The sequence below is a fragment of the Chiloscyllium punctatum genome, chromosome 7 (genome assembly GCF_047496795.1).
Source record: "Chiloscyllium punctatum isolate Juve2018m chromosome 7, sChiPun1.3, whole genome shotgun sequence".
Taxonomy (NCBI): domain Eukaryota; kingdom Metazoa; phylum Chordata; class Chondrichthyes; order Orectolobiformes; family Hemiscylliidae; genus Chiloscyllium; species Chiloscyllium punctatum.
Window position 1 is genome coordinate 51,410,145 of NC_092745.1, and position 121,896 is coordinate 51,532,040.

Consider the following 121,896-nt stretch of genomic DNA (forward strand, 5'->3'; position numbering starts at 1 on the left):
TTCTAGTTTGTCCAGAGCTGGGAGACTGATTAGCAAGGTTAGATCTCATGGAAGCTGAAAATGTGCTGCTGGAAAAGCGTAGCAGGTCAGGCAGCATCCAAGGAACAGGAGAATCGACGTTTCAGGCATAAGCCCTTCAGATCTCATGGAATACAGGGAGAACTAGCTATTTGGATACAGAACTGGCTCAAAGGTAGAAGACAGAGGGTGGTGGTGGAGGGTTGTTTTTCAGACTGGAGGCCTGTGACCAGTGGAGTGCCACAAGGATCGGTGCTGGGCCCTCTACTTTTTGTCATTTACATAAATGATTTGGATGCGAGCATAAGAGGTACAGCTAGTAAGTTTGCAGATGATACCAAAATTGGAGGTGTAGTGGACAGCGAAAGAAGGTTACCTCAGATTACAACAGGATCTGAACCAGATGGGCCAATGGGCTGAGAAGTGACAGATGGAGTTTAATTCAGATAAATGCGAGGTGCTGCATTTTGGGAAAGCAAATCTTAGCAGGACTTATACACTTAATGGTAAGGTCCTAGGGAGTGTTGCTGAACAAAGAGACCGTAGAGTGCAGGTTCATAGCTCCTTGAAAGTGGAGTCGCAGGTAGATAGGATAGTGAAGAAGGCGTTTGGTATGCTTTCCTTTATTGGTCAGAATATTGAGTACAGGAGTTGGGAGGTCATGTTGCAGCTGTACAGGACATTGGTTCGGCCACTGTTGGAATATTGCATGCAATTCTGGTCTCTTTCCTATCAGAAAGATGTCGTGAAACTTGAAAGTGTTCAGAAAAGATTTACAACGATGTTGCCAGGGTTGGAGGATCTGAGCTACAGGGAGAGGCTGAACAGGCGGGGACTGTTATTCCTAGAGCGTTGGAGGCTGAGGGGTGACCTTTTAGAGGTTTACAAAATTATGAGGGGCATGGATAGGATAAATAGACTCCCTGGGGTTGGGGAGTCCAGAACTAGACAGCATAGGTTTAGGGTGAGAGGGGAAAGATATAAAAGAGACCTAAGGGACAAATTTTTCACGCAGAGGGTGGTACGTATATGGAATGAGCTGCCAGAGGATGTGGTAGAGGCTGGTACAATTGCAACATTTAAGAGGCATTTGGATGTGTATATGAATAGGAAGGGTTTGGGGGGATATGGGCCGGGTGCTGGCAGGTGGGACTAGATTGGGTTAGGATATCTGGTCGGCATGGACGGGTTGGACCGAAGGGTCTGTTTCCATGCTGTACATCTCTGTGACTCTGTGCCAGGGCAATGGATCCCCTTGATTTCATGCAGTTTGGCACCTTTAATTGTACAATGAGATTTATTTAAAGTTGCAAGCCTTCAGAGCACTGTGTGACCTGACGAAGCAGCAGAACTCTGAGAGCTTGTGATTTTAAATAACTCTGTTTAACTATAACTTGGTGTCATGTGATTTGTAACTTTGTCCACCCCAGTGCATCACCACCACCTCCACATGATGAGCACTAAGTTCTAGCTATCTCATTCATATGTCATACATTAGGTTTATGAATGACAATAGTCTAAACCTGGGTCCAGGCTTTCCTGGTGAGTTTAGGAAAACATAGCCTGTCCACTTTATCACTTTATAAAATATGCATCTGCCCATGTGTGACTTTGCCAGGGAATGTTCTCTGTTCACACAGGAGTTAAAGTTCACTGTGCACTTTGAAGGCTGCAGTTACACAGGCAATCACTTTGGAACGTCGATGTCAGACATTGTAGCCCAGCTCACAATATCAGGTAAATGTCTCCAAATCTCACCGCTCAAATCCCTCAGCCCTAACACACTGTCTAACTTATGAATGCTCCCCTGATCCTCATGCCACACCATGTAAATTCAAATGTGCCATTTCACATGCACACCTCCCCTGGATCCTCACTCACCTGGTATCCAATATGCACATCCTGATGAGCCATGCAAACCATAGGGAATGCATTTAAATGCATTTGAAAAGAATTAAACCTCTGGCCATCTCTTACGATACTTATTTCAATATCCTGCCACTGATATTGCAAATCCCTGTCGACTGTAGTTAATCATTTAAATGACCATCAATTTGGGAGTGGCAAATTGAGTTTAATTTAGGGAAATGTGAGATGCTGCATTTTGGAAAAGCAAATCAGGGCAGGGCTTATACACGTAATGGTTAGGTCCTGGGTGTGTTGCTGAACAAAGAGACCTTGGAGTGCAGGTTCATAATTCCTTGAAAGTGGAGTCGCAGGTAGATAGGATAGTGAAAAAGGTGTTTGGTATGCTTTCCTTTATTGGTCAGAGCATTGAGTACAGGAGTTCGGAGATCATGTTGTGGCTGTACAGGACATTGATTAGGCCACTGTTGGAATATTGTGTGCAATTCTGGTCTCCTTCCCATCGGAAGGATGCTGTGAAACTTGAAAGGATTCAGAAAAGATTTGCAAGGATGTTGCCAGGGTTGGAGGGTTTGAGCTGTAGGGAGAGGTTGAATAGGCTGAGGCTGTTTTCCCTGGAGCGTAGGAGGCTGAGGGGTGACCTTATAGAGGTTTATAAAATCATGAGAGGCACGGATCGGGTAAATTGACAAAGTCTTTCCCTGGGGTGGGGACTCTAAAACTAGAGGGCATAGGTTTAGGGTGCAGGGGAAAAGATTTAAAAGGGACCTAAGGGGCAACTTTTTTGCACCAAGTATGGCACATGTCTGGAATGAGCTGCCAAAGGAAGTGGTGTAGTCTAGTACAATTACAACATTTAAAAGGCATCTGGATGAGTAAAAAATGAATAGGACAGGTTTAGAGGGGTATGGACTGGGTGCTGGTGAATGTGACTAGATTTATTAAGGATACCTCATCATCATGGATGAGTTGGACAGAAGGGTCTGTTTCCATGCTATATCTCCCTATGACTCTATGACACTAATTTGCCCAAATATATAGCCAAATATTTTAGAACCATATCAATGTCTGAGTATGTAATATGATATTTTAAGACCTGTCAGTCACATTCCTCAACAGTCATGTTAACAGACAACCTGGGTTTGGAACACAGCCAAGCATTTATGATCAGCCCAGCAGTCAAAACATTAGCTTCCCAACTCCAAAGGCTCAAACTGAAAGAATCAGTGGTGTCTTCTGCATTGCAAAGCAGATTTCCTGAATCAACTTTGATGATGCTGCTCCTTTAACAAGGTTATGTTGTCCTTGGCTGTTTTTTCAGAGAGGTCGTAAAAGCAGCAATTCTGAAATGGCTGGCTTGGAAGGGTTTCAGGGTCAATTTGATTACAGCTAACAGATACTGCCTCAGACAAAAGGCTGTCAAGATTTTAAAAGAAACTCTTGTACAATAAAAGGGGAGTGGCTAGTTCTCCCCGCTTGGCTTTAGTTTGGTTTGGTTTGGTTTTTTATTTAGCAGTTACACTGCTCACCGAAAGCAGTCAGTCAGTTTGAGGCTGCTGATCTAAAGAAAATGAAGGCGTTCTGTGCTGCTATCACTCTCTCTCGCTCTCTCTCTCTCTCTCTCTCTCCTGTAAGACCCTCTCTCTCTTTCTTTCTCCTGTAAGACCCTGTGTTTGATTTTACCTTTTGTGCCAAGTGGAAATTGTTTCTGGAAATTGTTGCAGGTATTTGGAACACCATCATTACGAAGAGGGTTTTCAAAGCAGTTAAGTTATTTGATATTCAGTTCTCATTTGTTTATGTTTCTTTCGGTAATCTGGTAAATAAATTCTGTTTTGCTTAAAATTAAGTGGTTGACCAGCTGCATTCTCCTGGAATATTCACTTTATACCTGCTTAAAACAACTAGCAAAGTTAGGGTCCGGTCTCCTTTCTTGCAATGTTTCGATGGGGTCTGAAAATGTGTTGCTGGAAAAGCACAGCAGGTCAGGCAGCATCCAAGGAACAGGAGAATCGACGTTTCGGGCATAAGCCCTTCTTCAGGAATGGCCCGAAACATCGATTCTCCTGTTCCTTGGATGCTGCCTGACCTGCTGTGCTTTTCCAGCAACACATTTTCAGCTCTGATCTCCAGCATCTGCAGTCCTCACTTTCTCTTCGATGGGGTTTGGCCTGGTCCATAACACAATGAAGAAGAACCAGTGATTCTTTTTACCTTTCAGCTGTATTTTTACATCCCAATGCCAAACACAACAATTGGGGTTTTCCAGCTCATCCTTCCATGCTTTTTAATGCAATGTGGCATGTCCTCCAATGGAAAGCTACTCTAAACCATGTTCACACTTGCATAATTGTGATCCACACATAGACCAAACCACCCTTCCAGGGCAGAGCCCTATGATGAATCATTGGTTTTAAAAAACACAATACTGCATCAATTTGCATGATTTGCATATTTGAAAGCATGTTATACTTAACTTTCAGAATGTTGTCAATTATTCAACAGGATTTCCACAGTGAACTCTTCTTCAACAAGCTGTTTTGTTAGGGTTTCCAAAACCTTATCTGAAAATAGTGTGTGGGAGGACATATAATTTTCCTGTGGTCATCACATTGGGGCCCCACCTTAGAAGAGGTAGTGCGCATTTTGTACCTTGAAAAGCATGTGAAAAGGCTTCATTAAATATGAGATGGGTCAGGAAGCCAAAGCAAAAAAAGATTGATTTCTGCTGAATAAATAATATTTAGCAATCTCACACCTTTGAAAACCCTACCTTTGAACTTTGACTGAGGGACTTTAGCAAAGAGATTTTCCTCACTTGAGGTTGAGCTGCCTCCCTGTCTAACATAGCAATAAGCTAATGTTGACTGGGCCTCCTGTCCATAAAGATCCACCTTCTCTTCCATAAGCCTGTGATAGTATAAACTTCACAATTTTAGTAACTGTTCATGGATGGAAAATATCAGAAATAATGTTTTTCTGGAATAAACTGTTTCTTGAGATGAAAGCGGCAAAGGGGAACTATTATAAAGGAATATGTGAATTAACTATCCCCAGGAAGAAGCAACATAAACAATCTGTTTCCTGGGAGAGAGAGAATATCACAACTGCATGATAAGTTGTTGCCTCATGACAATGGGAACTTAGCTCTGTGTGCAGAAGTAATGTTCTGAAGTAAAGGCGTCAATTGCAGGAAAGGCTGTGTTTTAAACTGATAGGCTAACCCCGAATGTAACAAGGAACAGAGAAGCTCCTTCTGATAAGAAGGCAAGTTACAGATTTGAGGACTCCAGGAAGGTAATCAAAGTTGGAGATGAAAGACTCAATTAAATCATCAATAAGGTCAAACTGGAAAGAGAAAATTGTCTAAGAATCCAATACCAGAACAAGTCAGTAGCAGAAATTGAAACCCAACACTACATAAGGATTGAACCCTGGACACCTTTAGAGATAATTTTGGTTGGAATCCTGGCCTGGTTCCATCATTAATCGGGTAATAGCCAAGTTAAGTTTTGAGGCTAAACTTGCTTACTTGAGGGGTCTTATTTTGGTTGCTAAATGCGATCAGTTTTAAATCCATGTTTCAGTGCATGATTGTCTGTGAGATTTCTTCTTAAGGAACTGAATTAAAGGTAATTTGTGGTGACTTACCCACAACAGATCCATCTGATCATTTGATCTCAAAGATCACAAAAATCCCTTTGAATATTTTGAAAGCTGAATAACTGTTTGGCCATATATCTTGGCTGATGCAAACATCACAGAAATATATCAAAACTATCTTTGACTAATACTGGTGCCTAGTAGGTATGCTTTGCCACCACTCACAAATAATTCCACAAGACTAAATTAGTGCCATCGTACTTCAATCTGCATTAGTGCCAAACATTAGATTGCATCTTTGGCTGAAGAATGTAAACAAATGTTCTTAAATAAATATTTCCCAAGCATTCTTTTGTTCCTGAAAAACATATTACATAGGAAATAAAGTAAACAAACCAATGCCTTTCTCAAAATAGTTGGCAAGATAGTGTCACAAGCAACACATCTCAACACACAGAGAGCCATTTCAAGCTGAACCGATTTGACAAATTCATGGAACATTTTAAAGTTTCTGAAGGTTGGTCACTGAAGGTTACTACTGCTGCAGTTTACTGAATGACTATCAATATAACTGGAGGTATCTGGTTCATCATGAAGATTAGAAACCAAACACTCACCCTTGAGCATATAAAGTCTTTGAAAATGCTAAGTAAAAACATAGTCAATAAATGGACCGTCAACGTTATTGATTGTTCTGATATAACACAACAGCTGTGCTCCCCTACAATCTCACGCTATGGAAAACCGCTATAGAAATTCACACTGTAGAAGATTACTAATAGAAAATTGCTATATTCGTTCACTAGAAAGTTCGCATTATTCAAACAACGTCCACAAATTGTCAATCGTTTTATAGCCAATTTGTGCTGACGAAATGCATCTTACAGCAGAATGACCTGGATGTTTTTCTTTCACAATTTTTATCCTCCAACATAAAAAATTGATCAATGTGTAGTTTTTGTTGCATGTAGCTATGTAATAAAAATCATTCACAATTTTAATATGTTCTTTGTCATGTTGTACCTGTGGGGACAATGTTTTATAATCACACTTAACATTATTGCCAAAATCAACAGAGAGGAATTTCACCTCTAGTCTTCAGCAAGAAAACATCTCCTATTACTGAAGTTGTTGGTAATAATAACACGGTACTGTTGATAGTTCCTCTGTCTGTTGCCTGATGTACATAGACTCCAGTTGGTTTCTGCGCCGTGACCATGTTAGAAATCCATCTCTAATCTGACATACTTAAGAGGGATCATCAATGGAGGGTGAGAAAAAAGAAAACTGTACACTAAAGTAGTATTGATCTTATGATATTGGAAATGAGCAAATGAAGCAGCAGCCTATATCTAACACTGTGAAGCTGACCTACATAAGAGGAACATAACATAATATAACGTACAAAATAGCATGGGCCTGAAATTCCTGATGGCCCAAGCAACCAGTGAAAGAGTATTGAAGCCAATTCCTGTCCCCAGATTGTAGACCCCTGTCCCGACTCTCAGAGGGGTGGTCATTCAAATGGCCGATGAATATCACAAGGATACCCATGCATGCTCCAAAAGGAACCATTCACCGTTAGGATCGAGAACCTTAAAATTTGTAGTGTTTGCGGCTTCAGAGATGGCATCAAAAGGAAGTTTTAATAATAAGTCTTAATAAACTTTGACTCCAGGTTTTAGATGGCATGAGTTGCACTAAGGCAATTTGTAGGCTTTAATCCCCACATTTCCTGGTCTAACAGGTTTACTCTGAACATCAATAGCCCAAGACAATTCTAACAACAGGACATACTCAATGATCTTCATTAAAGCAAAGTACATTACAAAAAAAAACACAGCAACCCTACCCATACAATGCTTACAATCATGTGATCCCATTTCTGTGAGGATCAGACCAAAACAGGTGATCAGCATGCTCCATCTCAACCTCCAGTTGCTGATCACATTAATTACCACTTTGAGCCAATATCCTTGTATCCATCTTCTACACAGTCAGGTGATGTCTTCAAACTTTGACACTGTCCAATCTCCAGTAAGTGATCAGTTTACCCACTGGCAAACACCACAAACATGGCACGTCTTCCACGTTCAGTTTGACCAGTTGCCCATTAAGACTTACTTGTTTCTCTTTGAAAAAGACTTAATTCTCACCTTTAATAAACTTTGACCTCAGCCTTAGCTTGCTCAGCTCTTGCCTCCATCATCTAATCACAATATCTGTTTCAAAACAAAGCTCCAACCTTTCAGAGTTACTGTCACAGTTCAGTCCATTACTGCTGAGTTACAGCACTTAATTAAGCACATGCACAATGCCAGCAGACTCAGAAAGCTTAAGATTGGTGACCATTTAATCACTGGGTCACCATCTAACCATTAAATTGGGCTAACCCAGTAAATTTTAGGTCAAAATCAGAATACGCTGGAAATGTGAAACAATCATAAAGAATGCTATCAGAGAATTCTTCAGTGTCATTCCACACTTGAAACATTAACTCTATTTCTCTCTCCACAGGTGCTGCCAGACCCGCTAGGTGTCTCCCACATTCTCTTTTGTTCACATTTTAGGTTATTATCTGAACTGAATTGAAGTGAATTGAATTGAATTTATTGTCACGTGTACCAAGGCACAGTGAAAAGCTTTGTCTTGCGAGCAATACAGGCAGATCACAGAGTTAAGTAGCGTAGATAAGTAAATAATAGGTAAACAGTGGCAAAAACAAAAACACAGGTACAGGTGAATGTTAAGAGTTTGTGAGTCCATTCAGTATTCTAACAACAGTAGGGCACTCTACACTTTTAAGAGCAGGAGGGACAGAGTGTACATTATAACTGAACAGTTGATAGAAGATCCACCAAAATCCCCAAGTGGGACAAGTAGACAACCCTTTATCCGAAATCCCGAACTCCAAAAAGCTCCAAATTACAAAGGTTTTCTCATGCAGTATTTTCTCATTAACAAGGCTCTTTGGCATGTAAATAGTTAACCTAGCTCCACACCCACTCGATGCATGTCACTCAGATGCAAAGTGGGGGTGGGTGGCATGACCTAGCACTGGCAGGCCTCAGTTCTGTCTCAGGGCCCGTAGTAGTCACAGTGTGTTTGCTGTTTGGTAAGACTTTTTAAAATTTCTCCGTCAAACTGTCTCTTATTCCGAAATTTGAAAAATTCCAAATTCTGAAAACCAGCTGGTCCCAAGCGTTTCGGATAAAGGATTGTGCTCCTGTACTTGGCTCTGAAATCTTTTTCACAATGCATTGAAAAACTACAATCCCTTAGAAGTAGTTCCTTCTGAAGTCCCAGTTTCTATCCCTTTTCAATTTATAGGAGCATAACCTTAAGATTAGAGTTGGGCTATTCTGTGGTGACATCAAGAGGCACTTATTCACACAGGTTCAAGAACAGCTACTTCCCCACTGTTATCAGACTTTTAAACAGGCCATTCATATATTAAAGTTGATCTTTTTCTGCACCTTCTCTGTTGCTGTAACACTATTTTCTGGATTCTGTTCTATCACCTTGATGTACTTATGTAAGGTATGATTTGCCTGGATAGTACGCAAAACAATACTTTTCACTGTATCTCGGTATATGTGACAATAGTAATTCAAATCAAATCAAATCAAATCAATTCAAATCAAATCAAAGAGTCGGTGAAATCTTGAATTCTCTGCCCTAAAATACTGACGAGGCTGAGTCAATTGGAAATACTAAAACTGACCTCGACATACTTTGTTTGGCAATAGTATTGAAGGGTATGGAAGAAGGTGAGTAAATGGAATGGAGATTAGGAGTGATGGTGGTATTGTGGAAACATCAATAGGTTAGTAATCCAAACGACCAGGTTAATACTGGTGCAATTGAAGCTAAACTTGCAAAGTCTGGAATTTGTCTTGTTTTAGTAAAAGTGACCTTGAAACTATTGCCTAGTGGCGTAAAAACCTTTTGGTTTGCTAATGCCCTTAAGGAAGAAAATCTGTCATCTTTTCCTGGTCTGACCTACCTGTTCCTCCAGATCTACAGCATGTGATTCATAAATTGTCTAATTAGACACTCAGTTCAAGGATGATTAGCAGATTGGCAAAAGATCCTGCCATTCTAGTGAGACCTCATCTAATGAAAGTATAAGTTGAAATAGATGCATATTAACAATGATCCAATTGAATAATGAATTAGACTTGAGGGACTGAGTGGCCTGCAACTGTTTGTTCCACTCTTTGGTTTCACTCTCTTCCATTGGTCTTCAAGTACTTCAGAGTATCTTGAGGCCATGAAACGCATGATATAAATACAAGTCTGGATGGATGCAAATCAGTTGAGAAAAGGCTCTAAACCATAAAGTAAAGGAAATACGTGACACAGAAATAAAAGCAAGATTATTGCTAATGGAAGTCAACATAAATAACAAAACATTCCTAATGCTATACATTTCCAAATAAAAGATACAAATATGGGGTGAAATTAAATGATTTCAGAGTCACCTACATGAGATAAAAATGAACATTTAATACAAAATCACTAATCACTTTTCTGCAAATAATCCTTTCTGATGATGAACAAACTAAGCTAAAACTGATTAGTGATAATATTGATGAAGAGAAATAACTACGCAGAGAATTTTTTGGAGGAATGACTGCGCAATGATGCTCTCAGGCAAATAAAGGGTGGAATGACAGGAATGAAGGATGATAAAGACAACAACTCTTCATTGTGGCGATGTCTGTCTGACGAAAAGGTGAAGCATGCAGTGAAGCAAATGATTTTCGATAACCATCATCAGATATCCATGTGATCACAATGGTACTGAAAGACATTTGGCATGAAGTGACTGGGTAGGTTTCCAGGGTTGATGGCAGAATGGTTGACAGAATTGGATGCAGGCTATAATTATCACATCCATGCGTAAAGGAGAGAGAAAAGAATGCAAGACTTCCTAAAGGATCAAAATCAATTCGATTTCATACAACTAAATGCTGTCCTTTTTATTATTTTGTAGGACTCGCTTGATGTGTTTTCATCATAACATATCACGTATCTTACTCACTATCTATGTGTAAACACAAATCTCTGGGTTTTCTCCACTCCCCAGATAAATCCTCTGCTAAAGGATGACATCTGATGCTTTCTCTCTAGCCTTGGAGAATGTGACAATCAGCAGCGAGCAGTTGTAATTCGTTGTGTGGGGAAACTTTCCCAATTTCAAGGGGCGAGGGGAAAGGTAGACAGGCAAAATGTATGCTTTATTAAGATCAATACTTAAAAATAATACTTTGTCAGCTTCGTAAAAAAACTGATACTTCAAAAAGTACATTTCGAGAGAAAGTATTAACCAGTATTAAAGAGTTGGGAAGTGTGTAACAGCGAATGCATATACTCAGACTCCTTGTCATCTAATGGATCTAAATGTAATTGTTAAAGTTATGCAACATGCATTTTGTGACATGCTTTACTTAAAATCATGCAAGAAGGTGAATCACATTGGACTTGAAACATTGACTGTTTCTCTTTCCATGGACACTGCCGGACCTGCTGGATTTCTCCAGCACTTTCTGTTTTAATTTCAGATCCCCAGCATCTGCAGTACTTGGCTTTCATTTTGTTAAACTGTGTCAAATTGTATCCTAATAACAATAACAATTTCCAATATCTTGTAACCTTTTAATTAAAGTAAACTCTAAATTGCTTAGACTTGTCTACCACCAGCAAAATGAATTTTATTCATTCATTTGTGGAATGTGGGCGTTGCTGGCTGGGCCAGCATTTATTGCCCATCCCTAGTGGCCCTTGAGAAGGTGGGGGTGAGCTGCCTTCTTGAATTGCTGCAGCCCACCTGCTGTGGGTTGATGCACAATGTCATTAGGGAGGGAATTCGAGGATTTTGACCCAGTGACAGTGAAAGAACAGTGTTATCTTTCCAAATCAAGATGGTGAGTGGCTTGGAAGGGAACTTGAAGGTGGTGGTGTTCCCATATATCTGCTTTCCTTGTTCTTCTAGATGAAAGTGGTCATGGGTTTGTGAGGTACTGTCAAATGATCTTTGGTGAATCTCTGTAGTGCACCTTGTAGATAGTACACACTGCTGCTAATGAGCATCGGTGGTGGAGGGAGTGGATGCTTGTGGATGTGATGCCAATCAAATGGGCTACTTTGTCTTGGATGGTGTCAAGCTTCTTGGGTGTTGTTGGAGCTGCCCCATCCAGGGCAAGTGGGAAGTATTCCATCACACTCCTGACTTGTGTCTTGTAGATGGTGGACAGGCTTTGAGGAGTCAGGAGGTGAATTATTCATCACAGTATTCCTAGCTTCTGACCAGTTCTTGTAGCTACTGTATTTATGTGGTGAGTCCAATTGAATTTCTGGTCCATGATAACCCCCAAGGATGTTGATAGTGGAAGATTCAGTGATGGTAACAGCATTGAGTACCAAGTGATGGTGGTTAGGTTGTCTATTATTCATGATGGGCATAGCCTGGCATTTATGTAGCACAAATGTTACTGTCACATGTCAGCCTGAGCCTGGATATTGTCCAGATCTTGTTTCATTTAAACATGGACTCCTTTAGTATCTGAGGAGTTGCGAATGGTGCTGAACATTGTGTAATCATTGGCAAACATCCCCACCTCTGACCTTATATTGGAGGGAAGAACATTGATGAAGCAGCTGCAAATGGTTGGGCCTAGGACGCTGACCCCCAAAACCACGACCATCTTCCTATGTGTCAGGTATGACTCTAACCACCGCAGAGTTTGCCTCTGATACCCATTGATTCCAGTTTTGCTCGGGTTCCTTAATGCCACACTCGGTCGAATGCAGCCTTGATGACAAGGTTGTCAGTTTCACCTCACCTCTGGAATTCAGCTCTTTTGTCTATGTTTGGACCAAAGCTGTATTGAGGTCAGGAGTTGTTAGACAGCCCTTACTTTTCTAATTGAGGTCAACTTGGAAGGCTTAAACCAGTTACCAACAGGCCTGAACCGCACTAATCAGTTTTAAGCTGATGGTAATTGAACTCACAACACTTCACAAAGGGAACCAAGTAATCTTCACTTTACCAGCCTAAATAAGAATAGAACTGGATATTAAGTGCAGTGAGTGTGGACATCTGAGATCACCAACTTTGTGTCCCTATTTGTGACAACTTTCACCGCCTCCCACCCCCTCTCTTTTTTGGTGGTGGTGGGGTATGCAGATTTGAAGATTTCAATTCCAACCATCAATATGAAATGGTCAACAACAAATCCAACAGAGAATCCGGGAGAAACTTTTACATCCAATCAGCATTGGGAATGACAGACTTGCTGCCGCAGGGAGAGGTTGAGGTGAATTTTATTGATGCATTGAGGTGAAAATGTGACAAACTTGAGGGAAAGGGGAATAAATGGTTATGAAGTAGATCTGGGTGATAACAGTGAGGAGGACCCTCAGGTGGAGCTTAAGTACTGGCATGGACTGGTAATATAGATGGCCTGTTTCCGTGCTGTTTATTCAATGTAATCCTATGTAAGCAGTCATGTCATTTAGAAGACAATGCTGAAGATTTAGCATGACTCCCAACATTATTGTATCTATCATTAATCAGCTTGGAAGGCAATCTGAGCAAACCATTTAAAATTCCATTTTCTCTCTGGCCCTAATGCATAAACCTGACTAAAACTTAAATAAAATGAGTGGCTAATTTCTAGTTATAATTTCATTTAATCGGTGTCTGCCTGTACACATTCACATGAGCACAATCTAACAGAATTAAACAACAATCCATTTGAAGTGTTGGAAAGACAAGTGATCAAAATTCAAGTAGGTTGGCTGTTTGAAAGAAATGTTCAACAGCAGTTAAATAGAGCTCTTACATTCTTTAAATAGGAGAGGCCCCAGAAGATTGCTCATCATATGGACTAATATCCTTTTGCTAAATGTAGATTTTAAAATCCTTTCTAAAATGTTAGCATTAAGATTGGAGAGGTCCCTACCATATATCATAAAAGAGGACCAGACAGCATTCATCAAGGGCTGTAGATCGTCAAACAACATTAGAAGGGTCTTACATATGATGCAAGCCTGTCAACAGGAAAGAATATTGGGGATACTTGTCTCCTTGGATGCAGAGAAGGCTTCTGACCGGGTTGAATGGTCATATCTTTTTTACACACTGGAAAGGTTTGGTGTTGGAGAGGTATTTTTTAAATGGGTCTCAATATTATACATTGACTCCCAACACAGCAGTGATTCCCAATGGTTTAGATTCGGATAGCTTCAGTGTCGGTAGGGGCTGTCGTCAGGGATGTCCTCTCCCAGCATTATTATTCACGCTAATAATTGAACCTCTAGTGGAAGCTGTACAAACTGACTCTAACATAGTGGCTCCGAGGGTTAGTTCGGGTAAACATAAAATCACTCTCTACGCAGCTGATGTCCTCCTGTTCTTAAGTAATCCTTTGATATCTGTGCCCTGCTTAATTCAAGTGATTAATCTATTCAGCATGTTTTCAGGCTATAAAATCAATTTTATGAAATCAGAGGCCATGCTGTTGGATGATCTCGCGAGTATATCAAATTTATCGGACGGATCTTGTTTTCCCTTTCAGTGGTCGCTGGAGGGTTTTCTATACTTAGGCATTTTTATCACCTCAGTATTTGGTCAGCTGTATAAAGCCAATTTTGTGCGCCTACTAGAGAAAATGAGGCAGGACCTTCAACGCTGGGGAGATCGCCCAATATCCTGGTTAGGCAGAGTAGCTATAGTTAAAATGAATATTCTGCCTCATCTCTTATACCCTGTGAGAATGCTCCCTTTGATGTTGCTGAGACTAGCATTATGTAAACTATACAGCTGGCTTGGTTCTTTTATTTGGAATCATTGTCAAATGATTATCAAATTAGAAAAGCTGCAGCTTCCACAAGCAAGGGGAGGACTGGATTTTCCAGACTTCAGGAGGTATCAGTTGAGCTCTCTATTAGGCTATGTAGCTAATTGGGTCTCTTGTGACCCACAATCAATTTGGTTAGACATCGAGACCTCTCAAGCAAAGTGTCCCCTCATCAATCTTTTATTTTTGGATAAGATGAGAGCTATTATGGACTATTGTAAAAACCCAATTGTATTAAATACTATTAAAGCCTGGAGGATAATGTGGCAAGATGAGGGTAACTTACAAAAAAACCTCTCCTTATACTCCTATAGTGGGAGCATCAGGTTTTCAGCCAGGGCAGACAGATGCTACATTTAAAACTTGGAGGTCTAGTGGTATCTCTTGCTTAGGAGACCTGTTCGATGGGGAGGCTATGATGTCATTTGAACAGCTGCACCAGAAGTTTGGACTGCCTAATGGAGACCTTTGTCGGTATTTCCAAATATTATATACAGAAGAAGACCACATTATCAGACAGTCCTTACAAATCAGATAGAGAGAGAAGAGTACTATGGCCAATGGGTCCACCTTCGGTCAGTACTCTTTATCACTCATTATGTAACGAGGTATCGAAAGACATGGAACGACTGTTTAAAACATGGAACCAGGAATTGGGGTTAAAAATCCCATCAGAAATGTGGGAGGATATCTGAGAAAATGCCAGAAAGACCTCAATTTGTAATAGAACTCAAGTTATTCAGTTAAAGATACTCCAAAGAGCTCATATAGCACCGGAACGACTGGCAAAATTTAGGGTAGGAACATCCCCAATGTGTCCTAAATGTAAAATAGAAGTGGCCATTCTCACACACTGTTTACGGACATGTCACAAGATCCACAAATACTGGGACAGAGTAGCGAATGCTCTGGCAGAAATCTTGGAAACGGAGATTGGTTTGGATCCAGTGTCTCTTCTCCTAGGCTTTTCACATCTGCCCTCCCTGGATGTGCACGGGAGGAAACTATTCTCCATTCTCTCTTTCTGTGCAAGGAAAACTATCTGTGCCAGGACACTCCAGGACTTTCGAACCAGTCAGGTTAATCATGGAATATATCCCCCTTGACTTCCTCATAAACATGGTGCACCAAAAAACTGAATTATTCTATAAAATATGGCAGCCCTTTCTGAACTATATAGACACAGATATTTCGACCATATTGTCAAGGGCTTTTGTCTGGCTGTGGTAGTGGTTCTGGCTGGCCGGGGGCCCCTGGGGGGAGGAATCCCGTATAAATACGGGTTTTATTATGACTTGATGTAAATCCATTTTGAGTATATACTTAATTATTTCATTATTATATTATTTCTTACCGGTAATGTAAGATATTTTATGCTTTGGTTGTTTGTAGGATAGATTAGTAGTTAGCTGAGTTTTTTTTCTCTCTCTTTTTATTCTTTTGTTGTGTTTCGGTTATTATTTCTTTCTTTCATATATATATTTAATTGTATATTAGTGTTTATACTTGCTTGTATTACTTTGTAATTTTGTAAAAAATGTTAAAATATTTCTTTTTTTCTTTCAATAAAAAAATCTATTAAAAAAAGAGCTCTTACAGTTTAATTTATCTCGCAAGTCCATGCCCATTTTTCATTGAACGTTTATATGTTTCAAGATTGATTGCAAAAACTTTCTTTGAATTAAATGCGGCACTTCTGAATAATTGCATTAATTTGATGTGCTTTAACTTTCTTCAGGCTACACTGCTGGGCAGTCCAAACAGCTGGAAATAAAATAGAAAGCAAGGTTGGGTATGAAGAGGAGATTTTAGAAATATTTCCAGTACACACACCAATGTACACACACCAAGAAATCAAGAGTGTGGTGCTGGAAAAGCACAGCAGGTCAGGCAGCATCCGGGGAGCAGGAGAATTGACATTTCGGGCATAAGCCTGTCATCATTCAGGAAGGAGATGTAGCTGTGGTAGTGAGTCTGCTTCAGGACATGGCTGAAGAGTTTCAGAGTGGTGGAGATGACCTGAGGGGGTTCAGTGAGAGAGAAACTCACTGAGATCTTTGTAGAGAGAGGAAGACAACTTCTTCAAGGTAGGCATCCTTGGAAGAGGCTTCATGGTAGGGTTGAAATCAACTAGGAGAAAGTGAGGACTGCAAATGCTGGAGATCAGAGTCAAGAGTGTGGTGCTGGAAAAGCACAACAGGTCAAGCACCTAGGAAGGAAATGTGGCTGTGGCACTGAGTCTGTGAGGAAGGAGATGTGGCTGTGGTAGTGAGTCTCTGAGGAGGGAGATGTTGCTGTGGTAGTGAGTCTCTGAGGAAGGAGATGTGGCTGTGGTAGTGAGTCTCTGAGGAAGGAGATGTGGCTGTGGTAGTGAGTCTTTTGAGGAAGGAGATGTGGCTGTAGTAGGAGCCTCTGAGGCAGGAGATGTGGCTGTGGTAGTGAGTCTTTTGAGGAAGGATATGTGGCTGTAGTAGTGAGTCTCTGAGGAAGGAGATGTGGCTGTGGTAGTGAGTCTCTGAGGAAGGAGATGTGGCTGTGGCAGTGAGTGTCTGAGGAAGGACATGTGGCTGTGGTACCTGTGGGTTCCTGATGGACAATTTATGCCCAAAACGTTGATTCTCCTCCTGATGAAGGGCATTTGCCCAAAATGTCTGTTGTCCTACTGATGAAGGGCTTATGCCTGTAATGTTGATTCTTCTGCTTCTTGGATGCTGCCTGACCTGCTGTGCTTTTCCAGCACCACACTCTTGACTCTGATCTCCAGCATCTCACTTTCTCCTACACACCAAGAAATGCAACAAATCCAGCATATAAGCAGCCTAGGTATTGGCACTGCTGTTGCAACCAAGGAGTTGGATACAGCTGCAAGATTATCTCCTCAGAAATTCCATCCCTACAGTATAAATATGATGCCTTCAGCATGCATACTCTTTTGCAGTCATTTCTAAATCTACCACTCTTGCAAATTCTGTGTGTATTATTCTTTTAATTGAATATAAAGGCTGCTGTTTTCAATATCTCCAGGGCTGGGCCAGCACCTTTGAAGTTGTGGATCTGTCTTTGTTATTCAGGTTGCTGTGTGTGAATAATTCATATTCAAAAACAAATCCATAGAATATGATGTGAACTGACCCAAGTGAACAATCTCACTGAGAGAGATCACAAAGATTGAGAAATTGAAATTTTGCAAAGGTACAATAGGCAAGCCTAGATTTCTCTCTGCAGCAATGTGCCTCAGAAAACGAATTAAGAATGAGCTCCTGTCAACTCACGATTGCATCCAGGCTCAACGATATTTTCGTTCATTGGATTAATCAGCCTGTACAAGGCAGGCTCCCCAGACTCACTGCTGCGAGGAGGGAGATTGATGTAATATTACTGTTTTTAATGCAATATGGTGCTGTCAGAGCAGCAACGTTCAAACATTTGGAAAAATGAGTCCTCAGGTTCTATCACTCCTTAAGACCATAAAGAGGAAGAACAAAGTTGGCCACTCGGCCCAGTGGGTCCACTCTGCTATTTGATGAGATGGTTGATCTGTTAATCCTCAACTTCCAGCATTATCCCCATTACACTTGTTTCCCTTACTGAGTAGAAATCTGTTTACCTCAGCTTTGAATATACTTAATTAACCAACTTCTAAAGCACTCTGTGGTAAAGACTTCCGCAGAATCACTACCCTCTGAGAGAAAAAGGTTCTCCTCATCTCTATCTTAAATGTGAGATTAGATTCCTTACAGTGTGCAAACAGGCCCTTCCGCCCAACAAGACCACACCGACCCGCCGAAGAGTAACCCACCCAGACTCATTCCCCTACATTTACCCCTGACTAATTCACCTAAACTATGAGCAATTCAGCATGGCTAATTCACTTGGCCTGCATATCTTTGGAATGTGGGAGGAAACCAGAGCACTCGGAGGAAACCCACGCAGACACGGGGAGAAGGTACAAACTCCACACAGACAGTCACCTGAGGCCAAAATGGAACCTGGGTCCCTGGTGCTGTGAGGCAGCAGTGCTAACCACTGAGGCACCGTGCAGCTCTGTGCATTCTCTTAGTCTGAGATTTTGTCCTCTGGTCCTCCCACAAGGGGAAACAACCTCTCTGCATCAACCTTGTCAAGCCTCCTACGAGCCTTATGTGTTCCAATAAGGTATCCCTTCATTCTCCGAAATTCCAATGAGTACAGGCCTAAGCAACTCAACCATTCCTCAAAATGCCTCCATATAATATGGATCAACCTATCGGACCATTGCTGGACTATAGGCAGTACATCTTTCCTAAGATAGATGTAGCAAAACTGTTCACAGTGTTCCAGCTGTGGTGACCAGAGCCTTGTATAGTTTCAGCAAGATCTTCCTATTTTTATCTGCCATTCTCTTTGAAATAATGGCCAATATTCCATTTGCCTTCCCTATTTCCAGTTGAACCCATTCATCCATGGGAGATGTTCATGGACATCAAATCTGGAAGAAAGGCCTGTCCAAAGCAAAGCAGCAAAAGCAATTCTGCACATTCTCCAAAAGAAATTTGCATTCAATACTACATCATCAAGCATCCTATATGGCAATGCAGTATGGGAAAAGGTTCAATAGCCTTATCAGACAAAAGAAGGCAATATGCCAGTGTGCTAATAAGAATGATTTATACTTCCACACATTTCACTCTCTCTGTTTTGAATATCATCTGCTATTTACTATTGTGATTTTGACTTCACTTCCACAATCATCACATTCACCAATGTCACACTAAAACTATTGCGTTGACTTAGGTTCTTTTTATTTGAAAATCTGCTACAGGATTGCTCAGATTTGTTACAGAAGTTCAGCAAATGCCGTTACAGCAAATCCTTTCACACCACATGCTGCAAGTTAGACTGACAATGGCCTTTAATCACAAGCTGTGCACCCTGGTTAGCTGGTTATTAATATGTCCCCATAAAGTGATATCACAACATCCCCTTTTATTCCAGAATAAAACCACATTAATTAAGAAGGAAAATACATGTACATTAAGGTAGTTGGAAAACTACTTACACAGAAATGAAACTTGAAGAATTGAAGATATGGGAAGTTTAACAACCCTCCGGAACATTATAACAGTATAATCTTGCTGAAGTCTAGACTTGGGTATTCTAGACTTGTTAGTATCTTGCAGATTGTTAAAGGGATGATTGTTTTTAATGGTGGTCTCACACATTTTCACTCCAGGTTTACCTGGTTTGGAGTGTTGAGTGTTAGACCACTCAGTTCAATTCTCTGTTAGCTTTTGCTTCTGCTTAGTGCCACCTCATAGGATCTAGTCACACTGCACACTCCAGATGCTCTGTGAGCGTCTAGGATCATTAGATAGATGCGTAAATCCAACATTTAGTTCCAAGCATCAATTAAGCAATTCTGCACTGCATGTTGGTCATGTACCACTTTTTGACCTCCTTTATTGATTGAGGAGTCAGTCATACATTTCTGAGAACTCGAACAGCTAAGTAGGTTACCCTAATCTGTCTTCCGAATATGATTTCCACTGGTGACAGTAAGCACAACACAGCATCCATGGAGATCCTGTTTTATTGCCCTGCACTTCATGATCAATGTCTAAACAGTGCAAACCATTCCTGATGAAGGGCTCCTGCCTGAAATGTCAATTTTCCTGCTCCTCAGATGCTGCCTGACCTGCTTTGCTTTTCCAGCACCACTCTAACCTTGACTCTAATCTCCAGCATCTGCAGTCCTCACTTTCGCTCTATAAACTATTTACTGAGTGAAACTGTTGGATCTACAATGGTGTGGGGAGGCTGTGACATTGGTTTATGCTTCATTTGGTAGATGTTTCCCTTAAAGGTCTGCCAATGTATTGTGAGTCCTTACTGTGAGCATCCGTTCAAGTGTACACAACAGGCTGAATATAACACTCCTTGTGTCTGCCATGGATGGGCCTCGATGACTTTCAATTGTTTAATCATTGGAAAATTGTAAAACTAGTCAATGACTAGGCTATTTGTTTCTTGGGATGCTGGTAATGCTGATTAGGTCAGCATTTATTGCCCAGAACTAACGATCCTTGTGAAGGTAGTGGTGAGATGCCTTCTTGAACGTTGTGATGCTGTTAGAATGCCTGCATCTCCAACAACAAAGCTTAAACATCCTTCAAAACAAAGTTTCCACTTCATTAGGACCATATCCAACAGCTTTGAACTTTACCACCTGAGTGGCAGTAGTATGCATCACATACAAAATGTACTGGAGTCACTTACCAAGCTTCCTTCAATGGACTTTCCAAACCTGTTACCTCTCCAACCTTGAAAGACAATGACAGCAGATGAATGAGAGCACCATCACCCGCAAATTCCCCTCCAACCCATACCTTCCTGACTTGGAACTACATCTCTGTCATGACTTCACTGTCACTGGATGCTTACAATTGCTAGACTAAGGGTAGTAGTATTTGTTGCCAATTATGAGCTGACTCTCAAAACTAAACCTTCTTTCCAACATCTTCATGAATTCAAGAAGGGTAGAAGTTGGAAGGGTGGCAGAAGGTAAATAGTTAGAGTACACAAAGGACTGTTAAACCACAGCAATTCTGGTCTCCTTCCTATCGGAAAGATGTTGTGAAACTTGAAAGAGTTCAGAAAAGATTTACAAGGATGTTGCCAGGGTTGGAGGATCTAAGCTACAGGGAGAGGTTGAACAGGCTGGGGCTGTTTTCCCTGGAGCGTCGGCAGCTGAGGGGTGACCTTATAGAGGTTTACAAAATTATGAGGGGTATGGATAGGATAAATAACAAAGTCTTTTCCCGGGGGTCGGGGAGTCCAGAACTAGAGGGCATAGGTTTAGGGTGAGAGGGGAAAGATATAAAAGAGACCTAAGGGGCAACTTTTTCACACAGAGGGTGGTACATGTATGGGATGAACAGCCAGAGGATGTGGTGGAGGCTGGTACAATTGCAACATTTAAGAGACATTTGGATGTGTATATGAATAGGAAGGGTTTGGAGGGATATGGGCCGGGTGCTGGCAGGTGGGACTAGATTGGGTTGGGATATCTGGTCGCCATGGATGGGTTGGACCGAAGGGTCTGTTTCCATGCTGTACATCTCTATGACTCTATGACTCTAAGATACAGGAACACAATTAGGCCGTTAGGCCCATTAAGTCTTCTCCGCCATCTGATCACGGTGATGTGTTTCTCAACTCCATTCTTCTGCTTTCTCTCCAGATCATTTGATCCCCTTACTAATCAGGAATCTGTGTATCTCTGTGTTAAATACACTCAATGACTTGGCCTCCACAGCCTTTTGTGGCAAGAAATTCCTCCTCATCTTAGTTCTAAAGGGTCATCCCTTCACTCTGAGGCTGTGCTCCTGCATCCTAGACTCCCCTACTAGTGGAAACATCTCCATGTGCACTCTATCCAGGCCCATTCAACAGTCTATAAGTTTCAATCAGATACCTCCCTCCCACCTCCACCATCTTTCTAAACTCCATCAAGTACAGACAAAGAGTCCTCAATTGCTCCTTATATGACAAGCCCTACATTTCTGGGATCATTCTTGTAAACCTCCTCAGGACTCCCAGTGAGTTCAGCCATTTCTTCCTTCGAAACAGGGCTGAAAACGGCTTACAATACTCCATGTATGGTCTGACCAGAGGCTTATATAGGCTCAGCAGTTCATCCCTGCTCTTGTATTCTACCTTCTCAAATTGAATCCTAACACTGAATTTGCCTTCCTATATGCCAACTGAACTTGCATGTTAACCTTAAGAGAACCCTAACCTAGGACTCCCAAGTCCCTTTGCGCTTCAGATTTCCAAAGTTGTTACTTCTTTGACAATTCTCCTGGCCTGTCTAAGTTATTCTGCAGCCTCCCTGCTTCCTTAACATTACCTACCCCTCCTGCCACCTTTATGTCATCTGCAAATTTATGAACAATGCCCTTAGTTCCTTCATCAGATCATTAATAAACAAAGAGAATAGTTGCGGTCCTACCACTGACTCCTGCAAGACTCCACACGTCACTAGCTGCCATCCTGCAAAAGACCCCTTTATCACTACTCTCTGCCTTCTGCCAGTCAGCCAATCCTCTACCTGTGCCAATACCTGCCCCTAACACCATGGGATCCTTTTAGGACAGCTGGCAATGCCCCAAAATCTCTTCATCTAATCAGAATGGAAGGTGTCAAGGAGGGAAGTAACATAGAAATCCTGACTGCACCCTTTGTAATAAAGTGGGACACCTTCATTCAGAATATTGGAAGTTGTGTGGGAAGTTATTGGGATTCGTAAGACTGAATCCAAAGAAGGAACATACAAGGAAAATACCACGGATCAAGTTGTAGTGTTAACCAGGACACTGGAGGGAAGCGCTGCTGAGAGTTTGGGAGAGATGAAAAGGTAGATGAAATGTATAGAAGATTTTTGTCAAAAGGAAAGATAATCCATTTTTCTTCAAAGGATGCCACTAAACCTATAACTTTTTTGAATGAAGTAGGAGCTATGTAATGTCCTTTGCTGGAGAAGGGCTTTTCCTCCAGAAAGTTTATTGAAAACTAAAGTGTTAATAAAACAGGATAAATGCAAAACATCCTGGTTCCATTGTCCAAAGAAGAGTGTGATATGTTGTCCAGAACAAGGATAGTTGTTAGGAAATAACCCATGGACAGAATTTATTTACTGCTTAGTAATGATTTGACTGGAAGGACAGTTATTGGTTCACATACAATCACAAAAAGTCCAAGTGAGGTTAAAGAGATGAAACAGTTACAGGATCAAGTTCCCTGTAGTTTTCCATCAGTGTTCCACCAGAACAATGGCTAAAAAAAGTCAGTTATTAGAATTCTGTTACCATCACAATCCATTGTTGGAAGAACTGAAACTCTCCTTAAGAAGAGTGATATTTAAAAAAAAAATTGTTTTAGACAACTTCCTTCATACATTTAACTGGCTGAGTGATACCTAGGTACCTTTGTATCTGAGATGGTGCAGTGAGTGACGACATTGTATACCTTCCACTGTATTCCTACATCCCTGTACTTGATACGCGTGACAATAAGACTTAATTCTAAGTCTAACAAATCTTGTTAAAAGAGAATTCACAAAGGTGAGGATAACTTTCATAGGACACATCGAAGGACAATGCAAGCATGGCAAAGATCAATGAAAGTGAAGGCTCTGACTGAATTACCCTTTCCGAAAACTAAACAGGAAACCATGGGAATGCTGGGGATGTGCTTCTATATGGGAAATTGGTGCCAACTTCAGTACCGTGGCTGCATCTTGAACAGATGCAAAAACAGCCAAAAATAGTGTGGTCAGCAGACTGCCAAGTAGTTTTTGAGAAGTTAATGGCAATCCTAATGAATGGTCTAGTGTTGGCTGCCCAACTTTACTAACCCTTTTAAAATGCTAAATGCAACTTGAAGGCCATGTGGGATTATGAGCTATGCAAGATAATGTTACTTGTTAGAGCAGGAAGATTGATACTTCTCAAAGCAGACTGGTGTCAGAGGTCTGAATGACAGAAAACCTACTTAGCAACAGTCTTTGGATTTGCTTTTAAGTTGCAGTTTTCACAAGAATTAGTGACTTGGAGCAGTCTTATGGCAAGGTTATGAATGAAAACTCCCAAAGCCTGTGGGAGGGACCTCTCAATGAATTTAAACCAGTATCAGAGGAAACTTTGTACAGCAAAAAGGAGACTTTTGGTTTCTTACTGATTCTTCAATATTTTAATGTCTACATCAGGCGTGACTGCAAAGAAACATTCACATTGGCAGAAAATAATTCCTTAGATTTTTTTTTGAGAAATCTAAAACTCACAATGGGAGATTATTTTTATGGAGTTTATTAACTCAACTTTCCAAAAGGAGGAAGTTTACATTGATGGAAGAGATAATGAAATATCGGACTCATTATCAACAATATAATTATGCTTGAACTTTAAGAATTTGGGAGGATCAATTGTTTAAATCTTGCATAAAGTATCAGTGAAGGTGAATGAATGCAATTTTCTTGTGTTTTATTACATATACAGTATGCCATTTTGACCTTGTGATGAAATACATTTCATAGAGTCCCTACAGTGTGGATTCCTACAATGGTCATTTGGTCTATCGAATCCACTCTGAACCCTCTGAAAAGCATCCTGCCTATATCCACACCCCCATCCCATTCTTCCCCCATCCCTTCCCTGTAACCCTACATTTCCCATGGATCATCCACTTAGCCTGCACACCTCTGGACACTGTGGGCAGTTTAGCATGGCCAATCCACCTAACCTACACATCTTTGGACTTTGAAGGAAACCAAAGGATCAAGAGGAAACCATGCAGACACATGGAGAGCGTGCAAACTCCACAAAGACAGTCGCTCGAGGCTAGAATTGAACCCGGGTCCCTAGCACTGAAGCTGCAGTGCGTATCACTGAGTCACCTTGCTGCCCTAATTTAAGAAAATGCATTTAAGCTTCTTAAGTGTAGAGACAAGTAAGGTTACATTTCTTTCCTTTTGCATTTTATGCTAGAAAATGGAAGTTTGACATGATTATGTAGCTAAAAAATATTCCAGGAGAGGGGTTTATTTGCGCAACTTGAAGGCCATATGGGATTATGTGGTGTACACATGGTCGACACAAGATAATGTTACTTGTTAGAGCAATAAGATTGATACTACTCAAAGCAGGCTGGTGTCAGGAGTCCAAATGACAAAAAACCTAGCACTAGTCTTTGGATTTGATTTTAAGTTGCAGTTTTTACAAACCTGTAAGACAGTACACCCAGACATTCAGAAGCCAGTGAACAAGAAATATGTCTCACTGGCTCTCTGTGAGTGACAGAAAAATAATACTCAAAATGTCTGAAAGGAACAAACCTAAGATAGACCTAAGAAAAGACTTAGGTCTATCAATCAATCACCATCACTTTTAAAAATGCAAAAGAATTAGGAGCAACAACTCCTTTTTGCAGTCTGGAGTTTGATCGACAGAATTTGCTTTTTTCTTCACGATGTATTTTCACCCATAATGTCTGTGTCAAACTATTTTTAATCTGTCTTATTTGTGAATAATTGTGTCGACAGTTTTTAATGGAGTAAAGCTTAAATTGCATGTTAATCAATCAACAATCTTTTTTTGCCATTTGTTACAGAACAAGTTTGTTTACAATAAATAGAGTTAATTTCCTGTTAATGACAAAACCTGATGTGTATTATTTTTGTTTTAAATAGCAGTCAGTCAGCCAAACCGATTATCTTGCCGGTTTAATTGGACAATTACATACTTGCAATGGCTTCTGGAATATGATTTGGAGATGCCGGTGTTGGACTGGGGTGTGCAAAGTTAAAAATCACACAACACCAGCTTATAGTCCAACAGGTTTATTTGGAAGCACGAGCTTTCAGAGCGCTGCTCCTTCATCAGGTGGTTGTCACATCAACACATCAAGTGATTGTGCTGATCACCTGATGAAGGAGAAGCACTCCGAAAGCTAGTGCTTCCAATTAAACCTGTTGGACTATAACCTGGTGTTGTGTGGCTTTTAAGCTTGTGGAATAGTGAGACTTGATTATCTGTGCACCATCCCCAACTGAACTGTGACATCATGAATAAATTTTTAAATAAATGGCTATGTGCTAGCCAGTCCTAACGATGCTGTCACGTACAAACTCAGCTTTAACAAGTACTTTGGTAAAGACAAGCTTAAGTAACTTCTATCCACTTGTTGGACCCAATCTAGTAGCGATCTCATTTAGGATTGTCCCAGCCCAATCTATAGCAGCCGAGCCATTCTTGGTGAAGGTGATTGAAGTACCCCAGCCAAGAACTTCCTACACAGTTGCTATTCTCTGTGCTTCCTCCAAGTGGTGTTCCAGACGGAGAGTACTGATTCATCAGCCAAGGTGGTGAGAAGACGGTAACCAACTGGAAGTTTTCTTTCCAATGGTTAACTGATACCATGAGACCTCATGGAGCTTGGATTTAATGTTGAGGACGCACAGGGCAACTCTTTCCTGACTGTATACCACAGTGTCACCTCCTCTGGCTAGTCTGTCCTGCCAGTGGGACAGGAAATACCCAGGAATGAAGATTGTGGTTCCTGGGATATTGTCTGCAGGGTATGATTGCATGAGTATGACCATATCAGGCTATGGTTTGACTCGTCTGTGGGACAACTCTCCTAATTCTGGCATAAGCCTCAAGATGCTCGTAAGGAGAATGCTGCGGGATGAACAGGACTGTGTTTTCCATTGTTGTTTATACTGCTTAGCTCAATGCCGGGTGGTCTGACTGGCTTCATAGTGGTTTTGATAAAACAGAATATCTTGCTGGACCAGTACAGAGGGTAGATAAAGCTAGCCACATTGCTGTGGTTCTGAAGTCACTTGTAGGCCAGAGCAGATAAGGACTGCAGATTTCCTTCCCAAAAGGACATAAGTGAACCACATTGTGTTTTTTATGACAATTGACAATGGTCACACGATTGCCAGCAAACTTGAATTCAATTCTAAGATTTTATGGAATTCAAATTTCACCATGAATAGTATTTGAACCTATGACCCCTAGGGTCTGGATTGCTAGCCCAGAGACGTTATCACTGCATTTTGCATTTAATTGCACACGCTTACCAACTCACTGCTAAATGGATGAAGGATCTATTTATCTGAAGACCTATAGCAGGACTGCTCATCAGGCATTCTATGATAGAAAAGTTCAGCAACTGCTGTTACAGGAAAACGCTCCTTCACATTACATGCGGCAAATGGAACTCTAAGTGGCTGCTAGTCTCATCCACTATACCACTGGTTACATTACAGCATAATGTGGCATCACAGCACTCAGTAGAAAAATATCAGTGGGTATCATCTTATATGTGGGCTACAGCAGGAATTCTCACTAGGCAGCATTAAGCTGACAATTTGGGCGATTGTAATTTGTTAAAAACTTCATTAACACTGCAACTCACCTCTTTAATATTCAGATTCATACCTTATTAAACGTGTTCAACAAATTAGATACTTAGAATTTTTGGTGTGGAAGTCAGAGCAGGTAATGGTGATTTCAGCTCAATGCTGGCTGTGAGGATCCTCTGTGTTGATTAGGATCAACCTGTCAGGTCATGCAAATAACTCCAGGAATGCTGGCATCCCGTTACCAAGGCACCTTTTATTTACACCTGCATGACACTAACCCAACTAGGTCAGAGACGACTCTAAGAATGAACAGTACTCCCTTGGATACCAGCCTATGAATTCTCTTCCTCAATTCAGGCCTAGTGGGATTCTTTTGCAACCTTGAATCCGCTTACCAGCAGCAACTACAATGGTTTGCCAGCCCTGATCCTTGAGAAAACGTTAACCATTTGGCTAGGCTTCGGCTTTCTTTGGGAGTTTTGTTGTGGACGGACCCAGAGTCCCTCTGTTCAAGATATGTCCTGAGTGAGGCAATGCAATTGCCCTTCACTCAAGTGGTATTCCCCAAGCTCAGTCAGAGGGGCAAGGGTGTCTACTTCTATCAAAATACCCTGCAACCCTGGCAGTGCCTGTTCCAAGTTCAGTTGGGCTTCAGCTGATAGGCACTTCTGCCTGACTACATCATTAATCCCACATACTAAACAGTCATTTAGGGTTAAACCAAAGTCACATACCTCTGCCAGTCATCTTAATCTCATCAAAAATCCCAATGGGGATTCCCCTGGTTCGCAAACTGTTGACTAAAACTGACAGGAGCTCAGAATTAGCTGAGGCCTGGAGAGGTAACCTTCCATAGCTAAATTCATCAACGCTTGAAAGGTTTTAGTATCTGGTGCCTCAGGAAAAGTCAGGCTCCTAATAACCGAAAGAGCTGTGGGTCCACAAGCTGTCAGGAGAATTACTCGTTGTGTTTTGTCTGTTGGAATGTAATTTGCTTGGAAAAATAACACATTCTTCTCAGCTACTGGGCTCAGTCTTCATCGGCAGGATCGAATGAGTCAAACTTCCCAAATTGCGGCATGATGTCAGTAATGCTTACCCCAACTCAAAGACGACTGCTGCGAGCGAATCTCTCCAGGGGTGTGTTTATTTCTCACTGCCACTGAAATAACTCTACAAAGGCACCAAACCACCCTTTATTTACATGCACATAGCACGTGACACTGACCTGCTAGCTCAGAGCCGACTCTGTTGAGCAGAACCCCTGACACTCCTATTTATATCTGTCAGCCAGGGCTCCCTGATTGGGGCGGTTCATCTGGTCCAATCAAAGAACTCATATTCCAGGAGATCCACCTGGCTGACCTCATCCCAATCACTACAGGCATGAACCAGGCGGCATCCACCTGGACCCATAACTCATGGACATTGGCATCCGACACCTGCCTACTCTTCATTACTATTATGACACCTCTCTGAACCCCTTACAGGGGATCATGAAGCACAGACCTGCATTATTGGATACGCTGGCAACTAGGACTGAAATGCTGCTGCAGGGAAACTTGGTTCACAGAGATAGGTATCCAGTCCTTAGGTTAGACAAGGCTGCAACTCCAGGCTGTTTACTTACTCAATCAGCGCTCAGTCCCTTACCATCTACCTGCCTGCTCCCAGCCTCCATGCCTTGTCATGCCATGCCATACCATGCTGTGCCAGTTAGCGTGTTGGTGTTTCAGCCTGAGCTAAAACCTATCAGTACTGCCACGTTGATGTGCTCTTCACTACAGACGCACAGTCAGGCAGTTGCCATTAGGGATACATCTAGGGATGGGGGCAACTTACAGTGATGTGCCAGCTGCCTGCTTTGGGAGGGCACTTGGTAACCAGGTAGTGCTCAGTGTCAATGGTTTCCACCATAAGCTGTGCTCTCTGCCACCACTTGCTGTTGCAATGCAACTGGGAAGTGGCTGGGTGAACACCCAGGGTGGGCGCAGTCAGTTAGGTGGATGAAATCACAGGATCCACATCTGTTGGATTCTGAGACATTGAAAGGGCAGATACATGAAATAGCCATTTGCCAAACTCCCAGCTACGGTTCATTTGCAATCACTCCATTGTCCATTTACAATGCAAGAGGTAAAAACAATGACTGCAGATGCTGGAAAGCAAATACTGGATTAGTGGTGCTGGAAGAGCACAGCAGTTCAGGCAGCATCCAACGAGCAGCGAAATTGACGTTTCGGGCAAAAGCCCTTCATCAGGAAACAGAGTCCAGGTGCTTCAGGGTCAGATGCTGGTCAAAGATAAATTGTACCAGGTCATTGGTGCTTACAAATTGAACATTGAACAAAAATTGCTGGAGAAATTCAGCCAGTTTGCAAGCATTTGTGGAGAGAAAATCAGAGTCTCGGGCCACTGTCTGTGTGGAGTTTGCACATTCTCCCTGTGTCTGCATGGGTGTCCTCCGGGTGCTCCGGTTTCCTCCCACAATCCAAAGTTGTGCAGATCAGGTGAATTGGCCATGCTAAATTGCCTCATAGTGTTAGGTGCATTAGTCAGGGGTAAATGTAGGGTAGGGCAAATGGATCTGGGTGGGTTACTCTTCAGAGGGTTGGTGTAGACTTGTTGGGCCGAAGGGCCTGATTCCATACTGTAGGGAATCTAATCGAATCTAATCGAACTGCAGTGACCCATCTGCATAAGAGAACCTATTGGTATCTCAACGATATGGAAGTTAGCAGCAATGACTTTAAAAGGTGAATGATTAGTCGAGCAATTTCCAAGGTTCCTATGGGAGACACACACTATTGCCTCAACATCTAATGTATAAGTTTAATGATGGTCTATACTGAATACCGTAAAAAGTTGAAGGATTGATGTGTGTCTGGAATGGGAAGGTTATCAAAGTGCAGCAGACATTCTGATATAATATGTTGGTCACATGGCCAATGCAACACCTTCACCAAGTAGGTGCACAAGCTGACTGAATGATGGAGACATGGTGCTGCCTCACTCACTGTGTGGAGGAGTGGATTACAGCCGCATTTACCACCGATAACTCTTCTCATACACTCCTTCTGTTCCTAACACTGGTCATCTCTGCCAAGTGTCCTGCACTGTGTTACTGGTGGGATATCGCTCACTGATGCTGCCTTCGGAAAAGGTGCATGCAGGAGGACCACGGCCAATGGCAAGCCCAAGAGCTGCAGTAAGGCATGATGGGGGATAACAGGCACAGGGAGAGGCCAGAGTGACGGGAGGCCTCAGAATGCAGGAGGTTTTCACCTCTGACTCACTTTCTTGGGGTGTGAGTGAGGCGCAGCATGGACACCGGGTCCATATATCCTGTTAGAACTGCGCTGGGTGCAGGAGCAGGATGTAAGGGCTGGAGGAATGAGGGGCCCAGCAGCTGTGCTGATCACCACAGCATTCAACTTCCATCCCACCGCCTCTGCCTGGGGAGCGACGACTGAGCTGTGCAGGATCCCACAGTCGTGCTCTCCCACAGGGATCAGTGTCAGCTGTGCAAGATCACACTGGCTCGTTTTGTTTCCCAATGGCGAGGTCAGCAATGCAGCCTGGGCAGTAGGAATCGGGAAGCCAGGGTGCCACTGAGTGCCCACACATAGCACTGAGAGGGCTGTATCACAACACTGGAGGAATTCAGCATCAGGGAGACCTTCCACTCCAGCAATGTCCACGTGATCTGTGGCTTTCTGTGTGGCCACTACCCTGGTGACGATCAGAACTTTGATCCTGGAGCACTCCCTCATACCTAGTCTGATTGAGGATCCAGGTGCCTTACAAGGCTGGTTACTAGGGGACAAAGAACTACCCACTGCAACTGCAGGTGACGTACCTTTCCTCCACTGGTTGCAATGACCAGAAAACCAAGTTTCCGTAATTGTGAACATTTACTAACATTCTTAATAGGTTCTGCTGCCAATTCCTGATCAACACACATGAGGAAGGTTTGTGTGTGTCTGAGAGGAAATACACATTCTATCTTTACAGGGATATATACCAATTATGCAAGATGATGGAACTGAATTGTTGGTTTGCAAAGGTTACCAAGAGTGCACAATGTTTGGAGTTGATCAAATTAAACCAACATGGGCATTGCTTGTCCAGTTAAATTCAGCTGGAGGGTTAGCTGCACTTGAATAAGAACCTCAATAACATATTCACCTCTCCAAGTTGCATCAGACTCACCCATCAATCGTCAACACCAGCTCTCAGAACATAATGGATTCAAAAGAGGACTCACTTTCCTTCCACCTCAAGGTAAAAGCTGTAATGTCAGGGTAAACAGCTTGGGATAGGGTCAAAACAGATTGTTCTGAGCTATAGGGGTTGATTCAATCGTTGCTGTGTACTGTGAGCTAATATTAGCTGAAATGGAGCTATGGTGATACAATGAGCTTCACTGTCCTTAGGTTCTGATGAAGTAAATCGTGCAGCATTTCCCCTTCTGTTGCTGTCCAGTGACTTCCTAATAGGTAGTATACAAATGTAGACTTTGGGCAGTGGCTCTCTAGAGTCGACTGCCATGTCAGCGCACTCTGACAAGACTCACTCATGAAGATTATATGATTTGTTCAGGTCATGATTCATGTGACACAGTTCCCATTGAGGAGGTCAACTTTTCCAGATGAAGAAAGGGAAGGAAATTAGCAGAGAAAATAACAGCTCCGTACAGTTTGCTGATGGGCAAATTTTACAAATTATACCCGCTTCTCGCCACAAGCAGTTTAAGGCTGAATTGAACCTTTCTGTCGCATGCAATATTTTTGACTGGGGAAATGTGAACAAAGTAGATCAATGACAGTATCAGTAAGATGCATAGGCACCAACTACACTTCTGTGCCCATGTGCCTGCAATTTGCCAACCAGGAAAGCAGCAGCCTGACGCGTGCAGGAACAGCAAATCTCAACTTTCACCTGTTGATCCTGCTTTCACTGTGATTGTCTCTTTCTTCCTGTGTCCCCAGTTGTCTGCACTAGTTGCTTTCCTGACAATCAACTTGGACAATGCATCTCCCTTCGTCCCAGATTTGAATATTTCAGAAACTAACTGTCCATCTTACAAATCACAGTGGCTCAGTGGTTAGCACTGCTACCTCACAGCGCCAGGGAAGGGGTTTAATTCCACCCTCGGGCAACTGTCTGTATGGGTTTCCTCCAGATGATCCAGTCTCCTCCCACTGTCCGAAGATGTGCAGGTTCGGTGGATTGGCCATGAGAAATGCAGGGTTACAGGATGGGGGAAGAGTTGGGTTGGATTGGGGCTGGATGAGATGCTCCTCAGAGGGTCAGTGTGGACTCGATGGGCTGGTGTGGCCTCAATGGGCTGAAAGGCCTGCTTCCACACTGTAGGGACTCTATTCTATGAAAGCTGGGTATCAGAAGGTTCTCTTTTAACTCACTTCTTGTCTCAGTTATGCCAGTTTCTGTAGCTGCCAGCATAAGTACAGGACAATTCTACACTGCATTGCAATTTTGTTCCATGAATTGACTTGACTCAAGGTGCTAGGTCCTGCTGGGACATGTTTCTACAGAGCATTGTCCTCCCAAAGCAATGGTTGTTGATTCCAATTCTAATTGTGCCAATTAATGGAATGCAGACTAGGAACTGGATTCAGAATTCTCTGGTCTGAAGAGCTTCATGCAAAACCACCAAGTTTGGTTACTGACAAGGGGTGTTCCAGATTTATTGCAGCGTTATGATAATTTGCAAGCTCAGTGGTTAGCACTGCTGCCTCACAGTACCAGGTTCGATTCCAGCCTCGGGCGACTGTCTGTGTGGAGTTTGCACATTCTCCCTGTGTCTGCGTGAGTTTCCTCCCACAGTCCAAAGATGTGCAGGTCAGGTGAATTGGCCATGCTAAATTGCCCCATAATGTTAGGTCAATTAGTCAGAGGGAAATGGGTCTGGGTGGGTTAATCTTCAGAGGCTTGGTGTGGACTTGTTGGGTTGAAGGGCCTGTTTCCACACTGTAGGTAATCTAATCTAATCTAATCTAAAAGAACCATGAGGAACACAAGGAGAATTTTTTTTTAATGTAGCAATTTGTTGCCGTCTAGATTGCATTTCCAAAAGGCTGGGGGGAGCAGGCTCAATAGTGACTTTAAAAAGGGAACGGTTGAAGAGAGAAAATATTTGCAGGGCTTTGGGTAAAGAACAGGGGGAGTGGAATTAATTAATAAGATAATGTTCGAGGAGCTAGCACTAGCCCGATGGGCCAAACGTTGCTGCAAGATTCTATCATTCTTTTTGTTGGAAATGACTGATAATTCCCAAAGTGAAAAGAAAGACTTTAATTTTCCACCATTAGGTTCGAGGTAAGTATCCAAACCAATGAGCGTGTAAATTATTCAATGCAATTTCACAGTGATTCATTAAAGAGCAGATGTTCCAGCTAGCTTTGAAATTATTGCAGAGCTCATTCAGAGCAGGAGAAGCATCTCTTGCGATACTGTGGCATAATGACGTAAAAAGCTAAGTGCAAGCTTTTTATGGTATATTCGGTGATTTGCATTTGTATGGTAAGTTTAACCAGGCAAATTGTCCCAAAGTGCTTTTCAGGAATATTGTCTGACAAAATGCGACACACAACAATGAAATAGTCCTTAAAACAGGAAAGAGAGGGAAGTGGAGGGGCAGAGAGATTTAGAGAGGGAGTGGCAGAGGCTATGGCATCAGTCAACATCCAGCAGTACTTGTCCTGAGGGAAGAGAGGCAGAGGGAAGTTAATCACTATTATTGGCATCCTTCCCATATTGTTGAATTTAGTCCTTGCCCCTAACTAGGAGAAAGTGAGCACTGCAGATGCTGGAGATCAGGGTTGAAGAGTGTGGTGCTGGAAAAGCACAGCAGGTCAGGCAGCATCCGAGGAGCGGGAAAATCGACGTTTTGGGCATAAGCTCTTCATCAGGAATGCTACCCCTGACTTTTTGTGGTCAGTACAAAATCATTGCATAGCTAGTTGGTAGTGCTGTATAAATCATCACGTGTAGATAATTGTGCATTTAGAACAACAACACCTCGTGCCCTTAAAATGAGATATTAGCACGAGAGTGCTATCACATGTTGAATGACAATTCTTTGTCAACTATTTGAATAAACTTGTTTTTAAAAAATGGCTAAAGCATCTTATGCAACAGCCATCAAAAGAGAAAATATCTGTGTGTTAATAATGCACTTTGCAAGTTCAAAGCTTCTTCAAGTTTTTATTGGATCTCTAACACTGACTTTTTCTCAGTCAAACACAACCTAGGTTGGTAGATCCAGTGCACTGAATTTAAAACTGGATAGGGGTTACTACTGCATAAATAGACTTTGATGGCTGCTTAATTGATGATAAAAATTCATAGAAGGCTTGAATAATGGAATTCTCCACATCTCAAAGCACTGAAGCAGAATAGATGCCTTATGTTTAAATACAAAAAAAAAGGTTTTGACGCCTGTCTCACACTTCAAAATTTTCCAGACAACATATTCCAAAACCCAGACTGTCCAGCCCACGACTGGACAGATTGCAGTCCAGTGTTAAGTGTGTTTGGTTACAGGGTTTGTTCTGTACCCTCGTCAATACCCACTCATTAGCAGCAGTGTGCATAGGGAATGCTGCCATCAATATTTCCTCGGAGAAAATGAGGACTGCAGATGCTGGAGGTCAGAGCTGAAAATATGTTGCTGGAAAAGCGCAGCAGGTCAGGCAGCATCCAAGGAGCAGGAGAATCGACGTTTCGGGCATGAGCCCTTCTTCAGGAAGAAGGGCTCATGCCCGAAACGTCGATTCTCCTGCTCCTTGGATGCTGCCTGACCTGCTGCGCTTTTCCAGCAACACATTTTCAGTATCAATATTTCCTTCCCCATCCCCCATCTCCCCACACAATACAGTGCTTTGTTGCAGTAAATTGTTCCACCTAGATGCCAAACAGAGAAATCATAATGCTCACCTTGTCAAAAGAATAGCATCAGACGACTATTAAAAGCTGAATTTGTGCCAGACTCCAATCCTTAGGAGAATGTTCACACAACATAACGGATGACATTTTAAGAGAAGATGACACACATAAGTAAAGCAAAACTATTTATGGTTTTATGCATTGCAAATATAAAAGCTCACATTTATATAACCACTTCAGCAATTAAAAGAATGATATCCACAGGGCCAACCAGATTATTTCAGGTAAAGGCTTTGAGATTTATAGCCATAGTCTTAGAAATGTACGGCATGGAAATAGACCCTTCAGTCCAATGTGTCCATGTCGAGCAGATATCCTAACCTAATCTAGTCCCATTTGCCAGCACTTGGTCCATGTCCCTTTAAACCTTTTTTTATTCTTATACCCATCCAGATGCCTTTTTAATGCTGCGATTGGAGTGAATTCCTCAGTGTCAGGGCTCCCATCAGACATTAGGCAGAGCAGGACTGTTCCGTCCCTGCTAATTCAGACTCTGGACAGGTTGCTAGCTATGTTCCTTTCCTTTTCTTCACCGTGAATGGGGAAATCCTCTGCAGCTGCAGCATTTCAATCACTGCAGCGGATTACGTTTGGAAGGCACAGCAGGAAGACAGCATGGCTGAAGCAACATTAGCACGGCAGGAAAAACACTGCCCATGGCCCCACCCCCAACCCCCCCAATCACCCTTGCAACACTAGGCCCCACCCCTCCCCATTGCTGATTCACAGCTATGACCAGGGATGGCCTAATTGTTGAGATAGAGATAAGGAGCCACCAGTTTCTTGGAAGCAAACAAAGGAGGCCCGATAAAATTCCAATGTGCGCATCGCGTGAAGCAGTTGCCATAGCAGTCTGTACTATGTTGACCACCAGCCTCATGATGAACCCACGCAGGATGAGGTTCAATGGTCTCGCTACCAGAACATCTGACGATAGGTCATCAGGCAGAAATGTTTACTGTGCTGTGTGTTTCTCTCACACACTGCCAGACTTCCCAGTGTTTTCTGTTTCTTTTTTCAATGAGCAAGGGTGTGGACTTGTGTACGTGAGCAGACGTGGAATTACCTGAGCATCTTAACAGCCTCCAGGATAATGAACATGAAACTTGAATGCAGTTGCCTTACAGCCCAGCTGCTATGGAGGGAAATAGTTCCTGAGGGGTCCATGGAATGAAATCTGTCTTGCCGAGCTACCCTGAACCTGTTGGAATGCAGTGAGACTTGACATAAACTCTCAATCCTTTAGAAAGTAGAATTACTAGACAAGAATGATCAGCTAATTTGGCTCACCTCATGTTAACCAGTCTTGAATGATCGAGTGACCTGGAGGCATAAAGTCTTTGTGACTGCCTGCATTGATGATAGAGATGGGTTAAAGGTCACACAGCAGCAGCTGACATACCACAAGAGATTTGTTCTAGGGGAAAGTATAGTCAACTTCCTAATGTCAACTTGGCAGAGTCAAACTCAGCGACTGGGATCTCGGCAACAACGTTGAATCAGACTGGCCACAATCAACCTTTTTATTGTTATTGTCATCCTGCTTGTACAGGAACATGAGGGGAAACTTCACTCAGTAATGAATCCCACAACAGAACTAATCGCCATAATTTCACTTGAATTCACAATTTTCAGCGATGAACAGACAGGATCTCTGCTGTGCGTCTTCAAAAAATGAAGCAAATACTTTCAGGGCAGCAAATCAGGCTTCTGACCTTTGCCCATTGTACTATAGGTCACCTCGACATTATTTATTCGTGACGTTAGGGGGCACAAAGGAAGGGATATTGCAGCACCTCCACTGTAAAGGCTCAGTGGTAGCACTTTCCCTCACAGGTTATAGGGAAGATACCACAGTAACAAGCCTTTCTTCTGCTTAACACCGTTTCTGCAGAAACGCGCAAAGTCCCGAGCACACTACCGAGGCTGGCACTCCCAGTTCAGTACTGAGGGGATGCTGAGCTGTCAGAGGTGCCAGCTTCCAGATGAGGTGTGAAACCAATGCCACGATGGTTCACGGAAAGGGATTTAAAAGATTCTACAGCATTACTTGGAGAAGATCAAGTGATTTCTCCTCCCAGTATCTGACCCAATATTTGTCCTTCAACTGACAACAGTAAAACAGATTGTTCAAATCTCATTCATTTTGGTGGGATCTTAGTCTTTACAAAGGGACTGCTGTTGAAGAGTGTGGTGCTGGAAAATTACAGCTGGTCAGGCTGCATCTGGAGAGCAGGAAAGTTGATGTTTCAGGCATAAGTCCTTCATCAGGAATTCTTGATTCCTCTTCCTGATGAAGGGCTTATGCCTGAAACATCAACTCTCTGCTCCTCGATGCTGCCTGACCAGCTGCGCTTTTCCAATACAACATTCTTTGACTTTGATCTCCAACCTCTGCAGTCCTCGCTTTCTCCACAAAGGGACTGCTGCTACCTTACTGCAAAGACAATTTTTCATTGAGTGGAAAGTGCTTTGGGCATCTTGAAGGGTGTCACATCAATGCAAGTCAGTTTGGACAACAGGAAAACTGAGTGATATGTTGTCCATGTCCAGGATGATGCTGGAATAAAGGGTGATTTACCTTAGTATTTACACATGAATGCTTTGGTAGCACCTAATGTGGTCCAACCAGAGAATTATATTGCATGGCTAGACTAATGGAGTCCCCAGTACAGCAGACATGAAGAATTGGAAGTGGAGGGTGTACCAAGGAAAGAGTCAAGGTGGGATAAAAACAGAGAGTGCTGGAGAAAGTCAGCAGGCATGGCAGTATCCGTGGAGAGAGAAACAGACTAACATTTCAATTCAGATAAAACTCTTCTTCAGAACACATTGAATTCAAAACATTAACTGTTTCTCTCTCCACAGATGATACCAGTCCTGCTGAGTTTCTCTAGCATTCTGTTTACAGCATCTGCCGTATTTTGCTTTTATAAGAGCCAAGGTGGGAAATGCTAATTGTTTTACAAGGAAAAGAGATATCAATATGGACTCCACGTCAATGCACATTTATTCCCTTAATTCTGGTTTTATAGAGTTGAGCTTATATCCCTGTGATCTTAGGTTACAACATGCATGAACAACAGCATACTCTGCCAATGGTATGTCCTATATTTAAAACTGTTACTTATGGTTGTACACAAGAATGGTAGGATGTGTGTTCATGTCATTTTCCCATATTGTGAACTTCCAATCTCTACTGAGGAAAGAGTCATCATAAAGAGCAGATGCTTCCTTACAGGGGGAAGGGTCAGTGCTGAATGAGTCACCCAGCTAATCTTTCCAAGAGGCTAGAGAGTGTCACATCCAGCTGTTCCACTTTGCCAACGAGGAGAGGAAAAAATACATTTGAACACATCTATTTTAGGAGATATTATTTCCAAAGAATTTATTTTTCTTATTTCATACAATGTAGGGTTGAGGATCGAATTTATTCTATCGAGATTTTTGATTTAAAGCAAAATGCTTACGCTGTTATTATGACTGTGACATGCTACAGTTTTATCTAGGAAGTATCCTGACCTTCCAGTAAGGGGATTTCCAAACTCAGACAGCAAACTTTGGAAAAGTTGGAAAATTGAAAAAAACGACATTTGCAATGAATCATTCTGAATGATTTGACAACAATTGTACGACATTTCTCACTGAATAGAATTGACTTAAACAGGTAGCAGCAGAGAGTAAAGGGACGGTCTCTCAAGCACAATCTAATGGGTAGGTTTGAATTGGAGAAGCTAGTTGAGGCAAAGAGATGGAAGGATACAATACTGGAAGGTAGGCAAGTGGCTGAAAGCTTTGTGACTGATGGAGGGGAGGGTACAGACACTTGCATAGGACCAGACTAAATTGATTTGATGTTGACTTTTCTAACATTCATAATTTGTCCCACCCCCTTATCAACACCCCTCCCAATTAAACCAGTCTGGATTCAGGCCTCCACCATTTTGTGATCAAATCAGCTCTGGAGAGAGTCAGGGAAATGGAGAAACAAGCCAGATTGAGCCTCCTAACAGGTATCTCTTCACCTGTTCACCCTCTTATTAAGTACCCCTCTTTAGTTGGATCGAATGACCGTCAAGCCAGATTGCCTATGGTCCACATTTCATTTATTATGTCCCACATTACACTGCAGTACCATCACTTTCAGATATTACCATGTTACGTTCAGAATGATTCAAAGCTATCAAGGTCCAAACCATGTAGAACAAATATGTTAACCTTAAGTTAACTTCAGAGCAAGTACTGTATAAATTTTACTCATTCCAAATTTAAAGGCACCATTAATGGGTGTCACACCTGGTTTCTCTCACTTCATCACTTAGATCGTGTTTTTTTGTGATCTCAATTTTGAATCGAAACTAGAGCCATATGCTATAAGGCCAAACAAAGTTTCTCCTGTTGTTAAACATCGAACTCCAGGAACATCATGTTAAATCCTAAATTGTGCAGCAATAGCTCCCTCTGCAGTCCAAAGTGAATGCAGCAGATTAAAAGAAATGTTATGTGCATTGCATTTTCCCTCATTTTCCCCACGTTGATTCATCACCTTGACACCTTCTTTATAGTTGGAGGCAACCACAATTACATTTGATTTATAAAAGTTTCTTACATGTTGTGAAGAGGGTTTTACCTTTTGCTGAGACAGTGCAGCCAATGACACTGAGACAGTTGCTCCAGGTTGGGGTGAATTAAGAGTTGGGAGCCAAATAGATTGGTTGTTTTTTTTTTACCTTGCTCAACACAACCAGGTTAGAAAGAGTTCCGGGGTCCTGTCCATGCAGAGCTGCACCATTGGTCCTCAATGAAAGTCAGTGGCCCAATTGAATATTGGAGAATCTTTAGTAAGTTGTAGCCTCATTCAGAGTTAACCCATGCTTAGCATCATTACAGATGAATCATTTTTTGTTAGGTAAAGCTTGTGCTCCAAAGGCAGATAAAATGTAGATAATGCTGTAAACTGCCTTGAATGATAGAATAGTTTTGAGAGGCTGAATGGCCTAATCTAGTTGTCAGTTCCTTTGAGATTTATAGCTGTACAGATCGGAATGTCTGGCCTGAGTAGAGATTTCCAACAAAGGACTCCAGGAATAAGTACATAACCCAAATACTACAAGTATGCTATCTGTTTGTGTTACGGGAAGGGATGCAATTCACCGCTAGTGACCAGGCAAGGAGGGAAGGAAGATGGCACCTAGCAGTGACACTAAAGAGGTTTATGAAGGCTTTTCTCATCATTGGGCAGGTCGGTAAAGCCCAGGCCTGGGCTGCATGAACTGAAATCAGTCAAACTCTCTGTGATTTCCTCTGCTGTAGGGTTGACCAGAATATATCTATATACAGATGTGTGCTTTTCTGACAACAGCCTGTCCTTCAATCACTCCAACAGTAAGTGGCGCCAGTGTGGGGCATAGTATATCCAGGGTGTTATCTCAGTCACACTCTGCTGCCTCCTGCTGCAGGCTTGCCTGCATTATTGTCTCAACCCCCCCCCCCCCCCCCTACAATTCATCACCTCCCGAAACTGTCAGGCCGATGACTTGTCCCATTGTCTTTCCTGAGGTTTATTGTGTTGCTTTAAGATGGGTGAGAAGGGAAAGATATAAAAGAGACCTAGGGGCCTCCCACTCTGCCGAGGACATGGAGGTCGTCGGCCTCCTTCACCGTCGCTCGCTCACCACCAGACGCCTGGAGAAAGAACGCCTCATCTTCCGCCTCGGAACACTTCAACCCCAGGGCATCAATGTGGACTTCAACAGTTTCCTCATTTCCCCTTCCCCCACCTCACCCTAGTTCTAAACTTCCAGCTCAGTAACTGTCCCCATGACTTGTCTGGACTTATCCTACCTGCCTATCTTCTTTTCCATCTATCCACTCCACCCTCTCCTCCCTGACCTATCACCTTCATCCCCTCCCCACTCACCCATTGTACTCTATGCTACTTTCTCCCCACCCCCACCCTCCTCTAGCTTATCTCTCCACGCTTCAGGCTCACTGCCTTTATTCCTGATAAAGGGCTTTTGCCCGAAACGTCGATTTCAAAGCTACTTGGATGCTGCCTGAACTGCTGTGCTCTTCTAGCACCACTAATCCAGAATCTGGTTTCCAGCTTTTGCAGTCATTGTTTTTACCTCAACACCTTTTCCTGCAGAGTATGGTACGTGTATGGAATGAGCTGCCAGAGGATGTGGTGGAGGCTGGTACAATTGCAACGTTTAAAAGGCATCTGGACGGGTATGTGAATAGGAAGGGTTTGGAGGGATATGGTGGGTGGGACTAGATTGGGTTGGATATCTGGTTGGCATGGACGGGTTGGATCAAAGGGTCTGTTTCCGTGCTCTACCTCTCTATAACTCCATGATTCTGTGAAGTGTGGAGTGATTCATTTCAGTAGGAATGACAAGAAAAAAAGGCATTTAATATAAAGGACACAATTCTAAAGGAGTTCTGGGAACAGATGGACCATGTGTGTATCTGAATGTACTGTTAAAGATGGCAGGACAGGTTGACAACATGGTTAATAAGTCACAGAGGACACTGAACTTTATTATTGATGGCATGAAGCAAGTGAAACTTTATAAAGCACTAGTTCTGCCACAACTGGAATATTCCATTTAATTCTGGGCACCATACTAAAGCAAGGATATAAAGACATTTGGAGCAAATGCAGGAAAGATTACAAGATGAGCTTCAAGGATGAGAGACTTGAAGTTAACGGATTGATTGGTGACACTGGAGTTGTTCTTTGGGAAATTTGAGAAGATGGCAGCATGGTGGCTAGCAATGTTGCCTCACGGATCAGGGACCTGCCTTCAATTTCAGTCTCAGGTGACTGTCTATGTGGAGTTTGCACATTCTCCCCGTGTCTGTGTGGGTTTCCACTATGTGCTCTGGTTTCGTCCCACAGTCCAAAGATGTGCATGTTCAGTGGATTGGCTGTGCTAAATTGCCCATAATGTCCAGGCTAGCCAGATTAGCCATGGAAATGTTGGGTTACAGGGATAGGGCAGAGGGGTGGAATGCCCTTCAGTGGGTTGGTTAGCACTTGATGGGCCAAATGGCCTGCTTCCACACTGTAGGGATTTTGAGATACGGTATGGTAAAGGTTTTCAATATCATGAGGGCTGGTATAAAGAGAAAGAATTTTGGGGACTGGCAAAATGGTGCCACAAGAGAAGTTTTTTCATACAGCAAGTGGTTAGGATTTGGAATGCAATGTCTGAGAGTATGAGGAAGACTGATTCAATCTTGGCATTCAAAGATAATCAGATTATTAACTGAAGAGATGAAGTTTGCAGATAGATAGAGGTGCAGGGAAATCAAAGAGATGTGCAAACTAATGGGACGTTAAATCCCCAAATATCGTTTGGAATGATATTAGGGAAAAGGGTTAGAGGAGAGAGAAATTTCTAAAATGTAACTCTTGGATTAGTTTATTTCTAAACGAACTGGAAAGGAGGCATTGCTGGATCTATGCTATGGCGCTCCAACTCATGATAACGGTAAATTATAGAGGATAAATTTTTAACTACTTGAGGGTTAAAATGGTTTCGAAGAAAAATTAACATTGATTCAAAATAGCCAATGACACCGACCACACTTTTGCTCAGCTTCCCCAAACTGATACGGAATAAACAAAGATAGTCTGAGACTTGCTGAATTAGTTGCACAGGAAAACAATCATTATCTTCTTTAAGACTAAAGCTTTGCTGCATATTATATTTTCATTGGTACACTCAAGAACGAAAATATGACAAAGAAGCTGTACACATTTTCAGCTTACACACTCTGCACACAAGACTAAAGTGCTCATGACAGGATCTAAAGCATTGCTCCCCAAGGACTCAAAAGCTGCATCATAATTCACAACATTTGAAACAGCAAAGCCAGGAAGGGCACTGTTTTCATGTCTAATCTCCCCAACTTCCCCAGAAGACTGGAGAATGAACAGTATCTCTGTACAAAGAAAAGGGAGAACCCTGGTAACTATAAACTGATAGGCCTATGATTGTGGTGGACAATCCTCCAGGGGGCACACAGGGATAAAGAAAATGAATAGTGACTTGGAAAACATGGGGTAATTACAGACACACTTATACAACTTTGGAAAAATCAGTCTACATCCATAGAATTTAACTGAACTTGGGAAATAATACATCTGCAGTTGATGTTGTGTCTATCAATTTTCAAGATATTGATGCGTTACTTACATGATGTTATAAGGAATTTGACCAAGCAGAGATAGGAAACTGACTGACTAGAGCACAGAAAAGATTTAGGGTAGAGGTAAAAGGGTGTTTTCCAGCCTGGAGGGATATAATGCTCTCCACTATATGATCTAGACATGAAAATGATTAAATTTAATACTAAAATCTGCAGGTGAGATAAAATTGAAGAAGGGGATTAATAGAAAAGGGTAAACTATTTCAAGACCCAATGGTTGGTAAATGGAAATTAAATTTGGTGTGAGGTGATTAATTTTGGTAGAAAGAATGAAAGTTCAGACTTGAAAAGGATTTAGCAAGCAGGTAAATGTGAGTTTTCACAGAAATAAATCTTTAGAAGTGTGAGGACAACTAGACTGATTTTGTACCTAACATTTCATCGGCTATTAAAGAACAACAGCAGGGTAATGATACTGGTTTTTAGTTCCCAGGCTGAAGTTACACGTGTCATTATTTAGGTCACCCTGTATCTTTATGTTTCATTCTAGTCAGGCTACTATAATAAAGCTGAAATGCAATTTAGCTATTACAGAAAAGATTCATTACGATGATACTGAGTGTGAGAGGCTTATTGTTGAGGACAGGCAAGAAAAACTGCAGTTCCTTTCACTGCAACCACGAAAGTTGGGATGTGCAAATTATGATGGCTAAAATAAAGAGAAAACATTTCACCAAAGAACATGGAGATTTAGGAGTTTATACTTTGTGAGAAGAGAATTTTTGAATATCTAGCTCAGTGTACTAATGAAGGAGCAGTGCACCTAAAGCTAGTACTTCCAAATAAACCTGTTGGACTATAACCTGGTGTCGTGTGATTTTAACATTGTCCACTCTAGTCCAATACTGGCACCTCCAAGTCATAGTTCAGGGTCCATTTATGTTAGTGCATTTTCTTTTAATTTTAGGAATTAATGTTTAACCCGACGAAATGGGATGAATGCATGAATGCAAGGCTATTACATTTAAAAAGGTTGGGCATGGTGTTTTAAGATATTAACTGCTAAAAAGGTTGGATATGAACAAAAGGTTAACTTGCTGAACTGCACATATGGCATCTGCACTACTTGTGATAGTGACAGTCACAGACTGGAGAGATTGTTTGGAGAGTTAAAACTAAATTATTTAAAAGCAAACGTGACCTCTGAAAGGCCATAAAATACATTTACTTCATTAGATCAGAACCTAAGAAAGTTCCCTTGTTTCAACTTACTTTGGTTTGTATTTGCTGAGAGAGTGCATAACCAGAAGTGACTCCAGCTATTAGTGCAAATCTTAAGGAGACCCAAGCAGACGGCTCCAAAACTGGCTGAGTGATAGAGGAGAGAGCGTGTGGTAGAAAGATGTTTGTGTGTGACTGGCCCCCTGGTGTGCAGTGGCGTAACTCAGGGATCAGTGCTGGGTCCTTTTATTGTTGGAGATATTTATGAATGATTTAGAGTCATAGAGTCATACAGATGTACAGCATGGAAACAGACCCTTCAGTCCAACCCGTCCATGCCGACCAGATATCCCAACCCAATCTAGTCCCACCTGCCAGCACCCGGCCCATATCCCTCCAAACCCTTCCTATTCATATACCTATCCAAATGCCTCTTAAATGTTGCAATTGTACCAGCCTCCACCACTTCCTCTGGCAGCTCATTCCATACACATATCATCCTCTGTGTGAAAAAGTTGCCCCTCAGGTCTCTTTTATATCTTTCTCCTCTCACCCTAAACCAATGCCGTCTAGTTCTGGACTCCCCGACCCCAGGGAAAAGACTTTGCCTATTTATCCTATCCATGCCCCTCATAATTTTGTAAACCTCTATAAGGTCACCCCTCAGCCTCCGACACTCTAGGGAAAACAGCTCCAGCCTGTTCAGCCTCTCCCTGTAGCTCAGCTCTTCCAATCCTGGCAACATCCTTGTAAATCTTTTCTGAACACTTTCAAGTTTCATAACATCTTTCTGATAAGGAGATCGGAATTGCATGCAATATTCCAACAGTGGCCTAACCAATGTCCTGTACAGTCGCAACATGACCTCCAACTCCTGTACTCAATACTCTGACCAATAAAGGAAAGCATACCAAATGCTTCTTCACTATCCTATCTACCTGCGACTCTACTTTCAAGGAGCTATGAACCTGTACCCCAAGCTGTCTTTGTTCAACAACACTCACTTGGACCTTACCATTAAGTGTATAAGTCCTGCTAAGATTTGCTTTCCCAAAATGCAGCACCTCACATTTGTCTGAATTAAATTTCATCTGCCACTTCTCAGCCCATTGGCCCCTCTGGTCAAGATCCTGTTGTAATCTGAGGTATCCCTGTTCGCTGTCCACTACACCTCCAATTGTGCTGTCATCTGCAGGTTAAAGAGGTACTAACTGTACCTCTTATGCTCGCATCCAAATCATTTATATAAATGACAGGACAATGTCGGAGGAATAGTAAATTTGGGGGTGACACAAAGTTGGCCAGGTGGTTGACAATGAGAAGGAAGGCATCAGGTTACGGGAAGACATATGTGGATTGGTCAGATGGACTTTAACCCTGACAAACGTGATGTGGTGCACTTTGGAAGAGCAAACAAGACAAGGGAGTACTCAATGAATGGCAGGACACTAGGAGACTCAGGAACAGAGGTATCTTGGATTGATTGTCGACAGATCCCTGAAAGCTGCAGAAAAGGATAATAGGGTGGTCAAGAAGGCATACAGATCGCTTGCCTTTATTAGTGCCGGAATAGATTATAAGAGCAGGGAGGTTACGTTGGAGCTGTACAGAACTTTAGTTCAGTCACACTTGGAGGGCTGTGTGCAGTTCTGGACAACACATTATAGTAAGGCTGTGGTAAACTGGAGGGGGTGCCAAAGAGAATCACCACAATGTTACCTGGGATGGAGCATTTCAACGAAGGAAGACGACTGTATAAGCTTGGTTGGTTATTTTTGGAACAGAGAAACTGAGAATGGGCCTGATGCAGATGTATGAGATTATGAGGAAATGGACAGGGTGGATGGACAGTAGCTGCCCCCTCCCCCCATAGTTGGAGGATCAATAACAAGGGGGCATAACATTAGGGTGAAAGGCAAGACATCTAGAGGATCTTTGAGAAAGAAAATCTTTATTACCTAGAAGGTGATATGAGTTTAGAGTGCTCTACCTAGGGTGGGTAATTGAGGCAGGAAACCTCACAACCTTTAAAAGGTAGTTGGATGAGCACTTGAAATGTCATAACATTCCAAGCTACGGGGCTAGTGTGGGAAAATGGCACTAGTGTAAGTAATAGTGTGTTTTTGGTGGTAGTGACGTGATGATTTCACTACTCTTATAATCTATGCCATGACTGATAAAGGCAAGCATCCTGTACACCTTCTTAAGAAGGATCCCTTCTATACTATATGATTCATCAATATTTGCTGAATCTGTGCTTTGTTTACTCTCACGGTCACCTCTTGCTCTCGAGACTGATTATTACTTGTAATAAATCTTAAAGTGCCTCTTTCCCCCTCTGCACCAAACTCACAGTTACTTACTCTGTTTCAGTCACACTGTGGTGAAGTCTTCCTCACTCAGTGATCAGCGGATTTATTTATTGCAATAATGGCCTCCTGTACTTAACATAGTTCACTGGTATGACAACAAAGATAATTAGTTCAGATGAAATAAAGTGACAAGTTTGTTGTCTATTTGCACACAGAAGTTAAAATAAAAGTTGGTAAGCTCCCTCTGTATTCGTATGCAAATTTTCGATATTCAGACAATAATTCCAGCAGTGTTTGTTTGTGTTTTGTGGTGTTATTGACTAATAGAAAAACATAATTTCCACTACTAATTTTGTTTCATCTTAACATTACTGTTTGTAGCGATTTGATCATCACTGCTGCAAACAGGATATAAGTTAGCAAGAAGCACTACACTGCAAAACTCTTCTTCAATGAAAAAAAAAGCTGAAAATCCCAATTTAAATCTTTGTCCCTTTGGACTGAATCTTCCACGCTGGGTTGAAAATCCTATTTCTGATACAGATCAAACAAAGTCGCCCATTTACCTTTACAGGTGCTTTCTGGCCATACTTCCAAAGCCCTTCATAACCAAAAGCAGTCCAGCAAACCATGTAGATTGCATGGTGCTGAAACTACGTCGCCTTTTGGTGGCCTTAGCTGCCATATTCCACCATTTAAGGATCCCAGATCCACTTTGGCAGCTACCAAGTGCGTAATGTAAGCAAAGAGGACAGGGCAGCTGGTGCATGAGTTGTTAGATAGGTGGGGTGGCAGGGAGGTAAAATGGGTGGCTGAGTAGGGTACTGGAGAGGTGTAGTGGGGCTCAGATGGCAGGTGAGAAGATGGGCTAGGGTGTCTGTTGTGGAGTTTGTCACATTTCTGTTTTTGAGGAGGGTATTGGGTGTCTGTGGGGAAGAGATGTTGTCAGCAGTGCACAGTGGAGTCAGTGTGAGGTATTGGGGATAGGGTTCCAACTTCAATACCTGGCCTTTCTGCTCTAATATTTTCTGGCTAACCATTCACGTACGTGATCCCTCCATGTTCTCCAACTCTTTGTCTCAACCTCTGAACAATTACCAGTCATTGTTCTGTTGGAACAAGCAAATAATCTGGTCTTCAACTATTCGGAAGGTGTGGGTCTTAAAATCTAGATTCACAGCAGGTCAACATTGTTGGGTGATGTTTACATGCTTCCACTAACGTTAGATTCTGTATTAAAACTGTAAGTTTGTAAAGTCTGTGGAATATGGCAATCTCCTGACAGCAACATTGAAACCCTTGCTGAACTAATGTGAGAAATATGATCAAATTGTTATAACGTCTCATGGAAAAGAAATAGTTTCGAATTAAAGGCCACAAAATCAATGTTGTCCTCCTGTTAAAAAAAAATCACACCTGTTCCATTTAAGAGAAGCACATCCAAGCCCGGTCTTTTAGAAGGCATTACACATAATCCAAGTCCTTATAGTCTTTGTGTATTTTATTTCCTCTCCTTTATTCTCCTGTTTCACAATCCATTTATCCTAAACAAGAATGACTAGGAGGAGGATAGCTTCTTTTGACATCATTTAACCCAATCACAAACAAAAGCAATCCTGTTTTTCTTTTGAATGGCATAGCAGCTTGTCTTAGTGCTCAAAATCCGAGCTAGTTTTAATGGAGGTCAAAAATCACACAACATCAGGTTATAGTCCAACAGATTTAATTTGGAAGCACTAGCTTTCGGAGCACTTGTTCTTAACTCAATCTGTTTAAGATTGTGATAGATTAAGGCAATACAGATTGAAATTACATCCACACTGATTTATCATCCCTAATCAGATGGTTTAGTGAACGTGATGAAGCACAAATCCATGCACAGGACGTTACATCAGAAAGGAAAACTCAACTTTACCAGAACTGCATTTATGTCCTTTCAGCAGCTTTATTTTTTTCAGATGCTGCAGATTTATGATATAACATCTAGCCTCTTTGAAAGTCAGCCTGAGGTCATCAGCGGGAGCAAAAGCAGAAAGTTCTTCCAACATGGCTCAAGGAGGCATGCATGGAATTTCTCTAGGCAGAGAAAAGGCAACACATAAGCATAGCAATAAAAAAGGAAAAATCTAAAAATTGCATTTATTTCAAGTTTAATTCAAACATATTTTAAATATATATGTCAACACTACTATAGTATGTCAGACCTGTCATTCTCTTGCAACTTATATATAGAACTAAACTTAAGACTGTAATGGCCATTACAGAATTCTATCATCATAGTGAAAGCAACAAGCAAGACATGAGACACATGTAAATACAAAACATAAATACAGTCAACTGATACAATATAGTTGAGTTTTTGGTTTGCAGATATTTAACTCATTATTCTCCACAGGGGAAAAAAAAATCCACAACAGTTTTAGCATTGACGATGAACGGTAGTCATCTCCGAAACTTCTTCTGTCTCTTTCTGCTCTGTCTGCTGTCCACCTCTTCAACACTGTCCGGAGGGTCTGGTATAACAAAGCCATTTGTAAATTGATAATACACTACTGTAGAATCTGAGTCAACAATGGCCAGCGTGAATTCCTTTTTACTTTGGTCACAGACACACTCCATAATTTGTCGAATCCTACAAACAAAAATTAATAATCGTCAATGGTTACGGTTTTTATGATTGCACGGAATTACCTAAGCTTAGATTTTTAAAGGAATTGTGTTTGACCCTCAAAGGTACGACTGTCTAGATGCATATATTTTTCATAAACTAAAATTAAATAAACATGAATTGATTATTCAGTTTAAAATGAATAAAATACATTTCAGCCTAGGTTGAAGAAACGTTCAGTGGTTTCAAAGAAGGAAAACCAACTTACATTTCTTGCTAAGGCCTGATTGTGCAGCACTATGTAAGAGTCCATGGACATGACATTGGAAAGGCATTTGTGACAAATAACTTATAAAATGGTAGATATGCAAAACTGAAAATCTATCATTAAATATATGGCCTCTAGACTTTCTGATCTTGCTTGTCAAGTGACTTTGTCTATTGTTCAGAGATGGTGCCAGCTGTAAAGTAAAACCATTTTTTGGCTCTCTTTATGTGAACAGAATACAGCTTTTGTCCTGAGATTCAAACTTTGCTCGTTAATCTGCATCTAACTCATTTCATAAGTCAATAATATAAACTGGTGAGCCCTAACTTTGGAGCATAAGATACCCATTTCTCATTCCGTTCATGAGAGAGAAAAAGAGGAAGTGAGAATGAAAGAGTCAAAGTACATATTTAAGACAGAAAGCAATATGATTAATCAACTCTCCCCAGCTCTCTGTATTGTGAATGGCTTGCCAAGCTGTCAGTCAAATTCTGAACTTTGAATGTAAATCGGTATTCTGGGTACAGAGCTATGGTAGCCACTATTTAGCTAGGATCCTATGAATTAAAAGTTCAGACAGTAAAGGCTGAAATACTGTGCTGGACAACACCCACCGATTCAGTGCGGGAATGCACAGTTAAGGGAATTGATTCTTTACCAATATTTCCGATGCATTGCTCTGATCTGTGCTTTTCAGATTTAATCCTTTTGTATACTGAAGTTATCTTCAATAACAACTTAACATTAATCAAAATCTCTTCCAGGTCACATGGGTAACTCCTTCTTGCAAATCCTTCAATTCCATCTACAAGACTGTCCTCAAAATCTATCTCCTCTTGACCACGTTTTAATTTTGATAGAATGTTTGGTTTCTTTTTGCCCTGACTCCCAAAAGAAGGGACAAGCTTTTTTTAGAAACATACAAAGATTTATTTTCTTGGAGCACTCAACAGACTCACTGTCGTCACGTTTTGTGTTTAAAAAGACCTTACAGTTACAGTAATCGGTACTGAACTGCATGAATGATTAGCCCAGAATGCCTGCCATTAAAATACGATGCACAGGAACCAGATGGCTGCTCAGTTATGAAATGTATCATCCAATTTGATATCAAATATTAGCATCTTTTGACATGTAAATGTCCATCTGCTGCAATTGGTATTGGCCCAAAATTAGGTGAGCACAAGCTTTGAAGTGGTAGAGAAATTACAGCACAAAAATAGACCATTCAGTCTAACTGGACCATGGTAGTTTTTATGCTCCACATAAACCTCCTTCTACCCATATTCACCTCAATTTATTAGCATATTAATGCAACACTTTGCTACCTCAAGTTCTTGTATAACCTGTAACTGAAAGCATAAATTATAGTAACCTCAACTACACCTTACTGTAGCAAGTTCAGTATCTCACCATTGCCTGAGTGAGCACATTACTCCAGAGTAGCATTCCTGCTGAGTTGAGTTTCCTTCTGAACAGACCTCTGGAGGTGTGTAGTGGTGCTCACAGCAGAACCGGAAGCCAATGCTGCAAACACCATCAGCATGCTGATCACCATCGGGACGGCCCAGCGGTTAGCACTGCTGCCTCACAGCGCTTGGTTCAGTTCCAGCCTCTGGCCACTGTCCGTGTGGAGTTTGCACATTCTCCCTGTGTCTGCGTGGGTTTCCTGCGGGTGCTCCAGTTTCCTCCCAAAGTCCAGACATGTGCAGGTTAGGTTGATTGAGCAGGCTAAACTGCCCATAATGTAAAGGCTAGGTGGATTAGCTATCAGAAATGCACAGTTAGAGGGATAGGATGCTCTTTGGAAAAGTGTTGTGGACTCAATAGGCCTAATGGCCTGCTCTCACACTGTAGGGATCCTATCATGCACAGACCTTCAGGGAACAGTGCCCCTGAGTTACTTATTGGTTTATATTTGCTGGTCCCAGTTTAGTTCTCCCACACATGGAAAAGCTTTCTGTTGTATCAAACTCTCTCGGTAATATTGGATAGGTCACCCCATATCACTCTGAGCTTACTTAACAGGTCATTACATAATACCTGATCGAAAGCCATTTGAAAATCTAATTATAATCCAGGTGATGAAAGAGACACATCGAAATAATGATGTGGCATTGTACTATACAAAGAAGTGGCCTTTGATCATCACAAAGTGAGGGTTCAATAATGGATGATGCAATAAGAGTCTGGTCAAGTACACCTTTTCAGGTAGAATATAGGTTTAAATGGAAAGAATTCTCTCAATCTCGTTAGCAGTCTGTTTTGCTAACTTCAGGTCAGCAACTACTGCTGCCATGGTATGACCATTCCCATGGCCTAATTTCTAGTTCATTACCGACATATTGCTTCGTATTTCATTCCCATCTTCAACCTTACCGGTCTTCTTTCCCTGGTAGCTGCTTATCTCTTGATCTTCCAGCAACAACGGAAGGGAAGATCACAGGCCTGAAGTGTTGACCCTCTGTTTCGAGTATTTAGCTTTTCTATTAGGTTTCCAGTATTTTGCTTTGGTGCAACATTTTAAGTGACTTTAAGCTATCAAACTGCAGCCACTGCAAAATGAAAGCCATCTTTCTAAGCCTTATAGGAAGAGGAGACTTTCTCTTGCCTGAGTGTGATTGGCACCCAGAACTCAGGGTAAATTAACAAACTGCCAATTGAAGTTTGAGGTAACATGGTCATAATGGCAACAGGATTTTGAAAGGAAATATTTGAACTCCTTCATTACTTTCCATGCAAACTAGAGCAAAAATAAACACTTCCGAGTTTCAGGATGAGCTGAAATCATGGGAGTTTTAACAATCAAAATTGCTCCTAATTTCAAACCCATGACATCACTCTCTAATTTACAAAATTAGAGTCAGTGAAAGGTCAACTGGACCAGTCTGTGATTTGGTGACTGCAGCATCATGACTTCAGCTTTAACCTCACACTCTCTTCCTCGCTCCCACGACCATCACCTCTACTCCCACGACCATCACCCCTACTCCCACCACAAAAACTGGATATTTCCTCTCCAACTCCCTTTAAAACCAATCCGGGATATCACACAGAGTGTTATCTCTCCAAATCACTCCCCACCCCATCCTAACCAGCTTCCAGCCCCCCAACCCATCTCAGAACATGGCCAAAGAAAAACTGAATGTTTTGTAACAATCTGTGCAAGCAGACAATCAACATGCAAGAGTGAGTCGTCAAACAGCATCGGCAGTCTCTCCCATTCCCTAGCCACTGGCTCCATCACTCACCCTGATACTGTATGAAGCTGAACCAGTCCATTTGCAACTGCGTAATCGTATTTAACCAAGAGATAACCTTTGCGCCGCATAACAACCTGCTTCCACTTCCTCTATTCTGTCTCAATGTACCTATTGATGAATTCCTCAATCATTCTTTCACTACATCTATACTTGAGTATTTCCAGGCTGCTATCCACTCTTCCTTCCTCTACAAACTTGAATTCAGCCAAAATGTTGCTACATATATCCTAACATATACCAGATCAAATTCACCCATTAGAGTGGGGCTCTACAACTGATATGGGTTCCCTGCTCCGCAGAACCTCACCTTTACATGTCTAACTCAAGCTTTTAAAATATTGCAAGGCCTCAATGTTCCCAATCCTAGCACCATTCCCAGTTATACAACTGCCTAGGACATACATACTGTTCCAATTCTGGCTACTTTAAATATTCCCAATTTTCAAGTGTTTCACCATCACCATGTTTTCAATTGTCCACGTTCAAAGGTCTGAGATTCTCTCCTGTTCTCCCTCCTCATTTAAGGTGCTACTCAAAGCGTTCAGCTTTATTTCACTTTATATCCCTGTACACTTTCAACTTTTATTAAATAACATTCCTTTCAACCACATGTGGGACATTCATTCCATACAATCCTCCATGTTGAACACAATTTGTGTCAAATGTCTAGAATGTACTCTGAGTAGGGAACTTCAATGCTCATTACCTACAGCAGTGCAGTAGCACCATTGCTGAGCGAAATGGCCAAGTCCTGCAGGATGTATTTGCTAGACTGCATTTACACCCGATGGTAAAGGGAATGACTGAAACCTCATCAATCTTCTTGTCATAGTTACAACTCTTCATGACAGTATGTCAGAGTGGCCATAACATAATACTTTATGAGGACAAAGACCTTTCTTCATACTGAGAATGTCCTCTATTATTTTGTGACATTATCACCATAGTAAGTGGGCTAAATTCAGAACATACCTAGCAACTCACAACTAGGCATCCCTGAGACACTGTGACCCAGCAGCAGCAAAAATGCTTTGAACCACAATTTGGAATCTCATGACCTGGCATATCACTCCCTCTGCCATTACTACCAAGCCACTGGATTGACGCTAATTCAGAGAGAAGTGCAGAAAAGCATGGCATGAACATCATCAGGTAAAGATAAAATGAGATGCCAACCTAATGAAGCTACAACACAGGATTAGATGCATGGCGAACAGTGTAATCAGTACGCAGTGGACAGAGCTATGCAATCCCACAACCAATCAAGCGCCGCAGTTCGATAGTATACACCCAGTGGTGAATGGGGATAGATAATTAAACAGCCAACTGGAGTCAGAAATGTCCACGAACATCTCCATTCTCAATGATACAGGAGCCCAGCATATCAATAAAACAGACAAGGCTGAGGTATTCGCAGCCAGGAGTACTGAGTGGATGACCCATTCTGGGGAGCTCAGGTGGAGGCCATAATGTCACAATTATTGAAAAGTTGCCTTAATATCACATCTAGTATGAAACATTCATTGGGAATTTCTCTGTTGACAATGGCTGCAAATAGGAGAAAGTGGGTTGCACCATCATTGAGTAACATCCTGTTGTTTAATTGTCAACCACCATATATTACAGAGTATTACATAGATATCTATGTGTTCAGGCTATGAAACTTTGATAGAAGCTCTGTTGGATCACCAACAGTAGTTTCACCATCTGTTTCATGTATGCCTAGTACTGCTCCTAACATGCTCTTTTACATTCCCCAGTAAAACAGGGCCAGTTTCCTGTTTGATGGTAATGTTAGAGTGAAAGATATGCTGCTGAGCCACAAGATTACAAATGGAGGTGGAATGTAATTCCGCTACTACAGTAAACTTTGCTTTAACCGACACCTTATGAACCGGCACTCTCAATAAACCGACAAAGGTTAAACAGATCAAATACCACAAAGTTTACTTAATGATTCTGTCCAATTATTATAGTATTTTATTTACCTCAATGTAAATATACTTGTTCAATCGAATGGCCACATGAAATAGCAACAGTTGTTCAATTTCAAGTCAATTTCTCCTCAATCTACACAATGTCCAAATAGACAGTTGAGGGTGCAAATGAGATTGCTCTCTGTCAATAGTTTTATTTAAGACAAAGTTGCATCATTATCTGTTGTATAACAGTGATGTACATATCTCTGCATTAAGTTTCCATGACTTGTGTATGTTTTTACATTATGTGGACCTGTTGATTATCCAAAATATTTGATCAATTGGCACATTTCTGGTCCTGAAGATAATCAGTTAATAAAAAGTTTGCTGTATTTTAATAGCATAGTTTCCTCTTGTATAGCTACGGCTTAGATATGAACATTGGCACAGAGTGAGAGGAGGACAGCCAACTGGTCCAAGCTAAAGTAAACTATTTCTTTCCTTTGAAAATTGTTAACAAAGGACAGTACTGTAATGATTTTAATACCAGTGAAAGCAGTGCTTTTCCTTCCAAATTCAAGCTGCTTGGCACAGAGTATTACATATATTTGTATAAAATGATAGTAAAAACTGACAGTTAAATCACAAAGATTCACAAAGTTTTGACACTTTTCCTTAGCCAATTTAATGTCTTTCTCAGGGTCCCATGTGAGAAATATTGCCCCAGATGTTACTATCAAAGTAATATAGTGGCTGATATAGTGGCACTCACAGGCTGAGGTAAGGGAGCAGATGGAAGGTTAAATATCCAATAGATGCTGTTTAATATTTGTCACTCTGCCATTAACTTAATAAAACCGCATCGCACTGTCTGGCTCATCATGGCTGTGCACTGGCAAAACGTTGCTACAGCATTGTAATAAATATGAAACTTGGCTGATCTAATCCAACCTTTTTAACAATGCGGTAAGTGTTTAATACTGGCAAACTCTGCCACAGAAGATTAATTATTACAAATATGGAGTTTCATTTCTTCAGGAATTAATTATTATTGGGCTTTTAAAAAAGTGTTAAACATGATTTTATTTCTCCGTGGTACTCTGGTGGTGGCATGGCATGGGCTTGTGTAGAGTAGAACTATAGCAGCGGACTGGAACTCTCTTTAACTTATCTTTCTTTACATTTTTTATTTTATTTTAAGTCAATGTGAATGGCACTGATGCATGGTGACAGTGCACACTTCTCACTATTTTATATTGAATACACATGACAATAAATGATTCTATCAATCCAACTTGATCCTTTCTCCAATATTTTCCTTTTCCCCTGTCTTTTCTGTACCTAATTCGATATTGGATTTCCCCACTCTAATTTACATATCCCTTTCATTTCATGATCAGATGAAGGAGATTCAGTTGCTTTCCCTATCCATCAGTGCAGATACCCTTGCTTCCACTTCCAGCAGCTTGCCTTGCTAAAAAAAAATTTAAGACTTCGCCATACAAGACCAAGTCTAACTAATGGCAGACACCCTTGGATGTCCTTCCACCATAAGCTCAGTCTCATTGTTACAGCCTCAGATTTTACTTGAAGAGAAAACTGAGAGGGGTTTAAAAGCATGATTGATTTCAACTCAACCCTGTTAAATAAACAAAACCTGGACTTGTAAAATGACTTTGAAGGACTAGATGTCAACAGAGGGTCCTGTGAATGCAGTGGTCCCAACCTCTGAACCAGGAGAACTGAGTTCAAGTCCCAGAAGGTGTATAGTAATATCCACAAACAGGTTAGTGAGAAAATATCAGTCTCAGTATAGTCACAATGCTCTAAGAATTCTAAACAGTGTTATACAGAGAACCTCAGAGAGTTGGGCAAAATAAAGATCGCAATCAAAGAGGGTGAAAAAAAAAACAGTGCAACATTAAAAAAACTCATACAATGTAGTGATTCACAGAATGGTTTTGCAGAAGTTAAAAGAATGAATAGCTTTCAACTGCTTTCCTGAAAACGATCTGATCCAGTATCACAAATCAGATTTAAATATCAATTAAGAATGCAGGATGCAGTGCCTCCAACTGGAAACAGGACACTGAAAGGAACACAAACCCTCACTGTATTCTGCACAGCACAACTTCCAATTGTGAATCTGTTTTGTGAGGGAGTTACCTTCTGAAGTCAAAACCAAAACCTTGGAAGTGGATTGCTCATTGTGCAACCAAACAGGCAAACTGGCTGATCATAAATCTTCCCCTGTTTACATCCTATCTTTATGCTGTCAGCTGCAAATATCTGACAAAGGCAATTGCTTTTAAATTTACTGCAGATTTGAAATCTGTGGAAATAAATCATATTTAGACAGATGTTAGTGGAAAACACTTTAGAATTAAAGCATAGTGCAAACAAATTTAGATGGAAAAGCGGTGTTTCACTTAAGAATGCAACACCAGTATGATGCATTAAATGAGATAGGCATAAGTAAAACTTGGTTTGGTATGTTAATGTTAGAATCATGTCTAGTCATAGGCTTCTAGCAGATATAGATGGTGGGACCATGTAGGAGAAAGTGAGGACTGCAGATGCTGGGAATCAGAGCTTAAAAATGTGATGCTAGAAAAGCGCAGCAGGTCAGGCAGCATCAAAGGAGAAGGAGAATCGACGTTTCGGGTATAAGCCCTTCTTCAGGACCATGTGCACCTATAATGTTGGACAAGCATAAAGGGAAATGGCCACAGGGACAGAGAGAGCAGTGGAAGTCTTCTGTAATATCATAAGAAACGCTATGCAAGTCAATTTCTTGCCACATTAGTAACACACATTACTTATTTTAGCAATTATGTTGATATATTCACTTCCACATTTCTGGACGTATCACCACGTATGGACCAATGTCTGGACTCCGTTTAAGACCACATTGTAGGCTACAATGCACCCTTTCTTATATCACTTGCTTCCAAAGTTCAGGAACTACAGACCCCAAAGGTAATTTCACAATAACTGAGAAAAGGTAAGTGTATGAGATAAGTAAGCAGTAAGGGGGCATTGTGTCAGGATAATGAAGAACAATGGCGCAAGGTGGATAAGATTAGATAGATTGTCAGATAAATGCTTGAGAGCTTAGACAGTTTGAAGGGGTCAGTTGGCTGTTCAGTCAGTTTTGAGGGTATAGTTTGGAAACCACTGGTGAATCATTGGGATGGAGGCATTTTAATAGTTGGAGTAGATTTTTAATCTTGTAACTTTTCCTCAGTAACCATTCAGCTCAAGTCAGTCAGAAACTTCTAAATTCTCTAACTTCAGTGGACTTTTTAAGACGGTTCCAGCTGCAGGGAATTGCCCAGTGGAAACCTCAATTTCTAGGGCAATTCCCAGAGTCAGTTGTGCCAAGTTTCCACATGATCTGCATGTGCAAATGCAGTAAACACAGCTCCAATGACTCTTTGGCTATCAGAATAACTAGGTGACTAGAACAACTGATCAGAAAGTTGATCAAGAAGCCAATTTTGAAGGAATGACTTAAAGGAGGCAGGAGAGGCAGAGACCCACAAGTGAAGTTTTAGCCAGTGTTAAACGTCAAGAACCTTGTTCACAAGTAAATTAATATTTTATAGGGAACCTCAAAGGAGGAGTAGCAATTATTGATTTTTTGAGAGTTCAAGAAGATACTGATAGGAAAATGTTGTGGCCCAATGTTTCCTGTCTTTTTTTTTCTTACTTGGGGCTTAAACTCAACTAGAAATCAATTCATACAGATTCCTCCTTTGCAGAACTTCCTCACTTCTCCATAATCTGGTTGGTAAAATGTACTTTGCTGAATGCCAAATTTTGAAGACTGTAACATAATGACAAAGTGTTAATAGATTTGGATATTTATAATACAACTATGCACAGCACATTCATCTAAGGCACCAACTAATCATTCTTGTTAGTGCACTATGGTTAGCTGATATTTTATCCCCATCCAACAAATCAAATTGCATTCTCAGAAGTTTAAAAAGGGGGAAAATATGGCTTTACATGAAAAATATGGCAACACAAGCGGATAAGCTGGTCAAAAAAGCATTTGGCATGCTTGCCTTCAACAGTCAGGGCCTGGAATATAGAAATTGGCAATTGATGTTGCAGCTGTATAGAACCTTAGTTACGCCACATTTGGAATATTGTGTATAGTTCTGGCTGGAGGCTTTGGAGAGGACACACAAAAGTTTTACCAGGAAGTTGGCTATGAGGAGAGATTGGACAAACTTTGTTCGTTTTCACTTGAACATTGAAGAATAAGGAAGACCTGACAGAAATTCGCAAAACAATGACGGACACAGATAGAATGGATAGTCAGAGTCTGTTTCCCAGGGGAGAAATGTCAATTACTAGGGACATAGGTTTAAAGTGAAAGGGTATAAGTATAAAGAAGATGAGAGAGGTTTTTTTTTTACACAGAGGATAAGTACTTGGAATGTGTTGTCAGAGGAGGTGGTGGAGATGTTTAAGAGTAATATTTAAGAGACACCTTGACAGCTACATAAATAGGCCTGGAATTGAATGGTACAGGCAACAATCAGGCAAATGACTTTTAGTTCAGAATAGCATCACGTGTCGGTAAGTCTTTGTGGTCCGAAGGGCCTCTTCCTGTGCTGTGTTCATTGTGCTTAACAATAAAACTGATTTAAAGGAATATAGTGCAATAGACTTCTTTAATTCATTAATAAAAATTGTGTCCAAGGTTTTGGTTTAAATTGTGCATATGTAAAGAGTCAGAGAAGGAAGGAGCAGAACAAAATCTAAAGGTGGAAAAGGGAATAAGAAACGTATTAGGCAGAGAAACCAAGGACAAAATTCAAACAGGGTTACTGAGAAAAATATTGGGAGCTAGACAATATTAAAAAGACAAGCTTCAAGGCTTTGTGCCATGATGTGCAGAGCATTTACAATAAAATGGATGAACTAATTGTGTAGATAGATGTAAACAGGTAGGACATAACTGGGATTACAGAGACACGACTGCAGGGTGACCTGGATGGGGACTGAATGTCCCAAGGTATTCAGTATTTAGGAAGGACAGGCAAAAAAGGAAAAAGGTGGAGGAGTATAATTGCTGGCTGAAATGAACACATTAATGAGAAAGGATATTAGCTCTGACAATGTGGAGTCTGTATGGTAGAGGTGAGAAATATATAGATCCCCAAATTGCAGTGGTGATGTTGGGAATGGCATTAAACAGGGAATCAGAGATGCATGTGATATGGGAATATCAGTGATCATGGGTTATTTTTTGCACATAGATTGTGGCTAATTTGATTTGCCCAATGCCGTAGAGGACGAATTCCTGGAGAGGATACAGGATGGTTTTCTTGACCCATATGTGGAGGAACCATCTAAAGAGCAGACCATCTTAGACTGGGTACTGTGTAATGAGAAGTGAATCTTTGCCAATCTCGTTGTGCGAAACCCCTTGGGGATGAGCGACCATAACATGACAGAATTTTTTTTTAAATCAAAGCGGAGAGTGAGGTAGTTGATTCAGAGATTAGGGTGTTGAATCTTAATAAAGGAAACTATGAAGATATAAGGTGGGAGATGGTTTTGATAGATTGGGGAGAGTTACTTAGAGGGATGACAGTGGATAGGCAATGGTAAGCTTTCAAGGAATGCAATGGGAATCTGCAAAAACTGTTTATTCCTGTCTGGCACAAAAGCAAAATGGGTTAGAGGGCCAATCCATGGCTTACAAAGGAAATAAAAGATAGCATCCGGTCCAAGGAAGAAGCATACAGATTGGCCAAGAAAAATAATAATAGGTATGAGGATTGGGAACAGTTTAAAATTCAGCAAAGGACCAAGGGTTTGATTAAGGATGGGATAATACAGTACAAAAATAGGGAACGTAAGGACTGACACTGAGAATTTCTACAGGTGTGTGAAGAGAAAGAGATTAGTGAAGACAAATGTAATTGCCCTACAGGCAGAAATGGGGGAATGTATAATAGAGGACAAAGAAATGGCTGAGCAACTGAATACATATTTTGTTTCTGTCTTCCCAAAAAGGATACAAATCAGATACAAGATTTAGAGAGCGGAAGAACTGAGGGAGATCAATATTAGGAGAGAAATAGTGCTGGGAAACTTGATGGTATTGAAGGTAGATAAGTCCCCAGGGCCTGATAAGCTACATCCCAGAATAATTAAGGGAGTGGTTCCAGAAATAGAGGGTGCATTGGTGGTCTTTTTGTAGGATTCTATAGACTCTGGAACAGCTCCCTATAGATTGGAGAGTAGCTAATGTTACTCCAATATTCAAAAAAGGGAGAGAAAGAGAAAACAGGGAATTATAGACCAGTAAGCCTAACATCAGTAGTGGGGAAAATTCTTGAAAACATTATCAAGAAATTTATAGCAGAACATTTAGAAAGCAGTGGCAGGATCAGAGCGAGTTAGCGTGGATTTATGAAGGGGAAATCATGCTTGACAAATCTGTTAGAATTCTATGAAAATGTAACTCGTAGAGTTGACAAGGGGGAGCCAGTCAATGTGGTATATTTGGACTTTCAGAAAATGTTTGACAAAGTCCCATGTCAAAGATTATTGTGCAAGATTAAAGTGCATGGGATTGGGAGAAGTGTATTGAAATGTTTAGAAAACAGGTTGGCAGGAGAGGAAACAAACAGCAGGAATCAATGGGTTCTTTTCAAATTGGCAGGCAGTGAGGTGCCAAAGGGATCGGTGCTGGGACCCCAGCTATTCACTAATATATATTAATGATTTGGACGAAGGAACAAAATGTAGCATCTCAAAGTTTGCAGATGATACCAAGTTGGGTGGGACGGTGAACTGTGATGAGGACACAGAGATCCTTCAGCATGAAGGATGGGTGAGTGGGTAAAATCAATTGCAGATGCAGTATAACTTGGATAAATGTGAGGTTATTCACTTTGGAAGCAAAAACAAGACGGCAGATTACTACCTGAATGGCGGTAAATTGGGAAAGGGGAGTGTGCAGTGGGACCTGGGTGTCCTTGTGTACCAGTCGCTGAAGGGGAGCATGTAGGTGCAGCAGGTGGTAAAGAAGGCAAATGGTATGTCAGCCTTCATTGTGAAAGATTTTGAGTACAGGAGCAGGGATGTGTTTCAGTTATACAGGGCCTTAGTGAGGCCACAACTAGAATATTGCGTGCAGTTTTGGTCTCCTTTTCTGAGGAAGGATGCTCTTACTCTCGTGTGAGTGCAGCAAAGGTTTACCAGGTTGATTCCGGGACTGATATATGAGGAGAGGTTGACAAGGTTAGGACTGTTTTCACTGGAATTCAGACAACTGATGGAGGAATGTCATAGAGACTGAAAAAATTCTAACACAAGTAGAATGGATAGATGCAGGGAGGGTGGTGGGTGTGTCCAGAACCAGGGGGTCACAATTTGAGGATTCAGGGTGGACCATTTAGGACGGAGATGAGGAGACATTTCTTCACCCACAGAATGGTGAGCCTGTGGAATTCATTACCACAGGAAGTAATTGATTCCAAAACATTGAATGTATTCAAGAGGTGACTGGATATAGCACTTGGGGTGAATGGAATCAAAGGTTATGGGAACAAAGCAGGATTAGGCTATTGAGCTGTACTATCAGCCATAATCATGATGAATGGTGGAGCAGACTTGAAGGGTTGAATGGCCTTCTCCTGCTCCTATCTTCTCTGTTTCTATTTACCAGCCCTGGAGATGCAGAACAACTGAATTCAAATCATTGATATAAAAGATGTACAAGCTTGCCATGGTCATTACCCAGCCACAAACAGAGTTATGCTAAATATACAGTTTGAAGTAGAAAAGGTACCTATTAAAGAATGGGGCAGCATTAAGTTATAATAAAACAAAGAAGATTTTTCTCAAATAACAGGAAATTAACCTACTTGGACTTGCTTCTAATTGAATACTTTCCTTTTGCTTTGGTATTTCATTCACTGCTACTTCTCTTCCAGGAATGCTCACCTTGAAGCAGCAAAATGTAGCATCTGCTTCTTTCTTCAATGAGATGTAAATTTGCCTCTTACTTTGTTTAGTTTTGTTACATTAAACTTTTTTCTCACTTTTTCTTCTCAGGAATTCAATTAAAGTCACTTACATATCAACACCCCTTTGATCAACATTGCAATATTTTGTTCAGAGCAGTGAACTTGGCTACTGGCTTGTTTTGCCTACTCAATTAATCTTTACCTAACACTACTGAAAATTACAAACATCAGAATCCAGTCTAATTTTAAATAAAAATATCATATTCCAGGAAGCGCAATTCCCTCACCAGCAAACTTCCCCCTCGCAATATGCACTATGCTAAGAAGCAGGAAATATAGAACACCACGATGTGAAGTACTTCATAAAATTTCAATAATTTAGTGAAACTTGAGCCAGAAGAACTCTCTGCCATCACGACTAGCTGAGATAGTGAGAGACTGCGTATGTATTTCAGGCAAACAGCATAGACACACTTAAGGGGAATCTAGTTAAGCATGTGAGGGAGAAAGGATATGTTGACAGTCGTTGAATGAAGGGGTCATGTAGAACTGGCATAAAGGCTCTTGTTCCGCAGAAGTAGTGTCCCATTCTCTGAGCCAGAAGGCCTGGGTTTAAGTACCACCAGCTCCATAGGTGTCATAACATGCCTGATTAGGTTAATTTAAAATATCTATAGACCAATGTGGATGGTCTGTTTCTGTACTGCAAACATTTTGGCAACAGCATGTCATAGCCCAGTACACAAGTGCAGTGATGAAGACAATGGGCCTGTGATAAATTTCAGGATATTTAGAAAGGGCATCCTTTGTTGAATTTTGCATGGACAAAAACCATGTGGGATAATTAGCAATAAACACATTATACTGGGACAGGTCAAGAGGCAAGTTTCTGCATTTGCTTGAGCCATCACTCAGTAGTACTCATTAATCAAACATTTCTTATACAGTTTTTACTCCAAAATGATTAACAGCTGGTTCACATTGATAATTGTTCCAAATACTTCAGGTTAATGATAAAGATTTCACAGTTGAAATGTTCGCATACAATCAGATCATAGGTTTTATTTTAAGCAGAGTTACCTCTCCAATGCAAGTTAAACTAAGATCACAGGAAACGTACAGCATAGAAAAGGCCATTCAGCCCATTGTGTCTGGAAATTACAAACATCAGAATCCAGTCTAATTTTAAATAAAAATATGATTGTATTCCAGGAAGCATAGTTTCCCCACCAGCAAACTTCCCCTCTCAATATGCACTATGCTAAGCAGGAAATATAGAACATCATAATGTGCTAAAATACTAAATGGCCATTCAGCCCATTGTCTCTGCACTAGCCGAATAAACCAGCCACCCATTCTAATTCCACTTTCCAGCACTGGTCCCTTGGCCTTGCAGTGTATAACAGGTCAGGTGTGGATCCAGGTTCCTTTTAAACAAGCTGCAGGCTTCATCACCATCACCAAACTGGTCAGTGAATTCTAGACACCCGGTGCTTTCTGGGTGGAAACTTTTACTCACATCCCCTCTAATCCTTCTATTACCACTCACCTTAAATCTATACCACTTGATAAGTGGCCTCTCCATATTTACTAGAGTCTGGATTAGAGTGGTGCTGGAAAAGTACAGCAGGTCCGGCAGTGTCCTAGGAGCAGGAAAATCGACATTTCAGGCAAAAGCCCTTCATCAGGAAGGGCTGATGAAGGGCTTTTTCCCACAACGTCGATTTTCCTGCTCCTCGGATGCTGCCTGACCTGCTGCGCTTTTCCAGCACCACTCTAATCTGGACTCTGATCTCCACTTTTGCCTCTCTATGTTTACCAGTTGAGCTACCTGCCCTGCCACCTTCTCCGACTTGCGAACATGCACTCCAAGGTCTCTCAATTCCTCTACTCGTTTTGGTTCCTTCCAAGTTTATTGTTTATTTCCTCAATTCATTTGTCCTCCCAAAATGCATAACCTTGCATTTCTCCAGAATGAATTCTATTTGCCTCTTTTCCAAAATGCACCACAAGCTTTTCTCCAAATGAAATAATTTAATGTAATCAGCACACACTCAATGCCGTACAAAGTATTTACTGTCGGGAATTAGAATTAAAAATATAACCTTTACCAGGCACTGGTGATGAATCAGCAATGGCAGAGATCCAAAGTCAGAGATTCCAATAAATTAGGAATGTATTACAAATGCATACTGAGTGTCCAATTTCCTTCTGCATGGGTGAGGAGACACATTTGGAGAACAAACCTTTTATATTCCAATTGTGTATACACGGTTCAGATTACTTAATGGACTAGTAATTGGATCTTTACATTTTGAAAGACGGTTTCCTCAGAGTGCTTGCAACAATGAAACAAAATAACCAAATTTACTAATTGATCCCCAGAAAAAAAATTACAAACAAGATTCCACTTTTTGTGGTGTTGACTTTAACAGAAATTAGAATCAGATAACTTAACTGCAAATTATACCTTTAAAATGAGTATATTTCACTTCAAATAGTCAATAGAACAAAAGATACATCTTGCGCAACAATGCAGTTCCACAATATGCTATTCTCGATTCACAAATGTTTGGTCAGGACACTTAACTGACAGCAGCTTTCACCTTCAAATTTAATGGATATAATTATCATTGGCTTCTGAGTCAAAACAGTGTCAACAGAATTATTCTGAACAATTTTCATTAACTAAACATTACTCTGACTCAACTGATCTGATATACATTTGCCAAGGAAAAAAAAACAAATATTTTTTCTTAAACAACATTCCCCATACCCATCCACTGGAAAATCAATGGAGTTTTTTTTAAAAAAAGAGAATACGCATTTCATTCTGTAGATGCTTTCAACGTCTTTACCACGGAAACTATAAATCTTCCATTTGTTAAAGTGTATACATAGAAAAATTAAACCTATGGAGTGTAACAGCATAACAGAACAGCCCTAGTTTTAAGCATGTGTGGAGACAGGTAGAAAAGAGGAGATTCAAAGCTCTCGAAGAAACCCTTATCATAGAAGTTTTGGAAAAACACAAAGGATTATCTTGCTACGATGAACTTCCGACCACTTCCATGAACTGATGTGTAATTAAAAGAATAATGGCTTGGCAATAAGTGTTTAAATATCTGCATACCATATCAATAAAAAAGGACCAAGTGGTAAAGAAAACAAGCAGACAGGATTGATGCATAAAGTTAAGTGACTGACATTTGAGATGGAGTCTCTGGACTCAGAGAATGTGCAGGTACAGCTCCAGCAGCTTGTGTCCCTGACACACCTTAGTGACTTAAGTAGCTGCAATTTGTGCCACTAACCCAGGCATTTGAGAGGTTTGAACAGGACTCGATTAACCACAGAGCAGGTTAGCCATTAGTAAGAGCTTTAGATCACAGAAGTGCAGGACCAAGACCTGTCAAACATCATGTTAAACACAGATCATAGCACTTCAGAATTGAAGAGATGCAGGAACTTCTGTCATAGGGTTCCACCTTGTGAGCTTTGACCTGGGTCAGATGCACTCGCTAGTTTAAGTAGTAGGATATACAGGTTATACACAGTTTTGATCTAATCCAGTGCAGACTTCAGTTTAAAATGTTTTAGATTTGTAATGCAATTTATTCACTATGTACTAGAAGAAACTACAGCACGCATCAAACAAAATATAACCAAAGGTGTTCACAGGCAAGTGCCATTTTTAAATGAAAATATGAAACAGGACAGAAAGAGGCTATTTGACCTGTTGTGCAGTCTATTGGTGCTTGCAGAAGTATTTGTACATATCCTGCGAGCTGATAGTCCTAAATCTTACCCTATATTCAGTTAGCCGCAGAATTCCAGCATGTATGGGACAAAAGAGGTTTTGCAAGAGTCATTTCAAATATTCTATTTCTGAACTAATCAAACTCAAACAAAAACAGAAACTGCTGGAGAAACTGAGCAGGTCTGGCAGCATCTGTGGGAAGAGTACTTGTCGGGTATTTACTCTCCCCTCTGATCTTCCACTCTCTGATACTGAATGTTCAACAAAGATCTCAGCTTTATCCTCTCTGCCCCACTTCAATCAATTTCAGGCATGGCATGATGTTGAACTCGTCATCTGTCACATCTGCCTCTGTGCCTATTTCTTTGGACAGAGTCTCCCCCCCCCCACCCCCCGCCCTGCCCACCATCCCTTTGTTTCTGCCTGTTCCTGCCCAACAGAATCTATTTCTGACTATCTCTACTCAATTCTTTCTTTGTCCAGTCCCTCTTCACCTACATCCATAATTCTTCTCAAGCTTTGTCAGTTTCAAAATTTCCAGTTCGCAGCCACCTCTTCACCACAGATATGCAATCCTTTTACATGCCAGAATGGTCTCATGGCTCTCCAATTCTTTCTGAAAAGAAGGCCTGAACTTCCCTCATCTACCAGAACCCTTTCTGCCTGGCCAAGCTCAACCTTACTTTGAAAACCTTCTCCTTTAACTCCTCTCATTTTCTTCAGGTCAAAGATGTGGCCATGGGTACTGGCATGGGCCCCAGGTATTGCTGTCTCTTTGAGGAGTACATGGAAATTTTCCTTGTTCCAATCCACTAGAGTCCCTCCCACAGTTGTTTCTTTGGTATATCAACGACTTCATCGGTGTTGCTTCCTTCTCTAGTTCAGAACTGGGAACATTTATCGATTTTGCTTCCAATTTCCAGCCGCTCCCCCCTTCCTTTCCTTGACATCGATTTCAATTTCTGGGGATAAGCTGGCCACCAATATCTGACACCCAGTCACTTCAATTATACATTCTCAGACTCTGCATCCTGTACAGATTCCATTCCACTCTCCCAGTGTTTGTGTGTCTATTCCACTGTTTGGACAATGCCACCTTCTGCAGGGGGTCTTCAGGAACATCCAACTCTTTCCTCAACCGAGGATTCTCTGCTTCTGTGATTATTAGGGCCCTTAGCTATGTTCAACCCATTTCCCGTGCTTCTGCCCTCATCCTTCCCTTCCACAACAATCATTCAGTCCCCTGGACCTCATTTACTGGCCTCCACATGCAAAGAATTGTAAGCTGCCATTTCTGTCACCTCCAACAGGTTGCCACAATCAGCTACATATTCCTCTCCTCTCCCTTGTCAGCATTCCACAGGGACAGTTCCATCTGGGACACTCTTATCCACGCATCCTCCATTCCCAACATCGCCTCAGACTTCCACAGCACCTTCCCACGTAATTAAAGAAGTGGAATACCTGTCCATTTTCTTCCTCTCTCCTCACGATCCAATGCCCCAGAGATATCTTTCAGATAAAGCAGTTACCTGTACTTCATTCAATCTAGCTTACTGTATTCACTGTTCACAATGTGGTCTCCTCTCCACTGGGAAGACTAAACACAGACTGGGTGACCACTTTGCAGAACACCTACGCTCGGTCTGCAAAAATGACGCTGAACATCCAGTTGGCCTGCCACTTTAACACTCTACTGTGTTCCCACACCAATGTTTCTGTTGTAGGCCTGCTGTGGAGTATCAGCGAGTCTCAGCGCAAGCTCAAAAGAACAACATCTCATGAATTTATTTTGGAGACTGGCCCATCGTTGTATTTCTATCCACATATGGTGGTTGGCTGGGGACGGGCAAAATAATATGTAAACATGTTTAATTGCCAGTAATTAACTTGTCAATTATAGTCATTGGAGGTTTTTGCAGACTGTCTCATTTCACTGCAAAATTAAACAATGGATGAAGAACAAAACCAACCAACCTATTAAGAGCATTGACTGACTTGTATCGCATTTGTGAAATAATTTTTATCCCACATGGATATAGAAAGCTTAATTGCAGAACCCTGTTGCTGTTCCTCCTTCTGTACAGTGCCTGAAGCACATTTTCAGTCTTGATCAGTCCCTGGTTCACTACAACCCTGAGAAGGAGATTGCAGAATAGAAAAATGTCACAGGTCACATTCCTAGTATCTGAATAGCAAAACTGAATGCCAGTCTTCCTCCCAAGAGAACATATTGCAAACAATCAACGCTTGTGCTCAAATGTCTTCTTACAGTGTCAAGCACAGAGGAAGAATGGAATTGTTTAATTTAATACCCAACTAAGCATTGTGTGCTCATCATTCGGCTGGTATTATATAGCACTATTGTTTGGGAGGATGTAAAAATACTTCCTTGGGAAGCTTGCATTAATGAGTTCTGAAAATAGGATTAAAATCATGAGAATTTTGTTTTGAAATTCTCAAGCAAAGTGGTAAAAATAATCAGATTACTCGACTTCCAAAATTCCAAAGTAATTAGTTGCTTAATGGCGTGTTTGAAAAATTAAGAAAGCAAGGTGAGTAACTCTATTCTTCTTATTCAGATAGTATCCTGTATTATTTAATATTAGCTTATGCTATGATTTTACTATAGTACAAAATAAGGCAAGCAGGCACCAAGTCTAATAAAAGCAAAATATTGCCAATGCTGGAAATCTGAAATAATAACAAAGCGCTGGAGAAAATCAGCAGACCTATTTTGAGTTCAGTATGACTCTTCAAGAGTTGAAACATTAATTCTGTTTCGCTCTTCACAGCTGCTGCCAGACCTGCTGAGTTACAGTTTCAATAGCCAAGTCTACCTTGGCTAAAGTGCAGATTAAATTCCGGAGTGTTAACTACTTGCTAATCACCTAGCTAAATTGTTCCCTAATTCTCTATTAAGGTTACTAAATTTAAAAGCTGAACAGTGATCACCCTCCCATCTCTCTCCCAATAGCTGTGTTGCCTGGTCTCTTTTTTACTTGTTTGAAAGGCAAGTAGGAAACTAATGCAGTAATGTACCTTATTGAAAACATGGAGCATGCACAGGGCTACGTGAACAAGGCTCAACCTGTTTCATTTTGACAGGGGTGGCAGGAGGAGGAAATCACAGTTTGTTCCAACAATTCAACAAATATCCCAGCTTGGACCAGCAAATAATTATGTTAACTACATATTAACTGCTGGATGTAGGTTTGCTCACTGAGCTGGAAGGTTCGTTTTCAGACGTTTCATCACTCTACTAGGTAGCATCTTCAGTGAGTGTCCAAATGAAGCTTCCAGCTCAGTGAGCAAACCTACGTCCAGAACTTCAACCTGAGCTACAAATCTTCTCAAAACTCACTAATATATTAACTGCAATACCATATTGCATTAAAGATTAAACCAAATCCAAAAAATAACAAGTATGATTTAGTTATTGTACAATATCTAGTTTAAAAAAAATCCCACTGATTGTTCAAATTGAAAAAAATAGCGATGATTTCACCAAATTTGTGGTTCTTGGCTTTATTCCCGGGTCAAGTAATATCTTGCTGTTAGGTAATTAGTACATCATTACTTCGAAAGGAGCAGCAAAACAAAAACCCACATAAACGTACTTTAAGTAAACAAGTACAATAGCAGCCACCATTACAAAAGTACAATGGATTGTAATTTGCCTTTGCAGCATAGCTAACTCAATGCAGCTGTCAGCCATTATCAAATGGAACATAGAAAATAAAAAAAAACTTACTTTTAAATAGGACCTTTAACATAATGAAAGGACTCAAGGTCCTTCATGAGAGCATGATGTAACAAAATATGACACCAAGCCACGTTAGGAAATATAAATCAGCTGACCAAAAACTTCATCATAGCTTTGTTTCCTAAAGTAACTGTTCAGAAGTTGTCATTATATACCACTGGAAGAGATGGGTCTTGAACCTGGGCATCCTGGTGAAGTGGTAGGGACACTAACACTGTGTCACAAGAGCCAATGGTTGAAATTTAAAGACGTGTCTTTAAGGAGACAAGCTAAGCAGTGAGGTGGAGACATGTAGTAGGGAATTCCAAAGCTTGGGGCTTGGGCAACTGAAGGTATAGCCACCAAGAGTGGAATAATTGTGATTCAGAACATTGTATTTTATTTTCTAAAACACATGCACTTGTTGGAATATTGCACTATTCCAAGTTTATGAAGGAGCATCATATGGTAAGACACAATAAGCCATTACATTTTTTTGAATAAGATCTTCCACAGTCAGATGTACAAGAGGATACAATTTCCAAATATATAAATATTTAGTCTCCACCTCCAGCTTGTAGATAGTTCTAGATTTATTTTGAAAATATTTGCACTAAAAGTGAAACCCGAGGGCTGAAGGTATGAGGTCATGAGTGCTCCAAGTCTGCAAAATGTCTTACCAACATAACACACAAGGAACTTAGAATTCCACTCCAAAACTGTACTACATACTGCTGCTCCAGAGTTGAAGCTGAAGTGCCAATCATGAGTCCTGTAGTGGCAACGTCACAAGGGCCTGCATTCAGCAGTTAGATTTACCACAGACCCCAGAAAGACACTAAAATAACAGAATATTAAAAACATATCCAGTTCAGAATGTTCTCATTCCCTCAAAAGGTAAAAATGGCCGTCAAAATAACCGCTTCTTCAAACTTAAAAGCAGATGACTAAAAGCTTGTGTTTAAAACAAAAACAGATTAACTAACTTTGGGCAGACTAAGACATTGCTAAATGTACACAAGTACACTGCGCATGTCGGAATCTATGTACACGGTATTGCATAATGGAAAAAAAAACAAACATTCCAAACAAGCACCTTGACTATTAGCATCTCTCAAAATTCTAAAAAGAACACTTCTCTGAATAAAAAACTGTTTAAATGCAAATCAGCAACAACTTCACTGAGCCTGCTGGATATCTTTACAATTAAAATGTCTCCAATGGAGAACAATTGCCAGCACTACCTCAACGGCAACTGCTAGATTTTCACCTTGGGGACAGAAAGTGTAGGATCAGTGAAAGAAACTCCACAGGCAAGATTTTCAGTCAGTGGGCAGACTTAGGGTTAGGAAAGTGTTGAGACAGGTTGGTTACAGGGCTCGTGTCGGTTCGAAGACTTCAGGCCAATTTTATAAGAGGTTGTTAAGCCATCTAATATTCATCTTTCTATTTATCCCCTCATGACCCCTCAGATTGCACCTCATAACCCCATTCCACCTCAATGCTACTTATAGCTTCCATACCACCTTCATGACCCTTCAGTATCCACAATGGACAGATCCAGGAGTCACTTGGAGTTGAAACAATTAATGAATTTTTAAACAAACAATCTAAGACAGCTCTCACTGATACACCAAAATAAATTTCCATTCATGAAACCCATCAAAGATTTTAAATTCACTCAAGTGGTCAACCTGGTTCAAATGCGAACTTTTACACAGTGGCCACAAAGGTAGCGAATTCTTTTCGACTTCTTAAAATGATCAAACTGTGATCTCAGTCCTCTGCTACGATAACTGGTTTGGAGCTTTTCAAACTCAGCCAAGCATCTGTAATAGGCAGAGCATGTTGAAAGTACAACAATGAAGTCTTTTGAAACTGCAGGACCAGATAGTAATGTTGTTTTCTCTCAATTACATCAGAAGGCCAGTCAATTAATGCACTTCAGCAACGACTGTCTATTTTTGTCCAATGAACAGCTATTGCCAAGGTTTTTTTTTCATTTTATAGTACTGGGAATTTAAATAACTTTAGATTCTGACTGTATCCAACTTAATGAGCATTTACGTCACTGCCATAAATTCCTAACTCTTGACACCAAGTTAAGACACTTGGAATATTAAAAATGGAGTCTGTGTGAATACAGCATTAATAGAGAGTCATAGAGATGTACAGCATGGAAACAGACCCTTCGGTCCAACCTGTCCATGCCGACCAGATATCCCAACCCAATCTAGTCCCACATGTACGCACCTGGCCCACGTCCCTCCAAACCCTTCCTCTTCATATACCCATCCAGATGCCTTTTAAATGTTACAATTGTACCAGCCTCCACCACTTCCTCTGGGAGCTCATTCCATACACATACCACCCTCTGCATGATAAGGTTGCCCCTTTGGTCTCTTTTATATCTTTCCCATCTCACCCTAGACCTATGCCCTCTAGCTCTGGACTCCCCCAGTCCAGGGAAAAAACTTTGTCCATTTATTCTACCCATGCCCCTCACAAATTGTATAAATCTCTATAAGGTCACCCCTCATCCTCCGACGCTCCAGGTAAAACAGCCCCAGCCAATTCAACCTCTCCCTATAGCTCAAATCCTCCAACCCTCAACATCCTTGTAAATCTTTTCTGAACCCTTTCAGGTTTCACAACATTCTTCCGATAGGAAAGAGCCGAATTGCACACAATATTCCAACAGTGGTCTCACTAATGTCCTGTACAGCTGCAACATGACCTCCCAACTCCTGTACTCAATACTCTGATCAAGAAAGGAAGGCACACCAAATGCCTTCTTCACTATCCTATCTACCCGCGATTCTACTTTCAAGGAGTTATGAACCTGCATTTCAAGGTCTCTTTGTTCAGCAACACTCCCTAGGACCTTACCATTAAGTGCACCTCTTATGCTCACATCCAAATCATTTATATAAATGATGAAAAGTAGTGGACCCAGCACCGACCCTTGTGGCACTCCACTGGTCACATGCCTCCAGTCTGGAAAAAAAAACCTCCACCACCACACTCTTGTCTTTTACCTTTGAGCCAGTTCTGTATCCAAATGGCTAGGTCTCCCCGTATTTCATGAGATCTAACCTTACTACCAGTCTCCCATGGGAATCTTGTCAATCGCATTAATGAAGTCCATATAGATCACATCCATTGCTCTGCCCTCATCAGTCCTCTTTGCTACTTCTTCAAAAAAACTCAGTCAAGTTTGTGAGGCATGATTTTCCATGCACAAAGCCATGTTAACTATCCCGAATCATTCCTTGCCTTTCCAAATACATGTATATCCTGTCCCTCAGGAGTTCCTCCAACAACTTGCCCATCACTGACGTCAGGCTCACCGGTCTATAGTTCCCTGGCTTGTCCTTACCACCTTTCTTAAACAGTGGCACCACGTTAGCCAACTCTCAGTCTTGCGGCACCTCACCTGTGACTATTGATGATACAAATATCTCAGCAAGAGGCCCAACAATCACTTCCCTAACTTCCCACAGAGTTCTGTGGGAACTCCTGATCAGCTCCTGAGGATTTATTCACTTTTATGCGTTTCAAGACATCCAGCACTTCCTCCTCTGTAATATGGACATTTTTCAAGATGTCACCATCTATTTCCCTACATTCTATGTCTTTCATTTCCTTCTCCATAGTAAACACTGATGCAAAATACTCATTTAGTATCTCCCCCATCTCCTGGGGCTCCACACAAAGGCCACCTTGCTGATCTTTAAGGGGCCCTATTTTCTCCCTAGTTACCTTTTTGTCCTTAATGTATTTATAAAGTCCCTTTGGATTCTCCTTAACTCTATCCCTTTACCTGTCTGCCCCCAATCAGCTTTTGAAAGCTCTTGCCTAATACCGTCAAAATTAGCTTTCAACTAATTTAGAAGTCCAACTTTTAGATCTGGTCTATCCTTTTCCATCACTATTTTAAAACAAATCAAACCTTAAATGGCCCTGGTGAGTTGGTGTTTTCCTGCCTGCATGATCCACCCACACTCTTTTTCCTGCAAGCAGAAAGGGAATCTACCAGAAATCAGGAAGTGACCTCCATTAAAGCATCCACCCATTATTTTTAAAGATCATCAGAGATGAGGTTACTCTGTAATGATCTAGCCATCTGTGTTAATTGAAATCACCCATATTGCACCTAATAATTAGTCCAATTAAGGCAAATAATGATGAAAACAAAAAGAAATAACAATTTGTATGCCTTTTCTTAAAAATGCCAAGAATGTGGAACTTGCTGCTGCAAGAAGTGCTTTTAGTTGCACTGAAGGGGAAGTCAAATATGTACATGAATTAAGAGAAATAGAAGGATACGGGACAGAAAAACTTAGGCATAACACTGATCATGTAATGCATAAACATGGGCAAAGACAGATCACACCAACCAGTTTCCATTCTGTTAAAACCTAAAGCTCCTCATGGCCTTGTGAGTAAATATACAGTGTGTGGAATTTAGAACCACAGACCACCACAATCCTTCCATGTTATAACACTTTTGTTACAAAAAAGGCCACATTCTGTCCCAATTTGTCTCACATTAATTGTAGCATTCCAATTTCTAACCAGTGTTCAACACCCTTGTGTGCAAAGAATCAGTCAGCGATCTTGTTGTAAAGATATGTTTGATGAACAGCATTGCAGTTTGTCTCTGGCACTGTGTCAGTGTAATTTACCTTCACCTATAATTATAGATTTTGTAATATGCTCAGCTGTAGAGTCCTCTAAAATTGAATAGGCCATCGTTCACTGTTTTCTGTGAGCCACAGACAAGGACTGCAGGATGTGGAGGAAGGAAACAGGAAAAGGAATTTGCCATTCAACAACTGCTAATCGCTTAATTTTTGAAAATGTTTCATAGTGCCAAGATTTGATCAACAAGTTTTCCTGATGTTAAAACTAAAATCATCCCTTCCATTAAGCTCATACTCAATAAGAATGAAATATCATCAGCATACTTCAGCTGTTTTTTCTAGTTGATGCATATTGATTAACATGCTCCCACTATGGTTTTGATGGTTGAACCTAAAATCAACAAAAAAATCTCATTAGAATTTTAAAAAATGTTTATATATATAAAAAAAGATTTTCTTACAGCCAATTCTGCCCCCTTTTTAAGATGTGGTGCATACTTAGCATCCTGACAAAATCACACCAAACAGTGAATGTCTGAAGGGAAAGGGGGAACATTGTTTTTAATCACTTATAGTTTGAGTGAACTATTTTCCCAAAAAGAAAGAAAGAAATGGGTTGGAGAAGTTAGGAAAAAGAACATTTCAGACTCAGAGATATGACTGTTACATTAAGAACTGATTTTGCTTTAGTCATCTCTCGAGTCCCTTTTCCTAACTCTTTAATCCAATGCTGCCTCTCATTTTACTAGAATTCCTGATACTGATGTGTTTGAAAAACACAGTTTATGCCAATCTTCAATCAAGGCAGAAAAGATTGAATTTGATTTTTATACATAATCATCGTCATAGAAATTTTGAGAATTCATGTGGAGAAGAGCAGTTGATGTAAAAAAAATTCTTTGATTCTTCGGTTTTTACAGGAGTGAGGGTTTGGGAGTTGGTGTAGTCAAGTGGGAGTGGGTGGGTTTGAAATAGATAAAGCTTAAAGACAATATCCTACCGACTATTCCATAGAATGAGTGTAAACTACCCCTTTCTCCCCTGAATTAATTGACACCTCCTTTCCCTTATAAGGATAAATTTACATGACCCATAAAAATAGAGTGACGTTTGCATGTTGCCCGACCCAATCATATCCCTTCCACCCAGTGAGGGTAAAATGCAGACACACCAAACTACTCTGGAACTGGTGCCTCTTCCAGCATCTTATCCACAAGGACACACTGGTATCCCATAACTTGAAACAAAAGATCGCTCTCTGATATTTCCACACCACCCCCCCACCATGCAAACAGGGTACACCGATGAAAGCGAGCACTGAGCCAGACCAGTTTCCCTTCCCAAAAGGAGACCGGCCCTGGCATAGTGTCACTCTTCTAATTCTGACCCCTCACGTCTTCATCAACCTCTTGCCTCCTCCCATCCCCTTTCAGAAATGAAATCTGGTTCAGAGCCATATGCACCTCATCCACCTCTGAAGCTAAATCTCCTCCTGCGTTGCCCATTCCTCTTCCTCCAAATCCAGGCAAGTAGGAAAAGCACCAAAACAAAAGTTGGAATCAGAATATCTGAATAGAAAGGAGGTTCCGAAGCAGTACGATGCTGGCTTGCATACCATGAGACTGAGGAATGTTACATTTATTTTACTTGTAAAAATATCCTAAATAAAGATGGCTTTCTGGTGCCAGCCTTGAGTCGCCAGGTTTTTGAAACAGGTTACAGACTCCTCCAAGAATGAATCCATTTGAGAGTCCAGTTTGTGGTAAATAGCTGCAAACACCAGTTGATCAAATGAAAAGACATCACCAAATAAAGCTGGCTGTTTCACACACAAATATTATTAGTTCAGAGAAGACTGCACGGCTAGGTACATATTCAGGTTAAATTAGTACCCGGTCAGTTCTTTGAGAAAGAAGAAGAAATATCCATTTACTAAGATTTGGGAGAGATTTCACTGCACATACAGACTTCTCGAATGACAGAAACTGGCCTCCTTTTGAAGTTGCTGACGCTTCAATAGTCTGATTGTTTTGAAAGTAAATAAAGAGTATGTTCCCTCATCATTATCAAGGTAAATTTATGTACAAATACAGTATAGAAGACATGACGTTTCCCAGCATTTTCTTAAGGAACAATATATCAAATGATTCGGCTGAATGAATTTAGTTTTCAATGCCAACTCAACATTCTTTTCACGCTTCTCTCTTCATGTCATTACTCCATATTAAAACTAGTACACTGCAGAGTTAGATCCTCTGCAAAATTATGCTTTACGAAGTATGGAATAAATCATACAGGGCAGTGGATCACACAAGCCCTGTAAATATTGATGGCCTGCAAATGTACACTGGTTGCAGAATGAATCTAGTTTTCGTGGTGACACAAAGCATGCAATAATAGGAGGACCAGAGCTGATCCCTGGTCAGACTTGCTTGATAAGTCCTCGTAGTCAGGTGACTGTGTGGAGTTTGCACATTCTCCCCGTGTCTGCGTGGGTTTCCTCCGGGTGCTCCGGTTTCCTCCCACAGTCCAAAGATGTGCAGGTCAGGTGAATTGGCCATGCTAAATTGCCCGTGGTGTTAGGTAAAGCGGTAAATGTAGGGGAATTGGTGGGTTGCGCTTCGGCGGGTCGGTGTGGACTTGTTGGGCCGAAGGGCCTGTTTCCACACTAAGTAATCTAATCTAATCTAATCTCAAACAGAATTCCAAACTGAATTGCCAAAGTTCCCAGTGTCAGACAGGGATCTGGAAATAGCGAGTCAGAGATAGAGAGCAAGAGGGAAATAAAGACAAAAGAAATTAAAGAACAGGAAAGTAGAGGGAGAGAGAAAGAAAGAGATAATGAAAAACAAAGAGCTGCCCTCCTCAATTTTCGCTGACTTATTGCATAGTTAACGAGGCCTATGTCAAGTTCTGTAAAACAGATTGCCTTGCCAAGCTAGAGAAAGAAACATGGCAGCAGGTGGCAGCAATGTAAACCTGTGCTGTACCTGCGCCCTGTGAAGAGCTGCTCAGAATGCCGCAAGTAGCTCAGGGCAAATGATACATTTCTGAAAAAGGTTTTTAAAATCAGTGAATCAGTGAATCAACACAAGTTAAACGTCAGACAGTTCAGCAGAAAAAAAAATCACATTGTTGCTTCAAAGAATTCAACACTTCGACAAAAGCCCATTATTGTACCTGTGAAACACTGAAGAGTAATGCCAAAAACAAGATAAACAATGCTATTTTCTCACAATATTTAACAAAGATTTCAAAATAGAATCAGCCCCAAAAGACAATTTACTTTTAAATTGTACAAGATAGTTTTAAAAAGTTTCTTTCATTTTAACTAAAATAAACAAACAAGCAGATTACTTGGGTGGCACGGTGGCTCAGTGGTTAGCACTGCTGCCTCACAGTGCCAGGGACCCGGATTCAATTCCCGCCTCGGGCAACTGTCTGTGTGGAGTTTGCACATTCTCCCAGTGTCTGCCAGGGATTCCTCCAGGTGCTTCAGTTTCCTCCCACAGTCACAAAGACATGCAGGTTAGGTGAACTGGCCATGCTAAATTGCATTAGGTGCATTAGTCAGGGGTGAATGTTGCAGAATGGGTCTGGGTGGGTTGCTCTTCGGAGGGTCGGTGTGGACCTGTTGGGCCGAAGGGTCTGTTTCTACACTGTAGGTAATCTAATCTAATCTAAGTCATCTAATTACTACCACTATGGGATTTATCTTACCTAGACAAAATATTCAATTTAATTTAAAAGTAGCCATTAAATTTTTTAAAAATCAGAAGGTTTGCTTCTTTTAATATTGAAGCACTACCTGAAAGGTCAGTGAATCTAACAGTATAACAAAGTATATTCTAGCATCATCACTGTCAAGACCAAAGCAAGCCTAGTCGTTCTGCAATTTATAATATTTAATTCGATTGTATAACTGAAATACAGTTTTGAAATTGTAGGTTATTCATAAAGTATTCAGAATCTGAATTTTGAAATCTTTTTATGAACAGGGTTTTTTTTTAAACATTCTTTTGAATGTTTTAAGAGTCGTACCTATATTATCAATGGAAATTTTATAACCAATTAAATTCACAAACATAAAACCTCAGCAAGGATAAACCATGCATAACTCAGCCTTAGAAACTTCCTCAGGTTCAGCGATACAAGCACTCACATTAGCAACCAATGTGTGCTACATTCAGCAATGTGCCCAGTAGCTAATTAAAGAGAGCAACCTAGGGAGCGGGGATTTAACAGCAGTACACCATCATCTGAACTGAACATGCTAATAATTTTTTTTCATTAAACCCATCTAACAAGTAATCCATAGTATCGGCTGGTACATCGATTTAAGTCGCCCGACAATCATCCTTTAAAAGCAACATTGCAGCTGATTCCAACAGTTTACTTACAGGAGAGACTCGTTAGGCCAGAATCATCTTTAATGTGCAGTTCTTCAGCCTGAAGATTCACTAAAAACACACTTGGAAGATGAGACCAGATGCAAGTGAACATTATAATCAAAAGTCACTTCACTTCAAGCCCTCCCTCATGTGTTGCAATGAATAAATTATCCCTCTCCATCTCACATTAGTGGGATAATTAGTTTACCAAGACGCGCTTTTATGTCGGACAAGCTGTTGCTTGGCTTGACTAACTTCCCCAAATCTTGATGTTATCCATGGAAGATTTGAGAGTCTCTTGTGTGTCTAACAGAGGTTCGTCTTTCAACACTTTCCATGATGAAGACACACTGATCATGCTTTTTAAAAAAAACAATTCATGGGATGTGGGCGATGCTTTTGGGACCAGCAATTATTACCCATCCTTAGTTGCCTTTAAGAAGTTTGTGGCGAGCTGCCTTCTGGAACTCCTGCAGTACATTTGTTGTTGGTAGGCTCACAATGCTATTGCATAGTGAGTTCCAAGACTTTGACCCAGCAACACTGAAGGAAGGCAATATATTTCCAAGTCAGGATGTGAGTGGTTTGAAGGGGAACTCTCAGGTGGTGGCATTCCTTTGTCCTTCTTGCTGGCAATGGGTTTGGAAGCTGCTGTCTAAGGAGCCTTGTAGATAATGCACACAGCTGCTACTGAATGGAGTGCCAAGCAAGCGGTCCTTTAAAATGGCATAACTCTCTCACAAGAGCAATATTTCCAGCACACAAACCCTACTAAGGTACAGCAAAGTTTTCAACGCACCACAGATAAATGTGTGCTAAAATAGTCCCAATGCATTTACACCTTACTTACTTCAGTGATCTAAAGAAAACTGTTTCAATTAGTAGGCCATTCCTTCAAGAGACTACGATGAGAAACCTGCAAGCAATTCTGGGTTTAAGATGTAGTTAATCTAGTTTTAGCCACATGTACAAACACATTCATTTTACCAGTGAAACAAAGTCAACGTGCCATTTTGTGTATTTTGACAGTGTGACACTGACAATGTTCAGTTTCTACCCTCCTGTTGTTAAAATACTGAATGGACTCAAACTCTTAACATTCGCCTGTACCTGTGTTTTTGTTTTTGCTGCTGTTTGCCTATTATTTAAATATCTATGCTACTTAACTCTGTGTTCTGCCTGTATTGCTCGTAAGACAAAGCTTTTCACTGTGCCTCGGTACACGTGACAATAAATTCAATTCAATCTTAAAACATTTACAAACCAAACTACGAGCATGTCAGCCAACAACAAATGATTGATTAGAAGCACCACATACGCACATGCAAACAAAGACTCACACAAAACAAAGACAAACGGGACATAGCTTTAAATTTAGGGGTGATAGATTTAGGATAGATATCAAGGGTAGTTTCTTTACTCAGAGAGTAGTAGGGGCGTGGAACAGCCTGACTGCAACAGTAGTGGACTCGCTGATGTTAAGGCCCTTTAAATCAGCATCGGACATTAATATGGATAATAATGGAACGGTGTAGGTTAGATGGACATCAGGTTAATTTCATAGGTCGGCACAACATCGAGGGCCAAAGGGCCTGTACTGTGCTGTAACGTTCTATGCTCTATTATTTGAGGAGGGGGGAATAAAAAACATAGTTTGCATCATCAGTTCAATATCACAAAGCAGATGAGTTAGTTCTATAATCCTTTTCCTTTCTTCAATGATGTTTTAATGCTTCTGCACACCATTGACCAGTCTGTGGTTTACTTGTTGTTTGGTTGGACCTGGGGTTTTTCTTTTCCTATGAGCTTAATATTCCTTATTTTAGGAAGTCAATGTTGTCCTTCCCTGCTGTTTTGACACAAAGTTGGAGAAGTGAATTTTTCAGAGCAAGGAAACAGAGAGAGAGATGTTGATGCTGCTAAGCTTACTGGGACTTGTCAGTTTTTCTTCACCTTCATAAAATCAGCATTAAACTGCAACCTGTCCAAAGGCTATGCTATGCTGAGCTCTCCTGAACTCACAACAACTATGGTCTATGAAAAGCCTATCAAAGACTTACTGAGCAAAATTCCTATGAACACACATAGGTGGCCCCAGATTATCTGGGCAAAGTATTGCCAAAAACAACATTGTTTCATATACATAGGTTAGCTTCACCTGTTTTTCCAAAGCTGCAACTAACTTAGTGTACCTTTAAAGCATATATTTTTCTCATTTTCAATCCATAGTCCATAAAAAAGATACGGTCTCTTACAGAAGTATAGCTTCCGTATTTTTTGTTACTTAAATAATTCTTAGTTATTGGAGGAGTGCACCACCTTACTTGATTACAATCAATAAAATCGGATATTATTTATAATTCAGTGTCCCAGTCTTACCTATGATGCATCTCTGCAAAGCCTGAAGCACTTGAACTCATTGAAAGTGTTAAATTAACCCCTTCAGACAATCAGATGGATTTAACCAAAGTGAAATTACCTAAATTACATAGCCTGCATTTGAAACTTACATTTTTCCTTATCATTCACTACCTCCAATTTCTTATGTTTTTAAAAAAAGCGACATCCAGCATTTTGTACATTAAAAAATTTGGATTCCACTTTACATAAAACTCAAACTAAGAAATTCTCACAAGTAGAACAGAAATTCAATCCAAAACACAACACTTAGTAGAATTCTATATTGCAAGTCAATGCTGAAATTGAGCATTAAAACAATGAAAACTTCAACACAATCCTGACTACAATCTTCTCAATCCAAAGACTTTAATTTAGATAATCGTGTATTTCAATTTGAGCACTAATCGCTCTGGTTTTCTGTGTATTCTGTTATGCTTAATCAAATTATTGGATAATTCAATTGTAAAATGAAATATAAGCATCAAGATTAGAGGGTATAGTGTGAAGTACTCAGATCTGGACAACATGGTTTCAGAATTCCATATCGTCCTGGGAGGTTCTTTCCTCACCATTTAGGATGGAATAATGAGAAAGCCAGGCAAAGTTTGCTCGAATTCTTACCACAAAATTAAGAATTTTTGGCTTCGGTACTAAACTACTATTTCCTCTTTAGTGTCTTCGCTCCCTCGTGGAGGTCCAATTTTACAAATGCAGTCAATATTTTAGCGCCTGTCCCTTTAGTCGCATGAACCATGACTTTATGTTACCGTGATTGTGAGAAGTACTACAGACAAACAAAATACTGCCGACACTTTGGATTTGCAAGTGTAGTATTTTCAGAAAGTCAGGAGATAGCTTCTGTCGATGAACAGATTAGGGTTTAAATCTGGGACTTTGAGTTCCATGGTTTGTAAGCACACTAATATTCAGTTAACCGACAGACATACAACAGCCTCCATTTATTAGCTATGAATATGACTCTTTTCCACCACTCAATCTTTTATTATCCCTTTGACAACATAACCACTGCACAGTAGTCTCATGTGTGAATACCACAAACCCAATTATCCAAAACCATATTGGGCACTCCGGTTACTGTTCAATCAAAATTATAAATACGGTTTATGCTTAACTTTTATCTAAAATAAAACATAATACAATTCTACTTTTGATGACAAGTTTGACTAACAGGGGTTAGCATCTAGCACAGAAATATTTTTCATTAGAAAAAAAGAATTTAACAATGAGATAGCAACAGTGAGTTGCGTGTATGTCTGGCAAATCGTTTTTTTTTGTATTTTTCAAGCTGAATAAATCTTTTGACTTACAACTATTCACTGGGACTCCTCATCCATGTGATGAGAGCTCGCTAGATTTGCTGAGAACATGACATTTTCTGTAAAGGGTTCCTTGTAAGGTGATTACTGTTTGGATTATACTAATGCCCCATTCACATTGCATTTACTTTATCTTGCTAAAATGCCCAGAAAATAGGATGCCAGATTTAATTTGATTTTCTGCTTAGAAGTAAAAAACGCTCTCACACCGACCCAACACACGGGGGAATTTCTACCTTAGAGACAGGCAGAATCTCACACTTGTGAATTGGCCATTTTCAAAAGGGATGAATAGCGATCCTTGTGTACAATCAGTAAAGTTGCTATAGTCCTTGGGGACCACGGAGTGGCTCTCTCATTAGACCAAGACAGTTGGTTTGCGATGCAGAGTGACAACAGCGTGACTTCCATATGTGCTGACGCCACCATGAAGGTCCAGCCTTCTCATTCCTGCCGGAAGCCTGACAACACTCAGGTTAAACTCACACCAGTCATCTATCTCTAACCAGAGAGCAGCCCTATAGTCCTCCAGGACTTTGAAGTCTTTACACTTACAATGAGCAATGTTCTCCACCACCCCCTAGGTGACGAGTTACCCCCATTAGTACAGGTGTCCAAACATTTTACTGAGGTTTAGTTAACCATTATCACAGAATCCTGAGTCTTCCAGGTAAAGTGAAAGATGTAAAGAAACAAGAAAAAGGAACATGCAGTTCAATGTGTTTAAAATGGATGACAGGGTATTTATAGAATTAAGTCACAGGAAACAGGATTATCAACTATCAGGAATCATCTGATATCGTTACAGGCCAACAAAGAAATTTAACAAATACCATGATATTACAAGGATAAAGGCTGACAGCATCAGAAAGAGTTTTAGTTATTTTATAAAGTGATACGTGGAGAAGATCCATTCATCACAACACAGTGCTTTCCAGATTTGATAAAAAGGTCACCGATCTGAATTGTTGGCTAAGGTCTTCCAATTTTTATTTGCAAATGTGATGGCAGGTGCCCATCACCACAAGCTGAAAAGCCCACCAGTCCTGCACTGCAATAATCAAGCACTTATAATGGGTCATCCAGTGGGTTTTTCAATGCATCACACCCTGGGACAGTGATGTCCCACAGCCCCACTGTATCCAACAGCACTGCCCCAGAGGTGCTGATAGCTCAACATTGCCAAGGTGTAGGAGCAGCAGGCAAGGTGACATTACTGAGTGCAGGCTACAGGCACAGGGGTTGGAAACAAGGGCAGAGATGCGTTCACACACAAACACACAAATGGTTGCCACTGCTCACTGTTGTCACGAAACTGGGTACACAGTTCATAGAATCTCACAGTTTGGAAGCAAGCCATTTGGCCCATCGAGTCCACCAATCCTCTAAAGAGTGATCCACTGTATCCCTATAATTCTGCATTTCCCATGACTAATCCACCTCGCCCGCACATCCCTGGACACTATGAGCAATTCAGCATGGCCAATCCATCCACCCTGCATAGCTTTGGACTGTGGGAGGAACAGTAGCATCCAGACGAAACCCATGCAGACACAGGGAGAACATGCAAACTCCAGAAAAAAAAGGTCACCAGAGGGTGGAATCAAATTAGTGTCCCTGGCACTGTGAGGCAGCACTGCTGACCACTGAGCCACCGTGCCACCCCGAATTGTGACAGTGACTGAGAGAGACCCTTATGTGGTAATTAAGTGACCTCTTAAAATCTCAACTAGTAGTACGCCAGGAAGGTGCAGTTTGGGCCTTCTCGGCCAGAGGTTAATTCCTACGTTGTCAGGAAAACAGTGGATTCTTCCTGACATGATTCTACCATAATCCTTCCATTCTGCAACCTTCTCTGCTCCTTCACATGAGCAGGGAACTCAATTTCTTTCTTCACAGATGCTACTTGATGTGTTGAATGTTTCTACTATGTCATTTGCATCTCTACAAGGAAGTTACTTGGCACAGCCATCTGCACAATACATGTGAAACATTTAAGTTACCATTCTCAAATAGAAAACGGCCTGGTTCTGCCCAGCGTGTCTTTTCAATAGATTTGCAGGGTAATTCATGAGTCACCACTATCTCAGTACAATGCTTACCTTTCATGACTCAATGTCATATGAATTGGCATTGGCACCACCAGTTCCATTTCCTCCTGCTCACCCGGGCAACCCTGCAGATAGATCAATTGAAGCTCTTCTGAACCCTTGTAGATCACATCCTTCCAGTTCCTGGCTTTAAAATCATAAGGAACTGGTTAGCTTGAACACAATGACAGGAATCACCTGTTTCTCAGAGTAGAATCTTTGAACAAAGAGAAATATGAAAAGAATAATTTTCTACATTCCGCATGCGAAAATCAGCCTACAAATCAAATGTTCACTTACATTTTGGAAATAAAGTCCAACTGTTAAAAATGAAATCACGCTTATTTTACTACTTGCAACATTTTCCTCTCAAAAGTCTGCCACTACAACATGTCCAAACAAGAACATCAGTTTAGTGCAAAGTATGAATAGTTTTGCTCAACTCAAAGATTAAAGGGAAAATAATGTTGGGCAGGAGAGGATTCAAGGAGAACGTGAGGACCGTAGATGCTGGAGATCAGAGCTGAAAACGTGCTGCTGGAAAAGCGCAGTAGGTCAGGCAGCATCAAAGGAACAGGAGAATCGACGTTTCGGGCATCGGCCCTTCTTCAGGACTGACGCCCGAAATGTCGATTCTCCTGTTCCTTGGATGCTGCCTGACCTGCTGCGCTTTTCCAGCAACACATTTTCAGGAGAGGATTCAAACCCAAACTGTCAGAGAGAAATATTACAAAATTCAGATTTTAAAAATCAAATACCAGAAGAAACTCAGTGCTCTGTTAAAATGCTACACATGCAAAGTTTAGTTAAAGAAGGTTGTGCTTGACAGAAGTTTTTATTAGGTGTGTAACTACGACAGGAGATAAGGTGGTGGCAGTGGTGGTGGTGGGGGGGGGGAGGCAGTGTATCTGAATTTTCAGAAAGCATTTGTAATACACACACAGGACATTGTGACACAAAATTAGGGCTCATGAAATTAGTGAAACATTTCATGAGAATTGGTTAGTGGATAAAAACAGGGAATAAGAATAAACAGGAATTTTTGGCACTAAACTAAAACAAACAATTGAAGATGTTGGCGATTTGGAGCAAACACTGAGAATGCTGCAGAAAATAAGCATTTCGGGTAGCATCTGAGGAGAGCAAAAAACAGAGTTAACATTTTGAGTCCAGTGACCCTTCATCAGAACTGAAAGCAGCTGATGGCTTAGGGTGGGGGAGTAAGTCGAATATATGGAGACGGTGCTGAGAAAGATAGAGATAGAGAGAAAGAAAAAAAAGAAAAGGATTGTTGGTGATAAACCAAGAGGGAAATAAATGCTGCATAGGCGCTCATGAGAAGTGTGAATAGGAGAAAATGGGTCGGCTGTGCTGTGAGTAACCCATACAGAACAGGAGCATGCAGTTTGGGGAAGGATAACGGATATGGAGGAGAGTATTCATGCTGCGAGTTCTGAAAGCTGAAAGATACCTCAGCAGAAGATAAGGTGTTGTTCCTCCAGTTTGCATTGAGCTTCAAGGAAGCACCTCAGCAGGCCTTACACAGAAATGTTGGCATGGGAACACAGTGGTGCATTGAAGTGGCAGGCAGCTGGAAGCTTGGGGTCATTTTTATGGACTAAGTGGTCACCCAGTCTGTGTTTCATCTCCTCATTGCAGATTGCAGGTCATTTTTGGGATTGATGGGTGTAATTTATTGAGCGCCATAAGGACGAATGCTGGACATGAACTATTTACAATTTATAAGACTCCTGATGAAGGGCTTTTGCCCGAAACGTCGATTTCGCTGCTCGTTGGATGCTGCCTGAACTGCTGTGCTCTTCCAGCACCATTAATCCAGTATCTACAATTTATAGCCAAGATTTAGGTCAGGCCTCAGACTGTAATAGATCTTAGTTTTAGAGTCATAGAGATGTACAGCATGGAAACAGACCCTTCGGTCCAACCCGTCCATGACAATCAGATATCCCAACCCAATCTAGTCCCACCTGCCAGCACCTGGCTCATATCCCTCCAAACCCTTCCTATTCATATACCCATCCAAACGCCTTTTAAATATTGCAATTGTACAAGCCTCCACCACATCCTCTGGCAGCTCATTCCATACACGTACCAGCCTCTGTGTGAAAATGTTGCCCATTAGGTGTCTTTTATATCTTTCCCCTCTCACCCTAAACCTATGCCCTCGAGTTCTGGACTCCCCAACCCCAGGGAAGACTTTGCCTATTTACCCTATCCATGCCCCTCATAATTTTGTAAACCTCTATAAGGTCACCCCTCAGCTTCCGACACTCCAGGGAAAACAGCCCCAGCCTGTTCATTCTCTCCCTATAGCTCAACTCCTCCAACTCTGGCAACATCCTTGTAAATCTTTTCTGAACCCTTTAAGTTTCACAACATCTTTCCAATAGGAAGGAGACCAGAACTGCACGCAATATTCCAACAGTGGCCTAACCGCAAAATGACCTCCCAACTCCTGTACTCAATGCTCTGACCAATAAAAAAAAAGCATACCAAACGCATTCTTCACTATCCTATCTACCTGCGACTCCACTTTCAAGGAGCTATGAACCTGCATTCCAAGGCCTCTTTGTTCAGCAACACTCCCTAGGACCTTACCATTAAGTGTATGAGTCCTGCTAAGATTTGCTTTCCCAAAATGCAGCACCTCGCATTTATCTGAATTGAACTCCATCTGCCATTTTTCGGTCCATTGGCCCATCTGATCAAGATCCTGTTGTAACCTGAGGTAACCCGCTTCATTGTCCACTACACCTCCAATTTTGGCAACATCTGCAAACTTACTAACTATACCTCTTATGCTCACATCCAAATCATTTATGTAAATGACACAAAGTAGAGAACCCAGCACCAATCCTTCTGGCACACCACTGGTCACAGGCCTCCAGTCTGAAAAACAACCCTCCACCACCACCCTCTGTCTTCTACCTTTGAGCCAGTTCTGTATCCAAATGGCTAATTCTCCCTTTATTCCGTGAGACCTAACCTTGCTAACCAAGGTTCCCCATGGGGAACCTTGTCGAACATCTTACTGAAGGCTATATAGATCACATCTGCTGCTCAGCCCTCATCAATCTTCTTTGTTACTTCTTCAAAAAAACTCAATCAAGTTTGTGAGACATGATTTCCCATGCACAAAGCCATGTTGACTATCCCTAATCAGTCCTTATCTTTCCAAATACATGTACATCCTGTCCCTTAGGATTCCCTCCAACAACTTGCCCACCACTGACATCAGGATCACTGATCTATAGTTCCCTGGCTTCTCCTTACTGCCCTTCTTAAAGAGTGGCACCACATTAGCCAACTCCACTCTTCTGGCACCTCACCTGTGACTATTGATGATACAAATATCTCAGCAAGAGGCCCAGCAATCACTTCCCTAGCTTCCTACAAAGTTCTAGGGTACACCTGATCAGGTCCTGGGGATTTATTTATCTTTATGCATTTCAAGACATCCAGCACTTCCTCCTCTGTAATATGGACATTTTGCAAGGTGTCACCATCTATTTCACTACTTTCTATATCCTCTTCCACAGTAAATAGTGATGCAAAATACTCGTTTAGTATCTCTCCCATTTTCTGCAGCTCCACACTTCTGATGATACAAATCTCAGGTGAACGTTATTAAGAGAATGTAAAAGGGATGATAGCAGTTGATCAAGTACAAAGATGTGGGAAAGTATGCAATTATCCACCTTGATAGGAAAAATGAAAAAGAAATTGACAAAAATTGAGAAAAATTGGTCATTGTTGGGATTCAGAGGGCTGTGGGCAATCTTATAGACAAATCATTAATGCTTAGCATACACTTACAGCAAAACAATAGGAAAGGCAGATTATAGGTTAGCTCCTATTACGGAGGATTAGAGTATTAAAATAAGTGGTCTTGGTGCAATTACATAAGACTTTGGTGAGACCACAATGGAACTATAATGTGAAGTTTTAATCTTCTTACCCAGCAAAAGATTCACTTTCTTAATACAAAATGCAACAAAGATTCTATAGTTTGATTGCTGGGATGAAAACGTTGACCAAGATCCACCCTGTCTAGGAAATACATCACAGTTCCTTTGCTGTCGCTGGGTGAAAATCCTGGAATTGCCTTCCTTAGGGCACTGGGGTTCAACTTACAGCATGTGGGCTGCAGTAGCTCATCACCAACTTCTCAAGGGAAGCTAGAGAACAGCAAATAAATGCTGGCTCAGCTGGCAATGCCCATGCAGCACAAGTGAATAAAAACGATTTATTTACTGTCACCTGTATTTTGTTATAAAATAGAAGAGGGTGTAGAGGTCTGAGGAGGGTGACAGAGAAAGAGATCGGTGAAGGGGTTCTGGAGGAACTTAGGGAGATAGGAATGGGTATATTGGCTGGAGGAAGATATAAAGATGGGGACAGGTATAGGGGTCTATATTCTCTGGAGTGCATTGGAACAATAAGTTTTTTTTTTCAAATGGAAAAGTCTTTGAGAGTTTCTCAGGATCAGTGCTATGAGGCTCCTTACCCCAGGTGGAGAGGCTAGAACTAGGATCGTAGTCTCAGGAGAAGGGGGCCACACATCTCAGACTTAAGTAAAAATATTTTCATGCGATATCGCAGCATTCGAATTGTCCACTCCTCAGGATTATGTCAATGAATAGATATTTGGTCACGCAAGGCAATCAAGGGATACAAGAACGTGGAGTTGATATAGAAGTTCAGCAATAAATGGTATTAGAACATAGAAAACATACAGTGCAGTACAGGCCCTTTGGCCCTCGATGTTGCGCCGATCCAAGCCCACCTAAACTACACTAGCCCACTATCCTCCATATGCCTATCCAATGCCCATTTAAGTGCCCATAAAGAGGGAGAGTCCACCACTGCTATTGGCAGGGCATTCCACGAACTCACGACTCGCCGAGTAAAGAATTGATCAGGTATTGATCCTGGTGAAGATTTATGTGGCCTTATGGCATATCCCTGTTCCTATCATTACTCTCCTTATACTAACTGGTCATATAATCAAGTTGCTCAGAACAACAGGGTTACTCCCTGCTAAATCAAAGTATTCAAGTAGGAACAGGAGTTGGCTATTCAGCCCCTGGTATCCTTCCCCAACTCAATTAAACCACAGCTTGTACATTAGTTACATTTACCCTAATTAGCTCCATATTCTATGATATCCACACCCATTAAAACCCATTAATTTCAGTCTTATAAGTTTCACCTTGCCCATCTTACATAGCATACTAGGGGAAGAGACTCCAGACTTCATACTTCTCTGTGTAATGAAGTGCTTTCACACCTGCCTGCCTCTCATTTTAAGATCATTCTGTTTTCAAATCCGCTCCCTGCACTCCACCAAAGGACCAGTTTTCCTGTATCCACCTACCAAATCTTTTTAACATTTTAAACATCCCGCTTACATCAGCTCCAACCCACCCAAACAATCTGCTAAGGTAGAAAGCACGCAAACCAGGTTTAAAACAGCCTGTCCTTATAATCTATGCATCCAATCACTGTGAATCTGCACTATAACCTCACCAAAGGTCAATATATCCTGAAATGAGTAATGCCTGAAATGTGAATGCTGTTTCTAGATAGGGTCTATATAAGTAGTAGGATTTGCTCTTTAGGAGGCAATTCTTCCCTCCCAGGAGGTGGTCAGAGAAACATCACAAAGAGCAAATAGTTTAGTTTGCTCCCTTATGACGTCCTTATCAATTCAGTGCTGGACAAGAATATCCACTGGGGACATTCTTGATTTGCCAGCAATTAAGGCCCTAAGTGATTAATTGATTTCCACATGAGGATCTCAAGTCATCACCACTCCCAACAGCAGACAAGAGCAGTAGCTATTTTCCTAACTGGAGACTAGGCCAGTTCGATGGGTGCGACCTTCATTTGCACCAATCTGGGGACAATCAGAGGTGAGGACAGAGTGCAAGGAGGTGGCCTCTGAAAGCCACTTTCCTGCCCTTGCGTCCGAAACCCTCACCATAAGATGCGGAAGTAAACGTTCTCATTCTCTCTGCTGGATTTTCCTAAAGACTAGGGATCAACTGACTGACTCTAAGACGCACAGCTGGCAGCCTACGATTCATCTGCAGCTTATGGCAAGACAGAACTCCCCTGTTAAGGTGTGCGATTCACCAAGAAAGTGAGCACTGCAGATGTTGGAGAGCAGTCGAAAAGTGTGGCACTGGAAAAGTACAGCCGGTCAGCATCAGAGGAGCAGGAGAATCAACTTTTCAAGCATAAACTCTTCATCGGGAATGAGGGGGTGGTGGGGATGGGGGTAAGGTAGCTTAGAATACGATAGGTAGATGAAGTTGGGGTGAAGGTGATTGGTCAGAGAGAAGGGTGGAGCAGATAGGTGGGACGGAAGATGGTTTTATCTGGGATAAAGTGGAAGGAGGGGAAATGAGTCGACTGGAGATCACTCTGGTGAGATTACTCAATGGGGTGCAGCAGTGAGTTAGTTGTAATTGTATACGCCTGCCCCTGCCCTTAAGACTAAAAATTAGAAGATAGCAGCTATGGATTTTATGCACTTATCTGATACTTTACTTTGTTTTGTTGTAAATAATTGTAAATGCACTATCATTGTTTTAAAATTCCTACTTTCAATATTTAAATTAATTGATAATGATTGGCCTAACAAGGGACTGCTTCGATGCTCCTCATCACAGCACTTTCTTTCTCGAACATCATTACATACAGACACAGCAAGTAATGCTAAATTTAAACATAGAAAATTTATAAGTAATTGAGAAACTAAGAATGTGAGCATTATCACATGTTGGGTCTTTTATTTTAGCATGCTATATAATTCCACACAAAAATTGTTCCCTTGCTGTGCTAAAGCAGATTTTTTTTTTCACTTCAACATTACAGTCAAATATTGTTCATGAAGGTCAGATTGTTTAGAAAATTTCAGCAGTCTGCAAAGAACATTGAAGACCTAGCAAATTCTACAGCACAATCAGAAGGATTACAGTGTCATGAAGATTACATCAAACACAAGAAATCATAAAATAACATTTTAGCAGCCAAATTATCACTCAGAATGCAGAATGTTAAATGCTTTCTGCAACAGTAGAGATGAATGCTACATAACTGTAATCTCTGGAACCTTGTCTTTCAATCTAAAGCGATGTTAAGAAACAGCATGACGAAGTAGTTAGAAACAATCAGCATTAAAATCAATCATTTTCAAATAGCTATTTGCTCATTTTTCCTGAATTGTCATACTAGTACCAGGAAGCTGCAGGCAACAGGTGACAAACACAATGTTAAAATGCCAACATGTAGTTATGTGGCAATGATCAGAACATATTAGAATAAAGTTGCATCTCCCTGTGGGTGCAATTTCTCCCTCGACCCAAATAGGGAAAGCAAAGGCATGACAGCTGCTGTACACGTTTCCAAAGGCACAGAGATGGAAGGTTATGAGAACAAACACTTGTTGAGTGCTTCTGCAAAAGATCACCACAACATACATGCAGGTGAGGATGCCCACCGGTTCTTCTTAATTGATTCATCCAAAGCAATTCCTCCATTTACTTGCTATTGAAATAATTCCAGAGAGTTCATCACTCTGCCCAGACATCCATTCCAAGCACAGATTACGTTTCTTTCCTGATATCAGTTCCTAAAATTTGAATCCTTGATTTACTCCCTCTGCTTACTTTGAAATAGTATTCCAATTGAATAGTGTTATATATCTCCATAAAATGTGCTTTCAAATAACTCCTTTGCAGGCTGAAGAGTCCTTCCTAATTGAAAAGAAAATAACTTACATATTCATAATGCTCTGATAAAGAGTCATTTAGACTAGAAATGCTAGCTTGCTCTCTCTCCATGGATGCTATCTGACCTGCTGTGACCTCCACCATCTGTGTTTTCAGTACATGTTCATAATGTCTGACTCAGTAGTTAGCACTGCTGCCTCACAGCACCAGGGTCCCAGGTTCGATTCCAGCCTCGGGCGACTGTCTGTGTGGAGTTTGCACATTCTTCCAGTGTTGCGTGGATTTCCTCCCACAAGCCATAGGTGTGCAGGTTAGGTGAATTTGTCATGCAAAATTGCCCATAGCATTAAGGTGCATTAGTCAGAGGGAAAAAGGTCTGGGTGGGTGACTCTTCAGAGAGTCGGTGTGGACTGGTTGGGCCGAAGGGCTTGTTTCCACACTATAGGGTATCTAATCTAATCATATCCAAAAAGCATTTTACAGCCAATCAATTGCTTCTGAAGTGTAGGAACTGTAGTGATATAGGAATTGTGCAATGCAATTTACAAACATTATGTTCCCTAAGACAACAATTCAAGAACGAACTTGGTAATTTGTTTTAGCGGTGCTGGCTGAGGGACAAATATTAGTCAAGACACCATGAGTACTTCCTGCTTCTCTTTGAATAGCGTCTTAGGATCTTTTACTTTCACCTGAGGGTGACAATGGGGTCCCAGTTTATCATTGTAAGCACCGACAAGGCAGGACTTCTCAGCGGCATATACAATTACAATCGGGGAAAGTTTGTAAAAGCCCTGTAGCTGTTCTCTACACTCCTTTGCTCTAAAGTCTCCGCAGAACTGAGAAATTATATTCAGGTCGAGATCTGACAACAGTACCACATGACTTCCTCTCACTTGTCCTCTATTAGGTAGTTCAGCATTTTACCGAGGATAATTTACATTGCTTGGAGATATTGTGTGTTGGGTTTACCAGGGCTAATCATTTCAGCAATTTTTGAGCATGGAATTTGAGAAGGTGGTTACGCATTTTGTGTGCACATGTTAATGCACTGATGTGGTTCAGTGCAACTGGCTCCAAACGAGCAAAGTTCGATGTACAAGGACATTCCTGTACAATGGGTCTTTTGTACAGAGCGGTATTTGTGTTTCAATTCAGCGGTTTGTATATGTAAAACTCAGCAAACAGGTCATATCTGATTTTAGTGAGTTAAATGCTACAGTTCTGATGACCAACATACTCCCAAGAATACTGCTGCACGCTGTATATTTAACCCATATTAACAATACTGAGTTATCAAAACAAAAGTTTCATGCAGTCCCTTGACACACAACTCTGTTAGCCATGAGGTATTCCTAATCCCAACACCACAGGCTGAGTTTCTGGAGTTGCAAACTCAGACATGGTATCAGTGGAGTTTGAATTGAGTTTCACCATGGTCAGGTTTTCTTTTTGTCCGCCATGTGGTTCTCTGACACCTGATTTCTGGAATAAACACAGCCTGTAAAAAGGGGAGTCTGTCCTTTCGCTTTCTGCAGACAAATCAGTACTTTTCAACCTCCATGGTCGCCACCACTACCACCCCCTTCTCCCACAAAATTCATCAACTACTCTTTACTCCCTCACCCTGACCACATTTTCATTCTGGGTTAACATCAAATCCAAAGCAATAAAATGGGGTCACGTTGGGAAAACATTTGGGGAGCACCACTTTACACTGGTTATTGCTTACATCGTTAACATAATTATAAAATATGCTGTTTCTTTGCTCAACCTCATCTACTTGACACCAGAGATTTAATTGGAATACGACTAAATGGACAAGTACATCAGAGGTTCCATTAAATTTCATTCAGCCACACTCAGCAGGGTATTCATGGGACTCAGTATCCCCAGTATCAAAACAGATTGGGTGTGGGTTGGGTCACATGAGAAGAGAAATCAGTATTACTCCAGCCACATCACTCTTTTCAAGTCCTGGTCTCCTCAAAGGATTTTCTTGAAGCCTATCTGTTTTTGGTCATCCTTCCCTTTTATGTCAGTTTCCATTTATCAATGATTATGCCTTAGTAAGTGTTTTGTTTTTTTGACCCTTGGTTAAAAGTTTTAAAACATTTCACATTGCGTGAAGTTGATGTGATGCATCTTCCACATACTCAGAAGGTCACATTATAATGATAGCTGCAACAACCAGTACTCCACCAAGGGACAGACTGATTAATGTGAAAACCTGACATTAAAACATTACTGAATTATTGTGAAGATCGGGAAAACATATTAGGGATTGAGAATTTGCAATCAATGTCAATTTAATAGATTGTACAATTTTAAGTGCTGCCCTAAATAACCAATGCTCTCTCCCTGTCACTGGCCATTTCAAATTCATGATTCCAGCTGACCATTTAGTCTTGAGCTTTCTGAACTTTCAATACATTTTAAAAAGAGAAGTAAATGTCTAATTAAGAGACATGCAAGGATAATAAAAAGAAAAATTAAACGGCATTGCTCACTTTAGCAATTCCTTGCATTGGTTTATAATTCATACTTTTCACAACTTGTACTTGTGTAGTAGCTTTAAATATAGGGTAAAACATAACTTTTTTTTCCAATGAAGCTGAATACAAGCTCAAGGAATGTTGCCTTATCTTTCCATTTACAACCCTCTAGTCTTAATAGTGGTTAAAAAAAAGCTTCAAGCCTTAACAATGAACACCACTTTCTCTTTAGCAGTTCATATTCAAATCTAAATGGATACAGAAGGAGAGATGACAGGCTGGATTTGGGTGGGAACTTCAACTGGAATACAATGCTAGTCCAGCCCCCTTGTTGTCAGCCTGCTTTTCTCCAAATTGCCAGTTTTTCACATTTTCAGTCAACATTCTTTCTAAACTACTTGGCTATGCCTGGTGAATGGTGACAGCATGCCAATCGTTGCATTGACCTCTGGGATTCCAGAAGTCACTGCTGTGCTTGGAGACCCACGTAGCATGTAAGAAAATTAGTGGGAAAGCTGCTTTCAATATGATGCGTCTTCTGCACCATAAACAGCTCTGGTTTCTTTTGTTATGCCATTTATCATCTCATGCAAATATTATTTCTGTACTTTTTCATCTGCTGGTCAGTAATACGCACCACAGGTCATTCTATTCCCTTGTACGTAAGTATGCAACCTCCCTTCTTTGGTTTGGTCATTAGTGATTCTTCCAGTTGTGATCGAGGGCCCACATGGAAAACACTCACTATTCTCCCCACTGCTGCTGACTGGCCTGCTGCATATTTCCAATATTTCCTATTACCATTTAAGCTTTATAGTACTTTTGCTTGGATACATACCCTACATTCATTGATTCAGAAGTAACTGACACTGCTATTCAAACATATGAATCAGGAGCAGAAGTAGGCCAATCTACCTCAAGTCTGCTCTGCCATACTATAACGTCAGAGCTGGTCTGACTGTAATCTCAAATCTACATTCCTGCCTCCTCAATAACTTTTCTTCTCCTTGTTTAACAGAAATCTTTGCCCGAAATTTTGCTTCCACCACCTTTTCACGAAGAGTTCCAAAAATTCCAAAATATCAACATTTATCTTTTTAAAAATGGTTAACCTCTTATTTTGAAACCGTGATCCCAAATTCTAGATTCTCTCATAATGGGGAAACATCCTGTTCACATCCAAAATGCCCAATCACCTCAGGATTTGGCAAATCATCTCTTCCTCTTCTAAAGTCCAAGCATGTCCAACGTTCCCTAAGACAATCTGCCCATTCTGGAAATGTTTCTTTGAGGTGCCACCAAAGCACTCACACCCTTTCTTAAATCAGGTGACCAATACAGTACACAGTACTCCAAATGTGGTCTGCCCAGAGCCTTGTACATCCTCAGCTGTGTATGTCTGCTTCTGTTTTCATGCATTCTTGAAATGGCTCTCCTTTGTCGAACTTGCTTGTCACCTCCTCAAACAATTTTAACAGATTTGTCAGGCATGACCTCCCCTTCACTAAGTCATGCTGACTCAGCCCTATTTTACCATGCACTTCCAAGTACTCCACAAACTGTTCCTTCATAATGGACTCTAAAATCTTACCAACAACCAAGGTCAGGCTAACCAGCCTATAGTTTCCTGTTTTCTGCCTCTCTTCCTTCTTAAACCGGAGTGTTATATTAGTCACTTCCCAGTCCTCCAGTACAGTCCCTGACTCCAGTGATTCCAGAAAGATCACCAACACCTCTACAACCTCCTCAGCAATCTCCTTCATACCTCTAGCAGGTAGTCCATCCAGTCCTGGTGATTTATCCACACACAGATTTTTCAGCTTCCCCAGCAGCTTCTCCTTAGTAATAGCCACGACACTCACGTCTGCCCCCTGACTCTCTTGTAGTTCTGGTATGCTACTGGTGTCTTCCACTATGAAAATTGATGCAAAGTACCTATTCAGTTCCTCTGCCAATTCTTTGTTCCCATTACTACATCTCCAGCCTAATTTTCCAGCAACCCAATGTCCACTCCACTTTTGCCTCTGTCTTACCTTTTGAATATCAAAAAAAGCTCTTGTAATCTTTTATATTACTAACTAGCTTGCTCTCATATTTCAACTTCTCCTCCCCGCCCCCCGTCCCCCAGTTGCTTTTTTAGTTATCGTCTACTAGTTTTTAAAAAGGCTTTCCATTCCTCTGGCTTCCCACTAATTTCACCACATTGTATACTTTTTCTTTTGCATTTCTGCGGTCACTGACTTCCCTTGGCAGCCATGATTGGCTCATCCTCCCCCTAATATATTTCTTCTTCCTGGAAATAAATTTCTGCTGTGCCACCTGAATTACCTCCAGCAACTCCTGCCATTGATGTTCCACTACTTTCCCTGCTAGGTTTCCCTTCCAATCAACTCTGATCAGCTCCCCCCTCATGTCTTTGTACTTACCCTTACCTATGTAATACCATTACATTTGCTTCAAGAAAAGATGTGCTGGCATTGCAAGGGGTCCAGAGAGGTTTACAAGAATGATCCTGGGAATGAACAGCTTGTCATATGAGGTGCTTTGAGGATTCTGTGTCTCCATACTAGATGGAGTTTAGAAGGACAAGGGGGATCTGATTGAAACTTACAGGATACTGAGGGGCCTGCATAGAATGAACATGGAGAAGATGTTTTCACTTCTTGGAGAGGCTAGGACCTGATGGCACAGCCTCAGAGTGAAGGGGTGACACTCAAAGTAGATGAGGAGGAATTTCTTTTCAGCCAGAGGGTGGTGACTCTGTGAAACTCATTGCTGCAAAGTACTGTGGATGCCAAGTCATTGAATGTATTTAAGACAGAGATAGATATTGAGATTATTAAGGATATCAAGGATTACAAGGAGAGAAGGCAAGAGAATAGGGTGGAGAAACATATTGGTCATGATCGAATGGCGGAACAGACTCGATGGGCTAAAAGGCCGAATTCTGCTCCTGTATCTTTATAGTCAGTGCCCTGTATAATTGAAGCATTATGTCCTTACTTTTCAATTCACCTTGTAATAAGTGATAACATTCTGTTAGCTTTCTTCATTATTTTTGTGTACTAACATTTGTGACTAACACACAAGAACACCAAGGTCTTTCTGCATCTCAAAAGATCTGCAGTCTCTCACCATTTAGATAGTATGCTTCTTCATTATTCCTCCTGCCACAGGACAAACAGCTTCCCATTTTCCCACGTTGTACTCAATTTTACTACATCTTCACCCACTCACTTAACCTATCAGTATCTTTCTGTAACCTCCTTATGTCCCCTTCATCATTTACGTTTTTACCTATCTTTGTGTCATCAGCAATTCTGATGACCATATCTTCTGTCCCTTCATCAAAATCATTTATATAAATTGTAAACTCTTGAGCTGCCAGCACCAATCCCAATGACACACCACTTGTTACATCTTACTGACTATAAAAGACGAGTTTACTCCCTGCTTTCTGTTCATTAGCAAATCTTCGACCCCTGTCAATATGCTGCCACCTACATCATAAGCTTTTATTTTTTGCAATAACCTTTCATGTGGCAGCTGAGTATAGTACATCCATCAATTCCACTTTATCTACAACATGCGTTACTTCTTCAAAGAACTCAAATTGGTAAAAGACGATTTCTCTTTCACAAAGCAATATTGACTTTGCCCGATTGTCTCAAACTTATTCAAGTGTTACGTTATAACTTCTTTAGTAACAGCTTCTAACATTTTCCCTATGACAGATGTTAACTAAAAATGGCCTATAGTTTCTTGCTCTCCGTCTCCCTCCCTTTTTGAATAAAGGACTTGTATTCACCAACTTCCAATCTAATGGGACTGTCCTGGATTTAAGACAGTTTTAGGAAGTAAAAACTAATGCATCACTTATTTGACTAGACATTTCTTTTAAAATCATAAAGTTCAGACCATCAGGATTCAGGAGCTTATCGGCGCACAGCTCCAACCATTTACACAGTACCACTTTTCTGGTGATTATAGTTTTTCTCTGTTCCTCCCTTCTGAGATGTTACTATCTTCTATAGTGAAGACAAATGCAAAACATCTCTTCAGTTCAGTTGCCATTTCCTTATTGTCCATTATTAATTCTCTAATCTCACTTTCGATTAGATCAATGATCACTTTGTTCACTCTTTTCTTCATTAAGTATTTATAGAAACTCTTATCAATCTTTTTTACACTTCTATATACCTTCCTCGTGTACTCTAATGTTTCCCCTTGTAATTAATTGGATCTTTTTTTTCCTTTTTATTTAAAAATACCCCATCCAATCTTCTGAGCTGCCACCTCCCCTTACACAATCAAATGCTCTCACTTTTTTAGTTGAATATTGCAAAATTTCTAGTTAAACATAGATGATGGGTCCATCCTTTGGAATTTTTCTTACTCTTTGGAATTTATTTCTTCCATATATTCTGCAATATCCCCTGAACATCTGCCACTGCATCTCCATTGAGCTATCATTTAAATTAATTTAGCAATTCACCTTCATAATTCCTCTTTCTTAAATGTTTAAAAATTAGTCTCAGACCACTCCACTCTCCCTCAAACTAAATATAAAATGTATGACCACTGTTACCTATAAGCACTCTTCACTTTGTCCAGCGGAGATTCAATCGGATGATCTCTGGAATGACAGGCCTACCATACGATGAGTGGCTGAGGATCCTGAGTTTGTATTCATTAGAGTTTAGAAGGTTGAGGGGAGATCTAATAGAAACTTACAAGACAATGCATGGCTTAAAAAGGGTGGACCACTGGGAATTTGTTTTCATCAAGCGGTGATTTTGGGACTCGTGGGCACAGCCTTAGAATTAGAGGGGGTCAATTTAAAATGGAAATGAGGAGACATTTCTTCAGCCAATAAGTGGTGGGCCTGTGGAATTCACTGCCACGGACTGTAGTGGAGGCCGGGATGCTGAATGTCTTTGAAGCTGAGATTAATAAATTCTTAATCTCACAAGAAGTTAAGGAATACAGGGAGAGTGCAAGTAAGTGGCGCTGAAATGCCCATCAGCCATGATTGAATGACTGAGTGGACTTGATGGGCCGAATGGCCTTACTTCCACTCCTAAGTATTATGGTCTTATGTCTTATGAGATCTTTAATTAAACCCATGTCATTGCACAACACCAGATCTAGTACAGACTACTATCTGGTCAGCTCCACAATGTATTGTTCTAAGAAACTAACCTGAAAATATTCTATGGACTCCTCATAGGCTACTGTCACCCATCTGACTTTTGCAGTCAATATGTAGATTAAAATTTGCCGTGACTACCAGTATGCCTTTTCGACAAGCTCTCCTTATTTTTTTTTATGCTCCATACTGCCATGTACTTCCTGTTAGGGGAATCTATGTACCACCCTCAGAAATGACTTCTTGCTTTTATAATCTCTCACTACCACTCAAACTATTTCTACAGCTTGGTTTCCTGAACTTACATCATTCTTTGCTCTTGTGCTAACACCATCATGAACAAACAGAACCACTCATTCTACATTTCCTAGTTTTCTGTCGTTCCTAAATGTTCTGTACCCTTCAAGATTCAGATGCCAATCCAAGTCATCATGCAGTTATGTCTCCTTAGCAGCCACCAGAATGTACCTATTCATCTCTATTCGTACGCTCGCTGAAAGGTTTTGATTAGAATGCCATGTGCATGCAGGTACTTAGCCTTTACTTTTACCTTTAGTTTTATTTATTGGTTAACTCTTAAATTCATACTGTCTATCTCTTCCTTTCATAGTGCATTTATCATTTCCTGTACTAATACTTTATCCTTCAGCTATCGTTGCTATAACATTTTGATGCTTTGAAGTAGAATAAATCCTAATCACTTACCAGAAACTCACCAATTAATCAGCTGTTTCTCCTATAGCAAAGCAAGGTCCACAGGCTGGGGTTGTTTTCCCTGGAGCGTCGGAGGCTGAGGGGTGACCTTATAGAGGTTTACAAAATTATGAGGGGCATGGATAGGATAAATAGACAAAGTCTTTTCCCTGGGGTTGGGGAGTCCAGAACTAGAGGGCATAGGTTTAGGGCGAGAGGGGAAAGATATAAAAGAGACCTATGGGGCAACTTTTTCCTAAAAGTGTATGGAATGAGCTGCCAAAGGAAGTGGTGGAGGCTGGTAAAATTGTAACATTTAAGAGGCATTTGAATGGGTGTATAAATAAGAAGGGTTTGGAGGGACATGGGCCAAATGTTGGCTGGTGGGACTCGATTGACTTGGGATTCTGGTCGGCATGGACAGGGTGGACCAAAGGGTCTGGTTCCATGCTGTACATCTCTATGACTATGAGTGAAAACAACCAGTATTCCTGTGCTTGACTCTCTTAAGTATTTAGCTTCAGCTTCTATTACAAGTCACATTCAAGTGCTAAGACAAATTTTACATGCTCCCCAAAGCCTAGCTGTGTAAGTCATTGTGGACCCAGTCTCAGCTGTTTCTTAATTAAGCTGCATCTTCACTGGAACCCTTGAGAAAACCCGACTTAAGAATGACAACTACATAACGTAGACCGCATAGTTCAGCTTAATGGCAAATGAAAACTAAGTACAAATTTAGACTCTTTTGCCCAACAACTGCACATACTCTGTCATAGAGTTATAGAGATGTACAGCACGGAAACAGACCCTTCGGTCCAACCTGTCCATGCCGACCAGATATCCCAACCCAATCTAGTCCCACCTGCCAGCACCCAGCCCCTATCCCTCCAAACCCTTCCTATTCATATACCCATCCAAATGCCTCTTAAATGTTGCCATTGTACCAGCCTCCACCACATCCTCTGGCAGTTGATTCCATACACGTACCACCTTCTGCATGAAAAGGTTGCCTCTTAGGTCTCTTTTATATCTTTCCCCTCTCACCATAAACATATGCCCTCTAGTTCCCCAGGGAAAAGACTTTGTCTATTTATCCTATCCATGCCCCTCATAATTTTGTAAACCTCTAGAAGGTCACCCCTCAGCCTCCGACGCTCCAGGGAAAACAGCCCTAGCCTGTTCAGCCTCTCCCTGTAGCTCAGATCCTCCAACCCTGGCAACATCCTTGTAAATCTTTTCTGAACCCTTTCAAGTTTCACAACATCTTTCCGATAGGAAGGAGACCAGAATTGCACGCAATATTCCAACAGTGGCCTAACCAATGTCCTGTACAGCCGCAACATGACCTCCCAACTCCTGTACTCAATACGCTGACCAATAAAGGAAAGCATACCAAATGCCTTCTTCACTATCCTATCTACCTGCGACTCCACTTTCATGGATCTATGAACCTGCACTCCAAGGTCTCTTTGTTCAGCAACACTCCCTGGGACCTTACCATTAAGTGGATAAGTCCTGCTAAGATTTGCTTTCCAAGATGCAGCACCTCACATTTATCTGAATTAAACCATCTGCCACTTCTCAGCCCATTGGCCCATCTGGTCCAGATCCTGTTGTAATCTGAGGTAACCCTCTTCGCTGTCCACTACACCTCCAATTTTGGCAACATCTGCAAACTTACTAATTGTACCTCTTATGCTCGCATCCAAATCATTTACGTAAATGACAAAACGTAGAGGGCCCAGCACTGATCCTTGTGGCACTCCACTGGTCACAGGCCTCCAGTCTGAAAAACAACCCTCCACCACCATCCTGTGTCTTCTTCCTTTGAGCCAGTTCTGCATCCAAATGGCTAATTCTCCCTGTATTCCACGAGATCTAACCTTGCTAATCAGTTGCCCATGGGGAATCATATCGAACACCTTACTGAAGTCCATATAGATCACATCTACTGCTCTGCCCTCAATCCTCTTTGTTACTTCTTCAAAAAACTCAGTCAAGTTTGTGAGACATGATTTCCCACACACAAAGCCATGTTGACTATCCTGAATCAGGTAAAAACAATGACTGCAGATGCTGGAAACCAGATTCTGGATTAGTGGTGCTGGAAGAGCACAGCAGTTCAGGCAGCATCCAAGTAGCTTCGAAATCGACGTTTCGGGCAAAAGCCCTTCATCAGGAAAATCAGTCCTTGCCTTTCCAAATACATGTACATCCTGTCCCTCAGGATTCCTTCCAACAATTTGCCCACTACCGAGGTCAGGATCACCGGTCTATAGTTCCCTGGCTTGTCTTTACCACCCTTCTTAAACAGTGGCACCATGTTTGCCAACCTCCAGTCTTCCTGCACCTCACCTGTGACTATCGATGATACAAGTATCTCAGCAAGTGGCCCGCCAATCACTTCACTAGCTTCCCACAGAGTTCTCGGGTACACCTGATCAGGTCCTGGGGATTTATCCACTTCTAACTGTTTCAAGACATCCAGCACTTCCTCCTCTGTAATCTGGACATTTTGCAAGATGTCACCATCTATTTCCCTACAGTCTATATCTTCCATATCCTTTTCCTCAGTAAATACTGATGCAAAATATTCATTTAGTATCTCCTCCATTTTGCACTGAAATAAATGCAGTTTAATTTATTAGTCCTACCTTGCCCCTGCCTGCCCTGACTGTTTGATTCACTTCTGTTCTCAGTTGTACCCGTCTCAGATCAATATCTTTCCTCACTATCTCCCTGGGTCCCAACCCCCCACCTTACTAGTTTAAATCCTCCCAAGCAGCTCTCGCAAATTTCCCTGCCAGTATAATAGTCCCTTTCCAATTTAGGTGCAATCCGTCCTTCTTGTACATCTCACTTCTACCCCAAAAGAGATTCCAATGATCCAAAAAATGTGAATCCTTCTCCCATACACCAGCTCCTCAGCCATGCATTCATCTGCTCTATCCTCCTATTCCTGCCCTCACTAGCTCGTAGCACTGGGAGTAAGCCAGATATTACTCCCCTTGAGGACCTCCTTTTTAAATTTCTGCCTAACTCTCTGTAATCTCCTTTCAGAATCTCAACCTTTTCCCTTCCAATGTGGACAATGACCTCCTGCTGGCCCCTCTCCCCCGTGAGAACATTCTGCATCCTCTCTGAGACATCCTTGATCCTGGCACCAGGGAAACAACACACCATTCTGCTTTTTCTCTGCTGGCCACAGAAACGTCTGTCTGTACCTCTGACTACAGAATCCCCTAACACAACTGATCTCTTGTAAGTCGACGTACCCCTCGTTGCATTAGAGCCAGTCTCAATACTGGAAACTTGGCTGTTCGTGCTACATTCCCCTGAGAATCCATCACCTCCTACATTTTCCAAAACCGCATAACTGTTTGAAATGGGTATATCCACAAAAGACTCCTGCACTAGCTGCCTACCTTTCTTACCCTTCCTGGAGTTAACCCATCTCTGTGACTGTATCTGAGACTTTCTTCCCTTCCTATAACTTCCATCCACCACATAATGTTGCTGTTGCAATTCCTCATCGCTTCTATCTGTCTCTGCAACTGATCCACTCGATCTGATAAGATTCGCATCCAACAACATTTATGGCAGATATAATCTGCAGTAACCATAAATTCTCTTTAAACTCCCACATCTGACAAGAAGTAAATATCACTGCAAAGGCCATTTTTGCTCCTTCACAATCTACAGACCCAGAAAATAACACTGTCTTATTCCTCTACAAACTCTGCCCCAGGTTAAATTAATAGCTATGGCTCATATTTTAAAGTTTAATCAAGAGACTTATCTCCGAAAACATATAATCAAGAAAGAATCCACTATACTCACTACTGCAGCCTCTCTCTTGGACAGACTTAAAACAACAATTAACTTATCCGATTCTGTGCTGTGAACTTCGCCCAACAGTTCCTCCAAGATTAGTTGTGAATTTCACTGTTTGTTAATTTTCCCTACATTAAAATTAATTTTCTAGTTGAATTTATATGACCCTAACACATAATAGTCCTAAAAATAAAGTAAATCAACAATTCATTTGGAGGCTATTGTGTCCTTACCTCTGGGCCAGGAGGACTGGGTTCAAGACCCACCTGGTACAGAAGTGTGTCATAACATGCCTGAATAGGTTGATTAGAGATACCTAACAATAAGTCCCTGTCAGTTTGACTTCTTGTCAGTAGCAGCCTTCTTCAAGTGCAAGGTGAGCCAGAAAAGGAAGATTAAGTTAAACAGAACAATCCTGCTACCACAAGGGACCTCAACCTGGAAGGGTTGGCTTTGTTTTCTCTCTGGTTAGCTAATGCCCATCTCTGAACTGTTGCTTTTTAATAAAATATCTTAAAAGGTACTCATGGATAACTGACCACTATCTTAAGTATTTGTGGCTAATATACTGTCATACAGCATGGAAACAGACCCTTCATTCCAACTCATCTGTGCTGACCAGACATCCCAGTCTGACCTAGTCCCATTTGCCAGCATTTGGCCCACATCCCCCCAAACCCTTCCTATTCGTATAACCATCCAGATGCCTATTAAATATTGTAATTGTACCAGCCTCCACCACTTCCTCTGGCAGCTTGTTCCAGACACATACCAGCCTCTGCTGGACTACCCCACCTTCGGAAAATGACCTTGTCTATTTACCCTATTCATGCTCCTCATGATTTCATAAACCTCTATAAGGTCACCCCTCAATATCCAATGCTCCTGGGGAAAAAGCCACAGCCGATTCAGCTTCCGTCTGTAACTTACACACTCCAGCCGTGGCAATATCCTTGTAAGTCTTTTGCCCCCCCTTTCAAGTTTAACAATGTCTTTCCTATAGAAGGGTGACCAGAACTGAACGCAGCATTCCAAATGTGGCCTCACCAGGTTCCGCAACATAACATCCCAACTCCTATACTCAATATTATGACCAATGAAGACAAGTATGCCAAATGTCTTCTTCAATATTTTCAAAATTGTACCTAAAGGCAGATAATTAGCAAAGCAGTTATCTTGATTAATACCTATTAAGAAACAAGAATATTTCATGTTGTCTTACCTTCGAGAAGATCAAGAAACACCAGAAAAGCTGTATATACTTGTGTACTATCTGCAATGTCTAAAGCCATCATCTCCGTGTACTGAAAATTTTTTAAAAATAAAGAAGAAAATTAAAGCATTCGAATCCAGCTTGCATCATCACTTTTCTTTATATTTGTCTGGAATGCAAATGGACTGCAGAAACACAAACAAACAAGCACAAAGAAAATAAATAGATGAAGAATTCCCCAACTGGACAGGAGTCCATGCAAAAAAAAATCTTCTGGGATTAAGGCATTCAAAAAGATAAAGTAGAAGAAAAAAAACAATTGTTAATTTTGGGAATAAGTGAAAATTCAATTACAGTTACTGAAGGCAATCATGCAAAAACCTGAAGAGTATTGTAATGTGTGGGTTCTCAAATACCATCACATGTACATTTTAATGAGGAAATTGTCCAACTCCTTTCTGAAGGGCTGCAGGGAATCCATACTCATTGTATGCTTTGGCAAACTATCCCAGAGAGTGACAATTCTCTGTGAAGAGAAATTCTACCTAAAAATGAATCTATGTCTCCACCCAAAGATTTGGTACAAATCCGCAATCCAACAATCTCTGCTCAACTCAAACAACCTATCTAACTAGACAAACTGCTGTCCCTTCATCATTTTAAACAGCTCAGTCATATTTCCTCAAAACCGGTGTTCTTGTAACAAAGGTAGACGCAGCTTCCTGATAACAGAGTGTCCAAAGACCGGATATCTTTTTGGCTGCTCTTGTTAATACCAGGCTTACATATTCACCGACAGGTGTGTGAAACAAACCCAGGCTCAATGCTGGACACCACTCTAATTGTTCCAAAATATGGCACACCAGCTCCAATAAATAATGGCTTTGTGTGTGGGAAATCATGTCTCACAAACTTGATTGAGTTTTTTGAAGAAGTAACAAAGAAGATTGATGAGGACAGAGCAGTAGATGTGATCTATATGGACTTCAGTAAGGCGTTCGACAAGGTTCCCCACGGGAGACTGATTAGGAAGGTTAAATCTCATGGAATACAGGGAGAACTAGCCATTTGGATACAGAACTGGCTCAAAGGTAGAACATAGAGGGTGGCGGTGGAGCATTGTTTTTCAGACTGGAGGCCTGTGACCAGTGGAGTGCCACAAGGATCAGTGCTGGGCCCCCTACCTTTTGTCATTTACATAATGATTTGGATGCGAGCATAAGAGGATACAGTTAGTAAGTTTGCAGATGACACCAAATTTGGAGGTGTAGTGGGCAGCGAAGAGGGTTACCTCAGATTACAACAGGATCTGGACCAGTTGGACCAATGGGCTGAGGTGGCAGATGGAGTTCAATTCAGATAAATGCGAGGTGCTGCATGAGATCGAACCTTGCTAATCAGTCTCCCATGGGAAAGCAAATCTTAGTAGGATTTATACACTTAATGGTAAGGTCCGAGGGAGTGTTGCTGAACAAAGAGACCTTGGAGTACAGGTTCATAGCTCCTTGAAAGTGGAGTCGCAGGTAGATAGGATCGTAAAGAAGGCGTTTGGTACGCTTTCCTTTATTGGTCAGAGTATTGAGTACAGGGGTTGGGAGGTCATGTTGCAGCTGTACAGGACATTGGTTAGGCCACTGTTGGAATATTGCGTGAAATTCTGGACTCCTTCCTATTGGAAAAATGTTGTAAAACTTGAAAGGGTTCAGAAAAGATTTACAAGGATGTTGCCAGGGTGGGAGGTTCTGAGCTACAGGGAGAGGCTGAACAGGCTGTGGTTGTTTTACCTGGCATGTCGGAGGCTGAGGGGTGACCTTCTATAGGATAAATAGACAAAGTCTTTTCCCTGGGGTTGGGAAGTCCAGAACTAGAGGGCATAGGTTTAGGGTGAGAGGGGAAAGATATAAAAGAGACCAACGAGGCAACTTTTTCACACAGAGGGTGGTACGTGTATGGAATCAGCTGCCAGAGGATGTAGTGGAGGCTGGTACAATTGCAACATCTAAGAGTCATTTGGATGGGTATATGAATGGGAAGGGTTTGGGGGGGGGGGGCGGGGATATGGGCTGGGTGCTGGCAGGACCAAAGAGTCTGTTTCCATGCTGTACATCTCTATGACTCTAATAGTGTGCTCCCTCCACAATGCAATGGAGTACTAATCTAGGTTCCATTATTATCTATATTTTTTATATCCAATGCCCATTTTAATGCCCTTAACATCAACGACTCTACTACTGTTACAGGCAGGCCAATCCACGCCCCATCTACTCTGAGTAAAGAAACTATCCCAATATCTGTCCTAAATCTATCACCCGTCAAGTTAAAGCTATATTCCCCCACCCATGCTAACCTTCATCATCCGAGGAAAAAGGCTCTCCCTGTCCACCCTATCTAACCCTCTGGTTATCTTATACATCTCAATTAAGTCACCTCTCAACCATCTTCTCTCCAACGAAAACAGCCTCAATTCCCTCAGCTTTTCCTCATAAGGCCTTCCTTCCATACCAGGCCACATCCTAGTAAATCTCTTCTGAACCCTTTCCAAAGCTTCCACATCCTTCGTATAATGCAGTGAGCAGAACTGCATGCAATACTTCAGGTGTGGCCTTACCAGTGTCTTGTGCAGCTGAAGCATGACCTCATGGCTCTGAACTCAATCCCCCTTCCAATAAATGCCAACACACCATACACCTTCTTAACAACCTTATCAACCTGGGTAGCTACTTTCAGGGATTTATGTACCTGGACACAGATCTCTCTGTTCATCTACACTACCAAGGATTTTACCATTAACCCAGTACTCTGCATTCCTGTTTCTTCTTCCGAAGTAAACTACCTCACACCGTTCCACATTAAACTCCATTTGCCACTTCTCAGCCTAGCTTTGCATCTTATTGACGTCCCTCTGTAACACACAACATCCTTCAGCACAATCCACAACTCTGTCTACCTTAGTGTCATCTGCAAATTTACTAACCCATACTCTGTGCCCACATCCAGATCATTCATAAAAATGACAAATAGCCGTGGCTCCAAAACAGATCCTTGTAGCACACCACTGGTATTTGAGCTCCTGGTTGAACATTTCCCATCAACCACCACCCTGTCTTCTTTCAGCTAGCCAATTTCTGATCCAACACACTCAATCACCTTCAATCCCAAAACTCTATATTTTGCACAATAGCCTACCATGTGGAACCTTATCAAACACATTACTGAAGTCCAAATACACCACATCAACCACCTTACCATCATCCACCTGTTTTGTTACCTTCTCAAGAACTCATTAAGGTTAGTGAGGCATGACCTACCCTTCATAAAACCATGTTGACTATCCCTAATCAAATTATTCCTTTCCTATCTCTTATAACCGAAATAAGGCTCTCCGGCCTATAATTACCAGGGTTGTCCCGACTCCCCTTCTTGAACACAGGAACAACATTTGCTGTGCTCCAGTCTTCTGGCACTACTCCTGTCGACAATTATGACATAAAGATCAAAGCCAAAGGCTCTGCAATCTCCTCCCTGGCTTCCCAGAGAATCCGAGGGTAAATCCCATCCGGCCCAGGGGTCTTATCTATTTTGAGATCTTCCAAAATTGCTAAAACTTCCTTGTCAACCGCAATCCCACCTAATCCAGTAGCCTGTATCTCCGTTTTCTCACTAACATTGCCCTTTTCCAATGTAAATACTGACAAAAAGTATTTATTAAGCGCTTCCTCTATTTCCTCAGATTTCACATATGATCTCCCATCACTATTTTTGATTGGCCCTAATCTTACCCTAGTCATTCTTTGATTCCTGATATACCTCTTGAAGACCTTAGGGTTTTATTTGATCCTAACTGCCAACAACTTCTCATGTCCCTTCCTGGCTCTTCTTAGCTCTCTCTTTAGATCTTTTCTGGCTGACTCATAACTGTCAAATCCCCAAACTGAGCCATCACACCTCATCCTCACAAAAGCCTTCTTTTTCCTCTTGGCAAGAGCTTCAACTTCTTTAGTAAACCAAGGCTTCCTTTCTCGACAACTGCCTGATAGGTATGTAATTATCAAGGACCCGCAGTAGCTGTTCCTTGAATAAGCTGTACATTTCAAGTGTGTCCATCCCCTGCAGTTTCCTTCCCCATCCTACACAACCTGAATCTTGCCTACTCGCATCATAATTGCCTTTCCCCCAGTTATACCTTTTTCCCTGCAGTATATACCTATCCCTGCCCATTGCTATTGTAAACAAAACCAAATTGTGGTCACCATCGCCAAAGTGCTCACCTATCTCTAAACCTAACACCTGGCCGGGTTCATTCCCAGTACGAAATCTAATATGGCATCGCCCCTTATTGGCCTGCCATACCAATCTGCTCTGACCTCTATGGGCCATCAGATCCACAGCAATGTGGCTGACTCTTAACTGAACTCTGAAATGACAGAACAATACACTTTGTTCAAGGGCAATTAAGAATGAGCCTTAAGTTATTTTTTTTCTTAAGCAGTGTGTTATGATGGTCTGATATATACTACCCAAAAGAGTGATGGAACCAGATTCCCAATAGCAAATTTCAAAAGGAAACTGGATAACTTGAGGCAACATTCAAGTGGCTATGCAATGACCAAAGCTTTGGACCAACTTAATAGCTGTTTCAAAGAATGAGTAAAGATATGATGAGCCATATCACCTTGTTCTATGCTGTATCGTTCTAAGTGTCGAGAAACATACAAAATGTTTCACAATGACTGCTCTTCCACAGAAAGTAAGCTGCACATTAACTATGTAAGCTTGGCTGCAATGAGGAAACTTGTGTGACAACGTGCTTCATTCGAGAAAGCTAGAGCTCCAGTGGCTGATGGAGCAGAAAACATAATATAGGTCATTCTGCTACAAACTATGTTTCATCGCTGAGAATTGCTATAACGCGAATGACAAATTGTGAGTGTTGTTTGGATAACGTAAACTTTCTATAGCCATTTTCCTATTAGTGAAATTCTACATTGCAATTTTCTATCAGATTTTCAGAGCACAATTTTCTATCGGGCAAGGTTGCAGAGGAACACAACTGATGAATTATGGCATAACAACCTGTATAGTGAAGTGTCAGTGAATTCAAGAAGCTTAGAGATGGATTTGGCTTGGAGGGACCTGAAGATGAAAATCTTAAATGCTAATTCTCTGAAATGTGTGGTTTGACTGGAGCTGAAGGGTAATACAAATGAGAGCTATTCCAATAATGTGAATAACTACTAGCATTCCACACCCCAGAAAATGTTTAGCAGTTGAAGACACCCTCTATGCTATTCTGGATCAGATATGTCTTCTGCAGATATTTTCAAGAAGTCTATATGTAAATAAGGCATGAATACCAGACTTTTTTTTAACAACAGAAGCTCTCATTCCCATGACTTTCATAAATAGAGATGTAACACATTTAAGTTATAAAAAGCCTTGAACATCAGCTGTTGGTGATACTGCCCACACAGGTCAGAGTCTGTTGGGGTCAGGGTCAGGGTCGGGGTCGGGGTCAGCGGCCTCCTCCTCCCTCCCGTACCTTGGGGTGATCCCGCGGCCGTGGCCCCCGCCACTGCTCCTCCTTGTCCCCCTCCGCCGCGGGGCTGGGGCTGGGGTCCTCGGGCTCACACTCCGTCTCCACATCCATCCCCGCGCGGGTGCAACCCTGAACTCATTCCGCCGGTGTCACACCGAGAGGCGGCCGGGCAGGGACAGAGGAGCCGAGAGTCTGGGTTCCGGGGCTGCACAGACCATCTCCCCTTCTGTCTTCATCTTTCCTCTTTCACTGTTGACTGTCCTCCCTCTCCTTTATCTATCAATCTCTTCCTTGTTTTACACTTCTCCCTCCTCCCGATCTGTTTTTTCCTCCCTTTATCTGTCCCTCTTCTCCCCTTCCCCCCATCCCATCACCCCACCCCCCTTCTCCTTCCCCATCCCCCCATCCCCCCCTTCCCCATCCCCCCATCCCCCCCTTCCCCCCCTTCCCCATCCCCCCATCCCCCCCTTCCCCCCCTTCCCCATCCCCCATCCCCCCCTTCCCCATCCCCCATCCCCCCCTTCCCCATCCCCCATCCCCCCCTTCCCCATCCCCCATCCCCCCCTTCCCCATCCCCCCCTTCCCCATCCCCCCCCATCCCTTCCCCATCCCCCATCCCCCATCCCCCATCCCCCCCCATCCCCCATCCCATCCCCCATCCCCCCCTTCCCCATCCCCCATCCCCCCCTTCCCCATCCCCCCCCTTCCCCATCCCCCCCTTCCCCATCCCCCATCCCTTCCCCATCCCCCATCCCCCATCCCCCCCCATCCCCCATCCCCCCCCATCCCCCATCCCCCCCCTTCCCCCCTTCCCCCCTTCCCCCATCCCCCCTCCCCCCCTTCCCCCATCCCCCCTCCCCCCCTTCCCCCATCCCCCCTTCCCCCCTTCCCCCATCCCCCCTCCCCCCCTTCCCCCATCCCCCCTCCCCCCCTTCCCCCATCCCCCCTCCCCCCCCTTCCCCCATCCCCCCTCCCCCCCCCTTCCCCCATCCCCCCTCCCCCCCTTCCCCCATCCCCCCTCCCCCCCTTCCCCCATCCCCCCTCCCCCCCTTCCCCCATCCCCCCTCCCCCCATCCCCCCTCCCCCCCTTCCCCCATCCCCCCTCCCCCCCTTCCCCACCCCCCTTCCCCTACCCCCCTCCCCTTCCCCTACCCCCCTTCCCCTACCCCCCTTCCCCTACCCCCCCTTCCCCTACCCCATTCCCCTACCCCCTACCCCCCTTCCCCGACCCCCTTCCCCGACCCCCCTCCCACGACCCCCCTCCCCTTCCCCTACCCCCCTTCCCCTACCCCCCTCCCCTTCCCCTACCCCCCTCCCCTTCCCCTACCCCCCTTACCCTACCCCCCCTACCCCCCCTTACCCTACCCCCCTTACCCTACCCCCCTTCCCCTACCCCCCCTTCCCCTACCCCGCTTCCCCTACCCCCCTTCCCCTACCCCCCCTTCCCCCACCCCCCCCGCATCCCCCACCCCCCCGCATCCCCACCCCCCCGCATCCCCCACCCCCCCGCATCCCCCCACCACCCCGCATCCCCCCACCCCCCCGCATCCCCCCACCCCCCCGCATCCCCCCACCCCCCCCGCATCCCCCCATCCCCCCCCGCACCCCCCATCCCCCCCGCACCCCCCATCCCCCCCCGCACCCCCCATCCCCCCCCGCACCCCCCATCCCCCCCCGCACCCCCCCATCCCCCCCCGCACCCCCCCCCGCACCCCCCCATCCCCCCCCCGCATCCCCCCATCCCCCCCGCATCCCCCCATCCCCCCCCGCATCCCCCCATCCCCCCCCGCATCCCCCCATCCCCCCCCGCATCCCCCCATCCCCCCCGCATCCCCCCCGCATCCCCCCCCGCATCCCCGCATCCCCACCATCCCTCCCGCATCCCTCCCCCCCCGCATCCCCCCCGCACCCATCCCCTTCATCCCCCCATATCCCCCTCATCCCCCCATATCCCCCTCCCGCATCCCCCCATACCCCCCTCCCGCATCCCCCCCATCGCCCATCCCCCTCCCGCATCCCCCCTCACCCCTCCCCCTCACCCCTCCCCCCTCCCCCCTCCCCCTCACCCCCTATCCCTCTCCCCCCTCTCCCCCCTCTCCCCTTCCCCCCCCTTCCCCCCCCTTCCCCCCTCCCTCCCCCCCCTTCCCCCCTCCCCCCCTCCCTCCCCCTCCTCCCCCCCACCCCCCTCCCACCCTCCCCCCCTCCCTCCCCCCCTCCCCCCCCCTCCCCCCCCTCTCCCCCCCATCCCTCCCCCCCTCCCCCCATCCCTCCCCCCCTCCCCCCCTCCTCCCCTCCCCCTCCCCTCCCCCCCCCCCCTCATCCCCTCCCCCTCCCCTCCCCCCCTCCCCCCCTCCCCCCCCTCCTCCCCCCCCGCACCCCCCATCCCCCCCCGCATCCCCCCACCCCCCCCCGCATCCCCCCACCCCCCCCCGCATCCCCCCATCCCCCCCCGCATCCCCCCATCCCCCCCGCATCCCCCCATATCCCCCGCATCCCCCCATCCCCCCCCGCATCCCCCCATCCCCCCCCGCATCCCCCCCGCACCCATCCCCACCATCCCCTTCATCCCCCCATATCCCCCTCCCGCATCCCCCCCTATCCCCCCTCCCGCATCCCCCCCATCGCCCATCCCCCTCCCGCATCCCCCCTCCCCCCTCCCCTCACCCCTCCCCCCTCCCCCTCACCCCCATCCCTCTCCCCCCTCTCCCCCCTCTCCCCTTCCCCCACCTTCCCCCCTCCCTCCCCCCCCTTCCCCCCTCCCCCCCTCCCTCCCCCCCCTCCCCCCTCCCCCCTCCCCCCCTCCCTCCGCCCCTCCTCCCCCCCTCCCCCCCCCCCTCCCCCATCTCCTCCCCTCCCCCTCCCATCCCCCCTCCCCCCCTCCTCCCCCTCCCCCCCTCCTCCCCCCCCCCTCCCCCCTCCCCCATCTCCTCCCCTCCCCCTCCCCCTCCCCCCCTCCCCCCCTCCCCCCCCTCCTCCCCTCCCCCCCCCTCCTCCCCCCCCTCCCCCCCTCCCCCCCCCTCCTCCCCCCTCGTCCCCCCTCCTCCCCCTCCCCCCTCCCTCCCGTTCCCCCCCTCCCCCCTTCCCCCCTCCCCCCCTTCCCCCCCTCCCCCGCTTCCCCCCCTCCCCCCCTTCCCCCCCCTCCCCTCCTTCCCCCCCCTCCCCTCCCTCCCCCCCTCGTCCCCCTCCCCCCCCTCCCTCCCCCCCTCCCTTCCCCCTTCCCCCCCTTCCCCCTTCCCCCCTCCCCCCCTTCCCCCCCCCTTCCCCCCTTCCCCCACCTCCCCCCCCTTCCCCCCCTTCCCCCCCTCCCCCCCTCCCCCCCTTTCCCCCCTCCCCCCTTCCTCCCCCCCCCCATTCCCCCCCCCTCCCCCCCTTCCCCCCCCCTTCCCCCCCCTCCCCCCCCTTCCCCCCTCCACCCCTTTCCCCCCCCTCCCCCCCCCTCCCCCCCTCCCCCCCTTCCCTCCTCCCTCCCTCCCTCCCTCCCCTCCCTCCCTCCCCCTCCCCCTCCCCCCTCTCCCCCCTTCCCCCTTCCCCCCTTCCCCCTTCCCCCCTTCCCCCCTCCCCCCTCCCCCCTCCCCTCCCTCCCTCCCTCCCCCCTCCCTCCCTCCCCCCTCCCCCCTCCCCCCCCCTCCCCCCTTCCCCCTCCCCCCTCCCCCCCTCCCCCCTGCCCCCCTCCCCCCTCCCCTCCCTCCCTCCCTCCCCCCCTCCCCCTCCCCCCTCCCCCTCCCCCCCTTCCCCCCCTCCCCCTTCCCCCCTTCCCCTTCCCCCCTTCCCCCTTCCCCCCTTCCCCCCTCCCCCTTCCCCCCTCCCCCCCCTCCCCCCTCCCCCCCCCCTTCCCCCTTCCCCCCTTCCTCCGCTCCCCCCTCCCTCCCCCCTCCCCCTCCTCCCTTCCCCCTCCCCCTCCTCCCTTCCCCCTCCCCCTCCTCCCTTCCCCCTCCTCCCTCCCCCTCCCCCCTTCTCCCTCCCCCCTCCCCCCTCCCCCTCCTCCTCCCCCCCGCCCCCCTTCCCCCTCCCCCCGCCCCCTTCCCCCTCCCCCCCTCCCCCTCCCCCCCGCCCCCTCCCCCTCCCCCTTCCCTCCCTCCCTCCCCCCTCCCCTCCTCCCTCTCTCTCCCCCCTCCCCCCTCCCCCTCTCCCCCCTTCCCCCTCTCCCCCCTTCCCCCCTCCCCCCTCTCCCCCCTTCCCCCCTTCCCCCGTTCCCCCCCTCCCCCCTCCCCCTCCCCCCCTCCCCTCCCCCCTCCCTCCCCCCCTCCCTCCCTCTCCCCCCTCCCCCCCCTCCCCCCCTCCCCCCCTCCCCCCCTCCCCCCTTCCCCCCTCCCCCTCCCCCCCCTCCCCCCCTCCCTCCCCCCCCCCCTCCCCTCCCTCCCCCCCTCCCTCCCTCCCTCCCCCCCCTCCCCCCTCCCCCCCTTCCCCCCCTCCCCCCTTCCCCCCCTCCCCCCTTCCCCCCTTCCCCCCCTCCCCCCCTTCCCCTCCCCTCCCTCCCTCCCTCCCCCCCCCCCTCCCTCCTCCCCCCCCTCCCTCCCTCCCCCCCTCCCTCCCCCCTCCCCCCCCTCCCTCCCCCCTCCCCCCCCTCCCTCCCCCTCCCCCCCTCCCTCCCCCCTCCCCCCTCCCCCCCCTCCCCCCCCCCTCCCCCCTCCCCCCCCTTCCCCCTTCCCCCCCTCCCCCCCTCCCCCCCCCCCCTCCCCCCCTTCCCCCCTTCCCCCCTCCCCCCTTCCCCCCTCCCCCCCCCTCCCCCCCTTCCCCCCCTTCCCCCCTCCCCCCTGAAGTCTCATCTGTTTACATATAACAAAAGGCCTCTCAAAATCCTTTTCATCTCTGTACCAAACAAGTTTGATCGAGCTTGGCCTGGTTTATTACCCCTCTGAAAAAAATCAAGGACAGAGTACTCTTGAACCAAGGAACAGCTTTTAGAGAAAAGGAGTTTTGTGACACCTCCTCCCTTAAAAAATGAAACATCAATACCAAAAGATAGCTTCATTTTGAACCCTTCAAAAACCCAACTAGTAGTCTAAACACACGTATACACTATACTCACTGTAAACACGCAAATTCAGACCGTGGTACACCCACCACCAAACACCTCCATATCGCATTCGAGTCTTGATAACGCATCAGAATCATATTTTGTGATCTGACTGGATCTCTATTGGCAGTTGGTATCTAGTAGAAAAATTTAAGTAATTCTTCTACAACCCTTTAGCTGTGATGTTGCATAATGGGATTGCCCCTGGAAATCTAGTCGAAATATCCATTATTGTTAAGAAATACCTATTCCCACTTTTTGTTTAAGGTAGAGGACCTACGCAATCAATTAAGACTCTTATGAAAGGTTCCTCAAATGCTGGAATAGGTATTGAAGATGCAGGTTTTACTACTGCCTGTAGTTTTCTGATTAGCTGACATGTAAGTATGACACGTCTGGCAAATTCAACTGCATCCTTGTGTAGTCTAGGCCAGTAAAAATATATTTGTATTTTAGCCTGTGTTTTCCTCACCCCTAAATGACCTCCAAGTGATAGCTCATGCACAGCAGCTCCTTTCTATACCCTCCTGGCAAAACAATTTGATGAATCTCTGTCCATTTCTCATCTGCTTGAATGTGTGATGGTCTCCATTTCCTCATTAAGACATCGTTTATTAAGTAATAACACACAGGCATGCATTCACTCTCCTCTGTAAATGCCCTTTGATACAATTGTTTAAGTTCTCATTTTTCTGCTGTAACTCAATAAGCTTAGCAGAGCTAAAGATACGTTGCATGTTTACCTAATTGCTCATTCTCTGTTCCACCTATCTGTTTGAAGAAAGTTTCTGATAAGGCTATGTCTGCTTCTTTTTCTGTGCTTTTTTTAAAAATCTCTCCTGCTTCAACTTGTGCCTCTATGATCTTGTGACTCCCCCCCCCCCCCCCCCCCCCCCCACCCCCCCCCCCCCCCCCCCCCCCCCCCCCCCCCCCCCCCCCCCCCCCCCCCCCATCAGGGAAAATTCCTGGATAAATATTCTCCATGCCTTCAGTTGCTTGCACCTCCACTGGCTTTTCAACTAGAGTCGGCAGCATGCCTACCAGTGAATCAGCTATATCACTTGGAAGGACAAATTGTATTCTTGGAGCTGAGAGTTTGTCCAATACTCACACCACAAATTCTCCACTCTTCTCTGGAGTCTCTAGCCTCACTTTACATAACTGAGCACTTTTTGACTCACCATGAATTCCTGTTACTAGTACCTTTTCTAGCAATAGTCCTCAAGAGTACATAACTCCTCATCCTTCAACATTACCGACTGAGAGGATATTGTCCCTTAATATTGTAACCTCCTTACCTACTGCTCCTGCTTATGTGAATAAACTTTACCCTTGCATATATATTTTTAAAGCAGATCTGGCACTTCTTCCTTAATCAACCTCTGACCACCTTGTACACTCTGAGATAGTGTCAAACTTCCCTTGTGCTTTTTGTTACTGGTCCAACAAAACTCCCAGGCTTGTCCGGTTTTCCTACATCTGGCTTTCTCCTAGCCCACCAACACTCTGATGTTGTGTGGCCCACTTTATTACAATGAAAACACCAGAGCTTTTTAACTTCTTTGTCCCCCTCAAGGGTTTCTTTTTTACGGTGTGGTAAATTATCCTTATCATCTTCACTGAGACCTACCTTTCCCTTTCCACGTGAGGATTTCTCTTTGCCCCAGTTTCTATCCCTCATGGACTGAGATTGTTTCTGGCGGCCAAACTGAGTTTTATGGACCAGCTTATAATCACCAGCCACTTCAGCTGCTAACCTTGCTGCTTTAACTCTCTGCTCTTCTACATGAGGTTGCACTATTTCAGGCAGTGAATTTTTGAATTCCTCCAAAGTAATTGCCTCTCTAAGGGTATCAAAGAGTACATAACTCCTCGATTTTTAAAACTCTTGTCCATTTATTGAAATCACTCTGTTTGATCCTTTCAAACTCATTATAGATTTGATCAGGGTCCCTCCTTAGATTCCTGAAAGATTGTCTGTAGGCTTCTGGTACAAGCTCATATGCATTTAAAATGGCTTTTTGCACCTCCTCATACTCCCCCAGATACCTCCTCTGATTGTGATGCAAATACCTCACTAGCCCTACCTCCAAGTTTCGTTTGGATCAACAAATCCCACATTGCCATTGGCCACGGCATATGTTTAGCCACCTTTTCAAATGAGATGAAAAAGGCTTCCACATCCTTCTCATCAAATTTAGGCAATGCTTGAACGTACTGAAACAGTTTCTCACTTGGCTTCTGACTACCAGGGGCTTATTCATCCTCACTAAGCCTACTCTCAGCCTTTATCTCCAGCTTTACCTCAGATTTAAGGTGACTTTCCTTTTTAAGTGTCAGTTTTTAAAGTTCAAAAACTTTTTCTTTTTCTCTGCTCTCTCTTTTTCTCTCTGTTCTGCTGCTCTCTCTTTTCCTCTCTTCTGCTTTTAATTGTAACGCAGACTGTTTCATTTCTGTCGTCCTTTCCTTGTCTTTTGCCTCCAACTCAAGCTGCTTCATTTGCAATTGAATCCTTGCCACCTCTATAGATTCTGATGGTTTCTCCAGCAAGTTTAAATGCTGAGTTACTGCTGTAATTATCTCTCCTTTCCTCACAGAAGCAGGCGGTTCTAATTCCAGCTTCTCTGCTACTTCCTGCGGCTTGGTCTTATTCACCTTTTACAAAACTTACAAAGTCACTGCATCCGCATCCAGAAAACTTTTGGTAACTGAAAGAGCCATTATTACCCAAACTTTGTCCACCCAGCCAAACCGACACCTGAAATAAAGACATTAGCACCTACCACTCGCTGTTTAAAATCCCACAAAGAGCCCCCAATCTGTTATGGACTAGGCCGGACCACTCAAAACATTCTTGAGCAGTGAACCCAGACCATAACTTTGCAATTTGTTTTGGTAAGTGTACAGTGAAAGTTACCTGAAGTAAGCTAGCTAGCTGGGTTGACTACCAGGGTGTAAAACAGACAAAAAATGGATTCACAAAATTACCCAATGAAACAAAAAGAGCAGAATAATGACCCCCTACAGAACTCAGTCTATCCAAACTAGACTTAAGTATGCTGTTCCAAATATACACAACAGTCCCAATAAGCAAACCCCCTTTAAAACACAGTACAAAAAAAGGGTCAGATGCTTACAGGTTGAAGTTAGAAGGGCAGAAGAGAAAGTTTCCACACTGCTCACTGTTGAACTCCCAACCAGTTCTGGTCTGAACTAAAGTGCTCAGCTAGACAGCTGACCATTCCCATTTCATTCTACAGGTCACTTCTAAAACATGATCCTTTGGCCTGCAGGCTCATCTGTTTTCATATAAACAAAAGGCCTCTCAAAATCTTTTTCATCTCTGTACCAAACTAGTCTGATCGGAGGCTGGCATGGTTCATTGAATTTATCCAGCTCCCTTGAAGGCCCGGACTCAATGGAATGCAAAATTGAGATTGGCAGCAAATTCCATCCCAATGTATGTCAGGTTGTGACCTGCCATGTTTCCTGTACCAGTCAAAATGGCATCCAGCAGGTCCCAACTTTAGATTTTCAGTTCTACCCTGCCTCCATTGTGTTCATCTAAAATGTCTTTGCCCATTGGCAATATGGCAAAATCCAGCCCATTGACTTCAGTTGTACAGATTTCCAATGTGAGAAGAGGGGGAGGGAGTAGAGCAGGTAATTTGAGTCATCGCCAGTGGGTTACTAATCTAATATTGCCCACAGAGTAGGGATTCGCAACTGGGTGTTCCCAGTACCCTGGAGGTTGTAAGAAGGTTTCATTGAACAAAAGGCCTTTGATACATTAAAGCCAGTGATCAATACTAGTGATTAGACCTGGAATGAAGCTGTCTCACACCACATCCCTTGGAACAACTTACATTGAGCTTGGTTCCAGCAACTGTATTATTCACCTTAACAGGGTCTCAGTGTTCCCCAGCCAGAATTAGAGAGGGTAAAGAAAGGATCCATGGACAATTCCCTTTTCATTGCCTTTTCGTAGAAGTGGATTAAGTGAAAAAGGAGAAGCAAGTTAAACTGTCACTCAAGTTATTCTGATTCTCAATGTTATATCAGATACTTTCTGTCTCTAATATAAACCATTCCCAAACCAGGACTTATGATCACTAAAGTAATGAAAATCTCTGTCATAAAACTCGTCAATCTCATGATAAGAACAAAAAAAAAGTCTTTTACCCCATTGGCATCTGAGTAATTCATGTTAAATATAATGTGATTATCAGGACAGGTCCAATAAAAAAAAAGCTACATGTTAGAGGCACTAAAACAAGAATTTTTCAGATTTTCTACACTTGGTGAGATTTAAAGACATCAATAGTATCAGAGCAGACTGGAGTAACAGAGAAATGTATGGCTCCAATAAATCATGGTCAAGAAGCAAGTACAAGTCCAGATACAAAATTCAGTCTTTACCCTTGGCCAACACTATTGACCTGAGTGTAGGGATCTTAGGGGGCATGCTGACAGAACCAAGGTGTATAAATCCTTGAATGTGTGCGAATACTCCACTGAAAGTTTATGGAGTGTCTCATAGGCATTTCCCAGTTTACATGTGGTTCTCACTGGTTTTGTTTTCAGATAAGGTCTCCAGTACTGTCCTCCCAAATATCAGAGTCGATATATTAGCCATGACGTAACTGCTTCAGGATGGTAGGTGGGGTTACACAGGACCAGTAGTAAAACAGCTTGATGTTCTTGTGCCAATTGGACGACTGTAACATCACCATCTACAACATGAGCAATGCATGGACACATGCCAGGGGCTTTATCAGAAGGTGTATTCAGCTTGTCATTGACTCACCTTTCCCAGTTACAGAATCACAATTTGCGTCAACCTAAAG

At 42.6% G+C, this 121,896-nt stretch overlaps 1 protein-coding gene across 2 annotated transcripts; it reads right to left on the reverse strand.

Moving 5' to 3' along the window:
* Positions 1–48,631: 48,631 nt before the first annotated feature.
* On the reverse strand, positions 48,632–112,201 carry tsen15 (TSEN15 tRNA splicing endonuclease subunit). 2 transcript variants are annotated; one of them, XM_072573533.1, is made up of 5 exons: positions 112,036–112,201; positions 106,506–106,587; positions 85,365–85,500; positions 75,459–75,525; positions 49,368–49,557 (listed from the first exon to the last, which is right to left on the reverse strand). In XM_072573533.1, exons 1-5 carry the CDS (start codon positions 112,141–112,143, stop codon positions 49,528–49,530), a joined length of 423 nt encoding a protein of 140 aa, XP_072429634.1. In that variant the 5' UTR covers positions 112,144–112,201; the 3' UTR covers positions 49,368–49,527. The 2 variants fall into 2 exon arrangements, with proteins under 2 accessions (XP_072429633.1, XP_072429634.1); XM_072573532.1 differs by lacking the exon at positions 75,459–75,525 and having other exon boundaries at positions 48,632–49,557; positions 112,036–112,200.
* Between the last annotated feature and the right edge of the window lie 9,695 nt (positions 112,202–121,896).

Excerpts from the sequence above, each read along its gene's own strand:
- tsen15 (XM_072573532.1), bottom strand. The coding sequence starts at position 112,143 with ATGGATGTGGAGACGGAGTGTGAGCCCGAGGACCCCAGCCCCAGCCCC. Across the intron at positions 106,588-112,035 it reads GGCCGCGGGATCACCCCAAG|TACACGGAGATGATGGCTTT; the intron begins GTACGGGAGGGA and ends AAAAATTTTCAG. Across the intron at positions 85,501-106,505 it reads GTTTCTTGATCTTCTCGAAG|CCAGGAACTGGAAGGATGTG; the intron begins GTAAGACAACAT and ends ATGATTTTAAAG.